Source organism: Bufo gargarizans, chromosome 4, assembly GCF_014858855.1.
Source record: "Bufo gargarizans isolate SCDJY-AF-19 chromosome 4, ASM1485885v1, whole genome shotgun sequence".
NCBI lineage: Eukaryota > Metazoa > Chordata > Amphibia > Anura > Bufonidae > Bufo > Bufo gargarizans.
Window position 1 is genome coordinate 139265182 of NC_058083.1, and position 119670 is coordinate 139384851.

At 43.1% G+C, this 119670-nt stretch overlaps 1 protein-coding gene across 1 annotated transcript; it reads left to right on the forward strand.

Moving 5' to 3' along the window:
• Positions 1-44958: 44958 nt before the first annotated feature.
• Positions 44959-118735, forward strand: LOC122935274 (guanylate cyclase soluble subunit beta-2-like). Its single transcript, XM_044291034.1, has 16 exons — positions 44959-45036; positions 47228-47301; positions 51620-51714; positions 55634-55794; positions 70919-71018; positions 72429-72622; positions 74540-74666; positions 77170-77273; positions 86135-86351; positions 88387-88707; positions 89055-89203; positions 90149-90295; positions 91428-91582; positions 102180-102397; positions 102478-102579; positions 118599-118735. The coding sequence occupies exons 1-16, from the start codon at positions 44959-44961 to the stop codon at positions 118733-118735; spliced, it is 2379 nt and encodes a 792-aa protein (XP_044146969.1).
• The last annotated feature ends 935 nt before the right edge of the window (positions 118736-119670 follow it).

Genomic DNA, 119670 nt, shown 5'->3' on the forward strand with positions numbered 1-119670 from the left:
CTTCATACACATTCACACAGTGTGCAGTCTGACATTCAGCATAAACCATTCCTGTCTTCCAAATAAGAGGATTGTTCTTTGTAGTCTAACTTGTTTATTGGTCAACAGGTTGTACTCTCTGCGCGATGTGAGTGAGAGATTGTACAAGTGTGTGGTAAAACTACAAGAATACAAATAACATGTATAGGTATAACGTATAGAATAGCATGTACTGTAACATTTGCATTAACACTGAATCACATGGTAAAATGGCTGCCTGCACATAAGATTACATGTCTAGCTAACAGTAGTAACAAGTACAACTGACTGAACAGCTCTGCATAACATAATATCCCTGAAACAATTGTAGATCATTTCACCAGATATGCTTTTACAAGGATGGTGGAGATTTGCAGAAGGACAGCTCTACTGATGTGTACTGGAGACTGGAGACTTCTCTTTTCCAGGATCCTTTTAACTCCCACAATCCTTAGCACCACCCACAATGCAGCAGTCTTTGTAACAGGAAAAACAAAGTGTAATACAACTTAACACCGCTAGATGGTGCTATAACCACTGTAAGGGGTTACACTCTCAGGCAGGGCGGCAATGACAGATTCTCTTGCAGACCATAGGGTTAAAGTCCAAACGTTGCTTTATTTATAACACTCCGGCAATACAGGCACCCCAGTTATAATTACTGGGTAAGGGGAAGGTCCAGCACCACAAAAACATAAACCAAACGAAAATAAACTCCTGCCCGTCTGAGCTCTACCTAATACAGTGAAGATCCTAGCTCACCTATTGAACACAGGTCACACAGAGAATTCGACTTCTCTAGCCAGCAGCCATCTTCCCAGACTTTCTCCAGGCATTACTCTCCCCAGACTGACAGCGTGGACTGTGCTTTATTTCCCCTTGACAATCACAGCTGGCTTCAGCTGGGGATCCCTCAGGCTAGGGGAAAACCTGTCCCGGAATGGGGTGGACTAGGGACGTCCCTCTACCAATCCTACCTTCTCCCAGTCAAATAAAATCCAGCCCATAAACTTAACAAAACTGTATCAGCAACCTACACATTGCTGAGACCATTTTAACCTTCTGGATTTTAATTACCTGACCCAGTTGAGGAAGCTGGGTGGGATATACACCCCTTCCAGGACTTTACCATATACTTTTCTGTTCACCTTACCACACCACATTAAACACTTGAGCAATACCAAAACCCTGGCAGCATGGAATAGGATCATTTTCTAACCCTGCTGGGCAGAACACTCCCCATCTGGCATCAACAGATCTCACATTCATTCTTAGAAACCCATTTTGGTCAATGATGGTATCAAGCTTCATCAAAGCACTATTCTTGGAGACTATTTGACCTTTGCTGAGGTAGTCTATTTTCTTAGCATGATTTTCACATTGCATCGTGAAAATTATTATGTTCTTTGCCTTTTCTAGATTAGCAGCGGTAAAGGTGTGTTTGCAGTGATGCCAACCTTTGCAGGGCTTCTGGCTCACAGGTAATGTCGACTTATAAGACTGAGCTATATGAACTACACAGGCTATACCACAAACAAGCAACATCTGGGTGGAGAATCTGTTGAAACAATGGGATTTGAGTTGGTGGTCCGAAGTCACTGTACGTAAAACAGATACTTCAGGTCGGACTTCTTCATCGGCATCTTGGTCTACCAATTTAAATGTGTCGGATCTGATGCTGCAAGACGTTGAACGGTACAGGAATGCAGGACCCATAAACCATATTGTATCCTTAAGGTGGCTTGGTGCAACAGATCTAGTCGCGTGGTCTGCAGGATTATGCTGTGTAGGCACATAGTGCCACTGTTTAGGACAAGTGGATCTCCTGATCCTTAGCACCCGATTGCAGATGTAAACATAAAAGCATCTGGTTTTGTTGCAAATATATCCTAGGACTACCTTGCTGTCCGTGTAAAACTCAACTTCCTCGATTTCTAGGTTCATTCATGATGTTATAAGTTCAGCCAACTAAACTGCAAGCACAGCAGCGCAGAGCTCCAGTCTGGGAATCGTGTGTTCGTGGAGTGGTGCTAGTTTGGTCCGGCTCATGACAAATCCTATATGTCATTGTTCTTTGACGTCAATAGTCTTTAGGTATGCTATGGCAGCAATTGCCTTGACTGAAGCATCTCAGAAGATATACAGTCTTTGCATCTTGACTTCATTTGATGGCACAAAAACATAGGGTCGTGCCACATGAAGGGTAGACATAGCTTCGAGAGACTTCCTCCAACCTGTCCACAGGTCTTTTTTCTCTGTGGGAAGCCGATCATCCCAGTCAGACATCTCTGTGGTAAAGTCTCTTAACATCATTTTGCCTTGGATGGTAACAGTCGCTACGAATCCCAGAGAATCATATAAGCTGTTTATGGTGGACAGGACTCCTCTGTGTGTGAAGGGCTTTTCTTCCTTGCTGATTCGGAAGGTGAATGTGTCTGCCTTTGAATCCCAGAGCAAACCAAGGCTCTGCTGCATGGGAAGGGAGTTGGTGCTAATATACAAGTCTATTAGATCATTTGAATGGTCTTGGGGTGAGAAGGCCTCCATTAACTCACAGCTGTTGGAAGCGATTTTGTGCAACCTCAGATTAGATAGAGCGAGCATTTCTTGAACCCTTTTAAGAGAATGATTGCGGTCTCGTTCGTGGGTGTGGATTTCAAACTGGTCCACGTGGAAATCTTTTTCCCACAAAGGATCTGACCTACACTTTGCTTCATCCTCTCGGGCTGAATGTCTGAGACCATAGATAGCGACTGCAGGGAAAGGACTGTTTCCAAAGATGTGCACACTCATTCGGTACTCTACAATGTCTTCATTGGGGTTGTTGTTGTGGTACCAGGAGAACCTCAAGTAGTTTCTGCGTTCTTCCTTGACGAGGAAGCAGTGGGACATCTGTTGTTTGTCGGCCATAATTGCTATGGAATCTCTGCGGAAGCATAGAAGTACCTCCAGAAGTCTGTTGTTGAAGTCTGGACCAGACAGTAAGACATAAGTTAGCGAGACAACTTAGCACCTGGTGCTGGAGTCGAATACTACTCGTATCTGCCCTGGTTTTTTAGGATGATACACACTGAATATGGGTAAGTACCAACACTCCTTGGAGTGGGTGCCATTCCTGCATGGTTATTCTGGAATATTCTTTCCATGAAGGTAAAGAAATGTTCTCTCGTCTCTGGTGTCCTCTGAAGTTTATGTTCTAGGGAGATAAATTGACTTTAGACAAGTTCTTTGTTGTTACGTAAGGCTACTTTCACACTAGAGTTTTGGCTTTCCGTTACTGAGATCCGTCATGGGCTCTCAAAAGCAGTCCAAAACAGATCAGTTTTGCCCTAATGCATTCTGAATGAAAAAGGATCTGCTCAGAATGCATCAGTTTTCCTCCGTTCAGTCACCATTCCGCTCTGGAGGCAGACACCAAAAGGCTGCATGTAGCGTTTTTCTGTCCTTGATATGGTATGGAGAAAAATGGATCCTTCCTGGCACACAACGTAAGTCAATGGGGACGGATCCGTTTTCTCTGACACAATAGAAAACTGATACGTCCCCCATTGACTTTCAATGGTGTTCAAGACAGATCCATTATGGCTATAGAAGACCTAATACAACCAGATCAATTCATGACGAATGCATGCGGTTGTATTATTGTAACAGAAGCGTTTTTGCAGATCCATGATAGATTGGAAAAAATGAAAGTAGCCTAAGCGTTGTCTCTGGGGTTTAAACGGTAAAGGTGTGACACAGCTTTTTGACTTGTCATTTACTATTCCTTGATCCATGATATCCAAGAACAGCCTGTCTTCTATGGACATTGCGACCCTGTTGTCTTCTCTTGTCCTGTGAAAGACTTTGCACCCTAAGTGATCTTGCTCACCATCGCAGGTGTGGTCTTCACAGGAGGTATCTGCGAAGGCACGGGAGCTTTGTTTGGCAATTCTTTTATCAGGAAACTGCTCTGACATTACCGGAATAGGGAAGGACATCCATTTTCAAGTGTGTTGGTGAGCATACTGTTGACTGGGGTCGGCTTGTGTGCTCCTCCTAGACAGACTTCTATGATGACCCATTCTAGGTCAAGTCTCTGGTCGTATGGAGTGTTTTGGGACTGTTAATCTGTCCTCTAGCCTTGTGAACTCGTAGTATTTCTTTTCCAAGGACTAAGACTATGGGGGCTTTTGGGTCCAGTTTTGGTATCAGGTGAGCTATACTCCTCAGGTGGTGGTGATATGCTGCCACCTCTGGTGTAGACATCTCAGACCGGTTGTCAAGAAAGTGATTGCACTCCAGTATGGTTGCCAGTGACAAGCAGGTCTGACCATCCACGGACTCTACCTTGTACTCAGTTGCTTTCCTCCCCGCCGTCTCAACGGTACCTGCACATGTCCTTAAGGAGTAAGGAAAACCGGCCCTACGATGTTGAAGGTATCAAAGAAGATGGATTTAGCTAAAGACCTGTTGCTTTGATCATCTAAGATTGCATATACCTTGGTCGCCTTATCTCGGTGGCCAACCGGATTAACTCTGACCAGGCAGATTTTTTTTAGCAGGACTTTACTTCTGCAAGTTCTTTACAGATCTCTGTACAGTGAGAAGTGACTACTTGGTTATCTATGTTGGTGTCTATCTGCTTTCCGTTATGCTCCTCTGCTTGGGATGATACCTGAGAAGGTGGTCGAGGGTGTAAAGCTGTGTTGTGTTCTGTACGACCGCATTCTATGCATGTCACACTGATCTTACAGTTCCTGATGAAGTGAGATGTTGTAGCGCAGCACCTGAAGCAGCTGTTGCTTTCTTTGAGGAATTCTTTGCAGTCCTTTAAAGGCTTCTCCCTGAAGGCTCTGCATTTTAGCAGAGGATGTGGTTTCTTGTGCAGGGGGCATTGTTTGGTAAGATCTTTGAGTTTGTTCTCTTCTTGAAAAGACTTAAACGGCCTATAAGGAGAAACTGTGGAGGTAATGTTAGTTTTGTGGACTGCCACTGGTGTTTTATGAGGTTTGACTCCAGGGGTAGTGGAACATGACAATAAAGTCAAAACTGGGATCATTTCTAATCCTCTCCTGTTGAGTAACAAAGTCTACAAACACCATAAAGGGGGGAATGGTACATTATAAAACTGTTTATGGAACCATGCGTGATCCACTTCTCTTGTAGATTATAAGAGAGTTTTTGGACAATCGGATTGACACCTCTGACTGTGACGAGGAATGCTAGCCCTGGCAGATCTCTTTTTGCCTGAGCAACCTGTACCTCTATTAACAAGTAGCTGAGTTCCCTCAGCTTCTGGTAACCCCCTACCCACTATTCTGGGAAAATTATCAATTCTCTTATATAAAGCATTTCCTATAGCTTCTATTGACCCAAACACTCATCAAGTCTTTCCCGCAACATCATTAGGCCTTTGCCCGGATAGTTTATGTTAATGTCTCTGATTCTTTTGGCGTGTTCAGCAGACTCGCTTCCAAGCCACTTTACCAAAATATCTAACTCCTCACTACAGGAAAGATCTCAGTCCCTTATGGCATTCTGGAAGGTGGCTCGCCATGCCCTGTAGTTCTCGGGGCGATTGGTGAACTTTATAAGTCCTTTTGGTAACTACCTCCCGTTTAGCAAAGAACTTAGCAAAGTCCATGGCGGCCTGGTTAGCACCAATACTACCCAGTGTATTGTTGTTATGCTGCACGTGGGGTGTATCACCATACCTTTTAGGGGTTTCTGGCTTAGGGAAGTCTGTATAATACCGTTCCGACAAGAAGGTTGTCCCTTTAAGTCGAAGTGAAAGTTGTAGCTTTCATTCTGTAGGGTGGTAGTTGCGGTCAGCATCTCTTTGTCACATACCGTCCTGCTGGAGGTACTGTGGTTCAAAGTAGGATCTTTGACACTCTATATAGGCTGGCTGATATTCTGGATCATAGTTGCCATCCTGTCTTTGGATACTGATGGACATATTCTGAGATGCACGGTGCTGGATCTTGTTGATCTAGGTCTGGCTCAAGTACTTTGCTGTGTTTCTCGGATTCGGGGAACTCCAAGTCTTCTCGGAACTCTGCTTTGGCTAAAGTGGCTGCTGCTGTCAGTTTTTCCAGTGACGCTTGCCAGCATGCTGTCTCTTTCTTTAGTTGCATCTCTTGTGCAGCAAAGGAAGAACTTACTTCTTACTTTTGCAGCCTCAGCTTCTGCACGGGCGAGAGCAGCCATTTCTTTTATTGAGGACTTGCTAAAGTGGCTTGCTTGTGAACTGGTCCTGAATGATGATGCCTGGCTAGTGGACATTGTGTGCTTTCTGGCTGCTTAATGTCTCTGTGCAGACTCAGTTTAGGTAGGAACGGACTTCAGCGTGTTCTGGATCATGCTACACTTGCTGCACTCTCCTTTGACTGTATGGCAGCCGCTGCAATCTTGTACGCAGGACCGCGTGTGTGATGGTGGCTCCGTATAGTCAGATCTACTATCGCTGGTGACTAGCATCTGTTTTACTGTTCTGTCTTCATACACTTTCACACAGTGTTCAGTCTGACATTCAGCATAAACCATTCCTGTCTTCCAACTAAGAGGACTGTTCTTTGTAGTGTAAGGCTACTTTCACACTTGCGTTCAGAGCGGATCCATCTGGTGTCTGCACAGACGGATCTGCTCCTATAATGCAGACGATGGGATCTGTTCAGAACGGATCAGTCTGCATTATAGTTTAGAAAAAATTCTAAGTGTGAGAGACGGATCCGTCCAGACTTTACATTGAAAGTCAACAGGGGACGGATCTGTTTGAAATTGAGCCATATTGTGTCAACTTCAAACGGATCCGTCCCCATTGACTTACATTGTAAGTCTGGACGGATCCGTTTGCCTCCGCACGGCCAGACGGACACCCGAACGCTGCAAAAGCAACCAAAGAGTTTTTTAAGGGAAAGAAGTGGAATATTATGCAATGGCCAAGTCAATCACCTGACCTGAATCCGATTGAGCATACATTTCACTTGCTGAAGACAAAACTGAAGGGGAAATGCCCCAAGAACAAGCAGGAGCTGAAGACAGTTGCAGTAGAGGCCTGGCAGAGCATCACCAGGGATGAAACCCAGCGTCTGGTGATGTCTATGCGTTCCAGACTTCAGGCTGTAATTGACTGCAAAGAATTTGCAACCAAGTATTAAAAAGTGAAAGTTTGATTTATGATTATTAATTTGTCCCATTACTTTGGTCCCTTAACAAGTGGGAGGCACATATGCAAACTGTTGTAATTCCTGCACCGTTCACCTGATTTGGATGTAAATACCCTCAAATTAAAGCTGGCAGTCTGCAGTTAAAGCACATCTTTTTAGTTTCATTTCAAATCTATTGTGGTGGTGTATAGAGCCAAAAATGTTAGAATTGCGTTGATGTCCCAACGTTTATGGACCCGACTGTATATACAGTATATATATTTGTTCATATGCTGTGTATGTGTGTAGTTGTTACCAGTGTAAGCCTGTCCCTGACCCTCCCTCTGAGTATCAGTGACCACACACCTATTCCTGGTTGTCTGTATGGCAGGATCCCTGGATTCCGCTCCCAGTTGTGGACCAAGGATTGGTACAGCAGACAGCGCTGTAACCTGATAGGTAAGTAGCCACTTAAGATGTACACTTGCTTGGCTGTTCTCAGAACTCCATAGAAGTCGTAGTTTCACCACAGCTGGAGTGCTGAAAGTTAGCCATCACTGACCTAGACCTCCACCAGCTATAGGGGCTTACGTATAGTGGAAATGGCTGCTATGGGGATCAAACTAAGAAGGGACCCACCCAGGAGGAGGACTAAAAGTATTATACCATGGCATTATATACAGTGACATGACATACAGTATATAAGTGTAGGAAATGGATGGAGCAGCTGCCAGACCTGGTCTAAGAGAGCGATCCTGACTAGCTGCAGGAGTCAGGGTTGCACTGGAGGAGGGGGTTGCAAACAAGTTGTTGGGGGATGGCCTCTTTCAAAAATTTGCGATGGGGCCCAGTCAGTTGTAGTTATGCCACTGACCAGCGTTATCACAGTGGCTCAGGCTGGATGACACATTTTGCACAGGGATAGACGCTTTTCTCTACATTTACACCACCTATTGGTTGTCTTACCTTGTGACTGAATTTTATGCCAGAATTATGGCACGAAATGTTTCATCCTAGGCCATGCTCCCTTCCTGGTAAGCCATGCCTCCCTCAGTGAGCGAGGTGCAGTGGTTTTATCTTATATTAGTAAATGTGGGCCAATCTGTTACTCCATAGAAACTGTGAGCAAGCTGCTGTCAGATTATTATGAGTTCATGTTACTTATTGCTAGGAGGGGGTTGTGGGTCTCATTGGCTCCTCTTAATATCTGCCATAAAGCATTTTAATAAGGTATGAATACACAATGTGAGAATTGGATATTGATATGCTAATCAGACTATTTGGATGCAGTTATATTAATGAGTGCTGGGTATTCAAGTGTTAATGAGCCGGGCTGTCCTAGGTATTTACAAAAATCATCATTACAATAGAAAAGAGAGCCGTGTGTCACTACATCATAGTGATGGAAAGCAATCCAGTAAAATAAATTGTGAAGCATAGCCAATATGTGTACTTAAAAAAAAAAAACATCCTTCAACCATTGAAAAGACATGTCAGATTTTCATTTCATTTTTGCACGATGATATGCATTAGTGGCCATCTGGGAAATACTTCTGAAAGTCCTCTTTCTCTTAAAAGAAAGAATCAAGGCAGGCAAGAAGATTAGAAAGGTAGAGGAGACTGCGGAAAGAGTCCCCATCCTCTTAAAGGGGTATTTCCATCTACACATTTATGGCATAAATATCCGATACGGGCAGCACGTTGTCTCAGTGGTTAGTGCTGGTCCCTCGCAGCACTGGGGTTCTAGGTTCAAATCCTACCAAGGACAACATCTGCATGGAGTTTGTATGGGTTTCCTCCCACACTCCAAAGACATACTGATAGGGAACTTAGATTGTGAGCCCCATTGGGGACAGCCCGATGCAAAGTCCGTAAACCACTGTGGAATATAAGTACATAAAAAAACTAAATTAATAAAAAATAGGTGTAGATCCCACCTCTGGAACCCACTCCTAGCTCAAGAACAGGAATGGAGAGCAAATTGCATGTGCTGGCTTGGCTATAATTAGAAGTCATCGAAGAATTGAAGGGACAGCCAAACATGCATGGATTGATCTCCATTCACTGCTATGGAACTTGCTAGCTCAGCTGTTCTTGGAAGTCGCGTAGCAGTGAATGAAGCGGAAGCAGCTCACGTGCTCTCTGTTCAAGGCAGGATTACATTCTTGAGACAGGATTGGGTTCCAGAGGTGGGATCTGCAACGATCGGACATTTATGGTATAGCCTGTCAATATGTGACAAATGTCAAGATTCGACCAGCTCAATGAGACGGACAACAAATAAGGAAAAGAACACACTGCAGGTGGATCTATACAGATACATTCTTATTGAATAGTTCACTGCCTATTCTAAATTTCTAATTACATGCAATTACAAAAAAATTGAGATCCAGGGGTAAAAACTGGAGAATATGTTTCATAACACAGCCCCTTTAATGGAATTGTTTTATAATGTAATTGCAGTGTTATGTAGGTCCTCCTGGTGCTGTCAAAAACAGCTCTGAAAGGTGTCCTTTGGTATCTGGCACCAATATATAAACAGCAGACTCTCTAAGCCGTGAGGGGGTCTCTGCTGGCTCACCTTCTTCCTTTAGTGCATCCTGGTGCAATCTCCTCCTCAGGATAGTGATGCACACACACCCAGTCAGGGGCATAGCTAATGGCTCATGGGCCCTGGTGCAAGAGTTCAGCTTGAGCCCCCCTTCCCTCAGTGCGTTGTGTGTCTTCTTATGTGGCACAAGGGTCTTTGGGACCCCTCAGACTTTTGGGCCAGGTAGCGACTGCTACCTCTGCACCCCCTATAGCTACACCCATGCACCCAGTCATCCTAATGATAGAAAACATTCCTCAGACCGGGCCACCTTCTTCCATTGCTCCATAGTTCAGTTCTATTGTTCTCTTGCCTATTCTATACACTTAGTGGTGGCCAGGACAACGGCATAGCCACTTTGACTGCTCTGTAGATACAACACCCCATACATCAGTTTGCAAATTGTGTTGAATTGTTGTTGGTATAGAAATAAAGCAGTTTTTATATTGACTATGATTTAACATCACGAAAACCATTGAAAGACATAAAGTTATGTAAAGGTTTCTTGTAACATTTTACTCAGTAGTGACCTGTGCAGGAACGGAAAGTGACTGTTAGGACCTACTGACACGTCATCGCTGAGTGGTGATGTGCATTTAGATTTTTATGTAACCAGGGCGAGCCTTAATTACATGGCACCCTCTGCAAGAAGTCTTTTTGGGGGCAAGGTATGTTGGTGACTAAGGATCGACCAATATAGATTTTTTAGGGCCAATACCAATACCGATAATCTGTGAACTTTCAGGCCGATAGCCGATAATTTACACAAATCTGCTTAAAATGAATGTTTATTGTTAACTTGTAGTTTTTTTTTGTAAATCTTTATTTTTCATTTATAATTAATATTATGGTTTTTTTTTACTATTAGCCCCCTTAGGGACTAGAACCCTTGTCCTATTCACCCTGATAGAGCTCTATCAGGGTGAATAGGACCTCACACTGTCCCTGCTGCTCTGTGCTTTGTGCACACAGCAGCAAGGGAGCTATGGCAACCAGAGCTTCAATAGCGTCCTGGCTGCCATAGTAACCGATCGGAGCCCCAGGATTACACTGCTGGGACTCCGATTGGAACTTCCACTGAGGGGGAGGAGGGGGAGAGGGGACCCTGTGGCCACTGCCACCATTGATTAATACTGGGGGGCTTAGGTGGGTGGCGCACAGCACCACCAATGTCTTTAATACTGGGGTTGGGGTGGACGCACTGCACCACCAATGATTCATACTGGGGTTGGGGGGGAGCACTGCGCCACCAATGATTCATACTGGGGTTGGGGGGGGCACACTGCTCCACCAATGTTTTAATACTGTGGTTTGGGGGGGCGCCCTGCGCCACCAATAAAGATAACTCTCATTAATTCATATACAGGAGGCGGGAGCTGGCTGCAGAATCACATAGCCTGCTCCCAACCTCTTTGAGCGATAGCTTTGATCTGAGGTAGTTAACCCCTCAGGTGCGGCACCTGAGGGGTTAACTGCCGCAGATCGCAGCTACTTGTCATAGAGGTCGGTAGCCGGCTATGTGATTCTGCAGCCAGCTCCCGCCTCCTGTATATGAATTAATGAGAGACTTATCTTCATTGGTGGCGCAGTGGCCACAGCCCCGCCCCTACTCTTGTCCCCTCTCGTCCCATTGGTGGCAGCAGCAGAAGCACAGAGGGAGGGAGACACTGCTTCCTTCTCCCCTGTGCTGCTGAGGGAGCACGGAGAGCACTGAAAGCAGCGCAATCCTTGTTCCTAATACGTTATCGGTATATCGGCAAAATAGATGCCGATAACGTTCAAAATCCTGATTATCGGCCGAGAATTGGTCGAGCCCTATTGGTGACCTATTCAGATTAGACCAATGGTGTCCCCTTGTAGGATTAATTAAAAATTACCTTGCTGATAAAATGAAATTTAAACATTGTAAAAAGTGCAGACACAGAATAATAAAGCATTTAATCCAGTCACAACTGATGTTTCTCTGACTGGAGTCATTCACCTTTTTTTGATTCCCCATTATCCCCACCTTTCTCTCAAAGACTGCCGATGGCCAGGGACTTAGCTATAGGGGGTTAACAGGTAGCAGTTGCATCTGAGCCTGTGGGCCCAAAGACCCCTCTACCATATAACAAGACACCAGTATTATAATAGCACCATGGGGACTTATAGAGATTTTACACTGGAGCAAAATCAGCTGCTGCAGAACCTCATAATACACATTTCAGCTGCTACAGAGCATCATAATACACACCTTATGGAATATTTCAATTCCAAGGTGGATGACATACAATTTGTTTTTCATACTCACCGAACTGAGATACAATTTCTGGATCTGTGCCTGAGGGGGGACCCCTCCACCAGTGTAGTTAATACACTAACTCACCGCAAACAACTAGCAGGTAATACCATACTTCTGGCCAAGTCATGCCATCCCTCCCATACTATCCATAGCATTCCTAGGGGGGAACTTATACGTGCCCGTCGTAACTGTTCCGATCAGAGAGCTTTTGAGATAGAAGCCTCTAATATTACTAATAGACTGTTACGCAGGGACTATTTACAGCAGGATATACAACATGCTAAAAAAATGGTTTCACAAATCAACAGACAGTCATTGATTTTTCCGGAACAGTCCCAGGCACGCAGACCACTAGTGAACTCCACTCACTGTCAGCAAGCAACTTATTTCGTTACACAATACAGCCAAGAGTTCTCTGCCATATGTAAAATTATGAAGAAATATCTGAATGTACTCAATTTTGATAACGAATGGTCTGATATTGTGTCCAACGGAATTAAATGTGTAGCCAGGAAAGCACCCACCTTGGGTAATATCATTAGTCCCAGCTTTTTTTCAGTGTCCAAAAAACCACAAGCCATCTGGTTACAGCATAAAGGGAATTTTAAGTGTGGTCACAAAAAATGCATCTGTTCCCAACACATGACTACTGAGAAAACGTTTAAGTCCATGAACAACGAAAGGGTATATAATATTCAGTCCTATATTAATTGTAACACCAAGCATGTGGTGTATCTTATTACATGTACACTGTGTTCCTTGTTGTATGTGGGCTGCACCACCACTCCTTTAAAAAATCGGATCCGCAGACACATTTCCGATGTGCCTCATTATAAGGACCGGAATGTCTCTGCGGTCAGCCTGCATTTTGCAGTGGTACATGCTGGTGATGTATCCCACCTACAGGTTAAGGGCATAGAAAGAGTTTTTTTGCCGCCTAGGGGGGGAGATCACAGGAGGAAACTCCTTAACAGGGAGGCCTTCTGGATCTTCCAGTTAGAATCTCGCCAGCCCTGTGGGTTGAATAGACGCCATGATCTCATTTTACAGTACTAATGTGGGATCGTGCCGTCTTTTTTCTTACACACATTCTTTGCCATTAGTATTTTTGCTCTCTTTGTATTTGTATTTTTATATATTATCACTGTTTTAGGCTGCTTTCACACTGGCGTTCGGGGCTCCGCTTGTGAGTTCCGTTTAAAGGCTCTCGCAAGCGGCCCCGAACGGCTCCGTACTGCCCTGATGCATTCTGAGTGGATGCGGATCCGCTCAGGGTGCATCGTTATGGCTCCGTCTGTCCTCCGCTCCGCTCAGCGGGCGGACACCTGAGCGCTGCTTGCAGCGTTCGGGTGTCCGCCTGGCTGTGCGGAGGCAGACGGATCTGTCCGAACTTGCAGTGGAGGTCGGTGGGGACGGATCCGTTTGAATTTGATACTATATGGCTCGGTTTTCGGACGGATCCGTCCCCCATTGACTTTCGGTGTGGGGTCGGGACGGATCCGTTTGCGTTGCCGGGGAGAAGGGAGAAAAAAAAGGGAAAACATATATTTTTTTGTTTTTTATTTTTGTTCCTGGTGATGCGGGCGGATCCGTTTTGAACGGATCTAAGCGTTTGAAATATAGGTGCGGATCTGTCTGTGCAGATACCAGACGGATCCGCTCCGAACGCAAGTGTGAAAGTAGCCATCGTGATTTAATTTACCTGTATGCAAGGTTCTTTTCCTTTTTTCCTTTTTTTTTTCCCTTTTTGCTAGTGTTTGCCCTTGATTAAAAAGGGTTTTCTTCTGTGTCATGTGCATGGGAACGCCCCCTTGGGTCTCCACCTCCCAGGTGATACCTATCAGCCTGGGGTTAGTATGTGCTACTTAAGAGGGAGCTCCCATTTCATAAACACGTTTGTCATGAGGAAGGACCCATATTTCTCTGAGGTCTGAAACGCGTTGACTGCTATTTGTACACCTGTATGGATTTTAAACTTGCTGGATTAAAGTTTTTCATTTTTTCACCGGAGAGAGCTGGATTTTCTTCTTTTTCTTACTGTATATACCGCATCCAGGAGCGGCATCCGTGCACCTCTGGTGATTTTACTACTGCAGGTGAGAGCTGCCTTACGTTTTCTTCTATTATTGCTTACCTGGTGGCGTGCACTCCCTGCAAGGACTTTGTATACATACAGCAAGTTTTTTCCGTATTCCCTTGGAGCATGGCACATATCTCGTTACGCCCTGTGGAAAATGATGACAACAGGATAAGAAGGATGAATGCCATTTTTGACGCTCCTAAACAGGAATTACAGGATGTACTCAATATGAAAATGCAGATGTCGACATTAGAAAATCTGTTACTAAAGGAGTTACGGACATGGTGGGATGCCACTTCATTGCAGAAGTATATTGACAAGAAAATGATCCCCCGTGGCTTACGGATTAAGAAGAATCCGACGACCATCTATTCTGACTCCTTTGTTTTGCAGTGGCAAACTATTTTATCGGATTGCTCATTTAAATTGATGGAGCTGATAATACATCATGAACAGGATTCCCTCTCTGCCTTGAGAGAGGAAATAAAAACAGCACAGGACCTGTTATCAGGCTCATACCGACATGCCAAGTTTTGTGGATGCAGACAATCAACTTAAGAGCAATCTTGAAAAGGTAGAGGAAGATCTTATACTCTTCAAACAGAGCAAATTTAATAGGGATCTGCTTGACTACAGCAACAACACAGTTTACACCTGGGCTGAAGTACGCAGGAGCACACCGCGCTCCATTTTACGCAGATCCCGCAATAGACAAAGAAGATCTGGCCGTGTATCATTTAGTTCTACTGAACGCGACTCACAGGAGTCTTCACCAGATGCTACTGATCCCCCTATGAGCAGTGTGGAAAGGGATCCCAATCCACGTTTAACACCTGCCAATCAGCACAGAAAAGATGCAAAAAACGACGGGCAGGCTGGCGGCACCGGAAAAAGTCACCGCTACCCGTCCAGACAGAAAAGATAAATGAAGACATACAAGTCATCAATCTGTCGGCATCTATTATTTCATCCCAGCAAATTATGGTCTTACAAAAGGGACTTTCGTTTTCTCCCACGCATCATTTCAACTTGTACCGAACGATCCTCGATGTTAATAGGTTCGCCCGGAACCTAACGTTGAGGAAACATTTCCGGGGGGAACCTCTGGGTGATGCACTTGGCAGTGTTGTTTCCTCTTCACCACAAGCTTCACAGGACTTTGATATCCGTCAGGACGATGTTGCTTCCTCCCTGCAATGGGCCCCACGTGACCCCGACAGTGGTCATGACGACGCCACCCTCTCTTTGCAGTTAGCTCCATGGGACTCGGATATCGTCCATAGCAACACTGTTCCCTCCTTACAGCAGACCACACGAGACTCTGGTAGGAACCATGGTAACTGCCGCTTTTTCTCCCCAGCAGCCCCTAATGAACCCTGCCATTAATCATGGACATGACAGCAGGCCTTTATCTACAGCATGCACTGATATGTCTAGTAGTAAGTCTGTTAGTGTTAATGTTACGCCAGTATTATATGGCAATACTATGAGCTTTGCTGAACTTGTCCATTGTAATTTTCTTCAAACTGGTACTAGGGATGAGGGGGGTCATGTTAATACCTCTGTGTCCTTTAAAACACATAATAGGGATTTTTACCCTATTCAATCTCGTTCAATTGCCTTAGACAAATACCAGGAATTGGTTGAAAAAGAATTATGTCTTTTGCATGATACTTCGAGGACACAGAGTTATTCCAACATGACCGCAGTGGAAAAAATTGCCTTGCGTGATCTAGGAGCAAGGGAGGATATCATCATTAAGGAGGCAGATAAGGGGGGGTCAGTAGTTGTATTGGATAAGGGCCTGTATGGATCCCTTGTCACCACTATGCTGGATGATACTAATGTTTATGTTCGCTTGCCCTATGACCCATTGAGGAATTTTCAATCAGAAATGAAGAAACTCCTGGACTGTGGGGTATCATGTGGCTGTCTTAGTGTTAGGGAGAGGGAATACATCTTTGTGGAACATCCTATAGCACCTATTTTTCATGCTTTGCCTAAAGTCCACAAGGATGTATTCCCCCCACCCCTCAGACCCATTGTGGCTGGTATCGGCTCATATTCTGAGCGATTTTCTGAGTGGGTGGACTCCCTATTACAGCCCCTGATACCACACATTCCAGGGTTTCTTAAGGACACTAGGGCGGTGCTACAAGCCTTTTGCTGAATTTAAGTGGAAGGATAACTACTCGTGGATAACAGCGGATATTACATCCCTATACACTAATATTCCCCACAATTTGGCCATCATTGCGCTGAGGTGGTTTTTTGAATACTACAGTGACTACACCCAGACTTTGAGGGAATATGTTGTCCACGTGGTGGATTTCCTCCTCAGGCACAATTATTTTTTGTTTGGTGAGAATTTTTATCTTCAGGTGTCGGGGGTGTCGATGGGGGCTAAGTTCTCTCCCTCCATAGCTAATATATTTATGGCGTGGTGGGAGGGACACTTTCTCCTCATCGACACCCTCCCACTCCTGGACCACCTACTCTGGTATGGACGTTACATTGATGACCTGCTGATGGTGTGGTCTGGTGATGTGACGTCCATACCGGAGCTTATGGAATATTTCAATTCCAAGGTGGATGACATACAATTTGTTTTTCATACTCACCGAACTGAGATACAATTTCTGGATCTGTGCCTGAGGGGGGACCCCTCCACCAGTGTAGTTAATACACTAACTCACCGCAAACAACTAGCAGGTAATACCATACTTCTGGCCAAGTCATGCCATCCCTCCCATACTATCCATAGCATTCCTAGGGGGGAACTTATACGTGCCCGTCGTAACTGTTCCGATCAGAGAGCTTTTGAGATAGAAGCCTCTAATATTACTAATAGACTGTTACGCAGGGACTATTTACAGCAGGATATACAACATGCTAAAAAAATGGTTTCACAAATCAACAGACAGTCATTGATTTTTCCGGAACAGTCCCAGGCACGCAGACCACTAGTGAACTCCACTCACTGTCAGCAAGCAACTTATTTCGTTACACAATACAGCCAAGAGTTCTCTGCCATATGTAAAATTATGAAGAAATATCTGAATGTACTCAATTTTGATAACGAATGGTCTGATATTGTGTCCAACGGAATTAAATGTGTAGCCAGGAAAGCACCCACCTTGGGTAATATCATTAGTCCCAGCTTTTTTTCAGTGTCCAAAAAACCACAAGCCATCTGGTTACAGCATAAAGGGAATTTTAAGTGTGGTCACAAAAAATGCATCTGTTGCCAACACATGACCTACTGAGAAAACGTTTAAGTCCATGAACAACGAAAGGGTATATAATATTCAGTCCTATATTAATTGTAATACCAAGCATGTGGTGTATCTTATTACATGTACACTGTGTTCCTTGTTGTATGTGGGCTGCACCACCACTCCTTTAAAAAATCGGATCCGCAGACACATTTCCGATGTGCCTCATTATAAGGACCGGAATGTCTCTGCGGTCAGCCTGCATTTTGCAGTGGTACATGCTGGTGATGTATCCCACCTACAGGTTAAGGGCATAGAAAGAGTTTTTTTGCCGCCTAGGGGGGGAGATCACAGGAGGAAACTCCTTAACAGGGAGGCCTTCTGGATCTTCCAGTTAGAATCTCGCCAGCCCTGTGGGTTGAATAGACGCCATGATCTCATTTTACAGTACTAATGTGGGATTGTGCCGTCTTTTTTCTTACACACATTGTTTGCCATTAGTATTTTTGCTCTCTTTGTATTTGTATTTTTATATATGATCACTGTTTTAGGCTACTTTCACACTGGTGTTCGGGGCTCCGCTTGTGAGTTCCGTTTAAAGGCTCTCGCAAGCGGCCCCGAACGGATCCGTCCAGCCCTGATGCATTCTGAGTGGATGCGGATCCGCTCAGGGTGCATCGTTATGGCTCCGTCTGTCCTCCGCTCCGCTCAGCGGGCGGACACCTGAACGCTGCTTGCAGCGTTCGGGTGTCCGCCTGGCTGTGCGGAGGCAGGACGGATCCGTCCGGACTTGCAGTGGAGGTCGGTGGGGACGGATCCGTTTGAATTTGATACTATATGGCTCTGTTTTCGGACGGATCCGTCCCCCTATGACTTTCAGTGTGGGGTCGGGACGGATCCATTTGCGTTGCCGGGGAGAAGGGAGAAAAAAGAGAAAACATTTATTTAATTATTTATTTTTTTCCTTTTTTTTTATTTTTATTTTTTATATATATTTTTTTTTTGTTCATGGTGATGCGGGCGGATCCGTTCTGAACGGATCTAAGCGTTTGAATATAGGTGCGGATCCGTCTGTGCAGATACCAGACGGTTTCCGCTCCGTACGCAAGTGTGAAAGTCCATCGTGATTTAATTTACCTGTATGCAAGGTTCTTTTCCTTTTTTCCTTTTTTTTTTCCTTTTTGCTAGTGTTTGCCCTTGATTAAAAAGGGTTTTCTTCTGTGTCATGTGCATGGGAACGCCCCCTTGGGTCTCCACCTCCCAGGTGATACCTATCAGCCTGGGGTTAGTATGTGCTACTTAAGAGGGAGCTCCCATTTCATAAACACGTTTGTCATGAGGAAGGACCCATATTTCTCTGAGGTCTGAAACGCGTTGACTGCTATTTGTACACCTGTATGGATTTTAAACTTGCTGGATTAAAGTTTTTCATTTTTTCACCGGAGAGAGCTGGATTTTCTTCTTTTTCTTACCATAATACACACCTCAGCTGCTGCAGAGCATCATAATACACACCTCAGCTGCTGCAGAGCATCATAATACACACCTTATCTGCTGCAGAACCTCATAATACACACCTTATCTACTGCAGAACCTAATAATACACAACCCAGCTGCTGGAAAACCTCATAATACACAACTCAGCTGCTGCAGAATCTCATAATACACACCTCAGCTGCTGCAGAACCTCATAATACACAACTCAGCTGCTGCAGAATCTCATAATACACAACTCAGCTGCTGCAGAACCTCATAATACACAACTCAGCTGCTGGAGAACCTCATAATACACAACTCAGCTGCTGCAGAACCTCTTAATACATACCTCAGCTGCTGCAGAACCTCATAATACACACCTCAGCTGCTGCAGAACCTCATAATACACTTCAGCTACATAACATAATAATACACACCTTGGCTGTTGCAGAACCTCATATATGCAGATATTGGTTACACCAGATATGTGTCCTCTCACAGTAACTATGCCTAGATATGTGCCCCCTCACAGTGGTTACACCAGGCATGTGTCCTCTCACAGTACTTATGCCCAGATATATGCCCCCTCACTGTGGTTACACCAGCTATGTGCCCACTTCAGAGGAAGTAAAAAACAAACAGTAAATACTCACTTAGTTGCTCCGATGCTCACAGCTCAGATGCCGGGGCTCCCCAGTAGCAGCAGGAGGTACAGTACTGTCACACATCGCGCTGCTGGCCTATGGGGGAGGAGCACAGAGACTTATTCCCAGCTCCTCCTACACAGACCAGCAGCGCGATGTGTGAGGGCATCCTGCTGCTGCTGTGGAGTGCCGGCGGCTGAGTTGCATGGTGAAGCGGGGAGCATTCGGCTCCTTGCTTCACCATTACAATCAGCTCTCAATGTCAGATAGGTGTAGCTTCCACCTCTGGGACCACCTCTAACTCCAAAACAACCTCAAGAATGGGGCCCCAAAGTGAATTGAGAGCAAGCCGCACATGCGTGGACACCCCACCACCGCACATGCGTGGACACCCCACCACCGCACATGCGTGGACACCCCACCACCGCACATGCGTGGACACCCCACCACCGCACATGCGTGGACACCCCACCACAGCACATGCGTGGACAACCCACCACCGCACATGCGTGGACACCCCACCACCGCACATGCGTGGACACCCCACCACCTCATGCTCCCGAAAGTGAAGGAGAGTACACTACACATGCACTGCACGCCTCCATTCATTACTATGGGAGTTCTGAAAATAGCTGAGTGAGCGCACTGTGCAAGTGAGCCAACTAATCCATTCACCCCTATGGGACTGCCAGCGCTCGGCTAATTTCAGAACTCCCATAGAGGTGAACGGATGATGGCTGCCCAATTGCGGCTGTGTGTCCTAGTAAGGAAAAACAGTGCGAAGATGGCAGAACTGATCGGAATAAGGAGAGGCGGTCAATCAAAGACACTTCTGGCCTGGATTATATTTGCATCTACAGGTTTTTTATAATACACCATGCTTTCTTGATGCTTTCAGGGATATTCTGTCATTAATCTCTATTGGTTTAACTGGCAGATTTTTGTGATGTGCCAATTCTACATACCGTATTTATCGGCGTATAACACGCACTTTTTCCCCCTGAAAATAGGGGGCAAATGATGTATGCGTGTTATACGCCGATATAATGTTAAGAAGCCATGTTTTTACATACCGGAGGTATAACATTAAGACGGCGCAGCGCCTGCCGCAGCTCCCTCCTCATGCACCGCCTGTCCCAGCTCCCTCTGTCATGCGGCGCCTGCCCCAGCTCACTCTGTCATGCGCCGCCTGCCTGTTCATTCATAAAGTGAGATAAGCAGGCAGGCGGCGCATGAGGAGGGAGCTGGGGCAGGCGTCGCATGAGGAGGGAGCTGAGACAGGCGGCGCATGAGGAGGGAGCTGAGACAGGCGGCGCATGAGGAGGGAGCTGAGACAGGCGGCGCATGAGGAGGGAGCTGAGACAGGCGGCGCATGAGGAGGGAGCTGAGACAGGCGGCGCATGAGGAGGGAGCTGAGACAGGCGGCGCATGACCGAGGGAGATGCCGGTCTGCGCCGTCTTAATGTTATACCTCCGGTACTACAGTAAGTACCGTACACTGTACAGCGCGTCTACAATTATAGAGATCAGATTGAATGTTTAACAGTTGCGGGGCCCGGTGTATTAGAGTAGAGTCACTGCACCGGGCCCCGCCATGAGTGTCCCCGCCTCCTCTCTCCACACTGATCCATCTGATGGGGGATCTGTAGATGACACTTATGGGGATCTGTGTCATCCACAGAGCCCTATAAGTGTCATCCTTTTACATTATTTACCTTTATAAGTGGTAATAATATTAATAAAAAAAAGTTCTGAGCTACCCTTATTATAGTTCTTTATTTGAAATTTAAATTTTTTTCCTGAAATTTCCCTCTTAAAATGAAGGTGCGTGTTATACGCCTGTGCGTGTTATACGCCGATAAATACGGTAACTATCAAGATGAATCTGTTTCTTGGCTGAGAGCTACATTAGCTGAAACTTAATATAATTTATTTCTAATGAGAAGTTCTTTCAGCAGCCTAAGTAATGAAAATGGACAGTGTTATTAATTATAAAAATTGGCTGAATACATTTGTTGAATAAAATAAAAAAAGAACACCGTAGAAGCCGTCATATGCTTGCCAGCAGTTATCAACATTGAACCTTGCTGCATGCAACATTATTTAGTCAGTAAGCAGAGAAATAGCGACCACCATTACCTGTCCATGTGTGCATTACATCACCAGCCATATATGAGGACAACCCAGTCCATGTACTGTATTAGGGCGCCACGCTTTTCCAGAGAAACCTTCCTTTGGCAAAATAATTTGTTTGCATTGGCGGATACTGTGAATATATTTTTATTTTTTTCATTCCCTGAAGGTCTGAAGGGGAGGAGGAGGAGGCTATACTCACATTAAAGAGGACCTGTCACCTCTCCTGACATTTCTTGTAACTACTTTAATTCTGTATGTAATAATTCCTGGGGGCATCAATTCTCATTACTCTGTTGTGTCATTCCTTGATAATACCTACTATAAAGGTAGGAATGAATTGCCAACTGGGGTGTCTCTAGTTGGGGGGGGGGGGGGGGGGGTCCCTTCATTGTCTTGACACTATTCAATCAATGATACTCCAGTAGCCAAGAGGGCTACTGCAAAGGGTTAATTATTGCCAAAAGGGTTCATTTATTGTTGCCAAGTTAATAGTTGTGATTTTGTCGTTAAAGCTCTCATCCCAAATAGCAATGTATGGGCAATATAGGGTTAGCATTGGCACACTGGTTTGGTTACCAGAGTGATGGACCGGGTCAGCCCCCTGGCTAGTTTGGGAATATAGTCTGAGCAGACGTACAGGGAAGACATGAATGAGAGAGTTCATGCAGACCAGGCTCAAGTCTGTATCTGAGACTTCAGCTTCCAAAGAAGCAGCTTTACCATCAGTGTACCCCTGAAAGAAGAAGTTAAACCATCTTGGAAATTCCAGAACCAAAAAGGATGTGCAAGATATCGTCAGCAAGGTATTAGCTTGTTTATGGCATTGAGACTTTGCTGCTGTGGAAAGGATTACTGCCTCTGCCACCTACCATGCACTGAGATGGAATGGTCATCGGTATGTAAAATCTGCACCTCTCAACCCAGGAACTGTAAAAATGGTAACAAGGACAGACTAGCATGCCCGCGATTGTTTGGAAAGACTATAAAATGCCTTTGGAGGGAGAGAGTGAGAAATTGAATTTTGCTCCCTGCGACATTATTCGGTCAGTGAGCTTTATATGTCCAATATTCTAAGTTCAGAAACAGTCCATGTCTGAATTACATCACCAGTGATACGCAGCAGCTGTGATATTTGTGGTCCTTAAAAAAGGGGTTGTGTCATAAGGACAACTCAGTCCTTATACTGTAATAGGGCAGTGCTAGCCACCATAAACTGTGAGTACTACTATCAACATTTTAGCCACTACCACTCCCTTCCACCTCAAGGTCGCTGTGCTACCTGTCAGACTGTTGCTGGCAATTTAAACATAAACTTTTAGTAGTGATAATAAAGGACTTTACTGATAGAAATGGTGCTCTGTCTTCGCACTACCTATCCTCACTCAAGGCTTACTAAATATTGAACTTGATATTGAGAAAATATAAGTTTTATTCTAATTTTCTTAAAACATAGTGTGGTGATGCTATATGTAGCTGGATAAGGGTTAGGTAGCCAGGTCTCTTATTTTCACTTGAGGCGTAGGTCAGTGTGGCGAGCTGCTCCCTTAAATCACTACAGCCTAGAATCTCTTTCCCTTATAATCCCTAGTCTCAGGTAGGGGAAGACTGTCGTGGCTGTATGTCGGAGCACTTGCCCTGAAAAAAGTGACCCCCAGCCTCAGGATATCTCGGGCCTGGTCTAAATGATACCCTTCCTATTTTAAGATCTGCTGAGTTGCTTTTACTAAATAGCTTTAACGCGTTTCACCTCAAATGACGGGATCCTCAGGAAGCAGTCTCTCTAGTCTCAGCTTTTTCAGAATAATGGCAGTGGCCATTTTTATTTTTGTTAATAATAAAGGAATGGCATAACATAGATTAATAAGAATAGAAGCTCCAGAATTGTTATTGCATGGGGCCTGCAAGTAGGCACCGAATCAGACATTTCAGGAGAGCTGACAGGTCCTCTTTAATAGCTGTGTCATACCTAGGATGTTGGCGCATGTGATTGCTAGCAGAAAGTGCCATCAGCATTCTATCCCCATGATGACCAGGCCGGGCCTCTGGGTTCAGGAGTGTCAAAGAGAACACTCTTCTTGTCTCTGGCTAATGTATCTCTTGGACACATTAGCATGTGTAAAGGACACCCATCCCCCCCCCCCCGGGCCCTCTATATATAAATATCGTGTCCCAGGTGTAGGAATTGCCAAGTGGTATAGTGCGGCCTAAAATGTCTCTTTATGTGTGTCACGGTGCTCCTACCTGGATATGGCTGGACCCCAGGCTTTATCTCCGAAGCAATAAATAGGGGGATAATTGAGGGATAAAAGAATAACTTGAGTCCAGACTTTGAGATTAAGTTAAATGGCAGCTTTGCTTTAAATAAACGTTCTCCAAAACGGTTTACAGGCTTTGTCTTAGTTCCAGCAGGCATTAGCAGGAAACTGGCAGGCAAACTCCACTCCTCTATATCTCTGTTTCTCTCTGACTCTGCTGTACTGAAAGGCTGGCTGTATAACTCAGCTTCTTCTGTATGCTGCACTTCACTTTGTAGTCTGACTCTAGGTTATGCCAGGGAACTTTCCTCTTGGCTCCAGAGGTTTCAAGCTTTGGCCTCCATGGCCAGCAGAGCTTAGGGTGCTCTGGCTGGCGTGGGCACGTCTAGCAGAGACGTGCCCCTGCACACCCTTCCCCTAGCTGGGGGTAAACTAGACTGACTCTAACTGGTCCCCACCCTTCCTAAAGGAAGTAGGACAAGCCCACTTCTCTCCAAAGGGGGGTTAGAATGGAATGGTGTGTTCCATTTTATATAACTACAGCTCTGCCACCTACTTGTGAACCAGGCACATTACATGAACATAACAGTTGCAAATTAGGAATGCACAGTGTGAAGGACCTGGACAAAATAACATAGATGGCATTAGTATTAACCGAATAAAGACAGTAGCAAGGTGCGGGAGTGGTAACACCACTCTGGGTTGTTACATATATCTGTAGGCAGCTTTCCAGGTGTACATGCTAAATATGCTGTGAACATAGGGGGAGATTTATCAAACTGGTTTAAGGGAAAAGTTGCTTAGTTGTCGATTTCAACCAATCAGATTCCACCTTTCCAAAGGAGCTCTGAAGAATTAAAGGTGGAATTTGTTTCTATGGGCAACTAAGCCAGTTCTTCTTTATATCAGTTTTGATAAATCTACCCCATAGCCTTACATATATCATATAGAAGCATGATTTTCCAAATATTGACTATTAGTGATGGACGAAAATCCCAGAAATAAGATAATAATGCACTTAGTAAAGTAGATGCAAGCATTATACAATGGACAAAGTTCTCACTCTGATATGATAAAATCTGAGACACTTAGCCAATATATTTTGATCAAAACACATCTGAGCCCGCCTACCAAGCGCCAAGGTGGTCTCAGGTCAGGCGGGTCCTACGCTAAACCTACCTAAGCCATTGGGCTTCTATGTTCAGGAGCGCAGACGCTGCACATATGGTGTGCTGCTCCTAGTCACCTCCATGTGCATCAAGCAACCAATGAATGTAATACTGTGGAGGGGGGGCCGCACTGGCCACCAATGAATGTAATACTGGGGAGGGAGGGAGGGAGGGGGGGGCCGCACTGGCCACCAATGAATTTAATACTGGGGAGGGGGGGGGCCGTACTGGCCACCAATGAATTTAATACTGGGGAGGGAGGGAGGGGCCGCACTGGCCACCAATACCCCATTTCAGGAATATAAATATAAAAACATTAAGAATATGAATCACCTTCTGAGAATGGAGGTGATAGAATGCAACATCGGAAATAATATTTATTATTAAATATACAGTTGGGGTTAAAACACAATGAAAATTGTAGTAATACTGCCTTTATAATATACCCATCTACCTTCCCACAGTCACCATATACCTCATTTTATAAGTATATGAATAAAAAGAATTTTCTGAAATAGTAGGCAGGTGATAAATATAGTTTTAATATTTAAGATGTAAATTTTTAACATGCCACAGGAGTTTTATCTAATTTAAAATGAAAATTTTATAATACTGTTTAAGAATCGTAAAATCACCATATGACATATTGTTTTAAGATAAACGCAATACTATCGCAAGGATTAAACAGGTCTGGGAATATCAATGATATATAAAAGGAATGAACACATCCATTATGCAATCTAGTAAAGTTATGTGGGGTTGATATATGTGTGTAAATTCACACACAAGTAATGTATTGTATCAAATAAACAGAATATGGAGAAATGGGCAGTCAAATACATACGAAAACATGCACTTCTGGTAAAAAACAGATCAAAGACACATTACTGATACAAATCGCAACAATGAGGTAACATTTCTACAAAGGATAAAAGCTGTCCGATGTAAGGGCTCTTTCACACTTGCGTTCTTTTCTTCCGGCATAGAGTTCCGTCGTCAGGGCTCTATGCCGGAAGAATCCTGATCAGTTTTATCCTAATGCATTCTGAATGGAGTGAAATCCGTTCAGGATGCATCAGGATGTCTTCAGTTCCGGAACGGAACGTTTTTTGGCCGGAGAAAATACAGCAGCATGCTGCGCTTTTTGCTCCGGCGAAAAATCCTGAAGACTTGCCGCAAGGCCGGATCCGGAATTAATGCCCATTGAAAGGCATTGATCCGGATCCGGCCTTAAGCTAAACGTCGTTTCGGCGCATTGCCGGATCCGACGTTTAGCTTTTTCTCAATGGTTACCATGGCTGCCAAGACGCTAAAGTGTAGCGGGGAGCGGGGGAGCAGTATACTTACCGTCCGTGCGGCTCCCGGGGCGTTCCAGAGTGACGTCAGGGCGCCCCAGGCGCATGGATGACATGATCGCATGGCACGTCATCCATGCGCATGGGGCGCTCTGATGTCATTCTGAAGCGCCCCGGGAGCCGCGCGAACTGTAAGTATACCGCTCCCTGCTCCTACTATGGCAACCAGGACTTTAATAGCGTCCTGGCTGCCATAGTAACACTGAAAGCATTTTGAAGACAGATCCGTCTTCAAATGCTTTCAGTACACTTGCGTTTTTCCGGATCCGGCGTGTAATTCCGGCAAGTGGAGTACACGCCAGATCCGGACAATGCAAGTGTGAAAGAGGCCTTAGCTGGATAGCTATAGCAATGTTTTAACATTGACACAAAGCCCTAGACCTGTTTATCCCTGGTTAGTAATATTAGCGAGAGAGCAACTAGATATAGAAATATATAGTGACTAATATAATTCTATATATATTTTATTCTTACATTCCTTATATGAGTCTGATATATTATTATTCCTATGTGTATACATAGCGAGGTCACATATATAAGTATAGTGCTTTGGATCCTATTTAAACACTGTTAGGGAAAAATGTCTGCTATAATAGCTCTATCGGTATTCCAAATCATTCTATGACATTGGAATTAATGGATAAGGGATTTTGGATACGAGGAAAAGCCTTATGAAAACATGTATCCCTGGTAAGAATCGCATTAAAGACACATGATTGGTATAAACCGCAGCGATGTTGTAATATTGCCACAAAGGATTAAATCTGCTCGATCCTTGAAAATCATAGCAATAGCTCAATATTACTATAAAATCTTATACCTGTCTGTGCCTGGGCAGAAATATCAGTATCAGAAAGAGTAACATATGATGATTGATACATTTTTACACATATTTTGTACACTATGTTTGACATTTTATTTTTTATATATGCGTACATGTTTTTTTTTTATATATATATAAGTAAGTCATTTGGAATTTTATTTGAAAACCATTAGGGTATACCCCATTTGTATATATGTAGACAAGGGAAAGATGTGTGTCATAAATAGTTCTGTTGGTCTATCAAACACTCCATTCCGTGATTTCAATATAGCTGAATTAAACCAAGCTGGATTACACCTGGACATACCTCTATATAAAGTCGACCATTTTCATGGGAAAGTCAACCACTGAGGAAGGAGTCAAGTTAACTCCGAAACGCGTCTGGTAGGGTAATCCCATGAGACTAAATATATACTGAAGTGCTTCAAGTCGACCAGGAGGAGTGGGATCGGTAATTGAAACTTGGTAGAAAAAATAGAAAAACTCTAAAATCGACAGCCGCAGTGACATCTGACCTGCCTGCTTGATTGAGCACCTGTGCAGGAACTAAATTCTACAGAACCACTGAGACAGCACTTCTACAATTGATTACCGCGGATCCCTGACCCTAGCTCCTGGAAGTTATATCGCAGCCTGTAAGCACATCACATGTGGGACGCCACGTTAAATCGCAGCACAGCCGGCACAGACCTACAGAACTGTAAGTAACACTAGTGCCGAACGAGCGTATACACAGGCAGAGCGATCTGTTGCATTGTCAACTCACAGTAAAAGAAAACGGAGTGATCGAACTACAAATCCTCACTCTGACTCTATTGAAATCAATCTGTGAACTTTGGTATTTAAAACCTAATTATACCAAGTGTACTGGACACTTTATTAATAGTAAGGAACAAAAACTTGACCATCAGGACACCTTTCCTTTAGGATCGTATATGTGATTTTATATTTTATCGTTATCCATTTTAGAGTAATTGTAAGTCTATATAGCATACCATTTATGTTTAATAATATTTTATGTATTTTCTGTATTTTTTATTTGGTATAAATAAATTAAATTACTGTCTACATTACTCTCCTGTGTGACCTTAAATGTAGGTGTGCCCTACTACATTTTCTATTCAACATTTCCTCTGAAGATTGGGTGTAATCTTCTTGCAGGTGCACCCACTCCATTTTTTGCCTAGGAGGTGAGCCTTCTCTAAGTAATTTCTCAATTTTCCGAATATTGACTATTAGTGATGGACAAAAATCCCAGAAATAAGATAATAATGCACTTAGTAAAGTAGATGCAAGCATTATACAATGGACAAAGTTCGAAGTCTGATATGATAAAATCTTAGACACTTAGCCAATATATTTTGATCAAAACACATCTGAGCCTGCCTACTAAGCGCCAAGGTGGTCTCAGGTCAGGCGGGTCCTACGCTAAACCTACCTAAGCCATTGGGCTTCTATGTTCAGGAGCGCAGACGCTGCACATATGGTGTGCTGCTCCTAGTCACCTCCATGTGCATCAAGCAACCAATGAATGTAATACTGGGGAGGGGGGCCGCACTGGCCACTAATGAATTTAATACTGGGGAGGGAGGGGGGGCCGCACTGGCCACCAATGAATTTAATACTGGGGAGGGAGGGGGGTCTGGCCCCTGTTGCCCCCTGTAAGAGATCAGGTGGTGCCAGGCAGCAGGGGGCAGTTATGTACACAGTTCTCAGTATATTCTAACTTGAAGCGTCCCCATCACTATGGGAACGCCTCTGTGTTAGAATATACTGTCGGATCTGAGTTTTCATGATCTAACTCAAATCCAATGGTATATTCTAACATAGAGGCGTTCCCATGGTGATGGGGACGCTTCAAGTTAAAATATACCATCGGATTGGAGAAAACTCTGATCCGATGGTATATTAATATGGACTCCTGACTTTACATTGAAAGTCAATGGGGGACGGATCCGTTTGCAATTGCACCATCTTGTGTCAACGTCAAACGGATCCGTCCCCATTGACTTGCATTGTAAGTCTGGACGGATCCGTTTGGCTCCGCAAGGCCAGGCGGACACGAAAACGCTGCAAGCTGCGTTCGGGTGTTCGCCTGCTGAGCGGAACAGAGGCCAAACGGAGCCATACTGATGCATTCTGAGCGGATCCGCATCCATTCAGAATGCATTAGTGCAGTACGCATCCGTTCGGGGCCGCTTGTGAGAGCCATCAAACGGAACTCACAAGCGGAACCCCGAACACAAGTGTGAAAGTAGCCTAAGGGGCTCTATTGGATAGGAAGGGCAAAAGTGCAAAGGAATGCTACTCCCAAGATAAAATAGGTGCGCATTCACACTTGAAGGTGCCACTCCCTCAAGCAAATACTACATAGACAAAAAAGATTTTTATTAGTGATGGACGAACATCTGCCGGGACGGTTCGCGAACGCGATCAAATGTTCGTGAACCGCAAGTTCGTGGCAGGTCCCATTCATTTTAATGGCAGGCAAACCTGAAAAACCATCAGCTCATATTTGCAGCCAAGAAATAATTACTAGAAGTTCACAAATAGTCCCACAGCATGAACAGTGACATACCAGATGTTCTATTCGAATTTGCGATCTCCATTAATTTTTTTTTAATGCGAAATATCGGCAATATAATTTTCACATACGTGCATGCACAAAAGGACTATATAGTACCCAAATGCACTATAAAAAAAAGAGTATATTGGTATATAACACCCTGCTTCAATCAGTTTTTTGGGGGGGCGACTGGTAAATCACACCAGTAGAAATTATTTGTTCCAATAACGCTTGTCTCTCTATATACCTGCGGTATCGCAGCAGAACCGCACACAACTGCCGCACAATACAAATGCACAATAATATACTTTCTACATAGAAAGTATATTATAACATTGCACAAGGAAGGCAATCCATTAGAATATACATGAAGATAAAACGTAACCTTTAATAATTTTACTATGAGGGTCCATTCACATGTCCGTAAGTGTTTTGTGGATCCGCAAAACACGGACACCGGCAATGTGTATTCCGCAGTTTGTGGACCGCACATCGCCGGCACTATAATAGAAAATGCCTAATCTTGTCTGTAATTGCAGAAGTGCGGAATCTTTTTCGGAAACGGAAGCACAGATGCGGAAGTGCGGATCCACAAATGCGAATGTGGATCTGCAAATGCGGATGCGGACAGCACATTCCGGACACATTGAAAATGCAGGGGTCTGCACCCGTTCCACAAAATTGCAGAACCGATGCGGACCCATTTTGCGGATGTGTGAATGGAAAAGATATCCCTCAAAATGAAAATAAATTTAATTATTAAAGTTAAGCAAAAAGTATAGATGTAGTAGGCAATAACAAGTGCTCGGCGGCACCAAATGAGAAACCATATGTCCTACCGCAATCAGGGGGTTCCAGTGCATATCGATGAATCCAGGAGGGAAAGCAAAAAAACATCCATCCCTGGGCTAGATGATGATGTGATATTGAAGGACAGGGTGGGCAAAGAACTGTCCCTGATATTGACCTACAGGGGGGGTGCTATTCTGGTCCTGATAGCCTAACCACAGACCACCCGCCCTGATAAGAGCGACCCCGTCCGGAACCTTTCCCTATATAAAAATGGCCCTAGTAAGCCCCTAGCCCCTAGGCCCCTGACTTCCAGGTGATCATTATATAGATCTATGTGTTTTTGACTCATTATAAAAGTATATTATAAGTATATCGCACCCCTCTTTGTATCACACATATCAATAGCACACCTATACTACTTTTGTGGCCCTATTAGCTAGCGTTTGGTGGCCCTAACAGCCTGTCCCTGCTCCACACAGCAACCTCTTCCTACACTAGCAAAACACTGAATGTAAAATGGCGGCCAGATCAGGTGTATTTATAAGGTAGGGGGTATGTCCATGTGCTGAAACGTCTCAATTGGCTGTCCTGTCCTACCTGATGGATGTGTCATGGGGCAAAGTTCTTCACAATGTAAAAGAATATGGCGGGCGTGACTTTCTCCATATGTCCGCACACGCAAAGTTCGCCTCGGAACGACAGCAGGGCGAACCGCAAGGCCATCCCTATTGACTATCCTATGTGTTACACTGTAGAGCTGGGGCTAGGATAAAACCTATCTGACAATACTGCTATGTTCCTTAAGTCCCAGCGTTTAGATACTGATGACCTAAATATGTGTGAGAACGCTGGGCTGCAGTACGCTGATATGGCATCTACACGATGGACCTAGCCTCCTGCTTCAGTTCTCTCCACCGTTATATCAGTGGGAATGCCAGGTGTTAGACCCTGATTAATCTGATATTGGTGACCTATTCAGATGATAGATCATCAATATCTAAAACCTGGAAGACTCCTTTATGGGCCAGTCTATTTTGGGTTTTCAGGATTAAACACATTTCCCCCCATTTTTTATTGCTGTATTCCAGGAGCCATTCTTTTTTTATTTTGCAGGGTTTGTTTTTTGAAAGCTGAGTTGTAACTTTATGTTGTAGTTGTTTCATATACATATATAATCCCATCACTGGTGGTGGATTGCCGAAGTTATAAAGAGGCGCAGGCCTCTTCATAACTTTGACGTATCCAGCGCTGCTTCTAAATGTAAGACAGCTTCCGAGCTGTTTTACATTTAGATTTGTTTGTACGCCTACCTGTCCCCTGCCATGCCCACGCCACTCCCACTTATCGTAATCTGCGCCTGAAATATGCTTTGTCTCTCTCACTTTAAATGATACAGTCCTGATCAAAAGTTTAAGACCACTTGAAAAATGGCAAAAAATCATATTTAGCATGGCTGGATCTTAACAAGGTTCCAAGTAGAGCTTCAACATGCAACAAGAAGAAATGGGAGTAAGATAAAAACATTTTTTGAGCATTTAATTTAATGAAAACAAAGCAACAGTGGTCAATTTTACAACAGTGGCAATAGGATTAACTGTCATGTCCATTGTGACTTTTGAATTAGCTTCTCAGTAGAAATGAGCGATTCGAATCTGACAAAGTGGAATTCGATCCAATTTTCTGAAAAAATTTGATTCGCAACAAATGCGAATTTCCTTGCGCTTTGTGGTAACGAACCGCATTTTTCCGAAAATGGCTGCTGCGTGAGGACATGGAGAAAGGAAGTCTGGGAAGGCAGGATCACCCAGACTGACATGCATGCAGCCAATCAGCATCCAGCCAGCCCTGTGATGTCACACTCCTATAAATACAGCGGCCATCTTAGAGTCAGACATTTTCCAGAGTTCTGAGTGCAGGGACAGATGTGAGAAGGCGCTAGGGACAGTGCCAGAAAAGCGATTTACAAGTGCAGGGAAAGGATAGGGAGGAATAATTTCACAGCATCTTAGTGTAGGAAGAGACATCAAAAGGCACAAGAAAAACAGTGCTACAAAAGCGATTTACATGTGCAGGGAAAGATTATTTGGGGATCCAAATAGCCATTATACAGCTCTGTCATTCCAGCAATTTGTTCGTGTTATTGGGGTGCAAGTGCTATGTTAAAAAGCCTTTAGTGGCCTATTTCAGTACAAAAGGAAAAATATATACTCACTTCACTGTTGCAGTTATTTTTGGTGAAAAGCATTTAGTGGCCTATTTTAGTACAGAAAGAAAAATATATTCGTTGCTTTTAGGGGTGTTTTAATTTGCTTTTAATTTATTTAGTTCAGCTAAAAGTATGTCAGACAGAGAAGTGCCAGGCCATGCACAGAGGAGTGGCAGAGGCCTAAATGTTTCTGGCACAGGCACAGGTCGCAGCAGAGTAAGGGGCGTGGCAGCAGGAGTCGCAGCGAGAGGCCTGTGCTCCCAGTGTCATCTAGCGGTCATGTCTTGACCAGCAACCCAGCGGTTCTTGATTGGTTAACTCGGTCATCCACTTCATCCCAAGTGACATCAGACACCCCCAGCCAACAGTCGATGGGTTCGTCAGACAGAACCCTTAGTTGGCATGGCCTGGAAGCAGGCCCTATGCCCTCACCTGTTCTCAACCTGCCTCTGTCCTTTCCTCCACTAGGTGGTCAAGTAATGAAGAGGAGAGTGGCATGGGAGCTGGTGTTGCGAGCGGTCAGGCTCCTGACCCAGAGACAGTTGAGGAGGACATCAGTGACGTGCAGACAGTACTCGATGATGATGATGTACGTAGCTGATCGCACTTGGGAGCCGGGTGACGAAGGGGCTTCATTATTTTTTTTCTTTATATAATAATGTAATATTATAAAATCCGGTGTCTCCATGATAAATCTGCAGTGTGGGGGCCCCGTGTGGCTTCTACACACTTTCAAAATAATCCTTCAGTGGGGTGAATAGATGCCAGATGACCGGGACGCTCCATGACCTTCCCAGGAGCTTCTGTCGGAAGCAGCGGTTCATTTCTGAGATGTCCGTATAGTGCGGGGGGAATCCGAAGACCCTCTCCATCTCTGTGCACCACAGGATGTTCTCCTTCCCATCCATGATGACTGGGAACTCGTGATGTTTTCCCTGAGGAAGAGACCAAGGGCTGGTAGTTATTTTAAATCTTGATGAACTTTGCAACTCTTCCGGGCTCCAAGCAATCTTGAAGCTTTGTCTTCTCATTGTCTGTAGCTACTAGATACCTGTTCATGCCAGGCAGGTTCCCCCAGAAGTATCTGGGTCAATGAGCAGCCGATACCACACTTGCATCAATCTTGACAGGATTCGTCTCCAGGTGGAGATATATTGTTTTTTGGAATGCTTTCTTCATTGCAACCACGTCATCGAATAACCAGAAGACTGGATGATTCTCTCCTGTCTTAGGCAACACTTAATTTTTTTAATTACATTTATTAAATATTTTATATTAAAATGGAACCAAAACTTGATTAAAATTATAAGAAACTAAACTTGAATTTGTCAAAATATCCCAATCTTCGATGGAAACACTCTGTGGCCTCCTCATGCTGCTGCCACCTCCACAATCTCTCATCATCATGCTACTCTGGCCTCCTCATGCTGCTGCCACCTCCACAATCTCTCGTCGTTGTGCTACTCTGTGGCCTCCTCATGCTGCTGCCACCTCCACAATCTCTCATCGTTGTGCTACTCTGTGGCCTCCTCATGCTGCTGACACCTCCACAATCTCTCGTCTTTGTGCTACTCTGGCCTCCTCATGCTGCTGCCACCTCCACACTTCATCATAGTGCCACTCTGTGGCCTCCTCATGCTGCTGCCACCTCCACAATCTTTCGTCGTCATGCTACTCTGTGGCCTCCTCATGCTGCTGACACCTCCACAATCTCTCATCATTGTGCCACTCTGTGGCCTCTTCATGCTGCTGCCACCTCCACAATCTCTCGTCGTCATGCTACTCTGTGGCTTCCTCATGCTCCTGCCACCTCCACAATGTCTTGTCATCGTGCTACTCTGTGGCCTCCTCATGGTGCTGCCACCTCCACAATCTCTCGTTGTCATGCTGCTCTGTGGCCTCCTCATGTTGATGACACCTCCACGATCTCTTGTCGTCGTGCCACTCTGTGGCCTCATCATGATGCTGCCCCCTCCACAATCTCTCGTTGTTGTGCCACTCTGTGGCCTTCTGATGCTGCCGTCACCTCCAGACTCTGTCATTGGGCCACTCTGTGGACTTCTCATGCTGTTCCCACACTCCCCTCTTCATGACTGGGCACTATTTTGGCCTGTCTGACATCATTATTTATTTGACCTTTTTTTCTGATCTGTCAGAAGGAAGGAAAAATTAGACGCACAATGGATCATGTCTGTCTAGCAGCTGTAAGGCCTGTATGGTCCCATCAGAATTGGCTTATGATTTGGCAGCCAAAAGCAGGAGTGGGTACAAAACACAGAAGACATGCAAATATTCCATTCTCAGTTTTTTTGGCAGTACTGATGGATTTTTGAGCAAATGCTGACCAAGTGAAGGTGTATGCTCCACAGACAGGATCCGTTTTTGTGGGTTATTGTTCTGACAGATCAGAGAAGAGGCAAATGAATCAGTGACGTCAACACAAACCTACTGCGTCTACAGACGCGTTTAATAGAACGGGGTCTGTAGACATCTATGTGGAAACAGCTGGTGACGGTGTAAAAGGAGTGTGCTTCTTTTTGGCGCTAACATCGATCTGTAAGGCTGAGTTCATACTTGAGTTATTTGGTCAGTTTTTTCCCCCGTGACTGCCCAAATAAGTGAAGTGTGCAGTGATTCTAAGTGCGACGCCTGTCATCTGCATGTCATACAGACTCACAGTATTATTTCACTACCAAAGCAGAGTCCCTGAGCGTGTTACTGCAAGGCATAGTGTTCTACACCACTATAAAGGCTCTCTGCAGCCAGGAAATAGCCTTTTTCTAACGTAATTTGCCGTGAATAAATTTGGATCGAACCAAATAAAAAATAAATAAATTGACGAACCGGAGAATCAATTTTTTGGGGAAATTCGCTCATCTCTACTTCTCAGCAACTGCCTAAAAAGAACTATCAGTATGTATAACCCAAAACTAGAAATAGATCCTAAACACAAAGACTATAATAGAAAGATTTTAATCTGTTTTGTATCTATTTGGACACACTAGATCAGGCATGCTCAACCTGCAGCCCTCCAGCTATCAGCCTACAGAATGCTGCTGTACTGAATGGATAGACATACCTAACGTATCGACGGGAGCTGAGGCTAAGATGATGTACAGTGGTCCTTCAAGATACAATTGCCTCAGGATACAATATTTTCAACATACAGTGGTCTTTTCTGACCCATCGTAAGTTGAAACCAGACTCAACATACAATGCTTCAGACTCCGATCCAACCAATGAAGCTCACTTCTCTGGTACAATAGCTGGATTAGTTGCTATTAAGCAGCTATTCCTGGATGTTATATGTATGGACTTGTTTAATCTGTCTTAGTTATCTGATTATTATTCTTAAATCTTCATCTTCTCTTATCTTTGATGACATTTTGGGGATTTGGAACCGATTACTCAACTTACAATGGTTTTCCGGGAACCAATTAATATTGTAACTTGAGGGACCGCTGTATTTTGTGAAAGAGGGATAAACAGTATACTGTATACAGCTTTTTTCACAGGTTCTAACAATGGCCTGTATGTTTTGAAATATATCATTGCAATGTCAGCCCCGGCGGAGCAAGTGGAGAATGGGAGTTGTAGTACCCCTCACACACAGATCACTGTGGCAGTCCTCACACTGATGTCCCCCTAGGGCTGTGCAGAGACTGGAGGGTGCGCCCTTTCTTCCCTCAGGGCACACCCTGATGCTGGGACTCCTGCCTGATGGTGGTTGGGGTGCCCTTGGTGTTAGGTGTTTTGGCAGGATACAAGGCAGGAGTGTGGATACAGGTGTAATGGCCAGTGGATGGTATTGGGAGTCAGTGAGCAGGCCAATTGGTACAGATAAATAGGTCTCTCTTTACTAAAGTGCAGAATAGGTGTAGTAGTTCATCCAAAAGTTCTAAGGGATACAACAGAGTGGAATCGCTCCCCTATAGTAATGTATGGATGGATAGCAGCAATGATGGGGGTTGAAGTACTCATTCTCTCTGTCTTTCCAAAGTCTCTCTGCAGAACCTTAGGCTGGCAGTTGAGGGTTTTTGATATGGGTTCTGTAATTCCCAGGCTGCAGAATTAAGATATGGCGGGCCAGACTGACTCAGTGTGTGGAAGGCTGCGCTGGCAATATTCTCTCTCACAGCAGCAATGTCTGTATCAGCCTTAACCCTTTCAAGACTGGGTGATTTTCCATTTTTTCATTTTCAGTTTTTATTCTCAGCCCTCCCAAAGCCATAACTTTATTTATTTTTTATTCACATAGCTATAGTGGGAAGCGGGCAAAAAATTTAATGTCTGTATCAGCTTTAACCCTTCCAAGACTGGGTGATTTTCCATTTTTTCATTTTCATTTTTTACTCCTAGCCATTCCAAAGCCATAACGGATACGTCTTCAAAATGCGCTCAGTGTTACTATGACACCCAGGACGCTATTAATGTCCTGGTTGCCATAGTAGGAGCGGGGAGCGGGGCAGCGGTATACTTACAGTCCGTGCGGCTCCCGGGGCGCTCCAGAATGACGTCAGAGCGCCCCGTGCGCATGGATGACGTGTTCCATGTGATCACGTGATCCATGCGCTTGGGGCGCCCTGACGTCACTCTGGAGCGTCCGGGGAGCCGCACGGACGGTAAGTATGCTGCTCCCCGCTACACTTTACCATGGCTGCCAGGACTTTAGCGTCCCGGCAGCCATGGTAACCACTCTAAAAAAGCTAAACGTCGGATCCGGCAATGCGCCGAAACGACGTTTAGCTTAAGGCCGGATCCGGATCAATGCCTTTCAATGGGCATTAATTCCGGATCCGGCCTTGCGGCAAGTCGTCAGGATTTTTGGCCGGAGCAAAAAGCGCAGCATGCTGCGGTATTTTCTCCGGCCAAAAAACGTTCCGTTCCGGAACTGAAGACATCCTGATGCATCCTGAACGGATTTCTCTCCATTCAGAATGCATTAGGATAATCCTGATCAGGATTCTTCCGGCATAGAGCCCCGACGACGGAACTCTATGCCGGATCCGGACAACGCAAGTGTGAAAGGGCCCTTATTTATTTTTTTATTCACATAGCCGTGGTGAAAATTCAAAATGGGGTGGAATTATGAAAAAAAAAAAACTCCATTCCGCAGCAGTTTTATGTTTTTTTATTTTTTTTACACCGTTACCTCTGACCTGTTACTTTTATTCTCCGGATCATTACGATTACATTGATACCCCACATGTATAGTTTTCCTTGCATTTTAATACTGAAACAAATTAAAAAATTTGAAAAAAAACTGATTTTTCCTTTGCATTGCCATATTTTGACCCCCACAAATTTTTTATTTTTATGTGTACGGAGCTATATGAGGGCTCATTTTTGCGAGAAAATCTGTACTTTTCATTGATATCATTGGAATGTGTATGACTTTTTTTATCACTTTTTATTAAATTTTTTTGTAGGAGTAAAGCGACAAAAAAATGGCGAATTGGCGAGTTTTTTTCTATTTCGCCGTTTGCCATATGGGATAAATATTTTTATATTTTATCAGTACAGCCATCTACCCGGGGCATGGGATATGCATCGAATTTGGAAACCTCATTAAGCATGGGTATCAATACTATAGGACTGGCTCACTCACCTTTTGACGCCTCAATGACATCTAGCTGCAACATTAGCTGCACCTCCTCCGATATGCTTTGTCGCCGAGCCTCGGGCACCCAGTATGGTTTTAGACCGAATGCACATGGCCGTGTTCCACGGCCGTGAACGGTCCGTGGTATCCCGGCCTGGCATCCTGCTGAGAGCAGGAGCGCACAGTGTCATTAGTTGCTATGACGCCGTGCGCTTCATGCCGCCGCTGCACTACAGTAATACACTCGTACGATCTATAAGAGTTTATTACTGTAGTGCAGCAGCGGCATGAAGCGCACGGCGTCATAGCAACCAATAACGCCGTGCTCTCCTGCTGTCAGCAGGAATCCAGGCCGGGATACCACGGCCTTAATCAGACTTTTGCCTGAGGCTCAGTAATAATGTCATGCTAGATTATGGAAGCGTGTCCAAGGAGGTCCGAGAACACATCCGTGTTCCGACTAATAAACGTCCTCGCCTCCTGAGTCTTTTTAGAGGAGAGGCTCTCAGCAATTTTTACTGTGGTAGCCGCCTTTCTTGCTTCAGACAAAGGGGCCGGTACCTCTTCTCCTAGAAAACCCAGCTGCAGGCTGTCTTCTGTACAGGTTTCCCTATCTTTTCACGGTTTGAGTAAATTCACATGGTAATCCTACTCCGGCTTTCGCCGCCCTGGCTAGTGTACCTTGTAGTTTACATCTCCAATTTTCTCGAGTACCGCGTAGGGCCCCTGCCACCCAGCCAGAAAACCATTGTAGACTACGATCCTGAGTTTTCTGCAGCCCCAGGTGACCCCCGAGAACGTGTTGGTGGGCTAGATCTAATACAAGCTTGCGATAAGCCTTGGGGACCACCAACTGTTCAATAGGCTTACTCCATAGTTGTTTTACCCGATACAACATTTTTTTTTTGAACCACAAAACGGGGAAACACTATTAACACATTTTCCCAGGCGCGGGATAGGGTTTGTTCCGACGTTGGGCGGTACCAAAATTATCCCCGGAGACATTGAGGTCTGCCAATTTAGGACCCGACTGCAAGTCCTCCACGTCTACCACCATCACACTTAGCGGGGTTGTCCCCCCCTTTTCCACCAAAGTGGCGGTCATCCCTAAAGCTGGCCCTTCAGTCTCAGGTTCCCAGGGTTCTGGTCTGAGCCGGGCCACTCTGCTAGGGTTACCCCTGTCTGATGGGTATCATTCACTCTCATAAAATACCACAGTGACGGGAAGCCCGGGAAGTGTCTCCCTATTATGTGCTCATAATGTAGATTTGTGGCGACCTCCAATGGACACATAGGATCATAACTGAACCATGGAGCAGCAGAAAAAATGTTCTCTTACATCAGGTAGATAGCTGTGTGTATGCAATGCTTACCCAGGAAAGAGATGGATCCAGAATGTGCTATAGAAAAAAGACAAGCCAGTGGATCTGATCTGATCAACTATGTGTGGGATTTGCTAGAATAACAAGTCTGATCCATGGTGGCCCAACTCCCAACTTAAAAGACTTAAAGCATCTGTTGCCAAAATCTTGGTGCCAGACACCACAGGACACCTTTAGAGGTCTTGTTGAGTTAATTTAATGGTTTAGAGCTGTTTTGGTGGCATGAGACAGGACCTAAGCAATATTTATTGTTATGGCTAATCACCCTATATATATGTATATGTTTGGGTCATACAGCATCATCGGCTATTCAGTCACAGCATCTGCAGTGGAGCCAGAGAAGAGGATTGGAGTGGTAGTAGCCCTAATGATGATATGTCACAATGTATTCCCCTAGCCGTCACTCCCTGGGGTTGGTGCAGTGAAGGAGTGGCACCATTTCTTCCAGCGGGGCACTTACTTTAGCTGTGGGCTCACTGCCTAATGGTAGTTCTGGGGTGTCCATGGTATTAATGTTTATGTCGCTGCTAGGCAGGGCATGTGATGGCAATGCAATTGCCAGTGTGTGGTGTTGAGAGTCAGAGACCAGGCTAGGATAGCAGTTGAAGTGCATTCAGCACATCTTTTTAACCTGTCAAAAATCCTCTCAGAAGTCCATGCATGAGCTAAGCAGATGAGTATGCCATTGCCTCTCAGATTACTGTGGCTAAAATATCTGCTACAATGATCTCTGTCTAATAGCTATGTTCTGGTAACCATGGCTATAGCGTCCACTATTCTGGGGTCCATAGGGTGTCTTAACGTGTTTCCCCTTTGCAGCAGCAGAGTCTGAAATGCTTTAAGCTGGGTTATTTTGCTGTCTCTATCTTTTGCTGTAGCTATGCAGTAGTACCTTCTAGTACCTTCTTGCTTTCATCTACTGGATGCATTACAAACCAAACATTGCAGATATTCCCTGTACTGGCATACTGCACATCTGTGTCTGGCTGGGCATTTAACGACACCCTAGGTGTCCCCTACCCTGCATACCCCTCCTCCCAGCCCTGGTAATAATAGTTTGTAGATGTTTCACCATGACATTTCTGTGAGTTGCCTGATTTGCAGATAACACATATAACCCGAGCATGGTTTACTAAAGCCAAACCTATAAAATACCTCAGCTGCATGGCTAGCATTTTCAGTGATATAAGCTTATTGAATAACCCTGAGCGCCTATCCAGGAATTTACAATTGACGTCCACAAGTCAGGATTGTTTATCGTCCCCACCAAGGTGACCTCATCAACAGCAACTGTCTACTGCGAGAACAACAAATTACCTGGCGCCATGTAATTTTCCTGCAACCGACCGGCAGAGCAGAAGCTGGTCACATCCATTCTCAGCCATTAGTAATATTCCTATCATTTACAAGCATGCGTGATGATGTACTGTATATAAATATCAACTTGTGGGGAATAGAGTCTTTCTCTAGAGTTGGGTCCATGAATCAATTTAGCTCAGTGAATGGGCAATGTGTTGTTTTCTAACCCATGCCATATAGATCAATAAAGCATGCTGGAACTTGCAGTTCTACCACCCCAGGGAGCATTTAAAAAGCATGCGTACTATTTCTAGCTAGGTGATTTGTAACGTATCATAATCGTTCTTGTGCCCTGGCTCCCAGAAATAAATTATTATTAGTGTCTGTGATTACAATTGCCGGAGAAAGGAGACTCAGGAGTGGAATACATTATCCATTTGTCAAAAGCTCTCCAGCAGACTGTGACTTGCATAAATGGCTTGGATTTGAATCAAGCCCCTAACCGTGAAGGGGATATTTCATCGGCTCAGACACTGGAATAGGATGTGCCTGTGCAGACTGGTTAAACGTGCAGATTCCACAAGACTAAAGGATTTCAGCACCAGGAGCTGTGGACAGCATCAGCACTGACCGAGGAGGACAATAGGCACTACTAGCACCATACAACCCCCCCACCAAAGCCTGATACCAGGTGGATTTCTTCACCAGCATCTTTACCAAGGTTGAGGATGTTACAAGACTGTGGAAGTTCAGTCTGAGAGACAGACATAGCCCTGCGTTCCCTAGCACACAAGATGCCCTTCTTCCTTCTTATAAGAGGATGCTAAAGGGCATTTCTCTCCTATACTGGCTGTTATATTTCCATATCCTAATAACCATTCCATAGCGTTTCTCTATCTCCAGTGGGAATTGCATACCGTGTACTTAACAGCAAATGACTGGAAGTTTATGGCAAGTATAAGGTTAATGCTTGCATGTCAGCAATAATCTGGTGTTTGCCGTTTTGCTTCATAAGGCGGACCTGAAATCAGAGCAGAAAATGGTAAGTTATTGAAAAATCATGTACGTTTTCTGAATGTCTGTAATCGAGTGCTTTGGTGGAAGAAATGTAGTAATGTTAAATCTGCAATTAGATTCGGTTGTGGAGCACACCATAGTAAGGTCCTACAGAAATCTTCCATACTCATTTATCTGAAATCACTGGTGTCAAATGATAAACTGAGCTCTGCTCCATCTGTGCATTATATCCACCTGGAGGCAGATTTCTTAAGATTGACGTTTCATAGGCCAGTATTGAACTTTGAATACATTTGGAGCATCTTTAGGTTATCCAAAAGGTAGAAAATGAAAAGTATCTGCTAAATTCACTTTTATTGCATTTTCTGTCTTTAGAACTGATAAATTGGTCAGAACATTTCTGTTCGCACTCCATCCCACTTAACCACATTTTTTTCTCACGACAATTAAAAAGTGGAGAAGATGGAAAAAAGTTGCTACTTTTAGCGTGCACTTACATGCACCAAGAAAATAAAAATGGAACAAAACTATTTCTAAATTCTCCCCATTGTGTGTTTCTAATCTCACTAATTGGTCTTTCGATATTTCTCCTATAATGTATACCATGGCTGCCTGCTTAGGTATGGGGTCCGTTTTTTCATTATAGCCCTAGAGGTTCAGTCATATGTTGCGTAGCATATTGGACCACCTCCACCTCCATGGAAATATACTGAATTGAGTTGCAGGATGGAAGCCACCAAAAGTTGACTGTAACCTTGTACTAATTTTCACCATTTGGAAGTTGAAGATGTATTAAATGTCTTTTGAAAATCACCCAGAGCATTCCCATTTTATCTGTAATGAGTAAAAGAAAGCTGCAAGGTCTGCACTGTACATTGAATATGTCCAGGTACATATATCATCTCTTCCTAGTCTACCGTCTGATTTAGGCATGTCAACACAAGGTCCATACCTTCTTCTAATGCTGACAGCTGCCATTTGGAAATCTCTAGAAAAATATAATGTCTAGGTTCACGTGAACGTTGTAGTTTCCACTTAGATATTAGGTTTAGCTGTTTTGGACAGCTTCTCTTTAGATTGCAGTGCTCTGGTGACAAGCTTATTATGGAAGGTCTTGACAGTGAACCATGGCAGTCAGCTGCCCTAGTGTTCATGTTCACAGTGAGGAATAATATGAAGTCCAGTGACCATTTGTTGATTTCAGGAGATGGCAGTCCTTGACTTGGCTTTTAGCTCTAGCTAATAGAGGGCAACTACACGCTCCCAACTGCTTTACATCAGAGTCATTACGGCTTTAAGAATTCAGTAAGACAGATGAATGGTCCTCAAACCTAGACTGTAGTCTGCAATGCAGGCATTTCTGGGGTTTTAGAAAAATGTATAGCGTAGATGCTGCTCATTAACACACTGAAGTACCGTACTTAGTTGGGTACTACAGGTACTATTTAATACCTTCATACAGTACTAAACATGGATGTAATTACCAGGGTATTAGGCATAGCAGCTGCTATGGGGCTCAGCAACTAGGGGGGGGGGGGGGGGGGCGCATTTCTTCTCAGACATAAGGTGCAGTTAGCAATGACTATGGAAGATGGTGTATGCCCTGTGCATCACTATTATTTCTGTGCTGGTACTTGTTGCATTATTTCTGTACTATAATATCATGTGTACATCATAGGCATAACTATAGATATAGCACTTGCTGTGGGGTTAAGGGGGCCCAATCAGGTGCAAGAACATTGTATCTTTTTATGATGAATAACCAAATGACATCTTTTTGCTATACTGTTATATGGTGCTATTATTCATACCTTTATTATTGCCATCTATGGTGCTGTTTTAATTTTCTTACATTAGGTAGTGGGCTTATTTTACTGTGGGGCCCTATAAATTATAATTACGCCCCTGTCATATATTATACCAGCATGTGACATTATTATAGTTCTTTTTCCTTGCAGTCAGGTCATAGGTACAGGGTGACTTTTATTGTTTACAGTATCTCTTTGGTGTATCATGTTGTGCCTTATTCTTGTATGTTTGTATAATTCTTGTGCTGTAACATGACATGAACAGGTGTTCACTACGCACATTACCTTACTATTGTGACATCACTGTGGGCATTATCCCTGTACTGTGACATCACATTGAGATGTCAATTGGGACATCACTAGGCACATTATTACGCTACTGTGACATTATTCTGAGCATTATTCCCATACTGTGACATTATTCTGAGCCTTATTCCCATATTGTGACATTACCATGAGCATTATGCTCATACTGTGAGATCAAGGTTAGCATTATCACTGTACTGTGACATCACTGAGAATTTTCCCCATGTAATGACATCATTGTATGTATTATCTCTGTGTATTTAGGTAACCAAAATAATCATTAAAATTTCCATATTCTGAACTTGCTGCTCATGGTGAAGTGGGGCCCCATTCCAGGTTTTGCTGTGGGGCCCCAGGGTTAGCTGTTACCCCCTGGTACTAAATGATATCATGCAGTCTTCCTATAATAATATCACGTCACATATCACAGACACTACATACAAGGTGGTAGGCAATTAATATCACATTTTGTATAAACCTTTATACTTGACCTTGATAATAGTCAATTATTTTGCCAAATTAAAAAGGGATTTCCAGCTTTTGGCCATTTTATTACCTGCTGGAGCTGTTGAAAAAATGATACTCATCTGCTCCCTATTGCTCTTGTCTGGCTCACTGGTTCCCTGTCTCCATTTAGCGGTCTTCCTGTCCCGGCCTGTAAGATCCAAGACGGATAAGGTCACGGTGCCGCTGCAGCTAATGACTAGCTGTAGCATGGATGTATCTTCAAGCAGCACATCATTTCTAGGTCGTGTGCTACTTGGGAATATGTCACCGCTGAGGCCAGTGTATGGCTGCTGTGGCACATATGACTCAAAGCTTACAGGCCAGGACTGGAAGAACACCGAATAGAGCCAGGGAGCTAGAACAGAGCACCGAGGAGCAGGTGAGTATGATTATTTCAACAGGTGCAACACAGTCCCTGGGGGGGAAGGGGTTCAAGCAAAAACTACCCAAGTCCTGGACAACCCCTTTAATTCCACCACTACTACACCATTATGACAATAATAGTATATATATAAGCATACCTTTATGAGGTTGGGGCACTGGTAATTGCCCTCAACAGTGGCTCTGACTTTGTTACAGGAAACTATTTCCATGTGTTTTGTTGTTTGTCACATGCTATCTATCATTTATATAGAGGTGTAGTTGTAGGGGGTGGAGAGGTAGCACCCTGGTCCTGGTGCCCAAATGGTCCGAAAGAACCAAGTGTGTCATGGCTAAATGGTAAAAAACAAAGTTCTGATATTTTATGATTATATTTCATTTCAGACTATGTTTATGCTGTTTAAAAACCTGAAGGCTGATAGAGATGGCATCAAGGAAGAGGCATGCTCTAACCTCTTGGCTTGGCTCTCTTTCATTTGAAGTGAATGTGTTTGAGTCAGTCAATTCAAACGTGAGCAGCATGCCAGAACTGCAGTCCTGTAGTAGTTACAGTCAGCACATAGGGATCCAGGGAGGAGACCAGGTAGCATTCCCCAAAGTGAGTAAAGGTCAGCACCCCTAAGAAGGTTGGGCAGCCAAAAGAAGAGGGCTTAGTCATGGAAGCAGACTGTGGAGGTAATGCACATTTATGGCTCCTGGACTTCACACCCCTTGGCTGGGTTTCAAAAGCTTCTGGCTCCCAGTCATATCAGTGGGACAGATTACGTTTCCATCTTAGGATCTGCACCCCCACAGTGGGCATTGTAGACATATATTTTTGTGAGAATTATTGGACTTCGGTTAGACTCCAAATGCCCGCGATGCGGGGAGGAGGATGCGGGTATGCTGCACATGCTGTGGTCGTGCTCGGCCCTGGAAGGTTTTTGGCGCGCAGTGCTGCATCTCATTGACTCTCTGTATGAAGTTACGCTGGATGTGACGCCATTTGTCTGTGTATTGGGGTATGTGGAGGACTTGCCAATCACTGAGCCCAGGAAAATAGCAGTGGCCAGAATGTTGTATATGGCTCGTAAGCTGATTGCTCAACATTGGCTGGATGAGGGTAGTCCTAGTAAAACCGAATTTGTAGCTAAGATTAATTGGTTACTTAACTTGGAACGAGGGGTCTATAGAAAGAGGGGTGCCATGGCCAAATTCGAAAAGCTCTGGACTCCTTGGATCGATGCCCCCGGGTTGGCGTCCAGGGAACTTCAGAGATACCGTCTGGGATTAGTGTGAGGGCTTTATCGATCATTGTACGTATTTGGCTCAGTGATTGGCGATTTCTCACTGAAGACATGGTATGCTTTTACGATATGTAATGTGGGGAGGTTATGGCCGATGACAGATGTATGGTCCAACTTCGATTATAAGATCATAAGCTGTCTTTCAATATTTTGTGGGAATGTTGTAGGGATGGGGCTTGTGCCTGTGTACTTTGAATGCAATTGCACTGATGTAACCGGATGCTGCAGCTATGGAAGATGGAGGGCATCGCACTGATGGTTTGTGGGGGGAGGGTATGTGGGGGTTGGGGCCTTACGTTTGTAATATTAAAAACTGCTAATAAAAAATTACTTAATTGAAAAAAAGATATATTTTTGTGAGAATTGTACCCCTCTGCTGAATTAGGATGTTAAATGTTGCTATCTTTTGGAGGTGCCTCAGGGAGCTCCTGGAATCAACCCTATAAGTCAGCTTCAGAAGTGTTTGCAATGGTTTAAGAACTGCACATCCATTCATGTGAGTGCTTGTTGATAACTGGCTCTCCAGCCTTGCACCTCACTAACATCAACATCAAGGGCATCCCACCTTCCACCTGGCAGGGAACCCCTACCAGGACGTTCTCTGCAGGAATAGGTGCACCCCCTCTTCACTGTGCACAGCCCAAGGGAGAGCTGGAACAGGACACCCACTACAGTGAGTAACACCACCATCCTCATACTACTACCACTCCTATTCTCTCCTATCAGGCCTCCCCACTGGGTTGCTGCATAAGAAGACACCAGTATTATAAATAATACTTTGCAGATGGTAGCCCTGTTACAGATTTTGCATTAGGGCCTATGCATTTATAAATGGTATTATTTTATCTATGCATAGTGCATTTTTATGAATTTTTTATTATATGCACTGCATTTCCCTTCCAGTATGGATTCATCAATACCTGCTTGAAGTCACTGGTGATTGAGAAATATGGTGAAGAGACATGGGATTTACTGAGGTGAATTATTAACATTTAATGTGTATTGCTTATTGCGGTTTTAGTATAAATTTTTACCAATGTTTGAATTACTATATTAATTAATTATGTATATTATTATATATTTAAACCATTACAAATATGTGCAGTAATATGGTTGTATTATAGTGGTTCTAGCACCTACTAACAAAATGGACACCAAGAGGGAGATTTAGCAAGCCTTTATGCCACAGACATGGCGTCAAAAAGTTGTGAATTATGACACACACCATATTTGCTCCATTACTTTTTTTGAGATTTTGACACTTTTCTGAAGTGGGAAAAAAAGGGGTGGGGTTTAGCAGGACAGGCGAAGCTTCCATGGTCTGCCAGATTTACTATTGTTTGCGCCAGAAACCTACATAAATTATAGCACAAGTCTGACAAACATGGAATCTGCATTCAAAAAGACACAAATAAAAAGACATAAATGTAACCGTGCAGAAATAAGTTATGTTGCATCAGAATATCCAAGTATATTAAAATATCACATGCAATCAAATAAGAAAAAAACGCACGGTATAAATAAAGTTAGAATAAAAAACATATTGTCATAAATAACATAATGGCAAGAATTAACTTATAATGTGAATAATAAATAAATTGAAACATAAATCAATTAGTAAAAATACATGAGTTCCATCCTCATATTAAGACCTGAAGGATGTCTAGTATTGAGCCTGAAAATCCAATATGCTTCCCTGAAATGTTTCGCTGCATTAGAAATACCCACACATGAAGGGTTCGTTATTCTAGTTTGGAACGTTCTAGACGAGTTCCCTACATACATAAGATCGCAGTCTGTGCATTGTATAATGTACACAATGCCTTTTGTATTACAATTAATGTAAGTTTTGATGGGAAAAGTAGCAGTATGATCAAAATTGTGAAAAGTTTTGACTGGTAAAACATATCTACATGTTTTACATGAGTGGCTTCCACATTTTGTGAAGCCCGTATATTTAATCCACGTACTAGATGTAGATTTGATAGTGCGTGTAAGTGAAGGGGAGAGAAAATTGGCAAGAGTGGATGGACGTCTGGATACTATTCTACATCCATTATTTGATGTATTATACAGAATGTTATCCTCATAAAGAATAGATAGGCATGTGTTAATAACTTGTATCTGTGTGACTTGCTGGCTATAAGTGAGTACCAGTGTAGGCTGTCCATGCGATCCTCATTTTGTTTGTTGAATTTTTTATTTTTTAAACTTTGTTTAGTCTTAAAATTTGGCCAGAAGGTGCCTAATTTATTAGGAGTCATCTGCCTCTTAACATATAAGTCGCATCTCACTTCAGTGCACAGGAGATCAAGAATGGAGTAAGGAATGCCAGTCTTGAGTATTTATATACATTATTTGAATTTTTTTTTTATTTCAGTAAACCAATTCAAACAGTAAAACTCATATATTATATAAATTCATTACACACTGAGTGATATATTTTAGTTAGTAAATAACCCCCCCATGAGTCTACAATATTTAACTTTTTCACAATTTTCTGAGATACTGACTTTTGGGTGTTTATTAGCTGTAAGCCATAATCATCAACAGTAATATAAATAAATAAATAATAATTACTGAAATAACTTCACTTTTTGATGATATTCTAGTTTATTGACATGTACCTTTAGTTATTATTGAAATCAGTGGTCTTTGTAATTTACAGAACAGTGATAGATGATGTTTGTAGCTGCTCTGCACGCTGAGGTGTTATTTGAGGGCCCTGGTGTTATGATTTTTTTTTCTACTATTTTTGGGACAAGACATTTTCTTTGCACTAAATTACACTCATCGACAAAACAAAATGAACCAAGAAGGAGTTTTTGGAATGGAATGAAGCTTTACATGTATCAGTGTAATGAGGATATGTAAGTGATTACAATATTAGAGCAAAAGTATACGTTTATTGGAAAAAACTGTACAATTGAAAGGAGGCTCTAGTGCCCTGTTGGGCCCCACTAGCCTGGATACAAAATGAGATACTGCTAGGCATGGAGGCATAAGTTCTGTATGGTATCCTGTGACACATTTGGGCTTGTAGATCCTGCACACTAGTAGGTTGCCAAAGCTAAGGCCAAGGAAGTGTTGCAATCTGGTGGAGACATTCTTGAGAAACCCTGGCTATGTGTGGGCGAGTACAGTATTATTCTGCTGAAAAATGGCAATTGTAAGCCTTGCCATGAGAGGCAACACATATGGCCACAGGATGTCCTGCACATATCACTGAGCTGTTAAGTCTGTCAACTGGGCAAAACCTCTTCAAAAGCATCGCAGAGGCATGTCTAGGGGTCAATGATCTCTCACCAAGAGGTGCACTACCCAAAAGTAGCCTCTGAGAGCCTTTTTATAGGGAGGCAGGGAAGTGACTTTACACCCTATTGTAGCATAACCAAGTGTGTAGTCAGACCACAGTTGCATAACTGCATCTTGAGTTTTGCAACAATCCAACATTTCTATCTAGGTCCCTTTTTATTATTATTTTTTTTTGTCAGTGAGTGTAGGACCAATATACAGAATGAAGCAAAGCTGGACAACCTTTTAACTGGTGTAATTTGTAGAAAATTGATTTCCAATGTTCGAAAGTAGTAATTGGGAGGGAGGCCTCATTATTTATAGAGGAAATGTTTTTGGCTGCCATTTTGAAATCCGCCATATTGAATTCAGCTCAGGTTTTACCAATAGGAAGAGGGTCATGTAATCAGGTATGCATCTAGCCTTTCTGCTGCCTGAGGCGAAAACTGAAATGACGCCTCCCCATGCCAAATTCTAAACCTTACCACTTCCCTCCAGCCTTACTGTTAAAGGCATGCTTGGAAAACATTACATATAGTGCTACAAAACATACTGGTAAATATAGCAATACATTTGACTATGCAGAGATGAACGCTTCCACAATGAAAACGCCCAAGGTCTTTCCACTGCCCCCCACTTGTCCCTACCTGGTGCTGCCTGAGGCAATAGCCTCACCTCGCCTCATTGGCGGTGCACCCCTGCATGTGATATATCAATCTTGGCTAGGAATTCCTCAGAAACACACTGGAAGTTTCCATTGTGACCTATTTTTACCTTTTTAGAAGTTAGGCGAGGTCAAAGTTTCCTAAAGTGCTTTGCATGATTTGTTCGATGTGTTCAGCATTCTGCCAGATGCACACGGTTAAACATTTAATCTGGTCTTTGTGAGTACACTGAAGAACTGCAGAGGATACTTCTTCACAGCACTGTAGGATTTTTATACTAACAGTTCAGGTCATAGGATCTGTGGTCGGACTGGGATTTGTGGCTGTAATATGGAAGCAAAAGCATGCCCATATTACACCTGCGTGAAACGGGTGCAGGTTTATAAACAGAAAATCAACGCAAATTTCCATACGGATTTCTGTGCATTTCCAATCCAAAAACCAAAAGTAGCAGCACTTCTTTATTACTCTTTGTGGAAGAGACGCTGTGATAGTGAATAGGTGCCGACAGGTCAGAAGAAGTCTTTATGAATGTGAAAATGAATCTGTTACTGTTTATGTCTTATTAGGGTATATAGATGTTAATGGGGTGGAGGGAGCCCATCTATAAACTAGTTGTGTACGTGTCTATTCAACTGAATGTGATATTACATTTCCCTTGTGAGGGAATATGCTTGCCGCTGGCATCCCCCAGCAGGGTTGCCAACAGCCTCAGTTGAGATAATCCCTTTAAGAAACCAATAGAGAAGTTAATGCATGTAAAGACTGCAGGAGAATCAGCTGTGCGTAACTAATCGACAGAACAGCAGAGCTGAGGACTCACTGGTGCAAGATATGCTTCATTTTAGTTTTCTTTGTTTTAATGGGATTGACATGTTAACGATTTTTCTAAGTTCAGAAATGTCAGATAATGAAGAAGGTGCCCATAACATTAGTGACACTGGTGCATCCTTTCTGCAATTCTGTCTTATTAACGTTCACTTTAATACGACGTCTGATGACGCTGTCTACAGTAAATGATTGCATTTAAAGTAAAATGATCTTACGGTATTAAAAGAATGTAAATTATGATCCCATTTTTATACTTGTGCAGTATTACATCTTCTGGTAGAACGAGGAGAACACTGTAGGATGTGAGTCATGAGATTTATCCTTTTAATCACGCAATCCAAATGTATATGGAAGTAATTACTTAGATTAATAGAAACTCTGAAGGTGAAATTACACGTCTACTTGAGAGAAGAACGGATGAAAACATTTTCCATTATGTTTTTGCATATTTTTTCTGTCAGATCATTGACTATGCTTATATGTATGATTATATCATGTCCAACAGGGTAAAAACCGGAGTGCAGGACACCTTCATGACTTACGAAGTTTACAAAGATGAAATTACATTGCAGTTGGTGGAAAAGGCCTGTCAGATATTGGGTAAGTGCATGAAGAATAGATATTGTTCCTCAAAATGCTAAAGGAGCTGTTCTGCCATATATGTTGATGACCTCTCGTGAGGATAGGTCATCAATATCAGATCCAACACCCCCACCAATCAGCTGTTTGGAGAGAAGGTGGCGCTCCATGTGAGCTTTGTTTCCTCTTCATTACACTGCACGTCGCTGCTCCACAGGAAGCATGGAGCGACGCCTCCTCTTCAAACAGCCGATTGATGACCTATCCTGATGATAGGTCTTCAATATACTGTATATGGCAGAACAACCCCTTTAAGTAATGTCAACACTTACTCTTACAGCCTCATTCAAAAATTCTACTCTAGAAGGAAGAGGAGCGACATTACATAGTATTCCCTTCATAGTATTCACTTTGTGGCAGATTTTGCCTGAATACATGTTAGGGACCAGTGTAAACGCAGTTTCATCTGCCGTACTGTACTTGCTGTGCAGTTCGGAATATGTCAATTATTGTATCTGAAAGGCAATGTCATAAACTGTGTCATCATAGGTTATCACCAACATGGTCATCCAATTAAATCAAGGTAAGTACAGCAACTCACAGTCGTGATTTAGACCCATAGGTTCCAATCTTTGCAGCCAATGTATACAAAATACTTCCCGTCTTTTCAACATAGGCACTCTATCACCTCCTCCACGTGGCATCTCCATCTGTTCTATGTATTGGAACCTGAGTGCCACCCTGTGATTATGCTGAAAGGGATGGGGTAGAGGGTGTAGTAGGTTTTTGTTCATTTATGATGCGTTCAGTCGTTTCTCCTACATATAGTAGGCCGCAGGGACGCGTCAGTAAGTAAATCACAGAGTTGCTTAATGGTAAATGTCTCTGATTGAATAGAATTTTTAACCCTTGATGACACTTGAACATTAGATACATTGAAGACATAGATATGTACCTGGTTAGATATATTTTTTTGGATCTACAATTTCCTAAATCTGCTCTTTAATGCTAGATTCTGAAATTCCACTATATTATGGTACGCTCGTGTAAGTATGTGCCATAGTCTTTTAATCGCTATTTGAATTGTATGGGTGAAATTTGTTCACAAAGGCAATTTATGGGGTCCCTTCTCTGTTCTATTTTCTGAACTGTCCATTGAGTTCTACATTTATTTTGCATCTTGTCTTTTTCAAGAAAGTCTTTTGGAACTGGGACATGAGAAGTAATTTTTTTTTTTTATTACTGCAGAAATTACTAGTACAGCATAAGAGGACATTTTGATCTATCTTTAGTATATACAGTAGATCACTATTTAGATGACAATGAACTACTGAAGATCCACCACAAATCTTTGAGTTCTGGTCCACTTTCTTGCTATGCTTTCTTGTGAGCTGCATTCCCAGGACACGGACACTGCTGATGAATAAGGTGTGCCAGCTGGATTACTTAGATTACCTAAACATAGTGAAAAATGAAGTGCTCCAAGTAAAGCCACCACTCCACAGATTCTACCAATGTTTTTTATGTAGCCCCTTCGCCACACCATTCCCAACCGACCTGTGTCGTGTTTAGGTCTGTCCCATTGACTATAATGGGTTCAGGTGGGTTTCCATATATTTTTTGACATTCTGCTGGACAAGATACATCTATATCTAGCACTTTTTTGTTCAGAATCTGCGATAGGGGCTGCCACAGATGTGAACCTAGCCTTACAAATGACTGATTTGTATGTGTGCTAGTCTGTTTGGCAGACTTGCAATACATTGATTTATTAAGTGTACCTGGGGGTTGCAGCGTGAGCTGAGACAGTACCTTATAATTTCCTTCTTGAAAGCTACAACCCTAGACCGTAGCTGTAACATGGACAGAACCAAAATTGTTTGTGCCACATTTCTGGTACATCATTGGTTTCATGAGCTTGAATAAAAAATTACAGACTGAAAAATTTAGTTTTTCCTCATTTATTTGTAGGTTTAGTGTTCCCGGTTTACTGTTAACTCGGGGAAAAATAAAATAAGTCAGAATAATGTAATCTCACAGTTACCATAGGTACTAGAGCCTTGGCTGGCTTTATACAGATGTGTTACCTTTATTCATTTATTAATTATACTGTGGGGTGGAGGAAGAGGATAAGGGGAATAAGCCAGAGTACAGGAGACCTGCTTTGTAGAGACTTACAGTAGACTATCCGCTTCTGGGATCATCGACATGAGAGGCCTTGCAGTAATTTTATACATTGAAGTGAATAGATAGGACATATAACATGTTATTTAAGGCTATATATGCTGAGATGATCTCCAACTGGGACCCTCATCTTGAGAATGAACATCACACAGAGAGACATGCTGGGAATCCTTAAAGTTATAGAACTTCTGTCAGTGAAATATATTGTTGTTTGGGTAGATGCTGATTACCGTACATATTGCAAAAGCACCAACTGTAATAAAAAAACAATCCAATAATCTGTGATTTATCTCATCTATCTCCATTTCTAAGAACCTCCAGAAATATTTTCAGAAGCTGCAAACTGTAAGGGATTGCTCTCTCAAGTAGGGCGGCGGTGACAGATTCTCTTGCAGACCACAGGGTTAAAGTCCAAATGATGCTTTATTATTATTTTTTTTACACTCCGGCAATACAGGCAAACCCCAGTTATAGCTCACTGGGTAAGGTGAAGGTCCAGCACCAAAAAAACCCATAAACCAAACCAAAATAAAAACCTGCCCATCTGGGCTCTGGCTAATACAGTGAAGATCCTAGCTCACCTATTGAACACAGGTCACATAGAGAATTTGGCTTCTCTAGCCAGCAGGGCAGCCAGCTTCCCAGACTTTCTCCAGGCATTACTTTTCCCAGACTGACACCCTGGACTGTGCTTTATTTCCCCTTAACGATCCCAGCTGGCTTCAGCTGGGGATTCCTCAGGCTAGGGGAAAAACCTGGAATGGGGTGGACTGGGGAGGTCCCTCTACCAAGCCTACCTTCCCCAGTCCAATAAAATCCAGCCCATAAACTTAACATAACCTACACATTGCTGAGACCATTTTAACTTTCTAGATTTCATTTACCTCACCGAGTTGAGGAACCTGGGTGGGATATACACCCCTTCCAGGACATTACCATACACATTTGTGTTCACCTTACTACAACACTTAAAATGGTTTTCCGCCTCCAAATATTGATAACCTATCCTCAGGATAGATCATCAATATCAGATTGTTAGGGGTTCAATATTGAGAACCCCAGCACTAGCGCAAGTGAATGGTAGCTCAGCTGTAGTAACCGGGCATGGCTGCTACACTTTAAATTGAGCTATGCTTCCAGCTCCATTCACAGTGATAGTTCCGTCGACAACTGCTTCTGGGAGGAGTGCAGGGAGTCATACCCCTACTGATCTGTTATTGGAGACTGATTCTGAGGATAGGTCATAAATATCTGGAGCCCAAAAGTCCCCTTTAACGGAAATTTTCATCTCTGAATATCCTTTTGCTTAATCTGAATAAGTTAATCATTCAGCGCTAGTTTCTTAATATATCTTTGTAGTAGTCAAATCTTTTTAGTTCTGGTTCAGAGCTCAAAATTTCTACATATAATGGCTATCTACAGGGGCCATTATAGGGGCTTAGAATCTTACTGCATACAACTCAATGATAAAACAGTGCGCACTGAGCTCCCTTACTCCCTCTAGTGGTGGCGGCAGGCAGCCAGAATGTTATGTTCTAAATTGGTCTTTATCTATTTAGGTTAATCTACATTAAACTACACTATGGTCGGTCACAGTTAAACACATTTGCCTGCGTAACAATATAATTGTGTTTTTCACATTGGGGTATATTTTCTTTCTAGAGACAAGTTGATTAGTTTTCATGTTTCATTTGCATATTTATTAACCCAGCATATGAATTTTTCTATAATTGAGGCTAAATTATATGTTTCCCAGGTGTTTCGCCAGAGGCCGTTCTACAGCAATTTGGAGAGTATTTCTTTGAATTCTGTAAAAGGTCAGGTTATGACCACATGCTGAGGACGCTAGGTGGAAATCTCTATGAGTTTATTGCTAACCTGGATGCCTTACACAGTTATCTATCTCTATCTTACCAGGTAAAACCCATTACAACTACATTTTGTTATGTGCTTGGCTAATAATCGGTTTATTTGTGCATGTTTTAATACTAGGTTCCTTAAGAAGAAGAGTAAAAGAAGACCCTCAAATAAAAACATTTAGTGTAAATAGTGTAATCCTTTTGTGCAGTGGCGTAACTAGAAATGATTGGGCCCCCCATCCCTCCAGAAACTTGGAAACACCCTCCTCACTTGCAATTCCCACTTCTGTGACTAGTCAAGATCGCCCTCTCAGACAAAGCCTGTCAGCAGCTCCGTCCTTTTCCTACAGTGTCACTGTATATATCGTCATTGTTGAGGGGGCCCTGACAATAAAATCTTTTAATCCTCATCCTGGATGGGCCCCAAAGCAGCCGCTTCCCCTATAGCTACTCTCATGCTTTAGTTTAGGTTACTTGCTCATAGGTCATGACACACCAAACAAGTAACCACGCATAAATAAATAATAGAAAATATATACTCTTTATTTGTTACACATATCACAAAATATAATATCGTCAATGCGATTAAAAGCAGATCCTAAGCAGCAGCACATGGTAGGTCACACACCAACATAGCGGTACACACATATAGGTACTATCATTAAAGTTCCACACAGCCGACCAACAATACATAAATAGAACTAAGGTCCATTAGACAATGTCCCATGCAGTACTAAGACTGCAAAAGTGCAAAGTTCAAGGTGGATAACCGCATATACAATACATGATACCGACCGCATATAGTGCAACCTCCAAAGACTCCCCAATGGCTTCTTCCAGGGGGCGTACTAACCTAGTGATGGGGGCACCTCTTATAGTCCATCTCCTGTGTGTCAAAATTACCCAATCCGCATCTCCCTCATCGAAGTCTACGCCTTGTTCTCAGGACAGTCTGGTGCCTGGTATTATGACAGTCTAGTGTATGGTAATAGGACAATGTAATTCCTGCTATTTGGTCAGTCTTGAGCCTGGTAATTGGTCAGTCTAGCATCTTGTAATTCAAATGTAATGTAAGGCACCAACGAAACAGACCAGTGATGATGAAGTAAAAGGGGTTTATAAACTTCACAGGGCAAACATCAAGCAAACAAAAAACGAAGGAAAGCCAGGAGTAGTCCCGATCCGTGCATAAGTCGCTGTGCAACTTGCCAGGTAAACGGATGCATCATGGAAAGTCCCGGGTCCCGGGTCCCACTGGAATGGACTGAGTCCCAGCAAACTTCAGCCAGTAGCTAGCAGTACTGACCTGCACCTAGATAAGGAAGGATAACAGTGGGCACTGACCGACCTGGGAGGCCAACTTTTATGTGCCTGCCAACAAATCCCAGGGCGCCAAGTGTCCACTCCCCATAGGTCATGATCCTGCCCTACACCGGTGTACAAGGCTTTGGTCGGTCATTAGTCAATTAGACCAATGCTGGCCCCCTAATCTGCTTTGAACTTGCAGCCAGGTGCTATTCCCTTCGCTGGTCGGCGAAGCGCATACGCGCGACCGCGTATCCCCTTGCAAACCCGTTTTCGAACGTAAATGCGGATGCAGGACAGGCTCTGCGAGAGTGCGCGAGCGCATCGACATGGACACCGGAATGGAATCTGCCATACTGCGTACTGCCACTAGCCCGGCCAAGCTGTCCCCGAAAGCCATGAGGTCTTCCCCTCCGGCGCACATGCAAACGCATCCCCGCATTGGTTCGCAAAGGGGTTGGAGCTGGTGTATCAATGGAGACATGCGTAACCTGTCCCTCAGCTCCACGAGGACCCTTTTTGGTCACCCCGGAGTGCGAGACAGGTGAGAATCTTACATCAAACAGTTTGGTGTCTGGTAATAGAACAACCCAGTGCCAACTAATAGATCAGCTTATTGCCTGGTAATGGGACAGTCTGGTGCCTGGTAATAGGACAGTCTGGTGCTTGGTAATAGGACAGACTAGTGGCTGATAATAAGAAAGTCTGGTTATTATTTATATGTCTATTAACTTTTATCTACTAATGTGAATGTGCCCTTTTAGGGATGAGCGAACTCGAACTGTATAGTTCGGGTTCGTACCGAATTTTGGGGTGTCCGTGACACGGACCCGAACCCGGACATTTTCGTAAAAGTCCGGGTTCGGGTTCGGTGTTCGTCGCTTTCTTCGCGCTTTTGTGACGCTTTCTTGGCGCTTTTTGAAAGGCTGCAAAGCAGCCAATCAACAAGCGTCATACTACTTGCCCCAAGAGGCCATCACAGCCATGCCTACTATTGGCATGGCTGTGATTGGCCAGAGCACCATGTGACCCAGCCTCTATTTAAGCTGGAGTCACATAGCGCCGCCCGTCACTCTGCTCTGATTAGCGTAGGGAGAGGTTGCGGCTGCGACAGTAGGGCGAGATTAGGCAGATTAACTCCTCCAAAGGACTTGATTAACTGATCGATCTGCAGCTGTGGATCATTGAGCTGCTGATCCTCAATTGCTCACTGTTTTTAGGCTGCACAGACCGTTTGTCAGTCTCATTTTTCTGGGGTGATCGGCGGCCATTTTGTGTCTTGTGGTGCGCCAGCACAAGCTGCGACCAAGTGCATTTAACCCTCAATGGTGTGGTTGTTTTTTGGCTAAAGCCTACATCAGGGTGAAGCTGTGACACCAAGTGCATTTAACCAGCAATAGTCTGTTCATTTTTTGGCCATATACAAAATCAGGGGCAAGCTGCGCCTGTCACCAAGTGCATTTAACCCTCAATGGTGTGGTTGTTTTTTGGCTAAAGCCTACATCAGGGTGAAGCTGTCACACCAAGTGCATTTAACCAGCAATAGTCTGTTCATTTTTTGGCCATATACAAAATCAGGGGCAAGCTGCGCCTGTCACCAAGTGCATTTAACCCTCAATGGTGTGGTTGTTTTTTGGCTAAAGCCTACATCAGGGTGAAGCTGTCACACCAAGTGCATTTAACCAGCAATAGTCTGTTCATTTTTTGGCCATATACAAAATCAGGGGCAAGCTGCGCCTGTCACCAAGTGCATTTAACCCTCAATGGTGTGGTTGTTTTTTGGCTAAAGCCTACATCAGGGTGAAGCTGTCACACCAAGTGCATTTAACCAGCAATAGTCTGTTCATTTTTTGGCCATATCCCAGTCTAATTCTGTCACTAAATCCATACCGGTCACCCAGCGCCTAAATACTAGGCCTCAAATTTATATCCAGCTAAATCTGTCCCTAGTGCTGTAGCTGGGCGAGTTATTTAGTGTCCGTTCAAGCACATTTCTTGTTCTGGGTTGAAATACAATTCCCAATTTAGCAATTTCATAATTTAGTGGTTCCTGCTATATCAGAGCTCTTTGAAATCTATCCCAAAAAGGGTATATAATATTGAAGGTGCACATAGGGTCATTCAGAGTAACTTCACACACACCCGCTACTGTGTATTTCCAAGTCTAATTCTGTCACTAAATCCATACCGGTGACCCAGCGCCTAAATACTAGGCCTCAAATTTAATTCCCTCTAAATCTCTCGTTACCCACCGCTGTACTGTTGTTGCTGGGCAAGATATTTAGTGTCCGTCAAAGCACATTTTTTGTTCTGGGTTGAAGTACAATTCCCAATTTAGCAATTTCATAATTTAGTGGTTTCTGCTATATCAGAGCTATTTGAAATCTATCCCAAAAAGGGTATATAATATTGAAGGTGCACATAGGGTCATTCAGAATAACTTCACACACACCCGCTACTGTGTATTTCCAAGTCTAATTCTGTCACTAAACCCATACCTGTCACCCAGCGCCTAAATACTAGGCCTCAAATTTAAATCCCTCTAAATCTCTCGTTACCGTTGTCCTGTTGTAGCTGGGAAAGTTATTTAGTGCCCGTCAAAGCACATTTTTTGTTCTGGGTTGAAGTACAATTCCCAATTTAGCAATTTCATAATTTAGTGGTTCCTGCTATATCAGAGCTATTTGAAATCTATCCCAAAAAGGGTATATAATATTGAAGGTGCACATAGGGTCATTCAGAATAACTTCACACACACCCGCTACTGTGTATTTCCAAGTCTAATTCTGTCACTAAACCCATACCTGTCACCCAGCGCCTAAATACTAGGCCTCAAATTTAAATCCCTCTAAATCTCTCGTTACCGTTGTCCTGTTGTAGCTGGGAAAGTTATTTAGTGCCCGTCAAAGCACATTTTTTGTTCTGGGTTGAAGTACAATTCCCAATTTAGCAATTTCATAATTTAGTGGTTCCTGCTATATCAGAGCTATTTGAAATCTATCCCAAAAAGGGTATATAATATTGAAGGTGCACATAGGGTCATTCAGAATAACTTCACACACACCCGCTACTGTGTATTTCCAAGTCTAATTCTGTCACTAAATCCATACCGGTGACCCAGCGCCTAAATACTAGGCCTCAAATTTAATTCCCTCTAAATCTCTCGTTACCCACCGGTGTACTGTTGTTGCTGGGCAAGATATTTAGTGTCCGTCAAAGCACATTTTTTGTTCTGGGTTGAAGTACAATTCCCAATTTAGCAATTTCATAATTTAGTGGTTTCTGCTATATCAGAGCTATTTGAAATCTATCCCTAAAAGGGTATATAATATTGAAGGTGCACATAGGGTCATTCAGAATAACTTCACACACACCCGCTACTGTGTATTTCCAAGTCTAATTCTGTCACTAAATCCATACCGGTGACCCAGCGCCTAAATACTAGGCCTCAAATTTAATTCCCTCTAAATCTCTCGTTACCCACCGGTGTACTGTTGTTGCTGGGCAAGATATTTAGTGTCCGTCAAAGCACATTTTTTGTTCTGGGTTGAAGTACAATTCCCAATTTAGCAATTTCATAATTTAGTGGTTTCTGCTATATCAGAGCTATTTGAAATCTATCCCTAAAAGGGTATATAATATTGAAGGTGCACATAGGGTCATTCAGAATAACTTCACACACACCCGCTACTGTGTATTTCCAAGTCTAATTCTGTCACTAAACCCATACCTGTCACCCAGCGCCTAAATACTAGGCCTCAAATTTAAATCCCTCTAAATCTCTCGTTACCGTTGTCCTGTTGTAGCTGGGAAAGTTATTTAGTGCCCGTCAAAGCACATTTTTTGTTCTGGGTTGAAGTACAATTCCCAATTTAGCAATTTCATAATTTAGTGGTTCCTGCTATATCAGAGCTATTTGAAATCTATCCCAAAAAGGGTATATAATATTGAAGGTGCACATTGGGTCATTCAGAATAACTTCACACACACGCTTCTGTGCATTTCCAAGTCTAATTCTGTCACTAAATCCATACCGGTGACCCAGCGCCTAAATACTAGGCCTCAAATTTAATTCCCTCTAAATCTCTCGTTACCCACCGCTGTACTGTTGTTGCTGGGCAAGATATTTAGTGTCCGTCAAAGCACATTTTTTGTTCTGGGTTGAAGTACAATTCCCAATTTAGCAATTTCATAATTTAGTGGTTTCTGCTATATCAGAGCTATTTGAAATCTATCCCTAAAAGGGTATATAATATTGAAGGTGCACATAGGGTCATTCAGAATAACTTCACACACACCCGCTACTGTGTATTTCCAAGTCTAATTCTGTCACTAAATCCATACCGGTGACCCAGCGCCTAAATACTAGGCCTCAAATTTAATTCCCTCTAAATCTCTCGTTACCCACCGTTGTACTGTTGTTGCTGGGCAAGATATTTAGTGTCCGTCAAAGCACATTTTTTGTTCTGGGTTGAAGTACAATTCCCAATTTAGCAATTTCATAATTTAGTGGTTCCTGCTATATCAGAGCTATTTGAAATCTATCCCAAAAAGGGTATATAATATTGAAGGTGCACATTGGGTCATTCAGAATAACTTCACACACACGCTTCTGTGCATTTCCAAGTCTAATTCTGTCACTAAATCCATACCGGTGACCCAGCGCCTAAATACTAGGCCTCAAATTTAATTCCCTCTAAATCTCTCGTTACCCACCGCTGTACTGTTGTTGCTGGGCAAGATATTTAGTGTCCGTCAAAGCACATTTTTTGTTCTGGGTTGAAGTACAATTCCCAATTTAGCAATTTCATAATTTAGTGGTTTCTGCTATATCAGAGCTATTTGAAATCTATCCCTAAAAGGGTATATAATATTGAAGGTGCACATAGGGTCATTCAGAATAACTTCACACACACCCGCTACTGTGTATTTCCAAGTCTAATTCTGTCACTAAATCCATACCGGTGACCCAGCGCCTAAATACTAGGCCTCAAATTTAATTCCCTCTAAATCTCTCGTTACCCACCGTTGTACTGTTGTTGCTGGGCAAGATATTTAGTGTCCGTCAAAGCACATTTTTTGTTCTGGGTTGAAGTACAATTCCCAATTTAGCAATTTCATAATTTAGTGGTTTCTGCTATATCAGAGCTATTTGAAATCTATCCCTAAAAGGGTATATAATATTCAAGGTGCACATTGGGTCATTCAGAATAACTTCACACACACACGCTTCTGTGCATTTCCAAGTCTAATTCTGTCACTAAATCCATACCGGTCACCCAGCGCCTAAATACTAGGCCTCAAATTTATATCCCGCTGAATTTGAATACAATACATTGGGCCAAATAATATATTTGTTGTTGTGGTGAACCATAACAATGAGAAAAACATCTAGTAAGGGACGCGGACGTGGACATGGTCGTGGTGGTGTTAGTGGACCCTCTGGTGCTGGGAGAGGACGTGGCCGTTCTGCCACATCCACACGTCCTAGTGTACCAACTACTTCAGGTCCCAGTAGCCGCCAGAATTTACAGCGATATATGGTGGGGCCCAATGCCGTTCTAAGGATGGTAAGGCCTGAGCAGGTACAGGCATTAGTCAATTGGGTGGCCGACAGTGGATCCAGCACGTTCACATTATCTCCCACCCAGTCTTCTGCAGAAAGCGCACAGATGGCGCCTGAAAACCAACCCCATCAGTCTGTCACATCACCCCCATGCATACCAGGGAAACTGTCTCAGCCTCAAGTTATGCAGCAGTCTCTTATGCTGTTTGAAGACTCCGCTGGCAGGGTTTCCCAAGGGCATCCACCTAGCCCTTCCCCAGCGGTGAAAGACATAGAATGCACTGACGCACAACCACTTATGTTTCCTGATGATGAGGACATGGGAATACCACCTCAGCATGTCTCTGATGATGACGAAACACAGGTGCCAACTGCTGCGTCTTTCTGCAGTGTGCAGACTGAACAGGAGGTCAGGGATCAAGACTGGGTGGAAGACGATGCAGGGGACGATGAGGTCCTAGACCCCACATGGAATGAAGGTCGTGCCACTGACTTTCACAGTTCGGAGGAAGAGGCAGTGGTGAGACCGAGCCAACAGCGTAGCAAAAGAGGGAGCAGTGGGCAAAAGCAGAACACCCGCCGCCAAGAGACTCCGCCTGCTACTGACCGCCGCCATCTGGGACCGAGCACCCCAAAGGCAGCTTCAAGGAGTTCCCTGGCATGGCACTTCTTCAAACAATGTGCTGACGACAAGACCCGAGTGGTTTGCACGCTGTGCCATCAGAGCCTGAAGCGAGGCATTAACGTTCTGAACCTGAGCACAACCTGCATGACCAGGCACCTGCATGCAAAGCATGAACTGCAGTGGAGTAAACACCTTAAAACCAAGGAAGTCACTCAGGCTCCCCCTGCTACCTCTTCTGCTGCTGCCGCCTCGGCCTATTCTGCTGCTGCCGCCTCGGCCTCTTCCTCCGCCTCTGGAGGAACGTTGGCACCTGCCGCCCAGCAAACAGGGGATGTACCACCAACACCACCACCACCACCTCCGTCACCAAGCGTCTCAACCATGTCACACGCCAGCGTTCAGCTCTCCATCTCACAAACATTTGATAGAAAGCGTAAATTCCCACCTAGCCACCCTCGATCCCTGGCCCTGAATGCCAGCATTTCTAAACTACTGGCCTATGAAATGCTGTCATTTAGGCTGGTGGACACAGACAGCTTCAAACAGCTCATGTCGCTTGCTGTCCCACAGTATGTTGTTCCCAGCCGGCACTACTTCTCCAAGAGAGCCGTGCCTTCCCTGCACAACCAAGTATCCGATAAAATCAAGTGTGCACTGCGCAACGCCATCTGTAGCAAGGTCCACCTAACCACAGATACGTGGACCAGTAAGCACGGCCAGGGACGCTATATCTCCCTAACTGCACACTGGGTAAATGTAGTGGCAGCTGGGCCCCAGGCGGAGAGCTGTTTGGCGCACGTCCTTCCGCCGCCAAGGATCGCAGGGCAACATTCTTTGCCTCCTGTTGCCACCTCCTCCTTCTCGGCTTCCTCCTCCTCTTCTTCCACCTGCTCATCCAGTCAGCCACACACCTTCACCACCAACTTCAGCACAGCCCGGGGTAAACGTCAGCAGGCCATTCTGAAACTCATATGTTTGGGGGACAGGCCCCACACCGCACAGGAGTTGTGGCGGGGTATAGAACAACAGACCGACGAGTGGTTGCTGCCGGTGAGCCTCAAGCCCGGCCTGGTGGTGTGTGATAATGGGCGAAATCTCGTTGCAGCTCTGGGACTAGCCAATTTGACGCACATCCCTTGCTTGGCGCATGTGCTGAATTTGGTGGTGCAGAAGTTCATTCACAACTACCCCGACATGTCAGAGCTGCTGCATAAAGTGCGGGCCGTCTGTTCGCGCTTCCGGCGTTCACATCCTGCTGCTGCTCGCCTGTCTGCGCTACAGCGTAACTTCGGCCTTCCCGCTCACCGCCTCATATGCGACGTGCCCACCAGGTGGAACTCCACCTTGCACATGCTGGACAGACTGTGCGAGCAGCAGCAGGCCATAGTGGAGTTTCAGCTGCAGCACGCACGGGTCAGTCGCACTACAGAACAGCACCACTTCACCACCAATGACTGGGCCTCCATGCGAGACCTGTGTGCCCTGTTGCGCTGTTTCGAGTACTCCACCAACATGGCCAGTGGCGATGACACCGTTATCAGCGTTACAATACCACTTCTATGTCTCCTTGAGAAAACACTTAGGGCGATGATGGAACAGGAGGTGGCCCAGGAGGAGGAGGAGGAGGATGAGGAAGAGGGGTCATTTTTAGCACTTTCAGGCCAGTCTCTTCGAAGTGACTCAGAGGGAGGTTTTTTGCAACAGCAGAGGCCAGGTACAAATGTGGCCAGCCAGGGCCCACTACTGGAGGACGAGGAGGACGAGGATGAGGAGGAGGTGGAGGAGGATGAGGATGAAGCATGGTCACAGCGGGGTGGCACCCAACGCAGCTCGGGTCCATCACTGGTGCGTGGCTGGGGGGAAAGGCAGGACGATGACGATACGCCTCCCACAGAGGACAGCTTGTCCTTACCCCTGGGCAGCCTGGCACACATGAGCGACTACATGCTGCAGTGCCTGCGCAACGACAGCAGAGTTGCCCACATTTTAACCTGTGCGGACTACTGGGTTGCCACCCTGCTGGATCCACGCTACAAAGACAATGTGCCCACCTTACTTCCTGCACTGGAGCGTGATAGGAAGATGCGCGAGTACAAGCGCACGTTGGTAGACGCGCTACTGAGAGCATTCCCAAATGTCACAGGGGAACAAGTGGAAGCCCAAGGCCAAGGCAGAGGAGGAGCAAGAGGTCGCCAAGGCAGCTGTGTCACGGCCAGCTCCTCTGAGGGCAGGGTTAGCATGGCAGAGATGTGGAAAACTTTTGTCAACACGCCACAGCTAACTGCACCACCACCTGATACGCAACGTGTTAGCAGGAGGCAACATTTTACTAACATGGTGGAACAGTACGTGTGCACACCCCTCCACGTACTGACTGATGGTTCGGCCCCATTCAACTTCTGGGTCTCTAAATTGTCCACGTGGCCAGAGCTAGCCTTTTATGCCTTGGAGGTGCTGGCCTGCCCGGCAGCCAGCGTTTTGTCTGAACGTGTATTCAGCACGGCAGGGGGCGTCATTACAGACAAACGCAGCCGCCTGTCTACAGCCAATGTGGACAAGCTGACGTTCATAAAAATGAACCAGGCATGGATCCCACAGGACCTGTCCGTCCCTTGTCCAGATTAGACATTAACTACCTCCCCATAACCATATATTATTGGACTCCAGGGCACTTCCTCATTCAATCCTATTTTTATTTTCATTTTACCATTATATTGCGATGCTACCCAAAGTTGAATGAACCTCTCCTCTGCCTGTGTGCTAGGCCTAAATATATGCCAATGGACTGTTGCAGTGGTGGCTGACATGAAGCCTGATTCTCTGCTATGACATGCAGACTAATTCTCTGCTGACATGAAGCCAGATTGTCTGTTACGGGACCTCTCTCCTCTGCCTGGGTGCTGGGCCTAAATTTATGACAATGGACTGTTGCAGTGGTGGCTGACGTGAAGCCTGATTCTCTGCTATGACATGCAGACTGATTCTCTGCTGTCATGAAGCCAGATTGTCTGTTACGGGACCTTTCTCCTCTACCTGGGTTCTGGGCCTAAATTTATGAAAATTGACTCTTACAGTGGTGGGTGACGTGAAGCCTGATTCTCTGCTATGATATGAAGACTGATTCTCTGCTGACATGAAGCCAGATTGTCTGTTACGGGACCTTTCTCCTCTGCCTGGGTTCTGGGCCTAAATTTATGAAAATTGACTCTTACAGTGGTGGGTGACGTGAAGCCTGATTCTCTGCTATGATATGAAGACTGATTCTCTGCTGACATGAAGCCAGATTGTCTGTTACGGGACCTTTCTCCTCTGCCTGGGTTCTGGGCCTAAATTTATGAAAATTGACTCTTACAGTGGTGGGTGACGTGAAGCCTGATTCTCTGCTATGATATGAAGACTGATTCTCTGCTGACATGAAGCCAGATTGTCTGTTACGGGACCTTTCTCCTCTGCCTGGGTTCTGGGCCTAAATTTATGAAAATTGACTCTTACAGTGGTGGGTGACGTGAAGCCTGATTCTCTGCTATGATATGAAGACTGATTCTCTGCTGACATGAAGCCAGATTGTCTGTTACGGGACCTTTCTCCTCTGCCTGGGTTCTGGGCCTAAATTTATGAAAATTGACTCTTACAGTGGTGGGTGACGTGAAGCCTGATTCTCTGCTATGATATGAAGACTGATTCTCTGCTGACATGAAGCCAGATTGTCTGTTACGGGACCTTTCTCCTCTGCCTGGGTTCTGGGCCTAAATTTATGAAAATTGACTCTTACAGTGGTGGGTGACGTGAAGCCTGATTCTCTGCTATGATATGAAGACTGATTCTCTGCTGACATGAAGCCAGATTGTCTGTTACGGGACCTTTCTCCTCTGCCTGGGTTCTGGGCCTAAATTTATGAAAATTGACTCTTACAGTGGTGGGTGACGTGAAGCCTGATTCTCTGCTATGATATGAAGACTGATTCTCTGCTGACATGAAGCCAGATTGTCTGTTACGGGACCTTTCTCCTCTGCCTGGGTTCTGGGCCTAAATTTATGAAAATTGACTCTTACAGTGGTGGGTGACGTGAAGCCTGATTCTCTGCTATGATATGAAGACTGATTCTCTGCTGACATGAAGCCAGATTGTCTGTTACGGGACCTCTCTCCTCTGCCTGGGTGCTGGGCCTAAATATATGCCAATGGACTGTTGCAGTGGTGGCTGACGTGAAGCCTCATTCTCTGCTATGACATGCAGACTAATTCTCTGCTGACATGAAGACAGATTCTCTGTTACGGGACCTCTCTCCTCTGCCTGGGTGCCGGGGCCTAAATATCTGAGAATGGACTGTTCCAGTGGTGGCTGACGTGAAGCCTCATTCTCTGCTATGACATGCAGACTAATTCTCTGCTGACATGAAGACAGATTCTCTGTTACGGGACCTCCCTCCTCTGCCTGGGTGCTGGGCCTAAATATATGCCAATGGACTGTTGCAGTGGTGGCTGACGTGAAGCCTCATTCTCTGCTATGACATGCAGACTAATTCTCTGCTGACATGAAGACAGATTCTCTGTTACGGGACCTCCCTCCTCTGCCTGGGTGCTGGGCCTAAATATATGCCAATGGACTGTTGCAGTGGTGGCTGACGTGAAGCCTCATTCTCTGCTATGACATGCAGACTGATTCTCTGCTGACATGAAGCCAGATTCTCTGTTACGGGACCTCTCTCCTCTGCCTGTGTGTGTGCTGGGCCTAAATATATGCCAATGGACTGTTGCAGTGGTGGCTGACGTGAAGCCTCATTCTCTGCTATGACATGCAGACTGATTCTCTGCTGACATGAAGCCAGATTCTCTGTTACGGGACCTCTCTCCTCTGCCTGTGTGTGTGCTGGGCCTAAATATATGCCAATGGACTGTTGCAGTGGTGGCTGACGTGAAGCCTCATTCTCTGCTATGACATGCAGACTAATTCTCTGCTGACATGAAGACAGATTCTCTGTTACGGGACCTCCCTCCTCTGCCTGGGTGCTGGGCCTAAATATATGCCAATGGACTGTTGCAGTGGTGGCTGACGTGAAGCCTCATTCTCTGCTATGACATGCAGACTGATTCTCTGCTGACATGAAGCCAGATTCTCTGTTACGGGACCTCTCTCCTCTGCCTGTGTGTGTGCTGGGCCTAAATATATGCCAATGGACTGTTGCAGTGGTGGCTGACGTGAAGCCTCATTCTCTGCTATGACATGCAGACTGATTCTCTGCTGACATGAAGCCAGATTCTCTGTTACGGGACCTCTCTCCTCTGCCTGTGTGTGTGCTGGGCCTAAATATATGCCAATGGACTGTTGCAGTGGTGGCTGACGTGAAGCCTCATTCTCTGCTATGACATGCAGACTAATTCTCTGCTGACATGAAGACAGATTCTCTGTTACGGGACCTCCCTCCTCTGCCTGGGTGCTGGGCCTAAATATATGCCAATGGACTGTTGCAGTGGTGGCTGACGTGAAGCCTCATTCTCTGCTATGACATGCAGACTAATTCTCTGCTGACATGAAGACAGATTCTCTGTTACGGGACCTCTCTCCTCTGCCTGGGTGCCGGGGCCTAAATATCTGAGAATGGACTGTTCCAGTGGTGGGTGACGGGAAGCCAGATTCTCTGCTATGGAACCTCTCTCCAATTGATTTTGGTTAATTTTTATTTATTTAATTTTTATTTTAATTCATTTCCCTATCCACATTTGTTTGCAGGGGATTTACCTACATGTTGCTGCCTTTTGCAGCCCTCTAGCTCTTTCCTGGGCTGTTTTACAGCCTTTTTAGTGCCGAAAAGTTCGGGTCCCCATTGACTTCAATGGGGTTCGGGTTCGGGACGAAGTTCGGATCGGGTTCGGATCCCGAACCCGAACATTTCCGGGATGTTCGGCCGAACTTCTCGAACCCGAACATCCAGGTGTTCGCTCAACTCTATGCCCTTTCTTTGCACAAGTTTACATTACTCTTAGAGAAGAAGGCTGTGGCAACCTGATTTGGGTCTCTTTTCTACATGGGTTCCATAGCAGCTGCCGTGGCTGGTTCTATATTTTCCTTTCTCTCCCCTCGCTTCCTTTTTTGCAATATGTGGTTGAAGAATTTAACTCCTTTCCCCCCTGTGTTTATAACTAGAGATGAGCGAAGTTTTGAAAAATTCAATTTAGCAACTCAAAGCCGAAGTTAGCCAAATAATTTGATTCACAACTAATTAATTAATCAATCACAAATCGCTATAAATCAGGTATGCCCAGGTCAGTCTGCCTTAGGGTATGGCCACACGGAGTGTTAGTGCTGCAGGCAGGTTGTGGCCATGCTGTGGTGAAGAACCGTGTAGCCAATTAGCTCCTAGCTGCCTTTCATTTGATAATGAAGACCGCGCTGTATAGTCCTTCTTCATTGTTATTGCCTACGCGGCCCCTTTAAACAGGGGCTGTTGCTGGTATGGGGTTTGGCTGGTTAGGTGGGGGGACAATATGCATATTTTTTCTCCTGCAGGTATTTTGACAGTAAACACGGAATATTAATCAGCTCTGGCATACCCAATTCTCCAAACCCAGCGCTCTCCTGCCATCTGCTTTTCCTCCTTTTCCACATCATCTAATATTGATGAGAATATGTAATCAGGAACTGGATGAGGGTTTTATAGGGCTTTCACATCACAGGGGATGGCTATCTGTGGACTTGCTGGTTGCACAGCATTATGGGTGATCTCACCTTCCCGGGCTTCTTAGTTTCACTTTGTAACATGTGCAGCTGCCATTTTAGGAAAAACCGATTTGTTACCACGATGAAATTCAGATTCATTACGAATCGAAGTTCTCCTAAACTTCGAACCGATTAAGCTTCGAATGCTTTGCTTCGCTCAATGCCATTTATAACATACAATACTTCTGAAGGGGCAGGCATTTTGAGTTTAACAAATAGGAGAGTCATGTGTCTGGTACTAGGATGGCTTCCATGTGCTATCCATATTTTCCAATGAATCTACAAATCTCATCTGCAGTGAGATTCTCAGATTGGACACATTGATCCATTAAAAAAATGATGTGTGAACAGCCTCATTACCTTGTATAAACCAGTGTACTAGCCATTAAAAATGAATAACACACTGAGAAAAAATATGGTTGTGTGAATAAACCCTCATTGTATTAATTTTGTTGGAGATTCTCAGCTGTAGATTCCAACAGCTGATCTGAAAAAACTCACTTCCTGCTCCTCTGCCAAAGTTTTCCTGGTCCCCTGGCTGGTTCCTATACTTTCAGCTCTATCTTTTATGTGTTGAGATACGAAACATCTGAACCTTGTAATTGGCTTCAGCAGCCATGGATTGACACATCATTGGCTGGTATACCGGGACCAGGGGAGCAGCGGAAGACTGGGAAGATGAGTATACTTATTTTGTTTTAGACTATTTTTGGCAATAACAAGTTTTGCTGGACATCAGCAATTAATTTACAGCAAAATAATTTGATTGTGGATTTTTACTTTCCCATTGGTCATTTCCACCATGGTGGCATTTCCACCATGGCAACAGATACCAGCTCCTTCACTATTGCAACCAATCTAAAAACTGACCATGTGGTCATCTTCAGAGGTGATGCAACATTTCTTTGCAAATTTTGAACAGTATTTTGTCAATAAAGTAAATGACTCATATGCCTTTGTTCTGTACAGGCTATGAATGCCCCTTCTTTCAGGGTAGAGATGAAGGATGATGGCTCAATGCATCTGCATTATTACTCAGACAGAAGAGGACTGTGTCACATTGTCCCAGGTAACACAAATCCATATCATATTCCTAATGGATAAATGTAACAAGCAAAGTGAGCTTCAAGATTGTTTGGAGCATTGTTCATACTTCATTATCGTATAATATCTTGTTTTTCCTTATGCACTATTTTCATGTGTAGTGCTATCCTACCTTTGTACCTCGATATATGTTTTTGTCATCAATACCTCAGCTAAGAAAATCGATCTTCTTATGCTCTTTCTCTACAAAACTCTGATGTAAGCATTTTCATGACGCACTATAATTTCATAAACGTATTCCTGTATTTCTTGAAAAAAGCATGTAACAAACAAAAAAGAAGTAACAAAGAAGCTCCAGAACTTGGAGGCACAGTATACGTCAGAAGTACTCCATGACATATAAGCCATACATACACTGGCCATCAGCCACAATGCAATACAGACCTGTATGTCACATGGTATTGTTTTATTCCTGATGGCCCGTCATATAGATAAGCAAAATCTGCAGTTTCTCCTATACAGTAAAAAATAAAGGTTTGTGGTATGTGCATATTACTCCAACAGAGGCCAGAAGGATGCTTTTTTGGTCTGTCAGCTGAATTGGGGCATATGGCTACATTCAGCATATGTTGCGGGAACTTTGACAAACGTTCACCAAACATGGTGTGAACATAGCCTTAAGTCTCCCATTTTTGAAAACATTTGGAGAGTGGAATCATTTTGGGTTTTTTTCCAGTTGGGTTCTTCATTTATTGTCTAATGTTGTTGTCGCCTTATAACTACAGTAAAGCTACGTGGATGAACAGATACTCACTGGCACTTTACAAACATGAGGACTTACAATTTATAAATATACAGGTTAGGCCAAGTTCACACTTCAGTTATTTTGATCAGTTATTTTGATCAGTTACTGTGAAACAAAACCAGGTCAAAAACACAGAATAGCTGAAAATCAAATCATTACACCTGATCTCTCTGTAGGCTTGACTACTGGTTTTGGCTTACAATAAGGGCTCGTTCACACAAACGTGTGAGGCACGTTGCCGTATTGCGACACTGTTTCCGTGGCCATTCCCATCACAGATGCGGACCCATTCATTTCAATGGGTCCGCAAATCCAGAGATGCGGAACAGAAGAACGAAACTGAACACTATGGAAGCACTACGGAGTGCTTTCTGGGGCTCCGTTTCGTGCTTCCGCACCGCAAAAAGATATAACTTGCTCTATCTTTTCGCGGAATGGAAGGATCTCAGACCCATTCAAGTGAATGGGTCTGCGATCCCCATGCTGGCTGGGCCGCGGTCGGTCCACAGCACAGGGCTTCACACGTTCGTAGTGAACGAGCCCTAACTGATGGAAATAACTGACCAAATAACTAACGTGTGAACTGAATTGTTTATCTAATATGTGTTCATCTATTTTTCTATCGTTTAGGTATTATGGGGGCAGTAGCAATGGACTTTTTCAAAACAGAAATTTCTATGGAGATAATAAGTCAATCAGATGAGGAAGAAAGAACAGGAAAAAAAGAACACATTGTTTTCCTAGTTACCCAGCGACCAATAGTTCCACCTAAATGCTCCAATAGACAGACAATGCCAGCAAAATGCCAACAAAATAACAAACAGGTTCGTCATCATTCTTTACTCTTCATAGACATTCTTGTATTTCATATACACTTGGGTTGGAGTAGTGGAAGGATTTACAGTCAGGTCCATAAATATTGGGACATCAACACAATTAACATTTTTGGCTCTATACACCACCACAATGGATTTGAAATGAAACAAACAAGATGTGCTTTAACTGCAGACTGTCAGCTTAATTTGAGGCTATTTACATCCAAATCAGGTGAACGGTGTATGAATTACAACAGTTTGCATATGTGCCTCCCACTTTTTAAAGGACCAAAGTAATGGGACAGAATAATAATCATAAATCAAACTTTTACTTTTTAATACTTGGTTGCAAATCCTTTGCAGTCAATTACAGCCTGAAGTCTGGAATGCATAGACATCACCAGGCGCTGGGTTTCATCCCTGGTGATGCTCTGCCAGGCCTCTACTGCAACTGTCTTCTGTTCCTGCTTGTTCTTGGAGCATTTTCCCTTCAGTTTTGTCTTCAGCAAGTGAAATGCATGCTCAATCGGATTCAGATCAGGTGATTGACTTGGCCATTGCATAACATTCCACTTCTTTCCCTTAAAAAACTCTTTGGTTGCTTTTGCAGTATGCTTTGGGTCATTCTGAAGCATTTGGCTGAATATGATAATATTCAGCCAAATATTGCCCGAAACACTGAATATGATAATATTCAGCCAAATATTGCCCGAAACACTTCAGAATTCATCCTGCTTCTTTTGTCAGCAGTCACATCATCAATAAATACAAGAGAACCAGTTATATTGGCAGCCATACATGCCCACGCCATGACTCTACCACCACCATGCTTCACTGATGAGGTAGTATGCTTCGGATCATGAGCAGATCCTTTCCTTCTACATACTCTTCTCTTCCCATCACTCTGGTACAAGTTGATTTTGGTCTCATCTGTCCATAGGATGTTGTTCCAGAACTCTGAAGGCTTTTTTAGATGTCGTTTGGCAAACTCCAATCTGGCCTTCCTGTTTTTGAGGCTCACCAATGGTTTACATCTTGTGGTGAACCCTCTGTATTCACAGTGGTAAAGTCTTCTCTTGATTGTTGACTTTGACACACATACACCTACCTCCTGGAGAGTGTTCGTGATCTGGCCAACTGTTGTGAAGGGTGTTTTCTTCACCAGGGAAAGAATTCTTCGGTCATCCCCCACAGTTGTTTTCTGTGGTCTTCCAGGTCTTTTGGTGTTGCTGAGCTCACCGATGCTTTCCTTCTTTTTAAGAATGTTCCAAACAGTTGTTTTGGCCATGCCTATTGTTTTTGCTATCTCTCTGAGGGGTTTGTTTTGTTTTTTCAGCCTAATGATGGCTTGCTTCACTGATAGTGACAGCTCTTTGGATCTCATCTTAAAACTTGACAGTAACAGATTCCAAATGCAAATAGCACACTTAAAATGAACTCTGGACCTTTTATCTGCTCATTGTAATTGGGATAATGAGGGAATAACATACACCTTATAATGGTACTATATCTTATCAGAGACTACACTAACATTCTCTGCCAAGTCCATCGAGAGGGATAACATAGACTGTCAGCTCACTGAAGGATCAACTTACATACTAAACATTGAAATGGAGAGGAAATGGGAAGGAGGGATGAACTGCTAAAGGGAGAAAGAGGCATTTTCTCTCACAAGATTTATTACAATGTTTCTCATAATTACCTTTACTCTTGATTTATGCAGTTAGTTGAAAGGTTAGTGACCATTCAATGTAATCCAATCGCAAGATGATTTTTGGTTTTGTGAATGAGCTGGAAATTACTGTAAATAAACAATAGACATATTTTACTATCCATAGATATCAGGATTAGTTACTATTTTAGTAACATTGTATCATTGGGTATTGTTCCGTTCACAATATTAACTTGGTTACACACTTTCTCTAGATTACTTCACAGACTATTGAAAACGCAGTTAATAAACTGCGAGATAGAGCAAACCAAGTATCTGTCTGTCCTGTTAAGAAGAAGAACCACTGGGGGACTATCCGTGGAATTGTTCAGTTTGGAAGAGGTACAGTATTTACGCTTTACAAAGTCTTTTTGTAGCCTTTCCAAGAAAGAACTGTTATGGTGAAGCATGCCATACCTTTATGTGCACAGTGCTTTACTATCTATATTGTGTGTACAGATATGTATATACAGTCCCTGACAAAAGTCTTGTCGCTTCTCTATTTTGTAGAAACTCCTGCTATTAACCTGACTTTTAATTAATCAATTGGTGTTAAAAAAAGCTCATATGAAAAGCTAAAGCCCTCCCAAATGATGTTTAATGCACTGAAATAAATTAGTTTCACTGAAAAAAGATTTATCATTTAATCAAGACAGAAAGGTCAAATTTTGGCAAGACAAAAGTTTTGTCGCCTATACAGAAATTGAACAACTTTACTGTAAATCCAAAAATATGTCAGCAAATTAAGTAGTGGTGCTGTGAGATCCAAATTTAATATCTTGTATGACTTCCATGAGCTTGAAGAACAGCATCCATGCGGTTTAGCAAGGATTCATACAATTTATTGATGAAGTCATCAGGATGAAGTCATCAGAGTTCATCAATATTCTTTTTGCCTCCACCAAACGTCACTGTTTTCTGGGTAAATCTCGGCTCCATGCGGGTTCCAGTAGGTCTTCTGCAATATTTGCAGTGACTGTGGTGTAATTCAACAGAAGATTCATCTGAAAAATCCACCTTCTGCCACTTTTACAGCATCCATCCTTTTAGCAGGCTGTGGGCCTTGGCAAATGCCACACAGAATCCGACAAACTGTTCTGGTTGACACAGGTACTTCAGGTGACCAGGTCTCGTGGAGCTCTACTGCCTTGGATTTTCGAGCCAACAAACAATCCTCTCGAGCAGTTATCTTGCGGGGTCGGCCTGACCTGGCCTTGTCCAAAACGTCTCCAGTCTCTTCAAATCTTTTTTTTATCCTCTGAACTTGATGCTGGGACACATTGAAGGTGTCTGCCACATCAGCAGTAGATCTGGTCTTCAGCCTCTTGATAATTAACACTTTAGTCTCCGGGTGAATCTTAGGTATGTTTGCAGAGGTCTAGTTGCAGTTGATGTAAAGGTCTAGTGTACTGGGGTTCTTTTTATACACACCTGAGACCTAATTGATCCATTATTAGTCACAGGTGAAGCTCATATGACAAGGCGACAACACTTATGTCTTGGCAAAAATTGACTCAATGGGCTTTACAAAGCTGTGAATATTAGAATACTTTTTGTCAGTTTCGTTTTGCACTGAAACATTATTACAAAAGCTGTTAAGATTAAAATGACCCATTTCTTGTAACAAAATCTTGATTAGAAATATATTTTAGCGGCACATCAAGTCAATTTGTACACAAGCGACAAGACTTTTGTCAGGGACTGTACAGTATTATAGTGTGGATTATGATATGGTGCTTTGGTTTTTGGGTTAAGATATTGGCGTTTTTTGAATGAAACTTTGCGACCATGGGTTTATCCATAATGATAACAGACATTGCAACTTCCATGGGGGTTAGGCAGCCACCTTTTCTCAGATGAAAGGTTCACTTTGTGATCACTGTGGATCAGAGAAATAAAAGGTGTCAGAGAAAATGTAATGGAGATTGCTAGGAAATCCAATAAGAAAAAGTCACAGAGGACAAAGTGGAAACCAAATGTTAATGAACTGGCCTGCTGCTAAATAGGATGGTGGTGGAATGGGGTAAAATTACAGGGTTTGCTTGGTGCCCCACAGTTACTTCTTATATCTTGGTTTGTAAGAGTTAACAGGTAATTAGTAAAGTATTGAGTATTTGGAGTCAAATTTAAATGTAACTTGCATAAGAAATGCTTATAAAATTAAAAAAATACCCTTTACAGCTTAAAGTAGTCATGAAAAGGATTTTTATAACATGAGACACAGAACAAATGAGAAGATAGATGGATAGATAGATAGATAGATAGATAGATAGAGATTGATATAGATAGATATGAAATAGATAGATGGAGAGGTAGATAGATAGATAGATAATGAGATAGACATAGATAGATAGATAGACAGATAGAGATTGATATAGATAGATATGAAATAGATAGATGGAGGGGTAGATGGATAGATAGATAGATAGATAATGAGATAGATATAGATAGATATGATATAGATGGATAGACAGACAGACAGATATAGTTGGACAGACAGATGTTTTCTCTTTTAAAATAATAGGACAACAAAAAAATCTTCCATTATTGTGTTTCATATTCTTGAGGAAATAATGCAGATCTATGCTTCTCCAGGTAATGACAATGCCTCCTACAAATGAAATGCCTTCACCCTTTTTAGCTAATTTAAATAGTTTCGCTCCATAAACTCAGATATCATTTTATCTCTGATCTACTGAATTAGTTTCATTACAACACCAGCCCCATCAGTATAAAGACTCAGCGGCTGCCTATCAATTTGTTATTGACCCTGATCTTAGCTGACGTTACTGAACTGATATTTCCACTTACTACCCTAATAGAATTAACATGAGTTTCCTTGCAGGCAAAATGTTAAGAGGATTTCTGCCTGTGTATCCAAAGACTCTCTGGGTTGATGTTAAAACATTTTGCAATGGACTTCCATTTCATATAGTGTTTGATGAGGAGGTAAGAGATTCTATCATAAGTAATAATGTAATGATTTCACATTGCTCACGATTGCTGCAGTAGTATTCTTAATTAGGGTTGAGCGAATCCGAACTTCACTTTTTCACTGAAGTTCGGGTTCAGTGTTCGGGTGATTTTATTATTTTCCATTATAACATGGCCATTAAGGGGTTAAAAATAATAATAAAAAAACTCACCTCATATACTTGATCACTCAGCCGATATCCTCGTCTTTCTTCTTTCTGTAGGACCTGCAAAAGGACCTGCGATGACGTCACCACGCTCACTACGTAGTGAGCGCAATGAAGTCTCCGCAGGTCCTGTTGAATGAAGATAGAAGGACCTGTGGTGACGTCACCACATGGTGAGTGCAGTAACGTCATCGCAGATCCTTTTGCAGGTCTCGAAGAAAGAAGAGGATACCGGCTGCGCGATAAAGTGGATGATGTGAGTTTTAAAATTATTTTTAACCTCTCAATGGCCATTTTATTTAGCATTCTGTCTTAAGAATGCTATTATTTTCCGTTATAACCATATTATAACAGAAAATAATAAAGTGAAGTTCGGGTCCCCATTGACTTTAATGGGCTCCGAAACTTTGACCTGAAGTTCGGCCGAACCCAGCGGACCCGAACTTCCATGAGTTAACTCATCCCTATTCATAATAAAAAAAGCTAACTATGTAAAGCAGAGGGTGCTGGGAACTATTGGCAAAGGATATGGGCCTGAGAGTACTATATTTTTTGGTAAGCACAATTCAGCATAAAACATACAGGTGAAACTCATTTACTTCAGTAACGCAACTTAAAAGGTGAAACTAATATATGAGATATTTCAAGCCTTTATTTGGTATAATTTGGATGATTATGGCTTACAGCTTATGAAACCCCAAAGTCACAATTTTGAGGTACCCTTTGCTGAGGGGGTATGGATAATTACCCGACTAGAGTGTGACACTTTAAGCCTAGAATATTGAACCTTTTCACAAAATTCTAATTTTAAGCTGCAATAATGCAATTCCTTTTAATTTGCTTTACTGAAATAAATAGACTTTTGCATGATAAATTTTTGAGTTTCACCTGTAGTAAGGTTGGTAATGCACATTAGATGAATCTAATGTGTATGGAGGTGGCCTGACTGGAGGCATATGCTCAGAGAATAAAAAGGGTTCGTCTTGTTGGATTTAAACATACTGTATCCTGTCCTTATGATCTCAAGGGAGATAAGCCATCACAATGTTATAATCAGCATGCAAGGATCGTTTGCTACGTGCATTTGTTTCCAGACTCCTACTATCTTTTTCTAGTGTAGTATGTTATCTGTGTGTACTTATGTATCCTGGGATGAGATGAGCGAATTTCTTGAAATTTGTTTTAGGTCCAATTTGAAGGAATCGATTCTGCCTGAATCAAAAGGGCTTCAATTGGCCTGAAAATTGGTATATGACACAGAGGTCTCCTAGAACTTATATTTTTTCTCTCATCTTTTGCTCTTTTATTAATTTTTTTATTAATTTTTCCTCTTCTCCCTCATCTCTCTGACAGTGCCAGCTGCCATGCTGAAAACTCTTTTAGAGATTACCTTGGTGGCTGGACAAGATAGCACAGTAAGAGCAACCTGGGCCAGCTCTGGTCACTGATCCAATCTGGCTGCTCAGAAGTCCATGAAGTCAGGTGGTACATATCGATTTGCTGATTTGTGTCAGCCTTTCTGCTCCATCATGTTCATCAGACTGAACTGGCTGCTGCTGGTGCTGCTGTGACTTCTGCTACTTGTGGTAGCAGAGATGGCAGAAGGTCAGTGACTCAACGGACGGAGAAGGGTCTCCTGGTCGGACATGCAGGTGGCAGGCATCTGCTCGCCGAAAGCTGCGGTCAACTGTGTACATAGTGTATCCTGGTAATACAGTAACTTTCCCTCCCTTTTCCCAACATGATAACATTCCCCAATTATGATTTGATAGTGAGTGTCTAAAACCATGGCTATCCAGTAATTATCAGTTTCATGGTAATGATACACCTGTAAGCACATAAGCAAGCAAGCATACAGCTTGCCATGCTAGCCAGTGTGCCAGGGGACCCAGCTCTTTCACCCTCTTGTTTTGCACCCTTCCATCTGTTCACCATCAAGGGCACCCCACCTAACACCAGGCAGGAGCTCAAAATCCAGGGTGTGCCCTCCATTCACTGCACGGCCCAGGAAGAGCTAGGATGAAGATTGCCTTCATGAACTGTGAGTTCTACTATGACCATCATGGTCATTACTAGTGTTGATCGAGCACCAAAGTGCTCAGATGCTCGAGTAGAACACTTTGCGATGCTCGGGTGCTCTACAGAGCACTTGAGCACAATGGAAGTCAATGGGAGAAAACAAGCATTAAACCAGGCACCCCCTGCTCTGAAGAGGGGAAGGTGCTGGGTCCCACTGAGGTCTATGCAGAAGATCGCTGTACAGTGAGGGAATCCCGCAGTGTGAATCCGCGGCTTAGGAGTCCCTACTCTGACTCCATATATAGCTATGTCCATATATGGAGTAAGTGCTTGGGGACACCCAGTGTATTTAAATTCAGTTTAGCCTCTATTTCTGAAAAGTTTCTGCCAGGATTTAAACTCACAACCTTCTACATTAGAGGCAAGGACTTTAACTACTAAGCTATAAAGCTGAATGATAAACTATGTCAGAAAAACTTCATAGTAGTTTGTCATGTAGTAAGTATTCCTATACAGCAGAAGTATTATTTCATATCTCAGTGCAGGTTAACATGTAGCTGTATAGCCTAGTGGTTAAGGTTCTTGGCTCTTTTCAGAAATAGAGGCGAACCAAGAACTTTAACCACTATGGTTTTCTGATACAGTTTATAATTTAACTTTACAGCTGAGTGGTTAAAGTCTTTGCCTCTAATGTAGAAGGTTGTGAGTTAAAATACTGGCAGAAACTTTTCAGAAATAGAGGCTAAATTGGATTTAAGAGCACTGCGCTCGAGCACACAAGGTATTCGGCCGAGCATCAGGATGCTCGAGCCGAACTGGTGTTCGGCCGAGCATGCTCGCTCAACACTAGTCATTACCACTCCTCCCATCATCCTCGCCTCCTCTCCCGGTTGCTGCAGAAAAGAACAACATTTTGTTGAAGACACAGAACTGCACCTTTAGAAAGTGAGAACATTTTAAACAAAGTTTTTAAAAAAAAAAAATGGACAGCAGGCCAGAAATACTACTGCCACACAACAGAATAAAATTTGTCTGAAGATGCGGAACTGCACAATATTTGGAGAATGAGACAATTGTAAAAAATGGCCAAAAGTACTAATTCCATACAGCAAAATAAAATTTGAGTGAAGGTGCGGAACTGCAAGACAATAACTACATCTATATAGTTTGGCAGGCAAGTGCACCACCTGCAACTTGGCCAGGTTGGAGTTCAGCTTGCACACAAGCTAATTGCTGGTCGCAAATATAGTTTTCTCATGGCCATGCATTTAGAAAAAAAGACAATTTTGAACAATGATTTAGAAAAAAAATGGACAGCTGGCCAGAAGTACTACTGCCATACAGCAGAAAAAATATGGGTGAAGGCGTGGGACTGCACAATATTTGGTGAACAAGACAATTTTAATGGACAGCTTGCCAACAACTGCATAGGCAGCAATTTGGCCAGGTTGGAGTTCAGCTTCAATACAAGTTGCTGGTCGCAAATAGTTTTCTCATGGCCACACATTCAGTTGTGGATGTCTCATGATGTTCCAAATGCTGGCCAGTTCTACATTTTGGTGATGCCACCTCATGCGCTGCAATAGAGCCATGGTACCTATGTTTGTGTTTGAACGCCCACAGCTTCTTTTTATAGTGTAGTGGATTTGTGTGCCAGCCCTGTGGAAAAAAACTGCCATACAGGAGATACTCGCACAGGGCTAGCAGCCGAGCTTGGCTAGGTTTTGCACAGCTTGAGCTTTCAATTTCTGAATTTCTGACCACGATCTGCCCCTGCCAGTTTTTTGGGGGGGAAGTTTTAGCTATACATTGCCTTTGCTCTTTATCACCATCAGGCCTACCACACTAATCCTTTTAAGTCACCTCCACCCCAGCACCCTGATCTGGCTCCAAGGTCCTGACCAACACACAATCATCATCATAGATTTCACTCTCCTCGTCATTCAGTGGTGAGCCATCCAGTCCGCAAAGTCTTCCTGTTTGTTCTCAATAAAAATCTGACGCCTACTGGAAAACTGTGGACGGCTGCTTCTACTACTACTGGCGTGACGTGTGGTACCCACTGTGCATCTACTGCTTTTTGCACTACTACAGCCACCCTCATTCTCGTGAATGGCAAGTCATGGATCTTTCCTTTTCCACTGTTCCACTGTTATTTACCAGACATTTTATTATGATGCCCATTTAAATAATGACAGGTCACAGCTTTGGTACACTGATTATTAAAGGGTAGCCAAATTGCAATTTTTTGGAGGGAATCAACTCAGGCAAAAAACTGTGGCAGAATTGCGTTTCTTTTCCAATTCCACCCCATTTGGATTTTTTTTCCCCGCTTACCACTACATTGTATGCAACCGTAAATTAGAAGGTACAATTTGTCCCACAAAAAATAAGCCCTCATAAGGCTAACAGAAAAATGTAAAAGAAGGCGGGGAATTAAAATCAAAAACGAAAAATCGCCTGGTCCTATAATGGTTAACCCTGGTATTGACGTACTAAAATACACTGAATTTACGCTGGTTTATTAATGCACTAAAATATGTTGAATTTACACTAGCATATTGATGCACTAAAATTTGCTGAATTTACATTGGTATATTCTCTAACTAAATATGCTGAGGGAAACTGGTATACTGATGCACTAAAATGTGTAGAATTTACACTGGTATATTGACGCATTAAAATGTACTCAACTACGCATTTATAAGCAGTAACAAAATTCCAACAGTTTTTTTGGTAATTAACAAAATCAAAATTAGGCTACATGCACAAGACCGTTGTGTGTTTTGCGGTCCGCAAATTGTGGATTGTCAAAACATGGATGGCGTCCGTGTGTGTTCCGCAATTTGCGGAACAGCACAGACAGCCATTAATATAACTGCCTATTCTTGTCCGCAAAGCGCAGACAAGAATAGGACAGGTTATTTTTTTGGGCTGACCACGGAACGGAGCAACGGATGCGGACAGCACAGAGATCTATCCCATCGTCTATTTATCCCCAGGACTGTGACGAGGGGACATCCTCTGCGTCTGGAGGAAAGAAGAGGATTCTTTACGGTAAGAGCAGTGAGACTATGAAACTCTCTGCCTGAGGAGGTGGTGATAGTGAGTACAATAAAGGAATTCAAGAGGGGCCTGGATGTATTTCTGGAGGGTAATAATATTACAGGCTATAGCTACTAGAGAGGGGTCGTTGATCCAGGGAGTTATTCTGATTGCCTGATTGGAGTCGGGAAGGAATTTTTTCTTCCCCTAAAGTGGGGAAAATTGGCTTCTACCTCACAGTTTGTTTTTTTTTTGCCTTCCTCTGGATCAACTTGTAGGATGACAGGCCGAACTGGATGGACAAATGTCTTTTTTCAGCAAAACTGCAGCTCGGATGCAGACCAAAACAGCGCCCGTGTGCATGAGGCCTTAAACGTTCCCTTGTATGAACACACTGGCATTGACACGCTGAAAAGTGCTGAACTGTGCAATTATAAATGGTAACAAAATGGCAACTCATTTTTAGAAAGAAAGGAGCACAATTGCGCAGCGTATTCATTAAAATATATGCTTCAGGAGGTACTGGGAATATACCTATAAAACACTTATGAACTGTAGAAGCTTGAAGTTTTTGAAAAAAGGCTGACTGCTCATGCCCCGAAAGAAAACTTATCTTTGTGCAGGAACTGCCGGATTTTTGTGCTTTCAGTGCACTATATGAACAGCTTTCCAGCAGCCGCCCTCACTGTAATCTGACTGGCGTGTGTCTGTAATTGGCGTTTGTCAGGGAAATGGCAGACACTTCCTCTCACATCACTGGTTGAGCTCACTATGGCGTGTGTGCTTCACGCATAGCACACAGCTTAACCAGCTAGGGCCCCTCCCAGAGTCACGTGATCCTCCTTCTTCATCCTCACCTCCCTGTTTCCCTGTAAAAGTAAAATGGAGAGTGCAGTTTTGTGCAATTCGTCAGAAACATCTGATTCATTTGGTAGAAGAATATTTGTATTCATGACAAATCCAGTTTGTTTAGACTCGATTCGCTCGTCTCCACCTGGGATCTGTAGTACTACGGTCTTTGATTGATGTGCGTTGAAGTTTGTCTGTTGCTAAATCGATTTGAATTGCTGGGTTGTATTCAGAGCAGATTCAGTTCATTATAGTTTAATTCTCTTCACGTCATTCATCAGCTCTCAAACTGATTGCCATACCATCTTCCTTCCACTCCACTCCGGACTCTCATCTCTTCCATCAATGATTTGGTTTCTGTCGTCGGTGAGTTTATTTCAGTACATTATTCTCATTCATGCTTCATATATGTGTCTTACAACTGTGTGTTTTTTGTGCAATTCAATCTTACTGGAAGTCCTTTGGGTATCTGGGTACCAATAGATACTCTTAGTACTTTGGAAAGCAACTGCTATAGGTCAAGTCTAGTTTTGCGGTCTTGTAAACAACCAAAACTATTATACACAAGGGGTGTCTGACAGTGGCTTACTCCCCTCATCTACTTAGAACACATGAACCCTTGATGAAGATAAGTGTGCATGTGTATTGGGTGGTTGGAAGTAATAGCTGTTGGCCAGCCTTGGTGCATCCGCCATAATGTCCATTTAACACCAGCCAAGGTGGACACAACCATAAGGTCACAGCCAAAGTGCTCCATAATGCTAGCCATAGTGCCCACATTTATTTTTCCATATTCTTAGGAAGGGGTTCTTATCCCATCAGACAGACACCTTTTATGTGTTTTTAATTTGGTAAAAAAAGCACTTATTTTAAAATTAAAACTCCATTATAATCCATAGGAAGTTTTTAGTTTAGGATGTTTTAACAGACGAGAAAGATTGCATTAGGTCTAACTAGAGATAAGCATATTGATTTACACAAATCAATATGTCCCATCAAACAAAGTTCTATACCTGCAAGGGGTGTCCTCAAAGCTGCGGATACTCCCCCTGCTGCTTGATTAACAGGCGTGAGATTGTCAGGGCTGGCCAAGATGTCTGCCCTGTCAAGTGGGGTGTTCAAAGCTTCAGGAACACACGCTCGCAGGTGTAGAACTCTGCTTGATGAGATGAATTTTTTCATACAAATCAATTCACTCATCTGTAGTTCTAACAAAACGTCTCTGTCTGAACGGCCAACGCAGATCAATTTCATCATCTGTGAGATTGGTCTGATTGGTCTTTGTAATCCCATGTTGTAAGAAAAATGTATGATCCAGATTAGCATAGTTCCCATGTGCTTATTTGTTCAGTTTTTTTACCATCTGCATTTCAGCAACATTACAAAAGAAAAAAATAGCTAATGTTTTCTAAAAAATAAATAAAAAAAGCAACAAATACGGATGAAAAACAGAAAATTTATAACAAAAATGGTTACAATACGGAATCAAACATGGATTATAAAAAACATATTAAGGAGCCCTAATATTTAGCTAAAGTTACTCTAAAGGACTATTCACACAGATGTATAAAATATGTATGAGTATAAATGTGTATTTTTAGAAATGAGGCTTCTTTTTTAATTACAAAAATATACAATCAAAATATATGAGCACATATAAATTAGGATTATTATCTCTCATTAAACCCAACCATTTGATGGATCTACTTCACCTATTTTGCTGTTGGAAAGCACGCATTGGAGTATATGTAGAGTGGTTACATTATGGATGCATTCAGTAGGTGACCAATATTTCATCTGTATTGCATCGTTACATTGCATCATCAGTACTTGATCTGTTTTGCCTCGTTATGTCATCAGTATTTGATCTGCATTGCATACATTTTCCCAAGTGATTGTCTTGTGATGTTCAGTTTGCTGCCTAGAAGACAACCCATCACTATCAATATACTTGTGTGAAACAGGCCTAATGTGTGCATTATAGACGGGAATCTGGAAATATCCCTTCTCCTCAGCAAAGGCTTTAAAGGATTAGGTCTCCTCCTAGCACGTGGTACTTAATGAAAGAATCATACTTACCTGTTCCTGCGACCTGGCTCCATTCAATTATCTTCTTGTCCCCAGCTTTTCTACTTCTGCTGGGGTATGGACAGGGTTCATGTGCACTGTTGTCGCCAATGGACAGGGGTCATGTGCACTGCTGTCGCCAATGACTGGACTCAGAAGTGACATGTCCCCAAGCCGAGGGGGAGCTCCCACCTCATGAATACAACAGACATATGAGTCTACTGTGTTCTTTAATGGCATATAGTAGCCAAACAGCTCAATAAGTTTGTACCATTGAGTAAATAATAGAATGGACATGACTCCATCCTAGGCTGCCCTAGATCTAGTATGTTGACTGCACTTGCTTTACAAGGTATCGGCTCTGAGTGTGTACCTGCAGCATATTTGTATTCCATCATTTTTTCTACTTTACTACCAGATGTTTAAGTGAGTATTACAGAAGTAAAAAAATTCAAATAGGGACTATGTCAGACCTCAGCCTCTCAACCCACGGTAACATAATAGACATAATGTATGAGGACGGGCAAAAGATGGAGTAACAAAACATTAAAATGTGCTCATAATGACCACTAATTTTATAACATATGTAATGTGAGTGACATTTCATGTTGAAAGGAGCAATGTACTAGACATATATGATGATATGTGGTTGCATTATGCTACATTATGACTATTTATTCACATTTTCAGCTGAGGGTGAAGCAGGCTGGTGTGAGCATACAAAGGATTGTTCCTGGTCTGCAGACTATGGGGATTCGTCTAGATCAGTATTTCAGCACAGTGCACCCAGAAGTTACCCTGACTATCTCTAATGTCAGAAAGTTCATTAATAGTCAGTTTGTATTTAGGACAAAGAGAGAAATGATGCCTGAATCTTGGAAGGAGCGTCCAATGCTGGAATTAAGAGGTACGTTCTTTAAAAACTTGTTGATTCCAAATATCTACATGTATTGTCATTTATTAAAAAGTATGCACGAGAAAATGCATGTAATTTATATTAATTACAAAAGGGAAGATGATGCAAGTAATAAAAGTATTTACTTAAGTTTTTTTTTTTAACACTTATAACCTAACTTGTTTAGACAGTAGTTTATTGTGACCATTGTTTTGCTATAATAACAGCTAAGGCTGTGTTCACATCACAGATTCCATTCTTGCAGCAAATGTGCTTTAAAAGGGTTTTCCCAGAAAAGTCATTTTTGAGCCCATTGACTTTGAAGGGAGTGACAGTGCTCATGCTCCATCGCTGCTAAATTCAAACTCCTCATCACTGTGGCCATATGATGATCGAGGGGAAAGGGTACATACAAGCATTAATGCCCCCAATCATACATTTATCATCTATCCTGTGCTATCCCTTGGATAGGTAATACATACAAAAAAAAAAACTTCCTTAGATAATATAATTATTCAAAAAAAATTCTAATTAATTAGCATGTTAATAAATGTGGTCAGAGGATGTGTGTTGACAGGTCATATCATACACTTGAAACAGAAATTGGATGTTAGACTGCTATTTGACTATTGGGTACAAGTTGAATTTCTTAAGAAATTTGACAAATACACTGTGCCACCACAGTACATGAAATTGCTAAACTAAAATTGCTTAGTTTGGGGGTTAATTGTCACAGACGTACCGAGACATACGGACGTTCCTGCGACAGTGAGTGGCAGGAGATCTTTGAGACTGGCAACACGTGGTTTGGTTTGACATGTTTACCTTGTGGATCAATAGGCGCCTGTGTTGTTTCTGGTACTGGCCACACCCTTAACCTCCAGGTGCTGCTATTGTGGTCATTTAACTTTCCCTATTTATAGTTGTCTCTCCCACAATGCTGTGCGGTTTATAGCTTCAGTTGGACCTGCGGATAGCTGGTGTTTGGATCTCAGCTAAGTTCCTGGTGCTGCCATAGCTTCTTGGAAGTTAAGTGTTACCTTTCCATTTGTATTTTGGCTTTTCAGTGTGTTGCATTTCTTTGTTGTTTTGTAGTAGGCCTTAGGGAGACTCCAGTTCATCCTTACTTTTGGAGGAACAGGATGTCTCGTTCCTGTCATTAGTACCAGGGTCCTTTAGGGTTAGATAGGACTTTAGGTATTCCTGTGTATGAGCTCACCTACCTCTGGGGTCTGTTCATACTGGTAGTCAGTCAGGGCTTTGATGAGGGTTTTCACTAGGAGGTGTCCATCTTTCTTCCCTAGTTTTCAGGACTTATTTCCTTTTCCCTGTTCCTCCTATGTTTGGTGTGGGGGTTCCCTCCCACACTAGAGTGTGACATTAATATTCCAGGCTGTCTAGAGTGGCATATATGTTAATTATGATATCCCTGCTAGTTCAGGTTTACTAAGCAGTTAATATATTTATCCCTGGTGGGTAGTTTACATCACATTCTACATGAGTTATAATATGTTTCTTTGTAGTATTTCAGATGGTCTAGGCTGGTTTAATTGTCAATATATCTCTTCCCTGGTGGTCTAGGGTGATGAAAGGGTTAGTAGTGAAACCCTTGGTGGTCTAGAGTAATGAGGGTGTAAAGGTAGTGTAGTAAAAGTACTGTATAAATGTTAATAATTTTGGTTATCTAGAATATTGGAGGTGTTAATGATAATAAGCCTGGTGGTTTGTGGTAGTGAATAGGTAAATGACATAGCACTAGTGATAAGGGAGTAAACAATTAACTTTACTGCCTCTCTACGGTTAATTGTGTAACACCTGAAATGCCGGTGGTTTCTTACCTCTTCAGGCTCCAGCACTGTCCTTGTAGCCTTTGACATAAAGTTAAATGTTGTAAGCGTCATGGTGAACTTGATCAACTACCTGCTCCTATCATGCACCGATGAGAGGACTATGTGGCAGTTTGCAACTTTGAGTTATCTGCATAATCATTATGGAAGTGGTCAATATATACAGTATGATGCAGCAGAGAATTATGTTTTGCCTTTAGGTCAGATGATATGGATGGAATCTTTTGAATGCATGTTATATTTGTGCTCTCCTCTGTTGCGCAACTTGCATGAGTTGGAAGAGAGACAGATGCACATCTCTGACATAGCGCCGCATGATGTCACACGGGACCTTATTCTTTTGAACCAGCAAAGATTAGCAGAGATGGAACTATCTAACCAGCTTGAGAGGAAAAAGGAAGAACTGAGAATATTGTCAAAACATTTAGAAGAAGAGAAAAAAAAGACAGAAGCTTTATTGTATGCCATGCTCCCAAAACATGTGGCCAACCAGCTGAAGGAAGGCAAGCAGGTAGAAGCAGGTGAGTTTCTATATAATAGTGCATCTTTTATTTACAGGTGTATTATCTATCTATCTATCTATCTATCTATCATCTACACTCAATAATATAAAAAAAATTTAAAGCACCAGATTTTGCATTGCTACAAAACTCAGCATGCAGTTATGTCTCAGGCGGATTGTCCACCATCTAGGCCATTCTGACCTAGCTGTTAGTAGGTGTTGGATGCCATGGTTATGTGGTATGGTGGTTATGTAATACCAGCGCTGGAAACTAATTATGTTTGTAGTATTTAATATAGTCATACAGAGAGGATTCATCTGTAGACCTTCCCATGTAATATCAGCTTCCAACTTTCTGTTTTTCAGGTGAATTCAAAGAATGTACAATACTATTTAGTGATGTGGTCACATTCACCAACATTTGTTCTCAATGTGAACCTATTCAGATCGTGACCATGTTGAATTCTATGTATCTCCGATTTGACAGATTAACCACCGTGCATGATGTCTATAAGGTAGTTGTTTCAATTAAATATGCATTATATTTAGCAAGCTTGAATGTTAAATTGTATATCCAAATAGGCAGTCTGCATTTAAAGTGCAGTCTCAATCAAGTAATGGTATTAAGTATAATACTTATTATGTATCAAGACAAAACAACTGGTGAGCCAACAGGATCATGGGTGTCCAAGGCTTACTGATGTGTTGACAAAATGAAGGCTAGCCCATCTGGTCTCAAAGAAGTTAAAAAAGGTCAAGCTTGACATGATAGAAAGGTGTCAGAAAACATTACACTGCAGTTTGTTGGCCAAGGGACTGTGTAGCCGTAGCCCAGTAAGAGAATATAAGATGTCCCTTGTTCACTGCCAAAAGCACCTACAATGGGCATGTGAGCATCAACACTGGACCATAGAGCAATAGATGAAGGTAGATTGGTCAGATCATGTTTTCTTTCCTTTACATCCTGTGGATGGATGGCTGGATGCATATATGTCGCTTAGCTGGGGAAGAGGGGTGTACTATTGGAAGATGGGAAGCCAGGGTGATAGCATTTATGTGGATGGCATAGTATTCCCTAATGGCAGTAGTTATATAGGAATAGACTGAAGAACATGAAAGTAGGTTCAATTGTTGACTTAGCTTCCAAATTTTCTAGTTCACAATCCAATTAAGCATTTTGTGATGTTATGGAAAACAAGTCCTATACATGGAGGCCGCACTTTGTAACTTGCAGAATTTAAAGGATCTGCTGTTAATGTCTTGATGCCAGATGACAGGTCACAGCTGTTTTGGCTGTACACAGGGGACATACACAATATGCAATGTGCCTGTTTGAACCCAGAGAAGCAGGTGACAGTGCACCATGCTTATGTTTATCATAGTTTTACTTCTCCCTCGGTTACTTTCCCTTTGCAAGTTTTAAATAAATTCTGTATTTTGTAATTCCCTTCATGTTAAAGGTTGAGACTATAGGCGATGCATACATGGTTGTGGGTGGAGTACCTGTTCCTGTTTCTACACATGCAGAAAGAGTTGCCAACTTTGCTTTGGGAATGATACTTATGGCGAAAGAAGTGAAGAATCCAGTCACAGCAAATCCTATTCAGGTAAGTTTTCATGCTAGAACTTTAGCAGAAGCAGAAAAAGTAAATTTTATGGAATACAGGCTACTATAAACAGATGCTCAGCTGATTGCTGCTTACTCATCTGTTTCCAAAAGAACAGATTACTATCACACTATTCCCAGATAATACTGACACAAATTCATTTGTCTGCTCCTGCATCATTTAGCAGCAGACATGCCTATGTGTAGTAACTAGAGAGGAGTGAACCTTTCAAGATTCGTTTCGTTGTAGATTCACTGAATGTCTTAAAAAATTGGGTGACGAGGAGAGAGTCTAGCATGATGTAATGATGATGGCACTCACCATAGTCATCCAAATGGTCTTTATTTTCATTCAAAATATTATGCAATGGTAGCAGGGGTGCAGAGCGCCACACAGGCACCGTCGGCGGCCGTTTCTCGTCAACGCGCTTCCTCAGGCCTTCAACCTAGTCTGTCTAAAAGGACAAGAGAACCAGAATGTCTCAAGAAAAATTTTCCTTATTTAATTGACTTGCCTTCTGGGGTACTAGTCTTTAGGATACTCTTTATCGTTAGGGAGACTCAAAAATATGCATGAGTATTGTATTCCAGGTGACACTACTCTTGGTTTCTAGGAAGAATATTTCGCGACTTCGCATATCTTAATTCTTCTGGCATTAGATAGGATATCCCTTCTTTTCTTTTTTGACAGGCAAGCTAATTTGCATAACTTTGGCTTTCTGGGAAAGATATTCAAATTCGCTTTTCTTCCAAAACAGAAAAGAATGCTAATCTTTTCTCATGGCAGACGAATTATCTGGGATCTGTTGGGTGTCCAGCAAGAATGCTGGCGTTCTGTTGAAAAAAAAACACTGCATGCATTCATGGAGGGAAATTGGCGGACAACCGGTTGTGTCTGATTATATATATGCTACTGTAGGTTCAAGTAGAAACCCATTTTCTCAAATCTTTGAATCCTCTCCTCGAAGTAACCCATCTTTGTTTCTGAAGGCTTTTCAATATAATTTCCATCTTGAATACAGCAGTTGAAGGCAAGTTATCCCTAACCAGTAGAAGCCAAGGCTATGACATGGAAGTGATGATCTAGAATAATTTCTCTTTAAAGACATTAATGTGTTCCATTTACCCTATAGATCCGAGTAGGATTACATACTGGCCCAGTGTTAGCTGGAGTTGTAGGAGAGAAGATGCCTCGCTATTGTTTGTTTGGAGATACTGTGAACACAGCTTCTAGGATGGAAAGTCATGGTGTTCCTAATAAAATTCACCTAAGCCCAGATGCCTACAGGTAAACTTCATTCTCTTGCACTTGAATACTGTAGATTCATTAGATAACATCATCTAATTCTCAGAAAGGATAACTTGTCATTGTATACAGACATTAATCTATTCATTAGAAGAACTGTGATAATACAAAATCCCCAGCAACTTCAAACTGTATTTTAATATTATGTAAAAGAGGAGGAAGAAAGAAATGATAAATAGTATGGGACATCTCCGACCATAAGGCTGGAGTAGATCCTGCAATGTGTGACAGGCTGTGGGATTTTGTGTCCAGAACGTGGAACTGTTTGTAAAATCTAATATACATGTATTTATGTAATGCTTCTGCTCATTTTAAAAGATGTCTGCTCTTTAGTGAACCTAATCCATTTTATGCCACAGCATTTGTTCCGGAGAATTTATGAAGCAACATCCACAATTATTTAATAGTAAAAATTGCATGTCATATGCAGTTTTGAAAGCAATTTATTAAAATATAAATAGTCTTAATTAAACTGTTCAACAATTTTGAGTATACAGACTACGAACAAACCATGTGCAGTTTGATCCAACAGCGTTAAAGGGGTTTTCTAGCTATTAATATTGATGACCTATCTTCAGGATTGTCAGGGGTACGACACCCAGCACCTCTTCTTATCAGCTGTGAGAGGAGGAGGTGGCGCTCCATGCAAGTGTCGCTACTTGGTCATTACACTACGTTTTGTCACCAGTGGAGCGGAGACGTAGTGTAATTACAAGTCCTTGCTCTTTACTTGCGAGATGAAGTGCAGTGTAATGAAGAGTAAGCGGCGCTCGCCCTCATCAAACAGCTGATTGGCGGGGTTGCCCGTTGTCGGACCCACGCTAATCAGATATTGATGACCTATCCTGGCGATAGTTCTTAACAATCACTTAGTCGTTGGTGGAGGAGAAATCTGCACATGCTGTGATCTCCTCCACAGTATGGGAAGGAGCGATCAGTAATGCCATTTCTTGTCCCCCATATACAATCATTGTTTGCCGGCAGAAGAGTGTGACTACACAGCACAATATGCTGTTAGCAAACAATGATTTAGGTGTCCGTACCAAAGATCCTATTAACCAATGAACGAGTGTTTCTTCTCAAGGGTGCACTCACACACTGCAGATTTTGTTGCAGAAATTTCCACGACTGAAAATAAGTTTCATTCTTTTGAATGGGGTAGCAAGCACATGGATTTCTGAAAGCCCCATTCAATTGAATGGAAATGATCACGGAAACTTCTGCAACAATGGTTAGTTAGCGATAATCTGCCCAAACATCAGGCAGTGTAAAGGGCCCTTTACTTAACTTTATGGGGGACACAAGTAAGATTTGCAGGTCTAATAGCAAGAATCAAGATAATGAAAATAATGACAAACTAAAGTAAAAGCTGAGGTAATGAAGAGATATGCTAATAATGCAAATATTCTAATAATTCAAAGGACCACAACCTATTGATCAACCTATAAGATAAAAAGGAGCTTCATGAGTAACTGATCTAAAGGCCACTTTACACCAGTAGATAATTTATTCGACCCAGCGATGAATGAGTTGTTATTCGAGTTGTTAACGTTCAAACAACTACCATTTAGATGAGCAGAGTATTGTGTAAAAATTAGTGAGTATGATTGTGTAATAGATTGTTTGTCAAGCAAGCAGTTGCATTTACATTAAAAAATAACTGACTGTGTGGATGTGGGTGGAATTTGGGAAAAAAAGGGATTGTGTTATACCCTTGAAGGTGTGAAAAGAGTGTGTTAAAAAGTTGTGTAAAGACCAATTGTTTCACCGTCTTTACGACCAAAGACTGTCTTCTCTCCTGTATGTGCCACAAGCCCCTGAGGAGGCGGATGGGAGTGGTAGTGCTCTAGATGCATAAGTCTATTACATTGGCTCTTCTAACACCATTGCTCCCTAGGGACAGGGCAGTGAAAGGAGGGCACACACTTTTTTCCCTTAGTGCCACCCTGATGCTGGGGCTTCTGATTGATGGGGGTGTCCTTGGTGTTAAAGTTGTTGATGTGGGTGTTAGGCAGGGATGTTGGTGCAGTGGAGGGTTATAATACTTCCAATAGTCTCTGAACACAGATCCAACAATATACAGTATATTGCAAATCTCCCCAGATGGTTTTGTATGGGTATAGACCAAGTTTACATTCAATGTACTCCTACTCTTTTTCTCTGCACAATCCGAGGCTAGCACAATACTTTTGGTAGGATAGTTGTAATACACTACTGTGGCATACAGGGTTTGAGATATGGATAATGTAGTAAGGCAGCTCTCACCTGCGTTGGTTGTGAACACCCCTTGTGCACGAATGCCGCACCTGGATGCGGTAAAGTCCAGAAATTTGAAAAAAGAGTATCCAGCTCAATTCAGGTGAAATTAAGAATGACCTTTATTCCAGTGTTAAAATCCGTAATGCAATTATAAATCTACATGTTTCAGACCTCTTAGATATATGGGTCCTTCCTCATGACAAGCATGAATATGAAATGGAAGCAGCTCCCTATATATCCGAGACTAACCCCAGGTTGATAGCTATCACCTGGGAGGAGGAGACATAGGGAGGTGGTTCCATGCAATTTAATTAGGTTAAAAAAACCTACAAGCCAAAACATGAAAGACAATGGAAAGAGGTTGAGATATAAATTCTAACACTAAAACAATAGTGATAAATGGGACTCAGTGTTTATAAATAATCAACATAGGGACATATGAAGAAATATATATATATGTATAGCATACAGTTAGTATTGTAAAATGAGATGGTGGCGCTTATTAAGTCCCTGGGGCTGGCGTGATCCTAATTGGAATATCCAGAAGGCTTCCCTGTTAAGGCTACTTTCACACTTGCGCTTGATCGGATCCGTTCTGAACGGATCCGATCATATTAATGCAGACGGAGGCTCCGTTCAGTACGGATCCGTCTGCATTAATAACTTAGAAAAATTTCGCAAGTGCGCAAGTGCGCAAGTAGCCTGAGCGGATCCGTTCAGACTTTCAATGTAAAGTCAATGGGGGATGGATCCGCTTGAAGATTGAGCCATATGGGCTCATCTTCAAGCGAATCCGTTCCCATTGACTTACATTGTAAGTCTGAACGGATCCGCTCGCCTCCGCACGGCCAGGCGGACAGCTGAACGCTGCAAGCAGCGTTCAGCTGTCCGCCTGTCCGTGCGGAGGCGAGCGGAGCGGAGGCTGAACGCCGCCAGACTGATGCAGTCTGAGCGGATCCGCATCCATTCAGACTGCATCAGGGCTGGACGGAGGCGTTTGGGTCCGCTCGTGAGCTCCTTCAAACGGAGCTCACGAACGGACCCATGAACGCTAGTGTGAAAGTAGCCTAAGGAGTTTCCTCCTATGATCTCCCCCTCTTGGTGGCAAATAGACCCTCTCTATGCCTTTGGCTTTTAAACCAGACACATCCCCTGCATGTGCTATTGCAAAATGTAGGCTGGCTGCAAAGACATTCCGGTCTCTGTAGTGCGGTACGTCGGATATGTGTTTACGTATCCGATTTTTTTAACGGATTGACAGTACAACCCACATATTGCAAAGAGCACCATATACATGTGATGAGATAGACTACATGTCAAGTATTGCAATTAATATATGATTGTATTTTATATTCTTTTTCATTTGCAGTAGATCGAAATGTTTTCTATCATCATGTGATCGCAACAAATAAATTTCTTGTGTCTGGTTTGTCATATACAGTCATGTGAAAAAATTAGGACACCCTTTGAAAGCATGTGGTTTTTTGTAACATTTTTAATAAAAGGTTATTTCATCTCCGTTTCAACAATACAGAGAGATTAAAGTAATCCAACTAAACAAAGAAAACTGAAGAAAAGTCTTTTCAAGATCTTCTGTAAATGTCATTCTACAAAAATGCCTATTCTAACTGAGGAATAAGATAGGACACCCTCACATGTATTCCCTCTTAAATTGGCTCAGATCTCACACAGGTATATCACACCAGGTGCACATAATTAGTAGATCGTTACTCTGCATGTTGAATGAGGCTTGCCCTATTTAAACCTCAGACATTTAGTTTGGTGTGCTCCTGACTGTTGAAGTGAGAGTGAGCACCATGGTGAGAGCAAAAGAGCTGTCAGAGGACTTCAGAAAAAAGATTGTAGCAGCCTATGAGTCTGGGAAGGGATTTAAAAAGATCTCAAAAGATTTTGAAATCAGCCATTCCACTGTCCGGAAGATAGTCTACAAGTGGAGGGCTTTCAAAACAACTGCCAACATGCCCAGGACTGGTCGCCCCAGCAAGTTCACCCCAAGAGCAGACCGCAAGATGCTAAAAGAGGTCTCCAAAAACCCTAAAGTGTCATCTCGAGAACTACAGCAGGCTCTGGCTACTGTTGATGTAGAAGTACATGCCTCTACAATCAGAAAGAGACTGTACAAGTTTAACTTGCATGGGAGGTGTGCAAGGAGGAAACCTTTGCTTTCCAAGAGAAACATCGAGGCCAGACTGACATTTGCCAGAGATAAAGTTGACAAAGACCAGGACTTCTGGAATAATGTTCTTTGGACAGATGAGTCCAAAATTGAATTATTTGGACACAACAGCAGAGGACATGTTTGGCGTAAACCAAACACAGCATTCCAAGAAAAGAACCTCATACCAACTGTGAAGCATGGAGGTGGAAGTGTCATGGTTTGGGGCTGCTTTGCTGCAGCAGGACCTGGTCAGCTCACCATCATAGAATCCACGATGAATTCTACTGTGTATCAGAAGGTGCTTGAAGAACATGTGAGACCATCAGTTAGAAAATTAAAGCTGAAGCGGAACTGGACCATGCAACATGACAATGACCCAAAACATACTAGTAAATCAACCAAAGATTGGCTGAAAAAGAAGAAATGGAGAGTCCTGGAATGGCCAAGTCAAAGTCCAGATTTGAATCCCATTGAGATGCTGTGGGGTGACTTGAAAAGGGCTGTACGTGCAAGAAACCCCTCAAACATCTCACAGCTGAAAAAGTTCTGCATTGAGGAGTGGGGTAAAATTTCCTCAGACCGATGTCGAAGACTGGTAGATGGCTACAAGAACCGTCTCACTGCAGTTATTTCAGCCAAAGGAGGTAACACTCGCTATTAGGGGCAAGGGTGTCCTATCTTTTTCCTCAGTTAGAATAGGCATTTTTGTAGAATGACATTTACAGAAGATCTTGAAAAGTTTTTTCTTCAGTTTTCTTTGTTTAGTCGGATTACTTTAATCTCTCTGTATTGTTGAAACGGAGATGAAATAACCTTTTATTAAAAATGTTACAAAAAACCACATGCTTTCAAAGGGTGTCCTAATTTTTTCACATGACTGTATCTAAGAGGTCTGAAACATGTAGATTTATACTTGCATTACGGATTTTAACGCTGGAATAAAGGTCATTCTTAATTTCACCTGAATTGAGCTGGATACTCTTTTTTTCAAATTTCCAGGGTTTGAGATATGAATGGACAGTGTGGATGGTGTCTTAGAAATTTTCCACTCACAGCAGTATGGTCTATAAGCTTTAAGGCAGCAATGTACCTTACTGTCTCTGTTTGCTCGGCAGTTACAAATACTGGAACTCCCCTTCCTTTCTCCTTTCCTGGCATACTGCAATCTATAGATGGTTCTCTCTAAACTGAGCTGGGAGTGGAGCTCAACAGTCCACACCTAAGCCTCCTCTAGGGGCTGTATCAGGGTTAGTTAACCCTGTAGGACCCATACAAGAACTATACTTGGTGTACATGACATTAAATCACAATAAATGGTATTAAACAACAAAACATTTGAGACTTTAGTTGAGACCACAAGGTTGCAAGATGAGGTTGTGGGCAAAACGTTACCTTGCCAAGAAAATATTGGATTAAGCTGTAGAAATAGCGATTGAGGAAAATCAATGAAAAAGAAGGTGGAAGATTTGGTCTAACAAGTGACTCCAGATAAGAGACAGCTTGTCTCATGTGGGGCTGATACAAGAAATAAGAGAAAACAACCAAGAGGATTTCAGGAATTTCCCCCTGCTTAGTTTGACCAATAGGAGAACACTTGAAGCAAACACATTTCGAATCCACACCCTTTGTAGTTTGTGCACATTAATTAACCTGACATGAGTGGCATAACGATTACACACCCAGTGTGGAATCGTCTGAGCTGTAAACAATATCTGCTTACACATGTGGCATCCTGGATGATGAACAATGAATTAGGTGGCTACATTAATGTTTGCAAGAAACAGGGCTGTAAAGGAAATACGAGTGGGTATGTGGCTAGAGAAGAAGGTGGACGGTAAAGCATAAATGTAGGAAATGTAAAGAGAGGAGGAATGGGGAATTACCCGAAGGTAGGTGTTCCCAGTGCTAATAATGGAGACCTGTACGGTTCATGGCCCACCAGGTGTCTGGTAAATAACAGAGAACAGCTTGACAAAGTTCACTGTGGGAGGGAAAAGTGGTGGGCATGGAGAGAGGAGGACGTAGAGAATAGAGGGCAATGTATGTATGTAAATGAATGAGATTGAATAAAGTGTAGTATAACAGAGGGCAAAGAATAGCAGAAGAAAAGAAGGAGTATGAGAGAAAAAGAGTGGCCATGAGAAGAAGAAGATGGGGAAAGAGGGAGGCAGAAAGGAAGACCAAATATGGATATAAATGCAGTGGCAGACCAAAATCTGGGGAAAAAAAGGAATGAATATGTGTCATAGGTAAAGAAAGTAAAGAGAAGAAAAAAATTTAAAAGGTATGGAAAAAGAAGGAAAAGTGAAAAAAGAGAGTAGTAATGTAGAGGAAGCAAAGGCAAAGGGTGGGGAAAAAAGCGGGAAGGGGGAAAGTAGGGAAAAATAACAGAAAGAGGGGGAGGAGAAATAAATGGAAAAGATGAGGGGGGAAGAAGAGGGAGGCGAAATGGAAGGGGGAGAGGGAAGAATAAAGGGGTAAGGAAGGAAGGAAAGACCTGGTACCAAACCTGTAGACTTACAAGAAAAGACCTAGGGAAACCAGGAAGACCTCATTGCTAGCCTGTCTGAAGAACAAAAAAGAAAAAGAAGCTTAGTAATGGGATATACATATAATCATAACTTATGCAAATAATGTACAATAACATTAGCACAGTAAATCAAATTCCCGATTGTGTCCCTTGGGGGACAAGGTTTGAAGTGTATAGATGGATCCAAATGATTCCTTTTTTTTTAAGTTGTAGCAGATGGATGCCCCCTCTTCGAATGCCAGGTGTGGTTTCAGTGACTTAGAATTTAAACTGAGAAATCATATAGTTTCCTTTCAGAGAATGGTGGGGTATGAATTTGTATGACTACCAATGTCAGCTGTGATTAAATAGTCTTGTATATTGTGGAATAAATGTAGGCACATCATAACTGGGTTGGAGAATTCTTGATACTGGAATATGCTTTTTTGCAGTAAAGGCCAGTATTTTCTGACAACTTATTGGACTTTGGGCATAGTCGGGTGGTAGGTGTGGATAAATGGTATACGATCGGTAGAGGTGGCTCTGTTTCTGTTGGGAAATAGGTTTTGATAGAGATGTTTTTCTGCATTAAGTAATTTGAAGGGGGGGGGGGGATGACCCCTATCCTCAGATTTTGATGCCATGAACTGGAAAATTGTATTTAGGATCGTTTTATTAGGCACAATGGGGTCACACGCTGGAATTATGAAGTGGGAAGTGAGTGTTTTGGGGAAATAGGATGACAGCTGGAGTACAGTATTAGGCCCTTCCTATCAGTAGGTTTGGGGTAAAGGTCTGTGTAGGGTGTCCCTATGGGATCCTTCTTGACAAGAGTGTCAAGGAAATAGATTTCATGATATTCAAAGAAAAGGGTGAATTAACCTGGCAGCGCTCCCCTGGCAGGTCCCACCCCTTCATGCATGCTCAGACATGCTCAGGCCCAGCTGTGATGTGCTCAGGCATGGGATTTGAGGAGCAGTGACATTGACATTATCAGGACACTGGGCTGACTTACAGAAAGACAGGGAAGGAGTTATTGACAAGTAATGCTGAGGGACCCGGGCACTTGCAGCAATAGAAAACATCCCTTGGCGCTTAAAAGCTCGCTAGAGGATGATAATGTTTAAAGAACGGCTTCTGCTGTACATTTATGGCGGTGGTCCATAAAGGGTTAAGTATAATCAATTTTTTACCTATCTAACTGTATATACATGTAACGAACCCGGAAGTGGTAGCTAGGGGGTTCGACGGTTTTGAACTGAACGGCCGAGAGCCAGAGTAATTATAGTTCACCGTTCGGTTCTCCATTCGCCAGTTTAATCCAAAAGAAGTGAAATGCTTTAGCTGAGATTCTCCCAAGTAGTGATCAGTTACCCAAACACCAGCCGAAACATGATGAAGGTTGTAGCAGACCACACTGATGCCACACTGGCTTTTATGGAAGTCCCCCTGCAAGAGGACATCCCACATTATAGAAACATAATAACCAATCACATTGTTCATGAAGACATTCCCAACAAATGTACACAAACCCCCCCTCTGCCTGTGATACAATCAATGACACAATAGGCATTGCCTGTGACACAATCAACAACACAATAGGCATTGTCTGTGACACAATTAACTAAATAAAATTAATTAATTCAGAGGGTTTATACAAGGTTACAGTCTGTGGTCCAGGCAATGACAGGGGTTCTGTTACAATACACTTGGTGGAACTGAGCATGTGCGTCCACCACAGGGAGGGGGCAGAGAAATAAGAAAAAGAACAAGCAACAAGTGGCACTATACAGGTACATTTTATTAAATAACTCATCTGCAATTGACAGAGTAATCAAACCCAAGTACAGAATATTTTATGTGACAATCCCTTTAAGTCCAATTCACTGATACATTGTTATTGTCAGAAAGAGGTTTTCAATGAGTAGAAAAAGAGATTTGCTTTATTATCCTAGAAATAGTGCCACTACTGTCCATGGGCTGTGTCCATTACACCACGCAACAAAAAACTACTTTTCGTCTGCTACTGGGCAAAAACGATTTGTCCTATACTAAATCAAGTGTGCGGATTACAAATCCGAAGTCAGAATTGTTGTAACGCGTCATGAAATTTTGCTATGCATAAGTATGCCTAAATGAATTAAGCACTTGGAAAGCATTGAATAATTTTAAGCAAGTTTTACTCCAACAATTACCTGATCTACATCAAAGTTTGCGTAGTGAACTGTGTATGAAAATGTAAGGGAATAACAAAATTTGAAAATCTCGTTTATAGTTTAAAAGTCTTACTTGAGCAAGGCCCAGTGCTGTTAAAAGTGCTTCAGGCATCTGCTTTTGCATTTGTGAATGGTCACATTTTCCAGTTGCAAAAACCAGCAGTAGTCCCCCATCATGTTGGGATTCCAATGTCCTTGATACCTGTTCTCTATTGTAGAAATATATTTATGGAACTGCTCTCCATGTTCGTCACTTACATGTCCCAAATTGAGTGGGAAAAAGTCAAGATGGGAATGTAAGAAATGCACTTTCAATGACATTCGGCAGCCAAGTGTTCATATGCTGTAAGCATGTTGTCTACTAATTCAGCATAGTCTGCAGCGCGTCTGTTCCCAAGGAAGTTCTGCACTACTAGCACAAATGCATCCCAAGCTGCAAGACGCACTCGCTTTGTCAGATTCTTGTGCTGATCATAAGTAGTGTATTTGCCACATATGTAGCAGAAATTGTCTGGATCGTTAACGCATTTGAGTTTATCCATCTTAAGTTTCAAAACTGATAGCACTATAACAGATCACTTTATCAAAAACTGTCCAGCTTGCCTTATATACTTACTGCTGACATCAGCCTGAGTGCGTCCGGACAGGTCCATTGGAATATCTCCAATATAATGCATTCATATTATAACTGAATAGGCTTTGCATGTATAACTTAAAATCTAGACGTGTCAGGGAAATTCCGAGTTCATATTTGGAATCAGCGCGCTCATTTTAGTATAAATCACATGTTTTACTCTTAGTATCAAAATCATTGTTGTGCGGTGTTATTGCAGTTCTAATTAATAAAAAAATCCATATGAATCTTTTTAGTAATTATTTAGTTTTTTTTAAAGATGAACACTCTCTTCTTTTAGAGCATTGCAGCACTTTACAATGATTTGAACCCCTTGTTTTTTTAATTTTATTACTGGTATTGCAATTCATCCCCATTCATCTCCAAATGAATAATGGTTGGCTGCTGTACCGCACACAACCCATGGGCAGGGTGGAGTTGTTCTAAGAAATAAACAGTACCCTTTCTTCTAATCCTTGACAGTCCCTACAAAACTGGAGGTACACATTAAATATAGATGAACAGGGAATTGCTGACAGACAGATGTTGAGATAATCCGGAAGGGGCTAAGAGTTTTGGATTGGCATTATTGACCTATAATAAAAGTGCATGACACCGGCAGATATTTATGTGTTTACACGTACCGAGCTCTATTTATGTCTTATGGTTGTAAAATGAAAACTGAAGAGAATTTTACGTAAAGAAAAGGTCCTGCATGAGATTTATTCTTTCTATTGCTGAGAAATTATGCTCCGAGACGCTCATAAATAATATTCCCTTGTCTTATCTCTCTCTTACTTGAGATGTCTTAAAGATAAAGAATTTGAAATAACTGCACGGGGAGAAATCGATGTAAAAGGAAAAGGCAAAATGTGCACGTACTTCCTGGTGAGAAATGTAACTGCTCAAGAAAATGAGATCTTAGGAAGGCCTGCAAAGGACACAGATTCAGGAAGGGCGTCTTACCAGACTCTACATGATGATCTTGGCAAGGGCAGCTTGCAAATGACATGTCCTCAAGGTAGAATTACTACATAGGATCATTTATAGTGCAAATCCTTAATTTACAGATGAAGTAAAATATTTTCTTCTTCTGTACAGCGACACAGGAAGAATTTATCCAGAATTCATGCCCCCCTATACCAATGCACTATGACGATAGCCTGCTTTTCAGTAACAAAGGGGAGCACAATGATCTAACAGGTACGTATTATTTCAGCATTATAGCTACATTCTTAACCCTTTGGATACCGGAGGTTTTTTAGTTTTTGCATTTTCATTTTTCTTCCCTATTTTCTGCGAGCCATAACTTTTTAATTTTTTCGGTCACATAGCTGTATGAGGGCTTATTGTTTGTGGGTCAAGTTGTACTTTCTAATGCCACCATTAATTATGGCCTAAAATGTTCTGGGAAGCGGTAAAAAAATGTTGGAATTGGAAAATAAACGCAATCCCTCCACCGTTTTATGGGTTTTGTTCCCACGGTGTTTTGTTTACGGCAAAACTGACCCATGCCATTCATACTCTGGGTCAGTACGATTACAACGATACCCCATATGTATAGCTTCTTTATGTCTAAATAGTGTCAAAATAAATGTAAACTTTGAGATTATTATTTTTTTTTTATATATCACCATATTCTGACGCCCATAACTTTTTTATACTTATGTCTACTGAGCTGTGTAGGGGCTCATTTTTTTGCGGAACAATCATTTTGGAGTATGCATGACTTTTTGATCACATTTTATTAAATTTTTTGGGGGTAAGAGAAGCAATGAAAAAATTGCAAATCGGCGATTTTTTCCGTTATGCCATTCGCCGTATTGGAATTTTTTTCTATTTTAATAGTATGGGCATTTTTTGTCACGGTGATACCCATGATGTTTGTATTTATTGTTATTTAGGTATTTATTTTTTAATTATACGGAAAGGGGGTTTATTTAAACTTTTATATATTTTTTATTTTTTATATATTTTTTTACATTTTTTTTGTGATAATTATGTGCGTCGTATATGAGCTTATTAAAAAAAATTAGGTTTATCAGGAATTTATTATTAGCTTATTTTGCTCACTTTTGCTCATTTCGTATCCTGGCCAAAATAAGAATTGCAGCTTGAATACTGTTAGCCTACTCAGTAAGGCTTACAGTATCCAGCGCAACTACCTATGCCCGGATTGGACATCACGGTATCTAAAGCATTTAATTACCGGGATCGGCATTATTGCCGGTCATGGTAATTAGCCGCAGGTCTCTACTGTATGAAACAGCAGAAATCTGCCAGCCATGACGCCCACTGCACGTGCAAGCGGGCGTCATGTTTACACATCGCACCAGCGCTGTACATGTACGGCGCTGATAGCCTAAGGTTAAACTGGTTTTGCTCTCTGTATTGCCAGTGCTAAAAAATAACCTTGGTAGTCACATTGCTATCAGTGATACATTCATGGACAAGCTGACCAAACCAAATAAATGAGTGAAAAATATTAGACTTGGTCATTTATTTATTGAGGAAAATTATCCACTATCACATACGTCTCTGTGAGCAGCAAAAGTGCTTGAACCTTTGCTTTCACCTTCTGGTGTGACTTCCCTGTGTGGCAATAACTGCATTTAAACGTTTCCTGTAGTTGTTGATTAGTCCTGTATATTGGCTTGGAGGACTTGTAGCCCACTTCTAAATACAAAACATCTTTAACTCTGCTATGTTGGTGGGTTTCTTCTCATGAACTGTTTGCTTCAGGTCCTTCAACAGCATCTCTATTGGATTAAGGTCAGGACTTTCACGTGGCCATTCCAAAACTTTATAGTAACTTTATTTTGCTTTAACAATTCTTTGGTAGAATGACTTGTGTGCATAGGGCCATTGTTTTGTTGCATGGCCCATGTTCTCTTGAGATTCGTCTCGCAGGCACATGAGATTCGGCTCACAGGCACATGTGCTGGTAATGTTTGCTGGTATAATTCAGAATTAATTGTTCCATCAATGATGCCAAGCCTGGCCCACATGCAGCAAAATAGGCCCAAGCCACAATACTACCTTCACTGTGATTCACAGATGGGATAAGTGTTTTTTTTATGCTGGAATGCAGTGTTTTACTTCCCTCAAACATAATGCTTCTCATTTAAACCAAAAACTTTTATTTGGGTCTCATCCGTCCACAAAACATTGCTCCATTAGCCTTCTGACTTGTCCAAGTGACCTTTGGCAAACTGCAGATGGACTGCAATGTTCTTTTTGGAGAGCAGTGGCTGTTTCCTTGCAATCCATGAACATTAATTTTAGCTAAAGTGAAGAAGGCCATTAGTTGCTTAGTGGTTACCTTGGGTTCCTTTGTGACATTGTAGACTATTATGTGTCTTGCTCTTGGCGTAATGTTTGTTGGTCAATCACTCCTGGGGAGGGTAATAATAGTCTTTAAGTTACTCCATTTGAACACATTAATCTGACTGTGGATTTGTGAAGTCTAAACTCTTTACAGATGGTTACAGATTAGAGTTGAGCGAACACCTGGATGTTCGGGTTCGAGAAGTTCGGCCGAACATCCCGGAAATGTTCGGGTTCGGGATCCGAACCCGATCCGAACTTCGTCCCGAACCCGAACCCCATTGAAGTCAATGGGGACCCGAACTTTTCGGCACTAAAAAGGCTGTAAAACAGCCCAGGAAAGAGCTAGAGGGCTGCAAAAGGCAGCAACATGTAGGTAAATCCCCTGCAAACAAATGTGGATAGGGAAATGAATTAAAATAAAAATTAAATAAATAAAAATTAACCAAAATCAATTGGAGAGAGGTTCCATAGCAGAGAATCTGGCTTCCCGTCACCCACCACTGGAACAGTCCATTCTCAGATATTTAGGCCCCGGCACCCAGGCAGAGGAGAGAGGTCCCGTAACAGAGAATCTGTCTTCATGTCAGCAGAGAATTAGTCTGCATGTCATAGCAGAGAATGAGGCTTCACGTCAGCCACCACTGCAACAGTCCATTGGCATATATTTAGGCCCAGCACCCAGGCAGAGGAGGGAGGTCCCGTAACAGAGAATCTGTCTTCATGTCAGCAGAGAATTAGTCTGCATGTCATAGCAGAGAATGAGGCTTCACGTCAGCCACCACTGCAACAGTCCATTGGCATATATTTAGGCCCAGCACACACACAGGCAGAGGAGAGAGGTCCCGTAACAGAGAATCTGGCTTCATGTCAGCAGAGAATCAGTCTGCATGTCATAGCAGAGAATGAGGCTTCACGTCAGCCACCACTGCAACAGTCCATTGGCATATATTTAGGCCCAGCACACACACAGGCAGAGGAGAGAGGTCCCGTAACAGAGAATCTGGCTTCATGTCAGCAGAGAATCAGTCTGCATGTCATAGCAGAGAATGAGGCTTCACGTCAGCCACCACTGCAACAGTCCATTGGCATATATTTAGGCCCAGCACCCAGGCAGAGGAGGGAGGTCCCGTAACAGAGAATCTGTCTTCATGTCAGCAGAGAATTAGTCTGCATGTCATAGCAGAGAATGAGGCTTCACGTCAGCCACCACTGCAACAGTCCATTGGCATATATTTAGGCCCAGCACCCAGGCAGAGGAGGGAGGTCCCGTAACAGAGAATCTGTCTTCATGTCAGCAGAGAATTAGTCTGCATGTCATAGCAGAGAATGAGGCTTCACGTCAGCCACCACTGGAACAGTCCATTCTCAGATATTTAGGCCCCGGCACCCAGGCAGAGGAGAGAGGTCCCGTAACAGAGAATCTGTCTTCATGTCAGCAGAGAATTAGTCTGCATGTCATAGCAGAGAATGAGGCTTCACGTCAGCCACCACTGCAACAGTCCATTGGCATATATTTAGGCCCAGCACCCAGGCAGAGGAGAGAGGTCCCGTAACAGACAATCTGGCTTCATGTCAGCAGAGAATCAGTCTGCATGTCATAGCAGAGAATCAGGCTTCACGTCACCCACCACTGCAACAGTCCATTGTCATAAATTTAGGCCCAGCACTAGTGTTGAGCGGCATGTCCCATATTCGAATTCGCGAAATTTTGTGAATATTCGAAAGAATATTCGTAAAATATTCGCGATTATTCAAATTCGTTATTATTTCGCATATGCGATAATTCGAATTATCGCATAATACATATGCTATGCAAAATTCACATGTGCGCTAATGAAATCGCCTTACGAAGATTCGCAACTCAATTCAATCACTAATGTATGAATGCAATGCCCTTTGCCTCTGTTCTGGGACAAGTGTAGATATTCGCATGTGCGCTAATAAAATCGCCTTACGAAGATTCGCACCTCAATCACTTTCTAGGGAATGTGAGACTTTTGGGAATCAATCGAGATACAGTGGGGGGTGATGACAGTAGTTGACAGAGTACAGATCAATGTAATCTGTAAGGTGGAAAGTAAAATAAAAAATACGAATATTCGTAAATCGACTTTTACGAAGTTCTACGTATTCGCGAATATGGTGCTATACTATATGAATGCACAGGCCTTTGCCTCTCTGTTCTGGGGACAAGTGTAGATATTTGCATTTGCGTTAATAAAATCGCCTTACGAAGATTCGCAGCTCAATTCAATCACTAATGTATGAATGCAAAGCCCTTTGCCTCTGTTCTGGGACAAGTGTAGATATTCGCATGTGCGCTAATAAAATCGCCTTACGAAGATTCGCAACTCAATTCACTAATGTATGAATGCAAAGCCCTTTGCCTCTGTTCTGGGACGTGCCGATATTCGCATGTGCGCTAATAAAATCGCCTTACGAAGATTCGCGCCTCAATCACTTTCTAGGCAATGTGAGTAAGATCTGAGCTGTTGGACCTTTGGGAAACAATCAATTATATGTGTACTGTAATTTTGTGGGGGGGGGGGGGGGAAACAAAAAACGAATATTCGTTTTTACGAATATATAGCACTATATTCGAAATATTCGCGAAATCGCGAAGTTGCGATATTCGCGAAAAAAATTTGCTTTTCGAATATTCGCGCTCAACACTACCCAGCACCCAGGCAGAGGAGAGAGGTCCCGTAACAGAGAATCTGGCTTCATGTCAGCAGAGAATCAGTCTTCATATCATAGCAGAGAATCAGGCTTCACGTCACCCACCACTGCAACAGTCAATTGTCATAAATTTAGGCCCAGCACCCAGGCAGAGGAGAGAGCTCCCGTAACAGAGGATCTGGCTTCATGTCAGCAGAGAATCAGTCTGCATGTCATAGCAGAGAATGAGGCTTCACGTCACCCACCACTGCAACAGTCCATTGGCATATATTTAGGCCTAGCACACAGGCAGAGCAGAGAGGTCCCGTAACAGACAATCTGGCTTCATGTCAGCAGAGAATCAGTCTGCATGTCATAGCAGAGAATGAGGCTTCACGTCACCCACCACTGCAACAGTCCATTGGCATATATTTAGGCCTAGCACACAGGCAGAGCAGAGAGGTCCCGTAACAGACAATCTGGCTTCATGTCAGCAGAGAATCAGTCTGCATGTCATAGCAGAGAATGAGGCTTCACGTCACCCACCACTGCAACAGTCCATTGGCATATATTTAGGCCTAGCACACAGGCAGAGCAGAGAGGTCCCGTAACAGACAATCTGGCTTCATGTCAGCAGAGAATCAGTCTGCATGTCATAGCAGAGAATGAGGCTTCACGTCACCCACCACTGCAACAGTCCATTGGCATATATTTAGGCCTAGCACACAGGCAGAGCAGAGAGGTCCCGTAACAGACAATCTGGCTTCATGTCAGCAGAGAATCAGTCTGCATGTCATAGCAGAGAATGAGGCTTCACGTCACCCACCACTGCAACAGTCCATTGGCATATATTTAGGCCTAGCACACAGGCAGAGCAGAGAGGTCCCGTAACAGACAATCTGGCTTCATGACAGCAGAGAATCAGTCTGCATGTCATAGCAGAGAATGAGGCTTCACGTCAGCCACCACTGCAACAGTCCATTGGCATATATTTAGGCCTAGCACACAGGCAGAGCAGAGAGGTCCCGTAACAGACAATCTGGCTTCATGACAGCAGAGAATCAGTCTGCATGTCATAGCAGAGAATCAGGCTTCACGTCAGCCACCACTGCAACAGTCCATTGTCATAAATTTAGGCCCAGCACCCAGGCAGAGGAGAGAGGTCCCGTAACAGAGAATCTGGCTTCATGTCAGCAGAGAATCAGTCTTCATATCATAGCAGAGAATCAGGCTTCACGTCACCCACCACTGCAACAGTCAATTGTCATAAATTTAGGCCCAGCACCCAGGCAGAGGAGAGAGCTCCCGTAACAGAGGATCTGGCTTCATGTCAGCAGAGAATCAGTCTGCATGTCATAGCAGAGAATGAGGCTTCACGTCACCCACCACTGCAACAGTCCATTGGCATATATTTAGGCCTAGCACACAGGCAGAGGAGAGGTTCATTCAACTTTGGGTAGCCTCGCAATATAATGGTAAAATGAAAATAAAAATAGGATTGAATGAGGAAGTGCCCTGGAGTCCAATAATATATGGTTATGGGGAGGTAGTTAATGTCTAATCTGGACAAGGGACGGACAGGTCCTGTGGGATCCATGCCTGGTTCATTTTTATGAACGTCAGCTTGTCCACATTGGCTGTAGACAGGCGGCTGCGTTTGTCTGTAATGACGCCCCCTGCCGTGCTGAATACACGTTCAGACAAAACGCTGGCTGCCGGGCAGGCCAGCACCTCCAAGGCATAAAAGGCTAGCTCTGGCCACGTGGACAATTTAGAGACCCAGAAGTTGAATGGGGCCGAACCATCAGTCAGTACGTGGAGGGGTGTGCACACGTACTGTTCCACCATGTTAGTGAAATGTTGCCTCCTGCTAACACGTTGCGTATCAGGTGGTGGTGCAGTTAGCTGTGGCGTGTTGACAAAAGTTTTCCACATCTCTGCCATGCTAACCCTGCCCTCAGAGGAGCTGGCCGTGACACAGCTGCCTTGGCGACCTCTTGCTCCTCCTCTGCCTTGGCCTTGGGCTTCCACTTGTTCCCCTGTGACATTTGGGAATGCTCTCAGTAGCGTGTCTACCAACGTGCGCTTGTACTCGCGCATCTTCCTATCACGCTCCAGTGCAGGAAGTAAGGTGGGCACATTGTCTTTGTAGCGTGGATCCAGCAGGGTGGCAACCCAGTAGTCCGCACAGGTTAAAATGTGGGCAACTCTGCTGTCGTTGCGCAGGCACTGCAGCATGTAGTCGCTCATGTGTGCCAGGCTGCCCAGGGATAAGGACAAGCTGTCCTCTGTGGGAGGCGTATCGTCATCGTCCTGCCTTTCCCCCCAGCCACGCACCAGTGATGGACCCGAGCTGCGTTGGGTGCCACCCCGCTGTGACCATGCTTCATCCTCATCCTCCTCCACCTCCTCCTCATCCTCGTCCTCCTCGTCCTCCAGTAGTGGGCCCTGGCTGGCCACATTTGTACCTGGCCTCTGCTGTTGCCAAAAACCTCCCTCTGAGTCACTTCGAAGAGACTGGCCTGAAAGTGCTAAAAATGACCCCTCTTCCTCCTCCTCCTCCTCCTCCTCCTGGGCCACCTCCTCTTCCATCATCGCCCTAAGTGTTTTCTCAAGGAGACATAGAAGTGGTATTGTAACGCTGATAACGGTGTCATCGCCACTGGCCATGTTGGTGGAGTACTCGAAACAGCGCAACAGGGCACACAGGTCTCGCATGGAGGCCCAGTCATTGGTGGTGAAGTGGTGCTGTTCTGTAGTGCGACTGACCCGTGCGTGCTGCAGCTGAAACTCCACTATGGCCTGCTGCTGCTCGCACAGTCTGTCCAGCATGTGCAAGGTGGAGTTCCACCTGGTGGGCACGTCGCATATGAGGCGGTGAGCGGGAAGGCCGAAGTTACGCTGTAGCGCAGACAGGCGAGCAGCAGCAGGATGTGAACGCCGGAAGCGCGAACAGACGGCCCGCACTTTATGCAGCAGCTCTGACATGTCGGGGTAGTTGTGAATGAACTTCTGCACCACCAAATTCAGCACATGCGCCAAGCAAGGGATGTGCGTCAAATTGGCTAGTCCCAGAGCTGCAACGAGATTTCGCCCATTATCACACACCACCAGGCCGGGCTTGAGGCTCACCGGCAGCAACCACTCGTCGGTCTGTTGTTCTATACCCCGCCACAACTCCTGTGCGGTGTGGGGCCTGTCCCCCAAACATATGAGTTTCAGAATGGCCTGCTGACGTTTACCCCGGGCTGTGCTGAAGTTGGTGGTGAAGGTGTGTGGCTGACTGGATGAGCAGGTGGAAGAAGAGGAGGAGGAAGCCGAGAAGGAGGAGGTGGCAACAGGAGGCAAAGAATGTTGCCCTGCGATCCTTGGCGGCGGAAGGACGTGCGCCAAACAGCTCTCCGCCTGGGGCCCAGCTGCCACTACATTTACCCAGTGTGCAGTTAGGGAGATATAGCGTCCCTGGCCGTGCTTACTGGTCCACGTATCTGTGGTTAGGTGGACCTTGCTACAGATGGCGTTGCGCAGTGCACACTTGATTTTATCGGATACTTGGTTGTGCAGGGAAGGCACGGCTCTCTTGGAGAAGTAGTGCCGGCTGGGAACAACATACTGTGGGACAGCAAGCGACATGAGCTGTTTGAAGCTGTCTGTGTCCACCAGCCTAAATGACAGCATTTCATAGGCCAGTAGTTTAGAAATGCTGGCATTCAGGGCCAGGGATCGAGGGTGGCTAGGTGGGAATTTACGCTTTCTATCAAATGTTTGTGAGATGGAGAGCTGAACGCTGGCGTGTGACATGGTTGAGACGCTTGGTGACGGAGGTGGTGGTGGTGGTGTTGGTGGTACATCCCCTGTTTGCTGGGCGGCAGGTGCCAACGTTCCTCCAGAGGCGGAGGAAGAGGCCGAGGCGGCAGCAGCAGAATAGGCCGAGGCGGCAGCAGCAGAAGAGGTAGCAGGGGGAGCCTGAGTGACTTCCTTGGTTTTAAGGTGTTTACTCCACTGCAGTTCATGCTTTGCATGCAGGTGCCTGGTCATGCAGGTTGTGCTCAGGTTCAGAACGTTAATGCCTCGCTTCAGGCTCTGATGGCACAGCGTGCAAACCACTCGGGTCTTGTCGTCAGCACATTGTTTGAAGAAGTGCCATGCCAGGGAACTCCTTGAAGCTGCCTTTGGGGTGCTCGGTCCCAGATGGCGGCGGTCAGTAGCAGGCGGAGTCTCTTGGCGGCGGGTGTTCTGCTTTTGCCCACTGCTCCCTCTTTTGCTACGCTGTTGGCTCGGTCTCACCACTGCCTCTTCCTCCGAACTGTGAAAGTCAGTGGCACGACCTTCATTCCATGTGGGGTCTAGGACCTCATCGTCCCCTGCATCGTCTTCCACCCAGTCTTGATCCCTGACCTCCTGTTCAGTCTGCACACTGCAGAAAGACGCAGCAGTTGGCACCTGTGTTTCGTCATCATCAGAGACATGCTGAGGTGGTATTCCCATGTCCTCATCATCAGGAAACATAAGTGGTTGTGCGTCAGTGCATTCTATGTCTTTCACCGCTGGGGAAGGGCTAGGTGGATGCCCTTGGGAAACCCTGCCAGCGGAGTCTTCAAACAGCATAAGAGACTGCTGCATAACTTGAGGCTGAGACAGTTTCCCTGGTATGCATGGGGGTGATGTGACAGACTGATGGGGTTGGTTTTCAGGCGCCATCTGTGCGCTTTCTGCAGAAGACTGGGTGGGAGATAATGTGAACGTGCTGGATCCACTGTCGGCCACCCAATTGACTAATGCCTGTACCTGCTCAGGCCTTACCATCCTTAGAACGGCATTGGGCCCCACCATATATCGCTGTAAATTCTGGCGGCTACTGGGACCTGAGGTAGTTGGTACACTAGGACGTGTGGATGTGGCAGAACGGCCACGTCCTCTCCCAGCACCAGAGGGTCCACTAACACCACCACGACCATGTCCACGTCCGCGTCCCTTACTAGATGTTTTTCTCATTGTTATGGTTCACCACAACAACAAATATATTATTTGGCCCAATGTATTGTATTCAAATTCAGCGGGATATAAATTTGAGGCCTAGTATTTAGGCGCTGGGTGACCGGTATGGATTTAGTGACAGAATTAGACTTGGAAATGCACAGAAGCGTGTGTGTGTGAAGTTATTCTGAATGACCCAATGTGCACCTTGAATATTATATACCCTTTTAGGGATAGATTTCAAATAGCTCTGATATAGCAGAAACCACTAAATTATGAAATTGCTAAATTGGGAATTGTACTTCAACCCAGAACAAAAAATGTGCTTTGACGGACACTAAATATCTTGCCCAGCAACAACAGTACAACGGTGGGTAACGAGAGATTTAGAGGGAATTAAATTTGAGGCCTAGTATTTAGGCGCTGGGTCACCGGTATGGATTTAGTGACAGAATTAGACTTGGAAATACACAGTAGCGGGTGTGTGTGAAGTTATTCTGAATGACCCTATGTGCACCTTCAATATTATATACCCTTTTAGGGATAGATTTCAAATAGCTCTGATATAGCAGAAACCACTAAATTATGAAATTGCTAAATTGGGAATTGTACTTCAACCCAGAACAAAAAATGTGCTTTGACGGACACTAAATATCTTGCCCAGCAACAACAGTACAGCGGTGGGTAACGAGAGATTTAGAGGGAATTAAATTTGAGGCCTAGTATTTAGGCGCTGGGTCACCGGTATGGATTTAGTGACAGAATTAGACTTGGAAATGCACAGAAGCGTGTGTGTGAAGTTATTCTGAATGACCCAATGTGCACCTTCAATATTATATACCCTTTTTGGGATAGATTTCAAATAGCTCTGATATAGCAGGAACCACTAAATTATGAAATTGCTAAATTGGGAATTGTACTTCAACCCAGAACAAAAAATGTGCTTTGACGGGCACTAAATAACTTTCCCAGCTACAACAGGACAACGGTAACGAGAGATTTAGAGGGATTTAAATTTGAGGCCTAGTATTTAGGCGCTGGGTGACAGGTATGGGTTTAGTGACAGAATTAGACTTGGAAATACACAGTAGCGGGTGTGTGTGAAGTTATTCTGAATGACCCTATGTGCACCTTCAATATTATATACCCTTTTAGGGATAGATTTCAAATAGCTCTGATATAGCAGAAACCACTAAATTATGAAATTGCTAAATTGGGAATTGTACTTCAACCCAGAACAAAAAATGTGCTTTGACGGACACTAAATATCTTGCCCAGCAACAACAGTACACCGGTGGGTAACGAGAGATTTAGAGGGAATTAAATTTGAGGCCTAGTATTTAGGCGCTGGGTCACCGGTATGGATTTAGTGACAGAATTAGACTTGGAAATACACAGTAGCGGGTGTGTGTGAAGTTATTCTGAATGACCCTATGTGCACCTTCAATATTATATACCCTTTTTGGGATAGATTTCAAATAGCTCTGATATAGCAGGAACCACTAAATTATGAAATTGCTAAATTGGGAATTGTACTTCAACCCAGAACAAAAAATGTGCTTTGACGGGCACTAAATAACTTTCCCAGCTACAACAGGACAACGGTAACGAGAGATTTAGAGGGATTTAAATTTGAGGCCTAGTATTTAGGCGCTGGGTGACAGGTATGGGTTTAGTGACAGAATTAGACTTGGAAATACACAGTAGCGGGTGTGTGTGAAGTTATTCTGAATGACCCTATGTGCACCTTCAATATTATATACCCTTTTTGGGATAGATTTCAAATAGCTCTGATATAGCAGAAACCACTAAATTATGAAATTGCTAAATTGGGAATTGTACTTCAACCCAGAACAAAAAATGTGCTTTGACGGACACTAAATATCTTGCCCAGCAACAACAGTACAGCGGTGGGTAACGAGAGATTTAGAGGGAATTAAATTTGAGGCCTAGTATTTAGGCGCTGGGTCACCGGTATGGATTTAGTGACAGAATTAGACTTGGAAATACACAGTAGCGGGTGTGTGTGAAGTTACTCTGAATGACCCTATGTGCACCTTCAATATTATATACCCTTTTTGGGATAGATTTCAAAGAGCTCTGATATAGCAGGAACCACTAAATTATGAAATTGCTAAATTGGGAATTGTATTTCAACCCAGAACAAGAAATGTGCTTGAACGGACACTAAATAACTCGCCCAGCTACAGCACTAGGGACAGATTTAGCTGGATATAAATTTGAGGCCTAGTATTTAGGCGCTGGGTGACAGGTATGGGTTTAGTGACAGAATTAGACTTGGAAATACACAGTAGCGGGTGTGTGTGAAGTTATTCTGAATGACCCTATGTGCACCTTCAATATTATATACCCTTTTAGGGATAGATTTCAAATAGCTCTGATATAGCAGAAACCACTAAATTATGAAATTGCTAAATTGGGAATTGTACTTCAACCCAGAACAAAAAATGTGCTTTGACGGACACTAAATATCTTGCCCAGCAACAACAGTACAGCGGTGGGTAACGAGAGATTTAGAGGGAATTAAATTTGAGGCCTAGTATTTAGGCGCTGGGTCACCGGTATGGATTTAGTGACAGAATTAGACTTGGAAATACACAGTAGCGGGTGTGTGTGAAGTTATTCTGAATGACCCTATGTGCACCTTCAATATTATATACCCTTTTTGGGATAGATTTCAAATAGCTCTGATATAGCAGGAACCACTAAATTATGAAATTGCTAAATTGGGAATTGTACTTCAACCCAGAACAAAAAATGTGCTTTGACGGGCACTAAATAACTTTCCCAGCTACAACAGGACAACGGTAACGAGAGATTTAGAGGGATTTAAATTTGAGGCCTAGTATTTAGGCGCTGGGTGACAGGTATGGGTTTAGTGACAGAATTAGACTTGGAAATACACAGTAGCGGGTGTGTGTGAAGTTATTCTGAATGACCCTATGTGCACCTTCAATATTATATACCCTTTTAGGGATAGATTTCAAATAGCTCTGATATAGCAGAAACCACTAAATTATGAAATTGCTAAATTGGGAATTGTACTTCAACCCAGAACAAAAAATGTGCTTTGACGGACACTAAATATCTTGCCCAGCAACAACAGTACAGCGGTGGGTAACGAGAGATTTAGAGGGAATTAAATTTGAGGCCTAGTATTTAGGCGCTGGGTCACCGGTATGGATTTAGTGACAGAATTAGACTTGGAAATACACAGTAGCGGGTGTGTGTGAAGTTATTCTGAATGACCCTATGTGCACCTTCAATATTATATACCCTTTTTGGGATAGATTTCAAATAGCTCTGATATAGCAGGAACCACTAAATTATGAAATTGCTAAATTGGGAATTGTACTTCAACCCAGAACAAAAAATGTGCTTTGACGGGCACTAAATAACTTTCCCAGCTACAACAGGACAACGGTAACGAGAGATTTAGAGGGATTTAAATTTGAGGCCTAGTATTTAGGCGCTGGGTGACAGGTATGGGTTTAGTGACAGAATTAGACTTGGAAATACACAGTAGCGGGTGTGTGTGAAGTTATTCTGAATGACCCTATGTGCACCTTCAATATTATATACCCTTTTTGGGATAGATTTCAAATAGCTCTGATATAGCAGAAACCACTAAATTATGAAATTGCTAAATTGGGAATTGTACTTCAACCCAGAACAAAAAATGTGCTTTGACGGACACTAAATATCTTGCCCAGCAACAACAGTACAGCGGTGGGTAACGAGAGATTTAGAGGGAATTAAATTTGAGGCCTAGTATTTAGGCGCTGGGTCACCGGTATGGATTTAGTGACAGAATTAGACTTGGAAATACACAGTAGCGGGTGTGTGTGAAGTTACTCTGAATGACCCTATGTGCACCTTCAATATTATATACCCTTTTTGGGATAGATTTCAAAGAGCTCTGATATAGCAGGAACCACTAAATTATGAAATTGCTAAATTGGGAATTGTATTTCAACCCAGAACAAGAAATGTGCTTGAACGGACACTAAATAACTCGCCCAGCTACAGCACTAGGGACAGATTTAGCTGGATATAAATTTGAGGCCTAGTATTTAGGCGCTGGGTGACAGGTATGGGTTTAGTGACAGAATTAGACTTGGAAATACACAGTAGCGGGTGTGTGTGAAGTTATTCTGAATGACCCTATGTGCACCTTCAATATTATATACCCTTTTAGGGATAGATTTCAAATAGCTCTGATATAGCAGAAACCACTAAATTATGAAATTGCTAAATTGGGAATTGTACTTCAACCCAGAACAAAAAATGTGCTTTGACGGACACTAAATATCTTGCCCAGCAACAACAGTACAGCGGTGGGTAACGAGAGATTTAGAGGGAATTAAATTTGAGGCCTAGTATTTAGGCGCTGGGTCACCGGTATGGATTTAGTGACAGAATTAGACTTGGAAATACACAGTAGCGGGTGTGTGTGAAGTTACTCTGAATGACCCTATGTGCACCTTCAATATTATATACCCTTTTTGGGATAGATTTCAAAGAGCTCTGATATAGCAGGAACCACTAAATTATGAAATTGCTAAATTGGGAATTGTATTTCAACCCAGAACAAGAAATGTGCTTGAACGGACACTAAATAACTCGCCCAGCTACAGCACTAGGGACAGATTTAGCTGGATATAAATTTGAGGCCTAGTATTTAGGCGCTGGGTGACCGGTATGGATTTAGTGACAGAATTAGACTGGGATATGGCCAAAAAATGAACAGACTATTGCTGGTTAAATGCACTTGGTGTGACAGCTTCACCCTGATGTAGGCTTTAGCCAAAAAACAACCACACCATTGAGGGTTAAATGCACTTGGTGACAGGCGCAGCTTGCCCCTGATTTTGTATATGGCCAAAAAATGAACAGACTATTGCTGGTTAAATGCACTTGGTGTGACAGCTTCACCCTGATGTAGGCTTTAGCCAAAAAACAACCACACCATTGAGGGTTAAATGCACTTGGTGACAGGCGCAGCTTGCCCCTGATTTTGTATATGGCCAAAAAATGAACAGACTATTGCTGGTTAAATGCACTTGGTGTGACAGCTTCACCCTGATGTAGGCTTTAGCCAAAAAACAACCACACCATTGAGGGTTAAATGCACTTGGTGACAGGCGCAGCTTGCCCCTGATTTTGTATATGGCCAAAAAATGAACAGACTATTGCTGGTTAAATGCACTTGGTGTGACAGCTTCACCCTGATGTAGGCTTTAGCCAAAAAACAACCACACCATTGAGGGTTAAATGCACTTGGTCGCAGCTTGTGCTGGCGCACCACAAGACACAAAATGGCCGCCGATCACCCCAGAAAAATGAGACTGACAAACGGTCTGTGCAGCCTAAAAACAGTGAGCAATTGAGGATCAGCAGCTCAATGATCCACAGCTGCAGATCGATCAGTTAATCAAGTCCTTTGGAGGAGTTAATCTGCCTAATCTCGCCCTACTGTCGCAGCCGCAACCTCTCCCTACGCTAATCAGAGCAGAGTGACGGGCGGCGCTATGTGACTCCAGCTTAAATAGAGGCTGGGTCACATGGTGCTCTGGCCAATCACAGCCATGCCAATAGTAGGCATGGCTGTGATGGCCTCTTGGGGCAAGTAGTATGACGCTTGTTGATTGGCTGCTTTGCAGCCTTTCAAAAAGCGCCAAGAAAGCGTCACAAAAGCGCGAAGAAAGCGACGAACACCGAACCCGAACCCGGACTTTTACGAAAATGTCCGGGTTCGGGTCCGTGTCACGGACACCCCAAAATTCAGTACGAACCCGAACTATACAGTTCGGGTTCGCTCATCCCTATTACAGATGGTTTTAAAAGTGTTTTCTGATGAGCATCAACAATACTTCTTTTGAGGCCTTCAGAAATCTTAAGTTGCAAAACTGTGCCAAAATTTCAAGTTAAGCTAACTAATAAGGAGTATAAACTTACACTAGACAGCCTATAGATGCATCAGATTTATGATTTAGCATTTATTAAAAACTTGCAAAACGTTATTCAATGATTAAACGTTATTTACATAAAATTAGACAACTCCATTCATTTTAGATAGACTCAGAGATCAATTATACTGTAACTGGTTATTCTGGTGCCAGCACACTTTTTCATTAAAAGATAGAATTCTGATAACACATCTAAAATAACGGAGGCGCAGGAGGACGACAAAGAATGATATTTCATGCTAATGCACTGTGTATATTGTTTTCTAGGAAAAATGTATGCTCCAAAGGGCTTTGCAAATATCCAGAATGGTCGTCGCGTTGAAGATGATTGTATGAAAAAATCAAGAGAAAAGGAAGGGCATGATAACGCTCATGTCAGATCACACTTCTGTGTTCTCATTTAATATCTGCTTAAAGGGGTTGTATGGGACTTCCTTAAGATAGGTCATCAGTGTCAGATCTGTGGGGGTTCTGCACCTTTAATTAAAGGGGTCATCTTTCGTCACAGCAGCCCCATTCAAGTGAATAGACTGAGCTGCAGTACCTGGCACATCCACTACACAATGTATGGAGCTGTGCCTGGCAAACAATGAAGAGGGTGTGGTGTTGGATGGAACCGCGTCTCCCTTCATTTAGCTGATCAGTGGGGTCTGGAAGTTGAGTCCCCACCGATCTGATTTTGATGGCCTACCATAAGCCATCAATATCAAAGTGACATTTAGACCAGAGATGTACAACCCGAGGGTTATGATCACAGCTGTAGCCCCAGAATCTTCTTTTGGCATTCTGTGCTGTACTGTCAAATATGCAATACATTTTATTGAGAACTCCTTTTTATGGGGTCAGTGAGCAATGGTAATAATACTTCTCTCACTCCACTGGTTTAGCACCTCCAATATAAAGTAATAAGAACACACAAAGAATGTATTTTATATTCCTCGTATATTGCATTACATTAATTCTGACCAAAGGAATCATTTGTTTTCATATGTTTTCATTATTATTGAAGCATGCTCACACAGTGTATGTACAACCTGTCCTTACAGGAAAGTGTGCTTTACAGGTGGTCTATATTGAAATGTTATCGTTGTGAACTGAAAAGTAGAAGAATCCTTGCTTTAGTGGTGCAGGACTTAAAGCGAAGCTTACACATCCTTTATATTCGGCATAATGTTTTATTTTGTTTTTTGCTATGCCCACCCTTTACTAGGCAATAGTGTTTTTGACAGTGTTTTCGACTCCCCATATGCCATTCAGGCTGTCCATTGTTAAGGGGGTGTCATCCTCAATGGGTAGGCAGTTGAGGACCATAGTTCCTTCACTGCACATGTGCCTAGTA

Coding starts and splice junctions, on each gene's coding strand:
- LOC122935274 (XM_044291034.1), top strand. CDS start 44,959: ATGACTCAAAGCTTACAGGCCAGGACTGGAAGAACACCGAATAGAGCC. Junction 55,795..70,918: donor ATCTATCTCTATCTTACCAG/GTAAAACCCATT, acceptor TGTTCTGTACAG/GCTATGAATGCCCCTTCTTT. Junction 71,019..72,428: donor ACTGTGTCACATTGTCCCAG/GTAACACAAATC, acceptor TCTATCGTTTAG/GTATTATGGGGGCAGTAGCA.